The 144,179-nt window shown below is 47.1% G+C and overlaps 2 protein-coding genes across 11 annotated transcripts; both read right to left on the bottom strand.

Annotated features, from left to right (window-relative positions):
• Nucleotides 1-20,862: 20,862 nt before the first annotated feature.
• On the bottom strand, nucleotides 20,863-24,893 carry Spata19 (spermatogenesis associated 19). 2 transcript variants are annotated; one of them, XM_052727442.1, is made up of 6 exons: nucleotides 24,816-24,893; nucleotides 24,585-24,641; nucleotides 24,014-24,106; nucleotides 23,795-23,886; nucleotides 21,299-21,376; nucleotides 20,863-20,929 (listed from the first exon to the last, which is right to left on the bottom strand). In XM_052727442.1, exons 1-6 carry the CDS (start codon nucleotides 24,891-24,893, stop codon nucleotides 20,863-20,865), a joined length of 465 nt encoding a protein of 154 aa, XP_052583402.1. The 2 variants fall into 2 exon arrangements, with proteins under 2 accessions (XP_052583402.1, XP_052583412.1); XM_052727452.1 differs by lacking the exons at nucleotides 24,585-24,641; nucleotides 24,816-24,893 and adding an exon at nucleotides 24,406-24,435.
• A 49,509-nt stretch (nucleotides 24,894-74,402) lies between these two features.
• Nucleotides 74,403-130,911, bottom strand: Igsf9b (immunoglobulin superfamily member 9B). 9 transcript variants are annotated; one of them, XM_052755447.1, is made up of 20 exons: nucleotides 130,471-130,911; nucleotides 119,759-119,956; nucleotides 117,727-117,873; nucleotides 112,684-112,835; nucleotides 112,251-112,368; nucleotides 111,057-111,198; nucleotides 110,718-110,863; nucleotides 108,137-108,279; nucleotides 107,711-107,851; nucleotides 107,507-107,623; nucleotides 107,122-107,272; nucleotides 106,111-106,234; nucleotides 103,882-104,057; nucleotides 102,180-102,406; nucleotides 101,291-101,375; nucleotides 99,034-99,195; nucleotides 98,366-98,411; nucleotides 96,193-97,845; nucleotides 88,190-88,311; nucleotides 74,403-85,041 (listed from the first exon to the last, which is right to left on the bottom strand). In XM_052755447.1, the coding sequence occupies exons 1-20, from the start codon at nucleotides 130,532-130,534 to the stop codon at nucleotides 84,833-84,835; spliced, it is 4,323 nt and encodes a 1,440-aa protein (XP_052611407.1). In that variant the 5' UTR covers nucleotides 130,535-130,911; the 3' UTR covers nucleotides 74,403-84,832. The 9 variants fall into 9 exon arrangements, with proteins under 9 accessions (XP_052611407.1, XP_052611414.1, XP_052611390.1 ...); XM_052755454.1 differs by having other exon boundaries at nucleotides 106,123-106,234; nucleotides 130,471-130,910; XM_052755430.1 differs by lacking the exon at nucleotides 130,471-130,911 and adding an exon at nucleotides 122,729-122,861.
• Nucleotides 130,912-144,179: the final 13,268 nt, after the last annotated feature.

Raw genomic sequence — 144,179 nt, 5'->3', positions numbered from 1 at the left:
CACAGTGTTTGCTGCTAGCATGGCTTCAGGTGCTGCAAACTGTCTTAGATCTAGGACTTGTGAACAAGGGAGACTAGTGTGTTTCCCAGCCTCTCTCTCCTTGTAACACATGACCACACACATGAGCTCCCAGCCACAGATCATGCCTAGAAGGTTTAGAATCCTTTTCCGATCCTTTTCAAAGACGTGCCCATGGCCCTCCCAGCCCTTCCATCTGTCACCCACAGGAAAACATAGGGGCCTTCACATACAGAACCACACAATGAAAGAGCTTGAGTTCCTGAATCACCGTGGGGTGAGACGCCATCTGCTGACCAGATCAAAATACTGGGCTGTTCCGTAAGCGAGAAACAAGCTCCTATCACACATTCTGATCTCCTCCAGGGTTACTTTACCAGATTAGAGAGCTGCCCAGTTCAGCCTTTAACAGAAGGTCCTCTGTCAAGTGCTGCCGTACATACTGTCCTGAGAAAGTCCTAGGTTAAGGCGTCTAGAGTCGCTGTCACCGTGGGTCAGGTCCTGTGGACAGAATAAGTCTAGAGAAACCTGTTTCCACAGTGCTCCACCTCAGGAACATAGCAGCGTGGTCCCAAGGGCCAAGCAAACCGAGCCCAGCTGCAGCTCCACCACGGCAGAGACCCCGGCCTTCACTGGAAAGCACTCTGGGCTGCCACTGCATGAGAGCAGCATGGGCTGCCACTGTAGAATTCTTGTCTGAGGACATCGTGGGTGTGCCACAAGGGAAGTAGGAAGGCATCCCTGAGGGTCTACGTGTTTGCATTGGAGACTCGGTTCCTTCACGCCTCTCTGTTCTGGCTCCTCCAGGCTCCTCCCTAAATGATGAGCTTCACAGAAAACAACACAAACCCAACTCCCTGAAAATCAGACCCGAACTGGCATTTCAGCCCATCCTCCCAGCCTGGCCTCTGAGAGGCGCTGAGTCCTTTGGCATCGTGCATCGGAGTGCCGAGGGCCCAGTGTGGACCAGACACCCTCCGAATGTCACCACTGTGTGACTCCATTGAGTCCTAGGACCCATCCCTGCAGGCACTCTTGTCCCTTTGATGACCATCTAAGGCTCAGAGAGAATGATGCCACACCAGGGGTTACGCTGCTAGGTGGCACACCTGGTCTGCAGCACGCATCAGTCTGACTCCAAAGCCCCTTCCCTACCCCAGAGCCACATCCCCAAGCTCTGCATTCGGTCATTGTGTCAGCCCTCAGCTTTCTGTGTGTCCATTCCCCACCACCACAATCTCCAAACCACCTGCCAGGAGCTGCCTGGAAGGTGAGGCCTGGGGCAGCAATGGCATAGCTCTTTATGTTGGGAGAAGGGAATTTTTCACCGTGGCAGAGGTGGCACATGGACCCTTCTGCCCTCCAGGAATGCTCCGAGGCTCTTTGCATTTAATACCTCAAGTATTCACTATGGTAACTGTGCTTATTCCCACATACTGTTATGCAGAGATCTCAAAAATTAACCAAGAACTGTTGGTAAGCCACCCTCCCTGCTGTTCCCTTCCCTCGCTCCCACTTTCATTACTGCTCTATTTTATATCACGTCACCCTGGATTCCTAAATCCCTTCTGCTCGCAGTCCAAGTGTTCAGGCAAGATGAGCTCTCTACAACAACAGATCTCTTGGATAAAGAAAATAAAAAGCATCTCACCAGCACCAAGACTTCAGTCATCCTCCACCGAGTGTCGCTTAGGAGCAATAAACCAAAATTTCACTGCAAGTGGAAGGGTCTAATCTTAAAAAGGAACATCACAGCTTCAGGAGCATGGCGGCACACCTGGGTTAACTCAAACGTCACTCTAGGAAACACACACAGAGCAGCCGTCATTAGGAAACTGAGTCTCAGCAGTAGACTGGGTTTCACAGAGGGAAAATGTGTCCATTTCAGGGATGAGTAAAAGGATGACCCAGCCTTCCTTCTCTGCACCAAGTAGTTTTTTTAGTATCATCTCATCGAACCAGTCTGCAAATATCATGATGTCTTGCTCTCGGGTAACAACCTGTTCCATCTCCAGGGACATAAAGTCATAGGGTCACGCCAGTTCCTAAGTGGAGAAATTTCCCACCCCTTCCACCTCCTCCGCTGCCCCACCCCCATGGCCACTATCCGACTCCCGCCAACATACAGGTCTGGCCCAACACCTGCAGGAAGAGTGAAACATGTGTCCATTGCCTGAAGCTCTGGACCACTGCTCTTCTGGATGGCTGTGGATGACGCAAGGAAGGATTTCAGAGTTTGGAGCCGAAAGTGAACTTAGGAGTGTGTTAGCGCTGTGACTTCAGTGTCAGAGGAGGGGATGGAGGGGAAGAGGCAGAGCACGCTGGAGAGGGAAAGAGAGCTGTCTGCTTCTGTCAGATGTGAGCTCCAGAGCAATAGAGATATACTTGGAGTTCAATTTCTGTTTGCCTGAGCCACGGAGAAAATCTAATTAAATATGGTGTCTGAGTTTGGAGAAGATGGGATGGGGCTGGAATATAAAGTGTGGCAGCTACCCATAGATCAGAGGGCAATATTAATAAACCCACAGGAAGGGACAGCAGGATCTGCCAGTGGTATTGATAAAACGCAAAGCAAAGACAAAGCAGGCTGGGAATATTGCATGATAATGCTGATAAAAAGCCACCAGCTACCGTGGTCCTAGGCCTGCTGCAGGACACTGGGGGCTTGGCTTCCGGTTTCTTCTTTCTCATCCTCGTCCCCTCTGCTCTGGCCTTGCTTCGGTTTGCAATCAACATGCGAACTCCGAGTCAGTGAACCTTTCCAAGAGCAACTGAAGCTGAGACAGGCAGCAAAGAGTGAACCAGAGGGAAGGAGTCTCTGTTTCCTCTGAGAGACAGAACAAAGGGAGAAAGAATAAGAGCTGGAGGACTTCCCTCCACGCAGACTTGCAGACAGGATGGCTGCGTCTTTGGTTCATGCGAACAAGGCTGAAGGCTGCCCTTAAATGACTCCTACAGAAATGCTCGTTGCTAAGTTGCCTGTGACATATTGGGTGCGAACAAGACTTCCCAGTCCTCTGACACTTCCAAAGCCAAGATGGAAGATTTGTTGTTTTAGAGAAAGGCTAGGAACTCCTTGAAAGTGTCAGAATGTAAGTAAGTAGGGTTTGGTTGTAAACATGGCTGCTGCCACTATTTCCAGACTCCTCTGGCTTACTAAGAACTATGCCTAGGGAGGGGCAAGTTCCTGCCTGGTGAGAACCTCTCCACTCTGCATCTCTATGATGGGCACTGTCACAGATGCAGCCAGGCCCTGCAATCTGAGCTGAATTTCGTTATTCTTTCATCTGTAGTTATCCCCTCCATCTGCTTTGTTACGACTTTTGCCTCATTTTCCTAAGCCTCTGTGTTATGGCTAGCATCTGCCCAGGGCATTTGAAGTAAAATTAATCTACAGTCTTTAATGCTGTGTTCTTTTCCAAGGACTGCTTGTGTGGCCATAACAGTCATTGCTCTAACTAAGCACATCTCTGAACTTCAAAATCTATGTCCTGTCCTCACTACATCCCACCTCCACACTTGCTTTTGGAAAACAGAATCTAGACTCTGCCAGTTGTGCTGAAGGCTCATCTCCAGAGCTTGCTGTGTGCATGCCCCCTCAAGTTCTGAAACCTTAGTTCTGATGTATTAAATGAGCTTAACACCCATTTGACCACTCTAAGTGGGACTTGAGGATCTCAGATCAAGTTCTGAGGCTAGTGTTGGCCACAGACTGAAGAAATGCAAACTCATTCACCTGCCAGGAGAGAGAAGGCTTAACACCTATCAGGAGAGGGTTAGGGGTAGGTTAGGTTGAGGAAGGGATTAGAGTTGAGGTTAGTGTTAGGATTGGGATTAAAGTTAAGGTTGGGGTTCGAGTTGGGGTTGGGGTTAGTTAGGGTTGAGGTTGGAGTTAGAGTTGGGGTTTGTTAGTGTTGAAGTCAGGGTTAGAGTTGGGGTTATGGTTAGAGTTAAGGTTGGGGTTAGAGTTGAAGTTAGTATTAGGATTATGGTTAGCGGTCAGTTTGGGATTAATTGTTGCCCCACTGCTTCAAGCTATGTCTACCAAGGTCACATTAGGTCTTGACAATACCTTTGATTATTGCATCACTGTTGTTATTTAATAGATGAGGAAATTTGATCTTGGAAGACTCCAAGCAGGTCTTCATTGTCCTAACGGTTTATCTCGGAAACATGATATTCTGGAATCCTAATCATTGCATTGCTGCCCAGCCTGATCAAGGCTATACTCACTGGTCTTCCCTCAGGCCATTCTCTTCCTCTTTCTCCATCAAGATGCGTTTCTTCATTCAAGAGTAACGTCTCTAGCAGGTCTACTTGGCTATACTCTCCCTCTACTTCAGCCATGCCACTGATGATGCAACCCTCATCCATTATTATGTATTTATAAGCACTGGGGATGGAATTCAGAGCTTTGTGCACACCAGAAAAGTGCTCTACCACGGCACTGTACTCCCAGCTCTTAGTTTGTGGATACAGAGTCCTGCTATGAAGCTCAAACTGACCTTGAATACACAATTCCACTTCAAGGGTTTGCAGGCTTTGTCACCATGCCTGGCTTCTACTTTACTGCTTTCCTTTATAATTGTGTGCTAATATACAGATCAGAGGAGAACTTTTAGGAGCCAGGCCTCTGCTTTTAGTGTGTCCTGGGTAATAATCTCAGGTGGTCAGGCTTAGCTAATACCAAGCACCTCTAAGTCATCTCCTAGGCTCTCCACTTTACTATATTGAAGCAGATAGTAGCACAGACCTTTTATGCATCATCTAACATGAATCATCTACCTCTCATCTATCATCTGACTCTGTCATCTATCTATCTGTCATCTATCATCTATCTACAAAGTGGCTTGCGTCTTCCTCTGCTCTCACTAGAATACAGAAGAGACTTTCCTTTACCTACTTCTGAGACTCTGGTGCCCACAAGGGGTCCTGGCAAGATGCTCAGGGCCCAACACTGGAAAGCATTCTTTCAGTTGCACTTTGTCCTCCATATCATTCTATCCACCAAGAGATGGTATATTTAATGATTGGATGCCAGGTGAAGAGCCAGACGGTGAAAGTTAGACTCTCCATCACTGATCATCTGCACGCTTTCACCCCAGTTCCTCGGCCCCAAGGCTCAGCAGTACCATCTGTGGAATACAGATGTGGAAAGTACCAACATCCGAAGTATTCTGGGGTTGAGGAATATAATTATACATACAGTCAATTCTCATCAGTAGTCATCATTTCTGCCACCACCACCATCATCATTAGCATTAGCCCTGCTGTAGCCCAACAAGCAAAACATTCCTTTAAAAATAATTGTTTTTCCCAAAAAACCTTAAGAAGTTAGTGGCCAAAGTCACAAATCAATGTGTGCCACAGCTTGAGCCAGAGCCTGTTCCTTGCTCTGCTAGTCAGGGTTCCTTTTGCCACAGGTGGGCATGAAGCATTCAAGTGGCCAGCCCTGTCCCCCGCTCTGCAGAGTGGCCACCGCCACAGCTCTAAACACTATTTCTTCCCCAAGCCTCACACCTGATGCTGTCTCCTTCATCCGGTGGCCACTTCCTCTCACCTTCCTTGTGTGAGAATTGTGGCCCAAGGATGTTGCCACCCCTGGTCCCGGTTCATCACAGAAACCTGGTTCTTCCTTGCCTTTTGCTGACTGTTGAGACAAAAGAGGACCCTGCCTTATCCCAGTGAAAAACACTTCCAGGTAACAAAAGAGAGCCACCCCAAGAGATGATTCCTTTGTCCTTGGGGTGCTGTGATGCTGATACGATGTTTGGCGCTGTGACTGCCATCTTGCAACCACAGGCTGTCTGAAACGAGTACACAGGAAAAGGAGGCCTACTAGAAATGCAGGTAGTGGGATAGGCAAAGGCACTCCCCGTGTCCTCACCAGCAGGACATGAACACCTCTGTGTAGGGGCACGACATGGCTTAACTGTTCAGCCGTCATTAGTCTGGGATTGTTACTTGCTCCCAAGAACATCCTGACACCACTCACCAGAGTCCCATCCCTCTTCTGGTACCATCCGTTTGTGGTGTATCTGGTCTTTTGTCTTTCACTTGCAATCCCTACCTGCACCCACACAGCTGAAGTGAGAACTGAGCTGGTTTTCTTACATGTGTCATACCCCGTTGCTATAAGCTCCAGCCAAACTCTGTCGTTAGCCATCCTCAGCATCTCCTGAAAAGGAAGAGACTCTAACACCCTGTCCTTGCTGTCATCGTTCATTAGATCCCCAAAGCATGGCATGGGCTCAGACCTTTCCCAGAAGCCTCCACACATTTGCCTGAAGTCCTGCCTTGTGCCGGGTAGCGGAGACACAGCTAACAGTATGACCCTCAAACTCCTCCCCTTCACGGAAGTCACCAGAGCTGTGCTTCACAGTCCAGGGTCTTTCAATCACACTAAACAATAGGCAGGGGAGAAATCAATAGTTCATTGCAGACATAAATATACATCTTTCAATGACTCAGAAAAATAGTAACTTGCTGTTAATCACACATCTAGGAAGTACAGAACTAAGACGCCCAGTTAATGTTCTTTCTACCTCACAAAAACTTAAATTACGAATAAATTGTTTGAAAACAATTTTTTTGTGGTCCAAGCGTTGTTTTGTGTATATGGACCAAACAGTTGTCAATGAACTTTATGAGCAAACATCCATAAAGAGCTCTACAGAAATGCAACCCAAAGCTCTCATAACAAGATGCTGCTTATGGTCAGATATGACCAGCTGGGATGGAGGGAGCCATGGTGCCCAGGCAGCACCAGGGAAACTGAGGGTTGGGAGAATGAGAGCTGGCCTCATAATCCAAGAACAGTGGCCCAGTGACCAGTGCTCTTACCAGCATAGTATAGCTACGGAGAGGCCTCCCTCGGAGGAATAGTTCTCCAGTCTTAGCAAACCTGGTGGTATGTGCAGGAGGGTCACCTGTACACTCTTCTTCTAGTTCACAAAGGATGGGGAAGCGGAGTGGAATATCTTGATGGGAATACTGACACTGAAGGTAAAATTTGCAGAAAGATAAAAAAAAAAAATGTCGATAGAGAAGGCAGAGAGGTGGGTGTATGATGGGTACGATCAAGTAAACAGATGAGAAGGATAAGGGTGGGTAAGAGCGAACCCAAAAGGGAGACTCTGACAAAGCTTTGTGCCCATGTGTCCCCTGAGCCTTCTCCTCCCTGGTAAGGCTTTTGGGTTCAGCCTTAACTATCAACGATAATCCCAAAGGAATCACTATACAAACAGGCACCAAAAAGTCTTCAGAAAAACACTTTCCACTGCCAGGGTTCATGTCGGGGGAGCTTGACATAGACATGCCTGGGGCAGATTGGCATTCATGGAAGGAAGCATAATCTAGAGACTCTGGTTGGGGTGTGAGGGTAAGGCATGAAAAAAATATTAGGAATACAGACAGCGAGACGTGTTAGCATGGGTCTGGGGATGTGACAGGAAACTGCTTGGCCTTTTAGTGTGATGACTCAGGCTGCCCTGAGCCATGCAGGCTTTACTGAACACCCTTAAAGATGACAAGACCCAGATATCAACCAAAAGAGACTGGCAAGGCAGTTAGTCTGATAGGCACACAAATGTGGGGAAAAAATAAACATAGGAAACTATATTAAGTATATGGACCATGGGGTGTGGAAATGAATTTGCAGCTTGTTGGAAGGCTGAGAGCAATGGGGAAAGCGAGCACGTTTCAAACAGAGGCTACATCGTGTGTGTTTGGACTTGAAGGTGAGTGGAATGTTCAAAACCGAGATCTGGGGTGGTGGAACGCTGCCAAAAAATGTACACAGAGGGAAAGAGTAAAGAAGGCTCGACCTGTGGCAGTGAGCAGTGTCCTCCCAGCTGCCCGGCTTCCCCAGGCGCAGGAGTTAGGAAAACCATGGAGATGGCATGTCACCATCTAAAATATCTCTGGGATGTGCAGCATCAACCAGGCATCATGAAGCACTACGTGTACACAGCTCCTGCCCACTGGCAGCTCACTGAAGAAGAGAGGCGTTGTTACTTGTACAAAAGGGACTTGCAAGTCAGCTCCTGGGATTGAGGTGGGAAGGGTCTCAGGCCGGGTGACTCCAGGCAAAAGTCTCTACCAGTGCTGTAGCTTTTTCTGTTTCTGTTAGGGAAAAGGAAAAGATGCTTTTCTACCCTCCAGGATCTCGGTCTCTCATTTGGCAACCTTGCTTCCAAAATGTCTCCTTGTTCTTTCAAAGCACAAATACCTCAATTAAAACTTGGGTTTTTTGTTGTTTGTTTGTTTGTTTAATGAAAAGTCTAAGAACTGGTGGTTCTTAATTGACTGGTAATAATTGACATATTACCCTGTCAATTATAGTGGTTGTAGTCACCTTCATTTATTGGGGCCCTATATTTAGAACTATAAGGAGCAATGTGTATGTTTGCTCTGGACTTGCTATGTAGAATTATTATTCCCACTTTATGAGTTCAGAGAGACCATACAGACAATGAACCTTTGATGTATTCAATTCAACTTATTGAATGTCGACTACACACTGAGTACAGAATGGCTCCCAAGGTCAGGCTGCTCATGGTTGCCTAAACTCAGCTTGAAGACAGGAGACCAAACAGCTCTCAGGGATGCACAGAGTGAGTTTTGCATCAAGGTCTTGGCCAGACCCACAAAGCGGGAGAGGGAAAGGTGGTATTTGTCAAAGCATGAGGCACCTCCCTCCTCTGTGCACCATAGAGTCAGCTTTGTGTGGAGGGACCCTTCAACAGCCTCATTGCCCAGGGAGTAAACCAAGGTTCGTCGGCATGGGATGGCTTGCTGCTCTCTTTGGAGAAAAAGGATGCAGGGCAAGAGGGTGGACATAACACTAAGCACCAGCTCCACCCTGGCACTGGGCTGGGGTGTACCCAATACTTCATCTATCATCAGAGCAGCACTCACAGGACATTGCTGCCTCCAGGTCCAGAGAAGTCAAGAGACTGAGCCATGGTCAGAAGGACAGAAGGACAGCACAGACTAGACAGGGCCTGCTGCTTCCAGCTCCTCACCTGGGTCCCCACACAGCTCCCCAGGGTATAGGACCATGGCCCTAAAAGGAAGCAGAGCAGTACAAACTCAGGAGGAAATGCTCTTTGTGCATCCCTCACTCCACAAGGCATTATAGGATCCCTAGGGTAGTGAAATGTGTGTGTGCACAAATACACCCTATGCATGTTTGCAACATGAATGGACACACACATGCACACACACACACACACACACACACACACACACACACACACACACACACACACACACACGGTCATTCTCTCTCCCCTTCAGGAAGCAGAACCAACTCCTCAAAGAACTCCGAAGAAGTTGGAAGCCTAAAGGCTCTCAACAACAGAGTTCAAGTGAGGGAACCAGGCTTGGAGGGCAGGAATGGGCTCAAGCTGAAAGCTCACAATGTATCTCCAGACCAACTTAGTGTTTCTCTGTAGCTCTTTCCCTTGGCTGACTCTCCTGTAAATTCCTCTGATTCCAACTGTGGCGGCACTCCTGGTCCTTGTGCTCCTGAGGGAGAGGAATTTCCATAGGGCACAGACAAAGCTAGCTTTCAAGGGTTACTTCTAGCAAGCCAGGAAGTGCAAGTGAGCTGAGACCTGCCAGAGGGAGGGAGGGCAGGCCTAGGCCAGCAGCTTCGGGGCCACCAAGAAATCTTGGTCTATCAATTCTCCTCTCTTGGTCCTTCCCCACCCCACATCAGCGACCCAAGATGAGCTCTCTCTCCCCCCCTCCCCTCACCCCCTAATTAGGTAGAGGCCTAGAGGTTGTCCTAACTGCTGGTTCACCCTGTTAACATATAATGACATTAGTTGTACGAATGTATATTAAAGTGTAGCTATCCATAAAGTTGGGAAGTTTACTAGAGAAAAGAGCAAGCGTCAGATCCTGGGGGAGGGGGGCTCTGTGGGAGCTGAAGTCTACTGAGACAGGCTTAATTTTTTTTATTCCCCTGAATCCTATCCTTTTTCTTATCTGGTTAGTTGTCTGTCCCGGTGTTCCAGCTGTTAGCCCTCTTATAAATATCTCCCCCGGTGCCCCAGATCTCTCTGTTTTAAAGCTAGCATGTGCTTTAACCCTAACAGAGGAGACTGAGAAAAACGAAGTTCCCTGGCTCCCTCCCAAGCCTGCCAGCAAAATGAATCAGGGTAATGCCCTGCATTTTCAGCACCTGCCCCCACAGGAATTGGAGGCCAAAAGTCTCAAAGCAATTCTTTACCCCAGGCTTTAACAAGTGCACCCTAGACACAGGTTCCCCAAGGAAGCTCCAGAGCCCTGGAATGTGCTTCCCCACAACATCATTGCAAAGCATCCCGGCTGGCTGGGGTCACTAATGGTGAGTCACCGGAGTAGTGTACAGCTGCAACCTGACCCTGCACAACAGATGGTGAATTCAATACCCCCCCACCCCCGCCCACCCACCCTCCAGTCAGCTTCTATACGGCCCAGGGGAGCAGACACCTATGCCAGAGCACTTCTCCCAGCCATCAGCAGAAGACTGAGCCTCCGCTCCTCCTAAACCCTGGCTAAGCACAGGAACTTGCCTCCCTGGAAAGGAAAGACAGAGCTCCCTGTGGGCACAGATGGGAGCATGCTGGTGGCTTGGGCACTGTCTATTTGGTGGGGGAGATCTGAGCAGTTCATAGCCTGGGCGGGACATGTGGCAAAGGCGCTGCTGGATCAACAGCACCCTCTGCTGACCATATGAAGCCATAACACCTTCCTCTTAGCTGGAACGCAGACGCAGGAAGGCAGAGCCTCCCAATATGAAAGAAGATGAAGGAACAGCACCCCTGTCCCAAGAGCACCTCTTCAGAAAGCATACAAGCTGGACTCAAGGAAGAGGAGGCGCCGACCTCTTTCCTGGCTACACTGGCAATCAAATGCCCACCAGCATGGTAGGCAAATGATATACCTCTGAGCACATCCCTAGCCCTGAAGCTTTCTCCCCTAGGTATTTGTGGCTTTCTATTACTCTTCAAGGCCCCCGTGGAGGATAGTAACTGTTTCCTTGAGGAATGACAAGGTTCTCTCACACTGCAAAAGGCTCAGGAGATGGTTCTCGGATGTGAGGGACAACGGCCAGCAGCCACTGCTGCTAAAAAGCAATGTGCAAACCCCTTTCCTAGGCATACATGGATAGGGGTCACTGTGGCTGCCCTGGCCTGAGGTTTACCAAGTGTCAGACATGTGCTGTACCATCAACGGTGGTTCTCTCACTTAAACTTCGAAAAGACTCCATGAAACTGAACCCCAGTGAGGATAGGCAGCTGCTCAAGATCACACAGCCAACTAAGGGGGCAATTGAGATTCCAGGCCTGGTTCATATGCTATACTCCCCCTCCCAGAAAAAGGCCCTGCAAGTACACCTCTGCTAGACAGTATATCGCGCTTCCAGAGTCTTCCAGCACCCCGCTACAAAGTAGAGCCGCTGTCTTGCCCTTCTGTCAGCCATTCCTTCTCTCACACCAACCTCCCCACATGATCCATCCCACACTCATTAAAACAGCCTCCATGCCCAACCCACAAACAGGTGCCATGGAAGGACACAGTACTAGGAGGGATGAGGCCCAGAACTCGAGGGGCAGGGGACAGGAGAAGGGATGCCAGCACTCAGACCTGAGTCATGGCCAGTGGTTCTGTCCTTCCTTGAGTATTTACTGAGTGCCAGGACTGGGAAGGCGGCTCTGGGCTGTCCCCTGCCCTACGTGGGTATGCATCCCAATAACAGGATCCATTAGAGAATTGGGAAGCTGATGATATTGCTCTGTGACTACGCAGGGAAAGATGAAGCAGGTGGGCAGGGACCAGCCTCATGCAGGGCCTGCTTCTCTGTGGACTACTCAGAGTTCCCCAATTCTCAGGAACAGCTGCCGTTTTCTCTTGACTCTCTTTTCCCTCTCTCAGGAAAATGAGTTTTAGCCTCGCAGAGATTGCTGGGTAATTGGAAAATACATCCGACAGTGTGTCCGTTGGCTTTCATGGAGGTAGACACTGGAAGGATGGGGTACATGTCCCTAGAGCAGTCTATGATCCAAGCTGAGTTCAGAGCAAAACACACACACACACACACACACACACACACACACACACACACTGCATCAGTTGATTCCAGTGTGTAGAATACCTAGAGGGTGTAACAACCACTAGCTCATCTGAGAGAGTCTAAAGGGGCCTCTTATGCCCCCACCCTGTCCACACCACACACCAAGATGAGTCCACCCACCTAAGGCTGGAGCCTGGGCCCCTCCCTATGCTGTGTACCCCTCGGCCTCCAGCCTGTCTTTGTGCCCCTGCCCACCTGTTTTGTGTGGAACCCGTGCCCGCACAGCCTCACAGCCAGGAGGCACCTGCTCCTCTTTCTTGTGACCAACCTGCCCCATGTTTATGTGCTGCTGTCTTAGTTGGGGTTTCTATTGCTATAAAGAGACACCATGACCACAGCAACTCTTACTAAGGAAAACATTTCATTGGGGCTGGCTTACAGGTTCAGAGGTTTAGTCCATTATCGTCATGGTGGGAAGCATGATGGCATGCAGGTGCAGACATGATGCTGGAGAGGTAACTGAGAATTCTACATCTGGATAGGCAGGCAGCAGGAAGAGAGAGAGAGACCGGGCCTGGCTTGAGCTTCTGAAAACCTCAAGCTCACCTCCAGTGACACACTTCCTCCAACAAGGCCACACCTCCTAATAGTGCCACTCCCTATGAGCCTGTGGGAGCCATTTTCATTCAGACCACCCCAGCTGGTTTGGTTAACGTCCTCCTTTGGTGAGGATCCAAGCAAAGCCCTACCCAACTCAGACATCCCCAGACACCTGCTGTGTCGTCACCTTGAGCGGAGGGTTGCTCAGCACATGGTACAGATCATGAAAGCAGCATTTATCTTAAGTCCTTCTTGCCACAGCCCTCTCCAGTGATCCCCCCCGCCAGAGACACAGAGACGCTCAAGGATAATGTTAGCAAACCCTTCCCGTCTTCCAGGCTCAGCTCAGTTCTACACGAGACGCCAAGGTACATTAGGAGGTAATACACACTTAGATGACAGGAACAGGCCGATGGGCTACATCCCCACTTGGAGTTCTACCTGGGCAAGCTAGGGCCAGCTCCCTGCCCACCTGCCCAGGCCACCTCCTGCCCTACCCTCCCAGAAGATCCGTGACCCGCAAAGCTGTTATTAGCGCTTTCAGCTCCATTTAACTACACAAATGACTTGGTCATGGCTGACTAGTCCCAAATTTGCCCTTGATTTTCTTTTAATTCACCGTGGCTCAGTCCCCCTGTAATACAGGTAGAGGAGGTATATTTGTCCCCAAACTCCCCTCCTGGGGCTAATCATGCACAGAACAAAACTCCATTTGAGCCACTTAATGATTTCATTTCCACCCTAGGTTTGAAGGCGCTGTGTCTATAATACTAATGCAGCTCCCTCGCTCCTTATAACCCAGATGTCTGTGTGTGAGAGACACAGGCGAAGGGGCTCATCAGCAGTCGAGCCATCCCCTCCCAGTCAGAGCTGCCAGGCACAGATGGGCCCCTCTCTTTCCCCAGGCTTATCTCCTCTCACTTGGAAGCCACACCTGTCTTACAGAGTCATTTTAACATCCACCTGCAGAGTCTCTACCGTCCCGTAACAGGGTCTTTCATCAGCCAGACCCACCTCCTCCCTCATTACAGACACTCAGAGTTAGGGCCAGTTCCCTAAACATCCTCCAGGCCTTGGGAGTGATGCCCATGCCTAGGGGACCTCCCCTTCATTGTCAGGGACTGACAATGCCTCCCCCATCTGTCTAAACAATCCCTCTTGTGACAAGCTTTGTCTTTTTAGTAGAGAAAACCACTCCACCCCTGCTCCGCCATGTACAACTGTTGGCTTATTTTCACACTATATTTCATAACCAGTATGCACTGTCTGCCACCCAGAGCTTGCCAGGATAGACTATTTGCTGGGTATCCCCTATTTGCAGAGCACTGGGTATAAGCACTCCGTACATTTTATTTGAATGCATTGCCTCTATAACATTTTATGTGTGTGAGTGTAAACTGTTTTCATAACTAAACAAAGATACTCCAAGATATCTCATCTCTTTAGGCTTCTCAAACAGTACTAAAAATCTACTCCAAGCCCTGGCAGGGGTCTTAGAAAAAGACCAGGTCACCTTCAGGAAATGTTGTTTGTGTGGAAATGGTGCCATCTAGTGATGTAGAGGAAAATGGCCTCTCACCCAGTGAAGGCCTGCGGGCTAGCACACCCCTCCTCAGAGTGCTACACTACAGCTCTCCCCTGGATATGCTGAGCCCTCCCCTGACAGCTCCCTCCTATGTGCAACACACTCCACCTCAACTGGCATGTGCATCCCTGCTCACCCTGAGTCTATACCGCTTAGATGGACTCATCATCCGGGTCCACTGAACTGGCCTCCCAGCCTGGTTTCTCTCCCTTGACTAGTGGCAGTGTCTCTAACCCTCCTCTAGACACTTCTCCCACTGAACAGGGTTCAAACACGAGTCCTGCCTCAATCTACTGTTTTCTCCCCACGCTACTCCCTTTCCCCCGCCCAAGGGGTACAGGAAGCATCCCTCCAGCCCACTACAACATCTGCCACAACCATCTCCACATGCAAAATCACCCTCTGCTTCTGTGTGTTTGTCCACTGTGACAAACACCCGAGACTAACAACTTAAAAGGAGAGAGTATTGGGCTCGCCTTTCACAGGCCTCAGGTCCAGGTTGCTTGGTTCCACCATCTCTGGGGTCAGGAGGTTGAGTGTGGCAGCCAGAAGCTTATAGCAGGGGGAAAAAAACCCTGATACTTCCTGATGGACCGGAGGGACTGATGTGAGAAGACACCTGGGACAAAGTGTCTGTTCCCCCTGCTGGGCTCCCCTCCTACTTTCCACTAGCCAACAGTATAGTACCAGCAGCTGGGAGCACTGTATCAGCTTGCAGCCTGCACGGCCACCACCACTGTTAGTGGAGGTGAGCTCTTCCCTGGCTCTGCTGCCCGCTCCAGCCTGAGTAGCCCTCAGCTCCCTCCATCCATTCCCATGTTCCCGTCCCCCCCTCAGAGCCCAGCACACTGCCCGCCTGCCCCCTACCCTCTGCCCCCGGCTAGGAGATTCCTATTCACTCTTCTTCCTCTTGCTTCTCACTGGAGCAAGCAGGCCACAGGAACCCGGAACAGGTGTCCCTGACCCATGCGGATAGTGAGTAAGGACCTGCATTATGCCTGACCCTTTCTCTTCTGGAAATAGTTGAGTAAGAGGGACAGAGGTGGACCAGGGAAGCAAAAGTCGGTTCCCTGAGATGGCAGCTACTTTTTCCCAGAAGACATTGCGAGGAGAAATGGCGGAGAAGGCACAGAGGTGGGTTTCTAAACAGGGTCAATAAAAGAAACAGGGGGGCCCAGGGGCCCTGTGAAATGCCTAATCCAACTACTGACCACTAAGGGATACAAGGGATAAACTGTTCCTTCCCCTTCTCCGCCACTAGGACTCATGTCTTTTTTGGGTGCTCAATTCTTTGCCCATGGCAAGGAACTAACTCAGCAATACCCTAGCCCACCATAAGCACCTGGTTACGTAGTATTTAACTGGTCAAAGTGCACCACCCAGATGACCACTCACCCCGGGCCAGCTCTGCAGGGAGCTGCTGCTCACTGGCTCTGGCCTCCTCAATTGAACTACTGATATAGCCATAGGCTGTGTGACATTAGAGAAGAGACTCAACCTCTCTGAGCTTCTTGTTCCTCATCTGGAAATGGGGGTGGGGGGAGAGACTGACAATTTAAAAATAAAAATGTTTTGTTTTCTGAGTAGGGCAGGTTTTCATTGATACACAGTATTTTATAGCAGTTACAAAAATTGTGGTTTGTGTTGTTTCTTACCTCCCCTGTTGTGGTGGTTTGAGTAAAAATGGCCCCCATAGGCTCATATATATTTAAATGCTTAGGAAGTGGCATGTTTCAAGATATGTGATTGCACTGTGACACCCTGAGACTGTGTTAACAAAGTTAACCTTGAATCGGGGGCAGAACCAGTGACTAGTTGACAAGAATTAGTCATAGAAAATACAGAGGAGCTCTTGGCCACCGGCCGACCTCGAAGATCTGCCCAGTGGAGGACAGCAGACAGTGTGGGCCTCTCCACCCTTTCCCCAAGCTTCGGAATAAAGTGGTTTGACTCAGGAAAAAAAGAAAATACGGAGGACCCAGGATATGGGCAGAAAGGCCCAGGAAGGAACTTGGAGACTGGTGGGCTTTTGTCATTCCCTTTTGGTCGGGGAAGTGTGGAGAGAAAGCTAACAGGTCACTCCTCTGCCGCGTCTTTGATCTATCAGGTTTTCACCCCTATACCTGACTCCCAAGTCCTTACAGGTAATAGAACAACTAAGATAATACAATCTTTGAAAAGATTAGGAGGTGTAGCCTTGCTGGAAGCAGTTTGTCGTGGGGTGGGCTTTGAGGTTTCAAAGGTCCAAGCCAGGTCCAGTGATTCTCTCTTCCTGCTGCCCATGGATCTGAACACAGAACTCTCAGCTCCTTCTCCAGCACCATGTCTGCCTGCATGCTGCCATGCTTCATGCCATGATGATAATGGACTAAACCTCTGAAACTGTAAGTCAGCCCCAGTTAAATGTTTTCTTTTATAAGAGTTGCCATGGTCATGGTGTCTCTTTACAGCAATAGAACATTGACTAAGACACCTGTCAAAATGAAAATTTCATCAAGGAAGGCACTTGGTTGGCCCACTTATAAAGTGACTAGAAAGACTACGCTGAGTTCTAACATTTCCTGTCACCATAATGGCTTTATCCAAGGAACATAAGCTCCTTGGTCTTACAAATAAACTAAAAGTCAACCACTAGGCTTGAGGGCACAGGTCTGTAATCCTAACACTTGGGAGGTATAGGCCAGAGGGTCAGGAATCCAAGGTCATCCTCAGCTACATCGTAAGTATGATGCAAGCCTGGGTTACATGAGACCTTGTCTCAAAAGTAAAAATTAAAAGGAGAAGAAAGAAGGTGATGAAGAGGAAGAGGAGAAAAAGAAAAAGAAACAACAACAAAAACCTCGTCTTGGATTCACTGCTAGCCTTCAGGTTGAAGGGACATCCTTGAACACAGAGGTCAAAGTTCCTTGGGACCAGAGCTGAAGCAGGAAAACCTCACCTGTGGTACCTCAACCGTCTGGCTGTCTGGAAGCTGAGTGGGAACGAGCCTGACTGCAGAAAGTCTAAGGGGTCCCATCACAGATGGGAAGATTTCCATCTGCACTGTCCCCGGGTCTTCCCCGTGAAGAACAAAGCCAAACTTCTTTATCCTTCCAAGAGAGGGGGAGGTAGATATTGCTAGGCCCAGGGCATCCTCTTCTCCTTCAAGGAAGCCTGCCTTTAGGCCAATCTGTTTCTCTAGAATCAAGCCAGTTGAAGAGAAGAGGAATATCCAACTCCACACACATCCCTCTAGACTTTCAGTCTTTAGACCAATGACATGGGAAGGGTCAAGAAGCCCTTGGGAAAGTCACAGCCTGGGGCACGGGCTCAGTAAACCCTGGGGCCTCATCACAGGGCTGCCCAGGCTTCCCTTCCACACACACGTCACAGTGGGCTCCTGCATGGCAGCAGAGATGGCGGCTGAAAGATTGTAGCCCTCAGGTTCTATCTGGGAAGGAGTATCTGGGGAAATCCACAGAAGAGGCAACAACATACAGAGCCTAACCCCTGGCCAGCTAAGCGGAAAGCCTGACAGTAAAGGCCTGTTTTCCTCAGTCCCTTCGCCTGATACATCAACGTCTGCCTTTCATCAAACAATTTCAAGACCTGCAATTAGTAAAAGCCAAAAGGTAGATTCTGGAGGAACACAGCAGCTATCAGAAGCAGACTCGTGTGAGGCAGGTGTATACAAATAATCAGACCAGGAATTTAAAACAACTTCCATAAATACACCAAGGACTCTACAGGAGCACATGGGCATGTGGGGACAGATGGGTGATATAAACAGAAATGGAAACACTACGGAAAATTCTAAAGGAAAGGCAGAAAGAAAATATAACGCAGAAGTGAGGAATGTCTTTGAAGGGTCATCAGTAGATTGGATGATGCTAAGCAAAGTATCCATGAGCCTCGAGAAATAAACAGGGGCTGCTGGGAAGGGGGCTGTGCTGGGAAGTGCTGGCTCTGTAAGCATGAGGAACTGAGCGGAATCCCCAGCACCTGTATAGAAAACTAGATGCAGTGGCTTGTACTCCTAGTGCAGGGGAAGTGGAGACAGGAAGATCCTACACACACACACACACACACACACACACACCCTGAAGACTAGATAACACTATAGACCAAGTGTGCAGCTTGGTGGCACTTTGTACACTCAGCATGCATGGAGCCATCACCAAGAAAAAAACAAGAAGTAGCAACAGAAAACAAACAAAAAAGCAGATGAGGGGGTCAGAATGTCTAAGAACTGTGTGTCAGTCATAGAACACGTCTGTGACAGATGTGTAATGGGATGATCAAGGGCACACAGAAGTACTTGAAGTGATAACAGTTAAGATCTTCCCAAAAGACAGGTACCCAACAATAATCCAGAGAACTCGAAGAACTCCAAGAGGGGGAGAGGAGGAGGGGCCATGCCTATTTATGTCACATTTAAAGCACAGAAAGTCCAATATACAGGAACCAACGTAGGGGGTCTGTCAGCAAAGGAAGGGATACAGAGGATGTGGTAAATATGCACAATGGAAGTTTATTCAGGCAGAAAGAACGTTAATTATGTCACTTGCAAGAAAATGGTTGCAACTGGCTATTACCATATTAAGCAGATTAATTCTGTCTCAAAAAGACAAACATTGCATATTTTTCTGAATTCTAGATTTTATATAGGTACATGAAGTCTTGCATGTGTATTTGACATAAAAATAGAAGTAAAATTGTCTAAAAGAATAAAGGGGATTCATGGAAGTGAAGAGGGGAGAGAAAAGGGAGACGGGATAATGTGCTCAAAATATAACTCGTGTGGAAATGGCCTTATGAAACTCGGCACTTTAAACATCGAATACAAAAATCTTTAAAGAAGGCAGTGAAAATGCCGGGCGGCGGTGGCACACGCCTTTAAACCCAGCACTCGGGAGGCAGAGCCAGGTGGATCTCTGTGAGTTCAAGGCCAGCCTGGTCTACACAGCAAGTTCCAGGACAGTCAAAGCTACACAGAGAAACCCTGTCTTGAAAAACCAAACACATACACACACACACACACACACACACACACACACATACACACACACACACACACAAAAAAAAAAAAAAAAAAAAGAAAACAAGAAGGCAGTGAAAAAAGACAGAGTAAAGAAAATGCTCTTGTCTACAAAGAGCAAGGATGAGAACTCCATGCAGAAACCATGCAAGCAAGAGTGGGGTGAAATAGTCCAAAAGGATGAAAACACCAACAATATTCAGTAGCCTGCACACTCATCCCTCTAGCATGAAAAATAAAGACTTCCTCACACTCAAAAGCAGAAGGAAATCCTCCCTAGTAAACCTGACTAGCAGGAGATATTTAAAATTCTTCTCAGAGAAAAGAAAGGATAGAGACCAGAAGCTGAGAGCTACGTAAAGGAAGATTGCTAAAGAAGCATGAGTGAATATAAAATACAGGGATCCCCAGCACTCCCTCAGGAAATCTACTCCACCCACCCAGCCCCCATCCCAGTCTACGCCAGCATCCCTTCAAATGTGCTGGACTCTGCTGTACTACCTGCTGTACACAGCAGTAGAACAGCAGGTAGCTATGTACCCCCAGCACCAGGCCTGCAAGGTACCCAAAATTGGATGGATGGATGGATGGATGGATGGATGGATGGATGGATGGATAGATGGATGGATGCATGGATGGATGGTTGCATGGATGGATGAGGGAGGGAAGGAGAGGGAGGGGGAGGGAAGGAGGGAGGGAGGGAGGGAGGGAGGGAGGAAGGGAGAAATGGCAAAGCATCCACACCAACATTAAGGCTGGTTGGTGATAAGATGTCTCTTTATTAGCACTTCAGCAAGAAGATTCCAGTATCATCATTGGTGGTAACCAAGGGCTCAGCCTCTATAGTCTTTCTGCTAAAGTCTGGTCACCCTTCAGGTCAAACACAAGGTGGATCCTTTTTGGACACAGGCTGTTCATTGATTCCGGAGGCCTTCAACCTGGGAATCAGAGATGTGCTCCGTGAGCGCTCGTGGAAGTGTTCAGCCAGCTGAAGCCAGGATCTGCTCCCCATCTTCACTTACAAGTTCCCTACTTTCTGTACAAGGGTTGTCTGGATCAATGAGAACCCTTGACAAAACACGCCCTGGGCAGGAGCTGTCATACAGGCAGCACTGAATAAATGCTAGCATTGTGTTTTGTGCTGCTTTTTAAGCTTCCAGCTATGTGTCAACCATGTCTTTCATCCCCACCCCCACAGCAGTTACCAGGGCATCTCACTTGGACAGGGCACAGTGGCTGCTTCAACCATGGTCCTTGTTTTGGGATGGTTCCACCCCCAGCCTTCCACTTCCCAGAACTGATTCAGCATTCAGTTATGGGTACTGCCATGTGTGAAGCACAAGGAGAGGATGTATGGCCAAAAGTCCCTGCTTGTGGTAGGTTCAAATTCCATACACCCTCACTCCTGCTAAGACTCTGTGTCTCAAAGCAGAGTTAGGACAGCAACATCCACTCCCCACCCCTCACAGACCCCTCACTCAGGGAAATGTAAAGCTCCCCATGCTAGGTCTCCCTTCCACTGCCAAGGCAAGACACCCTATCCACCCAGACCATTTACCTATGGGTCTCCTCACCTTAGCAGTCTGAGCAAGAAGTTCTGAAGCTTGGGTCATTATATGAGTCACACATGAGGTGAGACACGCTGCAGAGGACAGAGGAGAACAGCAAGATGGGAAAGAGCCTACCATCAGAACCTGCTTAGACCTAATACCCAAACCACAGCACAGGGCATGAGCTGGGTGGAAAGCACAGGCCTGAGCCTGTATAATCACTGCGTGTAAACTTAATTGAAGTCCAGGAAAGAAGCCCTCAGCCTGGAGCCATGGCAGGCAGGCACCAAAGCTGAAAAGGCCACCACAATGTGGATCACAAAGGACAGAAGCCCTGGGAGCTATATGTTCCCACTCATGTTAGAGCCAACAGATGATTGGAATGGTCAGCTAACTCTGACGTCATCTCCACCCACATGGACCCAGGTAGGTATACAAGGCACCTCATCTCAGGAACTTACCTTCGTCTCACTTCATCTATTCGGTCCTGCATGACATCTTCTATCATTTCACTTGGTACTTGGAAGATGCGGGTGTGGCTGGAAAATACCATGACCACGTGAGATTTTGAGTTGCTTTTCATAATGGCTAAGCCTAGCAGGGCTACTGAGATTGGGACTATAGGAACAGTAACAGTTAACTCCAGATCCATGAGCCTGAGAGCCTACCCCTGACTCTACCGTTTCTTAAATAACAAAGTGCCTCTCAGTCACCCAGCCATTGTGTGACAGCAAAGTGTTCCAAGGAGATACAGGGAAAGAGAAGCTGGCTGCCAGCAGGGTGATGGAGGTGTGGAACTCCCCCTTCCAAATTCCTCTCTCGTCTCATGATATACTCTTAGGATTACCATGGCACAGCACTACAATTTAGCACTGTGGGCCTTACTTCTCTGTGCTAACATTGCCTTTCCCTCTCTAGTCTACTTCCTGTTTTTTCTCCTGTCACTTCCCACTCCTCCCCTCCAGAGTCCGGTAGCCCACCAAATAACGCCCTGCATTGTCTATGGTGCCCTGTTATGTTTGAGACACAAATTCTGTCTGGCCTCCCCCTCTGCCCACAGAGAGAGGAGGGATATGATTGTGATTACAGTTCCTACCAGAAGGAACCAGTTGGAGCCCACAGAAGGAGATGAAGCAGGCAAGGCTGACTGTTCCCACCCTAGGGGTAAGGGGCTCCTCAGAAAACAGGGGCCTCGGCACTAGGATGCCCAGGCTACACAGGCTCTCCTTTTCTCTGCAGTTCCCCATTTCTCTGAGAATAGTACCCCCATTAAAGAGCCATTCTGAGCAAGCAGCCCCCTGGAGATCTTCCTGAGATGATCTGGCAGCAATAGCTAATACATGTGCAGCCTGGGCCTCCAGTTGCACCCTCAGACCCTCCTCCAGGCCTCCCTAACCCTACCTGTCTGCTTAGCGTATGTCCATGAAATGGGGGGGGCTGTGCTTTGCTCTTTTTTCCCCCCTGCAGACCAGCTAGCAAGTACAGGGCAATGCATGCACACCCACTAGAAGAGTGAAGGGCCAGTGCGGCTTCGTGAAAGGGGGTCACCCTGACCACCTACTTAGCAGAACTATGAAGAAAATTCCAGAATCAGTGCATTATGGGAAAGAGCAGATTGTTCATTTCCAATCTCCACTGAAAATTCAGAATGGAAGAGTTATACATAGATACACCACGGATGCTTCACACCTGCCTCAAACATCTTAAACTACTTCTATGGCCAAGGTTGAAGCAAGGTAGGAAGACCAGGTTGGTATGGTCCAAAACCGAGGAGAGTAATGTTTGTAACTCCAGAGTCCATCCAAATTGAGCAAGGAAAAGCTGGGATTGCAGTCAATAATGCTAAGGAGCCTCAGTGGGTTTCTAGAGAAAAATCTCTTCTCTGGGGGGCTCTGAAATCCCACCATCGGTTATCCCTCCCTAGAAGAGTCAGTGCATACTTGAATACATTGTCTCTGGCGAAGGAAACTGGTGAATACCCAAGTCCTGAAGCGAAACTAAGCTCGCTGAGAAGTGCGGCTTCCTCAAGGGAAGCGCAAAGCTGACAACAGAAGCAGCAGCGAGGGGAAGGAGGGAAGAACAAGCCCTTTTCACACGTGGGTTAGTTCAAGGAAGGATGGGATGATCGGGCCCAAACACTGATGGATTCAGGAACACACAGAAAATAGGAGGACTGGGGTGACTTCAGACCCGCCTCTCCCCCACACCCGCTTCCTCTCCCCCATTCACCTCCCCCTCCCCACCCGTGCCTCTCCACCCCCTGCCCCTAAAGTCTCAGCATCTTCCCATCTTCAGGACCAAGAAAGGCTGTGAGAACGGCCTGCGCCAAGGTGGCAGGAAGGTGACAACATAGCTTTGTCACACAATTCCTGCCTCTGGTGCTGCGAGACCTCTGCACTGCAAAGTCGCAGAGGAGGGCTTCGGCTTTTGCGTTTTAAGAGCTTATTTTCTTTTCGCTCTTTAAAGTGCTGCCACTTGTGAACAATTCAAGTGCAAAAATAACGGGAATCTGAAACACATTCAGAAGCATTTAGGAAGTGGAGAGCAAGCCCAGTCCCCCAACTGCAGAAGTCATTTTAAAATGTACGACTGTGGGGAGGGGCTGGGTCCTGCCTCAGCTGAATGTACCAGGCTTAGCTGCCCCCCCATAGGAGAACTTACCCTGTTGGAGGAGGGGAGGAGGGGTGGGGAGGGAAGATGGGGGGATCAGGAGGAGGGATGAGAGGGGGATCTGTGGTTGGCATGTAAAATGAATTAAAAAAAAAAACTTAAAAAAAAATATATATGAATGAGCTAAGCTTTCAAGATAGCAAGAATATTCCCTTAAGTCCCCAAAGCATGACTGAGGAATTTCTCTGCCAAAGGAGGTGGCATCTCTAGATGTTTGATCCAGCCGGGGACCCTGGAGAGGGCCTGGTGCCTTCTCAGTAGGCTGCCCTGCTCCCTGGGTACTGTACCTCCATCTTATAAACTGGATCCTTGTTCTCTCCTCCAGGACTTCCTGACTAGGGTCTGATAACATATCACACTTGGAGAGAGGATGCTTCACCTAGGAAACCCAGATTGAATACGTGTGGTTATTAGCCAATGTGGACACCCACAGCTGAAATATGCTCTTTGCCCAGGGTCCCTCACCTCACGCTGTCACCCTCACTTTCCCACAAACTCCCAGTTACCACATCTCTGGTCACATGTATGTCGTGTCCATGAGTGGGAGGGATGTTGGTAGACATCTTCTCCTTTATGCTCCGGGAAGCCTCTTCTTCCGTCTGAAAGGTGAATAGTTTCCCTCTTGAAGTGCCTGGCTCCATCTGATCTCTCTCTAGTCCCCCTCTTCTCTTGCCTCCCCTGTGCTCCTCCCATCACAACACAACACACACACCACTCTCACTCCATTACTCCCAGCTTCTGCACAAAGCACCTCCATCACTATCCCTCTATGAATCTCTGGGACCTCACCTAAGCCTGTGGCCCTATCCCACGGTACTTCCAGTACTGCCTTGAACAGAATTCCCTCCTCTAGGATGTTTGGTAAGTCAGGAAGTAGTGATGCCAGCACTTCTCTTACCAACACAAAACCCCACATCCTCTCGAACATTAGAATGAATTAAACTCAACTCCAGGCAGGGAATTTGGTAATAAACTTGAGTTTCTCAGTTGTATAGAGAATGGAGTCCTAATTCCTGTCCCCTATTGATACCTGCACTCTAGAACTTTGGGGACTGAGTCATAAAGGAATTCACTCACTTTGTTCAACCAATGCTGGACTATGGATACAGCTTCACTTTCCACAACTTCAATGTCCTGGAACAAATTGGTTAAGATGATGACCTCAGAAACGCAAGAGACCCACCCTCCCCACTCCCACCCCCACCACTGCCATCCAATGTGATATGATGTGTGGTGTCTGCACCCCACAGGAGTGCAGACAGAGCGAAGAGGGAGTAGGTACCGCTCCATGTGGCCACCATCACCCACCGAGTTTGTCTTTGGTGGGAAGGGTAGCCCTACAGTTTTCCGGGCGAAGATGTACACAATCCATGTTGTAATGATCATCTTCAGGTTTACAGAGGGCCTTCTTGGCTCCCTCCTTCCATGGAAGCTGCCCGAGAACTCCTATGGAATAGGAAGGTTGTGGAAGGGAAGTACCCTCTGATTGGTTAGCAAGTGATGATGTGACAATGACCTCCTTCAACTTCCAAGGTCAGAGTGCAGATGGAAAAGAGGGGTTTGAAGAGTTCTTCCTTATGACAGCTCAGAGAAGGGGGTGCATAGGAGATGAAGATAAACTATGCCCAGTGAAATCCATGGGGGAGATACAAAGGCGATTACCTAGAGCATAGACAGAAAGTCTCAAGGTGGCTCTCTATCTTAAGCAATGCTAAGTAAAATTTTTCAAAAGAAATAAAAATATTTTACAAATCAAAAGAAAAAATATGGTTGAAGCATCTGAACCTTTTAGACATCCAGTCAGACCAGTGTCATGGTTATTTCTTAATCATCTCTTATGTGCAAGGGGAAATGAAATTGTTATCCACCTCAAATCGCCCAGACAAAGAAGCAAATGTCAATTAGGGATAGTTTAATTTTTTTGCCTGTCCTCACTACGCACACAACTCAGATCACTGAAAAGCGGTTCAGGGCCTGAGGATCCGGCTCCGTCAGTAAAGTACTTGCTTTGCAAGCATGAGGACCGTTTGATCCCCAGAACCCAAAAAGTGTGTGTGTGTGTGTGTGTGTGTGTGTGTGTGTGTGTGTGTGTGTGTGTGTGTGTGTAAAAGTAGCTGTGTCCCACGGGGTACTCAGAAATTATGACAGCTTCCACTGTGTCTATCCACCAACCTCAGAATGGCTACCAAAACAGAGGTAAAAAGCACAGCAGGGAAGCCAGGCAGCCATTAGCGGCTTAAGAACTGCTGCTCCAGAAGACCTCAGACCAACACTCATCATGTGAACACAGCCTAAACCAGCAGGTAAGGGGTGAGGCTGGCGAGATAGCTCAGAGGTTGAGAGCACTTGCTGCTCTTCCAAGGGACTCAGCTCCCAGCACCCACATCAGCTACTCAGAGCCACCTGTAACTCCAGCTCCAGGAGACCCAACACCTCTGGTCTTGAAGGGCACCTGTGCTGGCTGATTTTATGTCAATTGGACATAAGCTAATGTCATCTGAGAAGAGGGAACCTCAACTGAGAAAATGCCCCCACCAGACTGGCCTATGGACAAGCAAGCCTGTGGGGTAGTTTCTTGAGTGATGGTTCATGTGGGAGGACCCATAGATGACATTGTGGATGGTGCCACCCCTGGGTTGGTGGCCCTGGATGCTGTAAGAAAGGAGGCTGAGCAAGTCAGTAAGCAGCACTCTCTGTGGCCTCTACTTCAGTTCCTGCCTCCAGGTTCTTGGCCTGCTCTAGTTCCTTCTCTTCAGTAATAGATTGTGATGTGGAACTGTAAGCTGAAATAAACCCTTTCCTCCACAGGTTGCTTTTGGTCATAGTGTTGCATAACAGCAACAGCAAGCCTAAGTAAGTCAGCACCTGCACTCATGTGTACATACCCCACCACCACCACCACACACACACTTTAAAATAATAAAAATAAATATTTAAAATAGCAGATGGAGTGGTTTGCCTGAAACCCTGGGCCCATTAATGTGCCATAGCGATTATGTGCTCATAAGTCTTCAAATAACTGTTTAAACAGTAAAACATCGGTATAACTCAAAACCCAAAAGTACATGAAAAGATTCATTCAGAGCTTTATCTCTTCCATCAATCCTTCAGCCTTCTTCCAACTCATTTCAGAAGTCATTTTTCAATAGTTTCTAAGATACATATCCTGTGTTTATGCTGTCAGAATCAAGCAGACAAATCCATCTTTGCTTTTTTACTATTATACTAAACACCCATTTAGCAAATTCCATAAATATATGTAAAAAAAAGAAAAAGAAAAAGAAAGAAAATATGCCTCCTCACCCAGTTGCAGATCAAGACACTTAAAAGGTGTCTAATACCCAGCAGGTGTCCAGCCGGATCCCCCACACAGCTGCTCACCTCTGCTGCCACAGAGAGGATCTCAGCCTTGCTTATCTGCTTCCTGGCTCTGTAGTTTTGTTTTTATCGGACATTCTGTACACATGAAAGCAAATCATGTCAGACCTGACTTGGGTTTTCACAGTGCAACATTCGCCATAGATTCTTTCCTTTCCCTACAGAATATTACTCCTTCATACAGATATACAGCATTTTGTTTATAACTTGTCTAGTTGACAAGCAGATAGATATCTCAAGTCTAGGGATATCTATACAAATAAGCCTTCAAAGAACATTTGCAAAAAGAAAATAGAGTAAACATGTTTCTTTTTTTTTTTTTTTTTTTTTTGGATAACACTCTAAGAGCAAATTGGTAATTTCATGTTTAATTTTTTTCCTTTTTTTTCCTTGCAGTGCTGGAAATGGATCTTAGGGCATAGTGCATGCTGGGTAAGTACTCTACCACTGAAATGCACCCCTGGTGCATTTTTTTCTTTTTTTTTTTTTTTTTGCTTAGGAGTTAATTGAGATATAATTCACTTTCAAAAAAATCACCAATTTAACACGTACAATTAAATGGTTTGTAATGTGCTCACAGAGATGTGTACCCATTACTTCAGTCCATTTTTACCAAATTTTGCCACCTCAAAAAAGAAACTCTTTGCTTTTAGAAGTTAAACCATTTCTCTCACGCACTTGTCCTTAGTCCCAGGCATCCGTTAATCTATTTTCTGTCCCTACAGTTTTGCTTATTCTGGACATATCACATGGATATATCTGTTCTTTAGTGACTGACATCTGTAACTTAACATGATGAGGGTCATTCATCTCTTCCACAAACACATATTGTAGCATATATCAGTAATTCATTGTCTAGATATGCTACATCTTGTTTATCCATTAACTGATGGACACTGGCTGGGATTGTTTCTATGTGTCAATAGGAAAAGTGTTACTGTGAACATTTGTATACACTGCTTTATATAAACCTGTTTTGAGTTCTCCTTGGCTTATACCTCTCATCATAATTGCTGGGTTGTATGGCAACCTTGTGTTTAAGATTTTGAAAGACTGTTAAAACTACTTTCTAAATGGCTGTATCACTCTACCTTCCCATGAACAATACATGAGGGATCTGATTTTTCCACATTCTTTGCCAATGTCATTATTATCCATCATTCTGGCATCAAACATACTAATGAGTATGAAATAGTATCTCATTATGGTTTAGATTTGTATCTCCCAAATGATTAATGACACTAGCCATCTTTTCCTGTGCCTCTTAGCTTCATGTGTATCTTCCTTGGAAATTTGTCTCCTTAAATACTTGATCATTTTGTAATTGGATTATCTTTTTATGTGATAGATGTAAGAGTTTCTTACATATCCTTCATACAAATATCAGGTAAGTGATCAGCAAATACTTTCATTCTATGAACTGTCTTTTCCCTTCTTTGTTGGTGTCATATAAAGCAGAGATTTTCTGAATATTTTATTAAGTTGGACTTACCTGTTCTTACTTTTGTTGCTCATGAAATCATCATCATGAGCATGAAGATTTACTCCTATTTTCCTTCAGACAGTAAGGGAGTTGCGGGTCCTGTTTTGAGATCACCTTTGTACAAAGTGTCCAGATTCATTTCTGTGGGTGGATATAGAGTTGTCTCCCACTATTTATTACAAAGAACATCCTTTGTATATTGGGCAATCTTGGCAACCTTGTCAGAAATCAATTAGCCCTAAATTTAAATTTTTAGTCCAGACTGTTAATGGACCTGATTGTCTGTTCTTACTTCAACACCACATGTTCTTAATTACTACAGCTTTTTAAGGTTTTGTCATTGCTGGTGTAAAACGTTTTCAAACTTTTTTTTAAACTTATTCTTTTTGGTCAGCATTTCCTTAACACCAGAGCTAAAGACAACAAAAAGCAAGAAACCTAGAGACTAAAATCCTTTCAGAATATTAACAGAAAGATCCTTTTTTGTTTTTTGAAAAGGGCATATATGGTGGAACATGCCTGTAACACAAGCACTTAGGAAGTGGAGACAGGAAGATCATGAGTTCAATGCCAATTTGAGCTATATAGCAAGACACTGTCTCAAAAAATAAAATTCTTAATGACGGATAGCAAACTAAACAGCATATTCAAAAGATTATACACCGTGACTAAGTGGAGAGAATTTCCTCTTGAATTTTATGATTAGCCTATCAATTTCTACAGAAACAAAATCCTGCTGGCATGTAATCAATGGTTTCATTGAATCTGACTGCCAATTTGGAGATATTGTGGTGTCAATAATATTTTGAAAATGGAGAGTCTTTCTAGTTATTTAGATCTTAATTTCTTTTAACAAAGTTCTGTGGGTTTTCAGGGATTGATTTTGCACTGTTTGTTCTTTTTAAATACTATCTTAAACTGAACACTTAATTTCATTTTGGAATTTTTCATTGCTAGTGTATGAAAAAGTAGAGTAGGTTTTTTAAGTGTATATGAGTGTGGTGTGCATGAGTACATGTGTGTTCAAATGTATGATTGCATGTGTGTCTTCCCAAATAGACATTGTATGTCTTCCTTAATCACTCTCCACTTTATTTACTGAGGTAGAGCCTCTCACCTCAACTCTCTAATTCCAGCCTAGCCAGCTCATCCTAAGGATCCCTCGTCTCTTTCTTTTCCATCTTGCAGGGCTTGGATTATAAGCAGATCCCATACCTGGACTGGCTTCTTTGGGTTCTGGTTATCATAATTCTGCTCCACATATAGCAAGGGCTGTATCCACTGAGCCATCTTCCAGCCCCTCAGTGGGTTGTTAAATAATGATCTTGCATCCTGCAACTTCTCTAAACCCAATGTAAATGTTCTTAGTGGTTTTCCTTAGAATGTTCTATGTACCAGATCATGTCTTCTGCAAATACAGATGATTTTCCTCCCCCTTTTCCAATCTTGATACATTTCATTTCTTTTTCTTGTCTGATTTCCCTGGTTATACATTATCAAATAGATCTAGAGAGAAAGGACATCATTTTCTTATTCCTCATTTTAAGAGAAAAGCATTGTTTTTCACCATTAATATGATGTTAGGTGAGGACTGTTATGTAGATACCTTTCATCAGGCTCTTGGAGTTCTCTTGTTTATTTTCAGAAGTGGAATTATGGGGGAGGTTCAAAAAGTACCAGCACATATTACATTAGTATGGCATACATCCTTAATCCTAGCACTGGGGAGGCAGAGGCAGGCTCATCAGCTTATTCTACATATCAAGTTCCAGGCCTACCAAGGCCACATGGTGGAGTTGGAGAGGTAAACCTCCAGCACCAGAAATGTGTTACATCTTGTTGAGTCATTGGCCAAAGAGGTCCCACAGACACCACCCCCAAAACAACACAGACTATTGCCAAGGTGATTGGTTATTCTCCATATACAGATGCTGAGGCCCTATTGTTGAAGACACAATTCATGTCATTGGACATAAAGAAATCAAGCTGGCACTCAATTAGAAGCCTCACCCCTACTGACCAGAGTTAATGGTGCTGGAAGGTAATTTGCATACTGCTAGAGGAGAAAAGTAGTCAGCAATATCACTCAGCTACAAATGTGGCCTACGAAAGTGATCTGCCTGTGAGATATACTGGTGCAATAGTGGTACATGTTAGGGGAGTAACCAACCACTTTTTTTATTGGATTCAAGGCCCTCCTCATAAGAGGAAACCCATACCTGACACTGCTAAAGTGGTGAAGACCCTGAGACTAGATAGGTCATGATCCCTAGAGGAAAACCTACTGCTATTAATTCTACTAAAAGAACATAGCAATAAAGTGGCTCCTAATGACATATTGCTGTTCTCATAGATTAGAGCATCACTCAGTCCTTGTCAGGGAAGTTTCTTCTTGCATTAGAATATGTGTATTAAAATACTTTTGTCAAATGCTTTTTCTGGTCTCACTGATATGGCCAGGTTATTCTGGTATAGTATGTTAATATTGTATATTATCTTTAGTTTGTTTTTTTTTTTACTTTTCCAAGTGTCAAACCAATTTCTGAAATAATCCCACTTAATTATGGTCTGTAGGATAATCCCACTTAATTGTGTCTTATAATCTTGTTTGAATGTGCTGGAGTAAGTTTTGCTGAGATAGTTTTGTGAAAGATTTTTATATATGTTAGGGATTTGGGCCTATTATAGCTTTATTTCTTTTTTTTTTTTTTTTTTTTTTTTTTGGTTTTTCGAGACAGGGTTTCTCTGTGTAGCTTTGCGCCTTTCCTGGAACTCACTTGGTAGTCCAGGCTGGCCTCGAACTCACAGAGATCCGCCTGGCTCTGCCTCCCGAGTGCTGGGATTAAGCTTTATTTCTTTTAATGTGCTTGGTTTGGACATAAGAGCAAGACTGACTTCATAGGAAAATTTACATATGATCCTTTCTCTTATTTTATTCTTTTATTTATATGAGTATACAAGTCTATGTATATGGGTACATGTGAGATGTGTGTGCACACATGTGTGTGTGTTTGTGTGTGTGTGTGTGTGTGTGTGTGTACATGTGCACATAAGCATCAGGAGGCCAGGGGTTGAAGTTGAGTGTCTCTCTTCATTACTCTCCTCCTTACTTTTTGATACAAGAGTCTCTCTCTATTACCTGAAATTCATGAAATCTAGCCGGGCAGCGAGCCCCAAGGATCCTTCTGTTTCTTCTTCCCTGGCACCGGAACTACAAGTGTATACCACCACACTCAGCTTTGTTTAGTTTGCCTTGGCTTTTCAGGTGGGTACTGTGGGTCAAATCAGGTTTATATGCTGTCAAGATAAGCACGTTACCCACCAAGCCCTGTCCCCAGCCTTCTTCAATGTCTTAAGAATTTATAAAAGTGTGAACAGTACTTCTTCTTTATCAATGCATATTTTAAGGGAATTCTAAGGTTTTTTTTTTCCAAAGTGATTGTAATGCTGTGCTTCCCCTTAGCTGTGTTTGAAAGTTCAGCTTCCTGTGCATTCTCAGTGCATTCCATTACAAGTCTATCATCATCATCATCATCATCCATTTTAGTTGGTATGTAAAGAGAACTGTCATCATCATCTACATTTTCCTACTAGTTTATGATGATGGTAAGTGTTTCCCATGTATTTTTGCTGCATGTTTCGGTTAGTGTAATCTCCAAATCTTTTAAAAATTAAAATATTGTTTTCTTTTTATTGAGTTGTAAGAGTTCTCTATATGTTCTGAATGCAGGCAGTTTATCAATACCCAATATGAAAACACATACACACATGATTGCTTACCTTGTCATTTTCCTAATGTTGTCTTTTGAAAGAGAAAAGTTTTAGCTCTGATGAAGGCAATTCAATTTTTTTTCACTGATGGAATGTTTGGGGTATTATATCAAAAAGCTCTTCACACAATCCAAAGTTATGTTAATATTTCCTGTCTTCTTCTATAAGATTTATAATTTTAGCTCTCATGTGTAGGTGTATTATCTATTTTGAGTGCTAGTGCATGAATGTGTTTGTGTCCTGTGGAGCTCATGTTGAAATAGAATTCTAGTTATAAAATACTAAGATACGACTGGGAAGGTGTAGCTGTGGCTTTTCCTTCATGATTGGATTGATTTACTCATGTGGTTAATGAGTTAATGAAGTAAGAGGTTAATGGATTATCTCAAGGGTGAGTCAGCTACAAGGGTCACTTTAGCCAGCTCTTTTTTTTTGACACCTCATGACTCTGCCAGGAGAAGACCATCACCCCATGCAGTTTCTCAACCTTGGGCCAGAGCTAAGTGTCAAAATAAATGAACAAACTGGACCTACCTGATGGTGATAGAACACCCGAGACAATGACAGCAGAATGTATGTCCTTTGTGAAGACACTTGAATATTCTCAAGCTAGATCATGTGACCATCATAAAATAGCTCTCACTTCACCGGGACAGAAAGTCAGTTATATATAACAATAATAATAATAATAATAAACAGATGTAATAATATATATAATGTATGGGCATTCACAGTAGCAGGGTGCAAAGTAGCAGCTTCACTATATCATTTTCACACACTGATCCCCTCCTCCCGCCTCTCTCCCATTTCCTCCCCACCACCCTTACCCTTCCACACCCAATAATTCCCTTTCCACTTTCATTCCTTTTCTGTTACTTTCCTCATCCCCTTCTTAAAACCCCTTCCCCCCCCACCTTCCCCTTTCTTGTTTATGACCTGTCACCACACCTACTACCACATAAATAGACAAATATAGAAATTAGAAGCTGGGTTCCACAAATCAGAGAGAACAGTCAGCATTCCACTTTCTGCATCAGAGTTACTTTGCTTAAAATAGTTTCCACGTTCATCGATTGTCCTGAAAATTTCATAATTCCATTTTTCTTTTGGGCTGAAAAAAGTTCCACTGTGTCTGTGTAGCACGTTTCCATCACTCACTCATCTCTTGATGAACCCCTGATTCCACTCTCTTGCTTTGTGAATAGAACAGTAATAATCATGATGTGCAGCTCTCTCTGTGGTGAGATGGAGAGCCTTTGGGTGAGTGCCCAGAAGTGACATAGCTGGACACAGCTGGGTCATCTGGTCATTCTATTTGTATTCTTTTGAGAAAAGTCCGCATTTATTGTCATTTGTTTTCTGTTTTCTTTATCTTTTTTTTTTTTTGAGTAACAAAAGATTTTATTCAAAGGCAAAGATGAAAATGCTGCAAGAGGGAGCCTGGGATCTGAGTGAGGTTTGCTCAGGAGCCTGGGATCTGAGTGAGGTTTGCTCAGGAGCCTGGGATCTGAGTGAGGTTTGCTCAGGAGCCTGGGATCTGAGTGAGGTTTGCTCAGGAGCCTGGGTTGCTGTGTGGAGCTTCAGTGATGGGTCCAAGAGGAACTGAAGCTGCTTTCTAAGGGGTGAGATAAGGTGATTTCCTGTTTTGATTGACAGGCTTGAGTTATGGAATGGCTTGTTCACTGGGCATGTCCTTTCTCATGGCACATCTGATTTTTTCCAACAATATTTTTAATGATTATTTGGGAATTTCACATAATGCAGCCTGATCACAATCACTTCTGAGTTCTCCTACGTCGACCCGCCTCTGTCCTTGTGAACTCCTCACCAAAAGAGAAGAAGAAAAGAAAAAAATGCCAAGTCCAGTTTGTGTTGCCCATATACTCACTGGAGTGTGATCAAACTCTCAGTGGCCAGCCCCTTAAAGAAACAGTCCTTCCCCATCCCACCCCTGCCAGAAGCCATCAACTGTGAAAAGCTACATATTAGCATCCTTATCACAATTTTAAGGGTTCTCTTCAATGGCTTCCTGTCTATATTGTTTTTTGGGGGGAGGGTGTGGGGGGAGAGGTTGTCACAGAGCCTTTTATGTCTCTCATTCTCAACTGTGAGTCTGCAGTCATCAATACCACTGCAAAAGAAGCTGCCTTGCTCTTTACAATTACAGGCAGCACAGATCATGGATTTCCACATGGCTTCTGGTGATGTCATGGACCATGGACATCCATAAGGCCTCCAGCGGCAGAACAGACTACAGACCTCAGCATGGTCTCCAGTGGCAGCACAGACCACGAACATCAACACAGCCCTCAGCTGAAGCACAGACCACCAACATTATCCTGGCCCTTGACAGCAGCATGAGCCATGGACATCAGCATGGCCTCTGGCATCAACACAAGCCATGGAAACCAGCATGCCCCCCAGTGGCAGCATGACTCATGGACATCAACATGGCTTCAGGCCACAGCACAGACCATGGACATCAACATGGCTTCAGGCCACAGCACAGACCTTGGACATCAACATGGCCTTTCGTGGTACCGGGGACCATCAACATGGCCTCTAGCAGGAGCACAGACCACGGAGATCCACCTGGCCTCTGGCTGCAATATGGATCACAGAACTCAACATGGCTTCCAGCAGCATCAAAGACCATGGACATCAATGGCCCTTGACTGCAGCATGGACCACAGACACCATCATGGCCCTTGGTGGTAGTACATCTGATTTTATTCATATGCAATCCCAATTTTGCATAGGTGTAGGAGAGTAAATAGAGACTTTCCCCTAAAATTTTACACAGAGAACACAGTTTGCCTTACTGTGAACATTCTCAGAAACAGTCCAGGCTGCAAGTTGTCCCTTGCCCCTTGTTCCCGGATATGTTCCAGGATATGTTTAACCACAAAGGGGAGTGACTAGGCTTCTAAGGAGTTTCAGGTTAGAGTGACCGTAAGCCTTTAGTGATAGGAGAGGTGTTTTCACACACACACATACACACACACACACACACACACACACACACACACACACACACACATAGAAAAAAAGAAAATGAAAATAAGGAAAGGAAGATGGCTCAATGGTTATGAGTCTTGCTGCTCTTGCAGAGGACCTAACTTCAGTTTCCAGCATTCATTGGCAGGTTACAACCATCTAAAACTTCAGTGCCAGGGGAACTGATGCCCTCTTCTGACTTACAAAATCATTGTACACACACATACATGTATACAAAACACTCAAAACACACACACACAAAATTAAGTCCTTTAAAAAAAAAATCCACCAAAACCCAAGAAACCATGGCTGAACAAGTTAGGTGGGTTCTTTGAAGCCTCACATAAAGCATGGAGGGGTCAGGCCTGTTTTGCAGTTTTTGTTGGAGATTGGTGAAAGCTTATTAGTCCTTCACTTCCCCCTCCAGTGGCCTCATACACCTTGTCCATTTCTGTGGATAAGTCCAAGCCTTTACAATAGAGCCTGAGGCTCAGGTCATGACCCACAGTGTTAGGAGCTGTACAGAATCACCCTTTTCACAGAGAACAATTTCATTGTGGTATTTGCTTTCAGTACTTAACACAATAACAAATGTTCAAATCTTTGGAGATTTAAGCTGTCTTTCTTTCATGAGTATTCCAAAAACAATATGACTATCATTTTTAAGATCAAACCAACATCTGCCTTGGTTTTTTTCCAGCAGCTTTTTTCCCCCCAGAGAAATTGGGAATGGGTTTTCCTGTTTGTGTTCTCCACAGGACATCATTTGGTTGTGTGGTCTTCATCACGTGAAGACTTGAATGAGTGATGGTTCTGAAATGCCTTGAAGATTAGCATATGCATATTCTGCCTCATCAACACACCACGCATCACTGAGGAGTGCCAAACATCATGGGTAACGTGATGTGATGGACATGGGACGTGATGGACACAGAAGCTGGGAGAAAGTCAACCAGTCAGCACTGGTTCTTGAGGAGCCAATATTAGTTCTTCAAGGATTTGATGCAGTCAAGTATTGTTCTCATGTAAAGGAAGCACTGAGCCTTCCTTCAGCACACTGGTCTGTCTAAGTTCATCTAGCCTACATCTTGCTCTATTTGCCCAAATCTTTGAGCTGCTGATGCAACTGTTTTATGGTAGACAACTTCTCTCCAGCTTGTCACTGGCCCGTGCTTGGTCTAGCTACTGTTCATCACCAGAACCAGAGTGTTCATGGTATCCTTCAAAACAGCGTGTTTCCTAGCTCTTTCAGGGATCTGAGACCATCCAGATCTTCATAGCATTCTCACCAGAAATAGCTTGACAAAGATTAGTGGCCAGAAAAAGATGTGCTTTTTATACCAAGAAAAACATAGGTCATCATTAAATAGTACACATTTTTATTCTCTTGATAGTGGCCACACAACCAGCATTGACCAGCTCACTTTGTTGTCAACCAATACTTGAATCTAGAAGTGTTAATTTCTCCACCTTGAACTTGAATTCTTTCTGTGATTTAATAGCTTTCAAGATCTCAAAATTCATTATTTTAATCTCATCTATCAAATCAATAGCTGGAGCAAGCACATCATTTCAACCCAAGGCATCCTCCTAGAGACAAGGTTGTAAAGATACTCCATGACAATGATAAGCAAGCAGGAATGCAATCATATCTGAATTTCTGTGTATGTAGTAGAATATATCAAAATTTGGTGGGTAGGAAGAGAAAGAAATGTGGTTTAAATTAAAGCAATGTTTTTTTATATTTTTAAGCCTGTCTTGAAAATAAGAGAAATTTGGATGGAACTGTGGTGTTTAAGAATATGATTCCTGCTGTGTTTATGCCCAATTTTTATTTTTAAATGTTTGATTTTACAATATGTTCAATTACATATAGTTTTTTTTTAGCTTTGGAAGTATATAAAAAACTAAAATGCAAAATTCCAGCAAGGTCTAGAAACTTAAGCAAGTGTGTATATTTATCACTGATTGAGATGAACCAGAGCAAACCTGATATCCTTACCTAAGTTCTGTTCCCATGCAAACAGGAAACAGACCCTTCAACCCCAAGTAAGGACAAGTGACAAGTTATTCTGCATAGGTTTTGTTTCTTCTGTTCTCCATCTGAAGACAAAGTTCATGAAGGAGATTGATTTTTGGTTGTTTTGAGACAGGGTTTCTCTGTGTAGCCCTAGCTGTTCTGAAACTTGCTTTGTAGACCAGTCTGGCTTTGAACTCAATCTGCCTGCCTGTGCCTCCTGAGTGCTGGGATTAAAGATGTGTACCAGCATGTCTGGATTAGAAACTTCTTTAAATAATGTGAAATAATATTTATTTAGAATAATTCAAATTGTTAAGCCCATATTAAAAATGAAGATGCATTAAATTTTGTACTATGGGATTTTTTATTGAGGAAAAATAGATGGATTTTCCAATTTTGAAAAAGAAAAAAAAAAGCTAAGTAAAATAGCCAAATTGAGAATCTGATCACCAATCTCATTAATTCAAATTTGTGCTTTTAATTAAGATTTTAATTTAGAACTTTTATAGAGTATTAATCTTCAAAGCACCTTGGGGGTGTGAATGCAGGTTACTAATATTTGTCTTTAGACTCCCAGTCACAAATGTTCAATAAGGGTCTATGGTGCAGAGGAAGGGAAAAAATTTTCCATTTCCTTAAAGTGCTTTTAGGGTGCAAAGACCCAGGGATTCCACTAGTATGATGCTCAAAAATACGTGTTAAAATGTGTACTTAAAAATGTGTGTTAAAATATATACATATATATTTGTGTGTATAAGGATCATTACAAACACATAAACCGTTTCAACTTGTGGTACAACAATACTGCTCTCCTCTCAGCAGATGTCCTCAGAACACATGAATAAGTCACTTTAAAGGGCAAAAGGAATTTTGCAAATATAATCAAAGTTAGAAAAGGAGACATGGAGCTGCAGAGAAAGCTTAGTTGGTAAAATGAGTTTGAGCCTCGGAACACATAGAACAAAAGTTGGGCATGGTGGTGCATGCTTGAAATCCCAGCACTGGGGACACAGAGACAGGTAGATGCCCAAAAGCATTGGCCAGTCAACAAAGCCTGCTTGTGAATTCCAAGCAAGTTAGAGACCCTGCTGCATCAAACAACAACAAAAAAAAAAAGGTAGGTGGCATCTGAGGAGCAACATCTGAAGTTATCTGGCCTACACACACACACACAGAGAGAGAGAGAGAGAGAGAGAGAGAGAGAGGTTCTTAGGTATACTGGGTAGGTTCAATCTCAGTCTAGCAACATGAATCCTAGAAAGTGGAACAGTTTCTCTGGCCAAAGGCAGGGAATTGTGTGATAAGCAAGGAAAGCAGATGGGGCTGGAGATGCGATGTGGCTCAGCAGTGAACACATGTACTGCTGGTGAAGAGGGTCCCCATTCGGATCCCATCACCCAAGTCAGGCAGCTCACTTCAGCCTCTAACTCCAACTTCAGGGTCTGAGGCCTGGTCTCCCTGGCACTGCACTAATATACACACACACACACACACACACACACACACACACACACACACACACACAGCTTTAATAATTTTTAAAATGAAACAGTTTAGTAAATAATCTTTTTTAAAAGGAGAAAAGCAAAGATATATGTGGGAAAGGAACCTGGCTAGAGGAGGCAGAAGTGGGAGCTATCATCAGAGAGACTTGAGGTGTGAGAAGAATTCAGCTCACCAGTGTTAGTGCTGAAGATGGAGGGGGGGATCAGAGCAAAAACAAAGAAACCCTCTAGAAACTGAGACTAATGCCTGGCCAATAGCCAACACGATAATGGAGAGTTAAGTGCAAACACACGTAGCTGAATGTGGCCACAACCTGAGTGAGTATGAATACAGACTACATACAACCTCAGAAAAGCACCCAAGTCAGCCAACACCCTGATTCCTGCCTATAATAAGATTTGGAGCAAAGAACAAACACTACCATGCTTTGAAAACCAATCAGTTTAAGTAACAAATGACCGAACCCAGGGCCTTGCACTTGCTAGACAAGTGTTCTACCACTGAGCTAAATCTCCAACCCAGCATTCTCTTTATAGTGGGAAGAACAGTGTTCCTACAAAATTCTTACTCATTTAAAACCTCAGAATGAGACCTTATTAGGAAAGTCTCTCTCTCTCTCTCTCTCTCTCTCTCTCTCTCCTCTCTCTCTCTCTCTCTCTCTCCCTCTCTCCCTCTATGTGTATGTGTTTGTGTATATTTAACATGGGAGCCCGATGAGGACATCAGGTGTCTTGCTCTCTCTCTTTTCTGCCTTATTCCTGTTGTGGAATATTATTTTAAGGTATGTTACTTTTGTTTATGTTGCATTTGTTTAATTCTGTGAACCTATGTTACTGTGCCTATCTAAAACACCTGATGATCTAATAAAGAACTGAGTGGCCAACAGCAAGGCAGGACAAAGGACAGATAGGGCTGGCAGGCAGAGAGAATAAACAGAAGGAGAATCCTGGGAAGAGAGGAAGAAAAGAGATAGAGGAGTGAAAAGAGGAAGATCTAGGAGCCAGAAAAGGAAGAGGACTCCAGGGGCCAGCCACCCAGCTACACAATAAGCCACAGAGTAAGAAACAAAGAAAGGTATACTGGAATAGAAAAGGAAAAGCCCAGAAACCAAAGATACACAGGATAATTTAAGATAAGAAAAGCTGTCAAGAAACTAAGCCAAGATAAGGCCAGGTATTCATAATTAAGAATAAGCCCCTGTGTGTGATTTATTTGGGAGCTGGGTGGTGGGTCCCCCAAAAGAGCAAAAACAACAATATTTTGACATACCAACTTGGGGCTCAAATATCAATCTAGAGCCTGAGAAAGCTGAACAAAAGAAAGAGGGATATGGTTATGGTTCCTTTAAGAGTTTCTGTCGGACAGTTTCTGCCAGTGAGCAAGCCCCTGAGAAGCAAGTACATTAAGTAGGAACAAAAAGCTAATTAAAAAAACACCTGCCACAGTGCAAGCATCAACATTCTAGAGCTCTAGGAAGATTGAATGCAGTTCCTGGTCAGACAAACCTCCGACCAGCCATGAGTTTCAATGCTTGACTTTCATGACCAGAGAAGTGGGCAGAGCCAGCCAAGAGTCATACATGAAGGATCCAGGTGTACCTTATCAGTCTAAAGTTTGCTCATGCAGTTAAAAAAAGCACTCCGGAGGCAGAGCCAGGTAGATCTCTGTGAGTTCGGGGCCAGCTTGATCTACAGAGTGAGATCCAGGACAGGCACCAAAACTACACAGAGAAACCCTGTCTAAAAAAATAAAATAAAAAAGACTAGATATATGCAGTAAAAGTAGAAGATATCCAGATGGAAAAAAACTCTCAACAGGTTACAGTGTGTTTAACAATGTGCATAGGCTTAAGAAATAAAAAAGGGTATAGTCATAGAAAAAAATGAAAATAGTTTATAAAATAAAGTCTTTAAAGAAAGGGTAAAAAGAACAAGCCATGTAGAAATGGGAAATACACAGGGAGTTGGATCCTGTATGTTATTGTGTTGATTTTGAATTTTTTGAGTGTTGAAAAGCAAAGGACAGCTACAAAGGGACCTGGAATCGAAACAAGGACTGTTGAAATAAATCAGCCTATATACTTTAGGAATGCCTTAACTTTTAATAAGTCAAAAAATGTATTTGTCAAATGGAAATCAAAAGTGCTTTAGAGTTTTGCTCCATAGGAGATGAGAGGCTATAGATTCCTTCAGTGTTAATATGGATCAGGTTTGATCAGGAGAGACCTCCTGAAACTTGATAGGTAATATCTATCAGCAAAGGTTACTGCTGGTCTTCCCAGGACTTGGTCATTATCTCAAACTTTTCTCCCTGGGACCCTAAAGATACTTCATCCACAGACAGCAGGAAGCAGTTTGGAGACCACAACATCTACATCCCAAGAGGGGTGTGGGAGGCTTTTAGTAATTTGGTGGGTTATGGATGCTTGTCATCATTAGTTGGAGTTGTTTATTAATTGTTTGGTATTGGCAAGGGAGGAAATTATGCAAATGATATTATATTCAGGGATCTCTTTGAAAAAAAGAGGGGGGATATAGGAATGATAGGATGAAAGGGTGTATTGTTGAACCTACTATAAGGGACAATTATTGATCTCAAGTATTTTGTATTTGTCAGAACTTTTGTATATTGATATAAATTTAAGGTAATTTTTGTTACAACACACTATATATATATATATATATATATATATATATATATATATATGTGTGTGTGTGTGTGTGTGTATGTATATTTCTAATTTTGTTTAAAGGATTTTTGTATATTGATATAAATTTAAAGTTATTTTTGTTACATTGTATATACTCTTGTCTAAAGGGTTTTGTATATTGAGGCAAATTTAAAGTTGTTTTGTTACCACATACTGTATATGTGTTTCTACTCTTGTTTAAGGTATTGTGTCTGTGCAATCTATGAAGTTCATTTTAAAATGTAAGGCAAAGTTCTAGTTTTTGAAAGCTATTATTATAAATTATACAGGACAATCAAGAAACATAGTTCAGTAGTTAGTCATTTATAACAATAAAATTTGTAGATATGTTAAATATGTTTTCTAGGTTAAATAGATATATTTTAGATAGATGGACTTCAAATACTTCCAAGATCTATAGACTATGCCATTTAAAATGTTTTGTTAATTAAAGTTTTTCATGGCAATGAGACATATCTGCTCCTGGCAGCACCAATTTACTTCAGAGAAGATGATGGTCTAATGTAAGACAAATTGCTAAATAATGGTCTTATTAATAAAAAAACAACCTGGAACCACATATTGGGGTGAAAGCTGAAAGATCAGGGAAATAGAATGAGCCAGAGCCAACCCACCTCACCAACTCCTCAGCCAATCCTGTTTCCTCAGGCTGGAAGCCTCCAAGTCCTTACTCCAAGGGTCTCAGTTGAACTGCTGTTAAAAGCCTTCTAGGAAATCCTTAGCCCAAGAGCCTCTGAGTCCTCACCTGAAAGGGCCTTAGTTGAACTGCTTTAAAGGCTCTAATTCCTGATCCTCATGCCTTATATACCTTTCTGCTTCCTGCCATCACTTCCTGGGATTAAAGGCATGTGTGCTTCCCAGTACTAGGATTAAAGGTGTATGCCAGTACTGCCTGACTGTTTCCAGTGTGGCCTTGAACTCACAGAAATCTGGATGGACTCTGCCTCTGGAATGCTAGTATTAAAGGTGTGTGTGCCACCGCCGTTTGGCCTCTATGTCTAATCTAGTAGCTGGCTCTGTCCTCTGACCCCCAGATAAGTTTATTAGGGTGCACAATATATTGGGGGACACAATATATTACCACAGCCTGATAAAGAACTGAACAGCCAATAGCAAGGCAGGAGAAAGGATAGGTGGGGCTAGCAGGCAGAGAGAATATATAGAAGGAGAAATCTGGGAGGAGGAAGAAGAAATGGAGGAGTGAAAAGAAGATCTAGGAGCTAGAGAAGGAGGAAGACTCCAGGGGCCAGCCACCCAGCTACAAAGCAAGCCACAGAGTAAGAGTAAGATTTACAGAAGTAAGAGAACAGGAAATGCCCAGAGGCAAAAGGTAGATGGGATAATTTAAGTTAAGGAAAGCTGGCTAGAAATAAACCAAGTTACGGCTGGGCATTCATAATTAAGAATAAAGCTTTGTGTGTGATTTTCTTGGGAGCTGGTTGGCGTCCCCCCAAAAAAACAGAAACAACACCATTCTCCCCCCTCTACTTCCCATCTACCCCGCTCCTGATCCACTTCTCCTCCATCTCCATTCAGAAAGGGGAAGGCCTCCCATGGGTTTGAACAAAGCATGGCACATCAAGTTGAGGTAGGACCAAGCTCCTCCCCATGCATCAAGATGTTTGAGGTAATTGAGCATGGGGAACAGGTTCCCAAAAGCCAACTAAGCACCAGGGACAGGCCCTGATCTCAGTGCTAGGAGCCCTACAAACAGACCAAGCTACACAACTGTCACACACATGCAAAGGGCCTAGGTTGGCCCCACGCAGGCTCCCTAACTATTGGTCCAGAGTCCATGAGCTTCCATGAGCTCAGGTCAGCTGTCTCTGTGGGTATTCCTGTCATGACCTTGAGCCCCTTGGCTCATACAATCCTTCCTCCCTTTCTTCAACAGGACTCCCAGAGCTCGGCCCAGTGATTAACTGTGGATCTCTGCATCTGCTTCCATCAGTTACTGGATGAAGACTCTATGATGACAGTAGTCACCAATCTGATTACAGTATATGGCCAGTTGAGGCACCCTCTCCACTATTGCTAGGAGTCTTAGCTGGGGTCATCCTTATAGATACCTGGGGGCTTCCCTGGCACCAGGTTTCTCCCTAACCCCAAAATGGCCCCCTATCAAGATGTCTCTTTACTCTCCCCCTCTGTCCTGCCCCCAACCCACCTCCTGCACCCAGCCTGCCCAACCTGCTCCCTCAAGTTCCCATCCTCCATCCCCCTCCCCCCTACCCCCAGTTTACCCAGGAGATCTCTTCTGTTTCCCCTTCCCAGGGAAATCCATGTGTCCCATTTTGGGTCCTCCTTGTTATCTAGCCCCTCTGGTGCTGTGAAATGTAGGCCAGTTATCCTATACTTTACTCCTAAAGTCCACTTACGAGTAAGTACATACCATGTTTGTCTTTCTGGGTCTGGGTTACCTCACTTAGGATGATATTTTCTAGTTCCATCCATTTGCCTGCAAATTTCATGAGGGCATTGTTTTTTACAGCTGAGTAGTACTCCATTGTGTAAATGTACCATGTTTTCCTTACCCATTCTTCAGTTGAGGGGCATTGTGTTATCTCCAAGTTCTCATTGTTATGAATAATGCTGCTATGAACATAGTTCATAGTAAGTGTTCTTATAGTATGATTGAGCCTCCTTTGGGTATATGCCCAAGTTTTGTGAGTGTCTGGGCATGAATCTTTAACTTTGAGCCTTTCTTTACTCCCTGCTCCCATAGTGACTTACTTCCCCCTGCAGATCCCATCACACATGACTGCAGTGTTCTAACAGACCCTGACTTCAGAAAAACTCCAAGAATGAACTTTCCAACCATCTTATCTATATAATCATTGTCTGTCACTGTGGTAAAATACTGTCACCTTAAGGCTTAATGTTGTCAAAGCTGTAAGATGTAGGTGACCACTGAATATGACTCTGAGTTTCCTGGACCTGCCCAATGGCAAATGGTCAACCCTGGATTATGCCAGCATTCGTCAAAGACAGAAAACACAATTTCTTAGAACTAAGGTTTGATTTCTTTAGAATGTAAAATGGCCCATGGTTGAATAGAGAGCAGGAGGCATAGTCTGATGGCAGCTATGTATTAAACACGTTTTCTCCTTCTCCTTCTCCTTCTCCTTCTCCTTCTCCTTCTCCTTCTCCTTCTCCTTCTTCTGCTTCTCCTTCTGTTTTGGTTTTGGTTATTTAGTTTTTTCTTTCTTGTTGTTTTTCGAGACAGGGTTTCTCTGTGTAGTAGTCCTGGGTTTCCTGAAACTTGCTTTGTAGATGAGACTGACCTTGAACTCACAGAGATCCACCTGCCTCTGCCTCCTGAATACCAGGATTAAAGGAATGTGCCACCACCACCCAGTTAGCACTTCTTGATATGTGAAAAGTTGCAAAAAAAAAAAAAAAAACTGAATGAGGGAAGAGTTCTAAGATGGCTCTACAGAGCAAATCAATGAGATGAATACAGAACTACCAGCCCAAGAAAATGAATTAAGAATCCAAATACCCCTGTATAAATATATATGTCAAAAAAAATCTAACTGAAACTAAAATATCACATAGAAGAAAGGATTGAGTCAATGACATTGAAAAATATAGAGAAAATTTAAAGAAATTAGAAGATCATTGTATTAGAATTTCATTAATATCTATATTACAAATGACCATGAACTCAGCTGGCTTGCTTGAAATGATATACATCTGTTGTGTGAGTCTCCATAGAACAGAAATGCTACACTGTCTGGGTATGGGGGTCACAAAGTCAGTAGTCAAGGTGTCAGCTCTACTTGAACTCTTATCAAGAGACCAGGAAGAAGCCACTTGCATGCTCACTCAGGCTATTGACAGAATGCTTTCCATCGGCGCTTTAAGAATGAGGCCTCCATGCCTTGACCCACCTTCTGCTTGGAGTCACTGACCTCTGCTGCAGCAATTCTTACTCCAGTAAATGAAGTGATGAAGTGCTCTGCTTTTAAGTACAAATGTGATTAGCATGGCTCATTTGGATAATTAGGTATTCTCCTGGCTTTAAGTTCTTAAATATATCTAGGAATTCCCTTTTACCATTTTCTATCATATCATATAGTATACTATAGTAAAGAATTTTAAGGTCTAAGACTCACAAAGCAAGCCGGGCGGTGGTGGCACACACCTTTAATCCCAGCACTCAGGAGGCACAGACAGGCAGATCTCTGTGAGTTCAAGGCCAACCTGGGCTACAGAGTGAGTTCCAGGAAAAGCTCCAAAGCTACACAGAGAAACCCTGTCTTGAAAAACCAAAAAAAAAAAAAAAAAACTCACAAAGCCTGCCCCTAGATCACATAAACAGTAAGTAACTGGTAGATGAGCAAAGACTTTACAATGAAATTGACCATGAAGTCATGAAATGGGCAGGGGAGCTCTAGGGATGCTGCTCTTTGTGAATTCTATGCATACTAAGATGGACTTTTTTGTAATATAGCAGTCTTTGAGTTATCCTTGCCCCTGCAAGTAAAATCGTTGGTTCACCAAGCTAGACTAGACTGTTCTTTGGTCTGTCACTGGGATTGACATTGTTTAATTCCCAGTTCTAGAGAACAGAACAGTGCCACCAGTTCAGCTCAGGGGAGGCTTCATGGCAGGTGCCAGCACAATGATTGGACTACATCTGGAAAGAAATTCAGGAATTGCCTAAGGACTTGGAACACCCCATTCTAGTGTGACCTAAATCCACTCTTACAGGACTCAACACACTCATGTAAGCAGCATTAATCTAACCATGAGAGTAAAGCCCCCATAAGCCTTTATTCTCAACCTCTTAAAGGCCCTACCATCTCCAAACTGCCACGCTGGAGGCCAGGCTTCCAACACATAAACCTCTAGACCAGTGGTTCTCAACCTTCCTAATGCTGCAACACTTTATAACACAGTTCCTCACATTGTGGTGACCTCCAACCACAAAATTATTTTGTTGCTACTTCATAACTGTAATTTGCTGCTGTTATTAATTGTAATGCAAATATTTGATGTGAGCCTAGGGGTCATGACCCACAGGTTGAGAACCACTGCTTTAGAAGGAAGATTGTATTTAGCAAAGCAGTAGCTAAGCTAAAACCTTAATTCACACTGACACTGTTAAAAGGTAGAAACCATCTTTTGCGTGTTTGCCCATAAAACACACATAACATTTACTAAGCAGAAAATTACTTTCTATAAGTAGAATGAGAATAGAAGACATGCCCCTGTGACAATTCAGTAAACCAGAAATCACAAGAATGAACTTACAAAGACCAAATAGGGGAAGCTCTTGGGTCAAGAAGAAAATCAAAATACAAATTAAACACATATGTTGCTATTGGTTTTTATTCTTTTTACTCTTTTGGGGAGGCCCGCCACCCATCTCCCAAATAAGCCACACATGGAGGTTTATTCTTAATTATAAATGCCTGCACTTAGCTTGACTTGTTTCTTGCCAGCTTTCCTTAACTTAAATTATTCCATCTATCTTTTGTCTCTTGGCTTTTACCTTTCTCTTATTTCTACAAATCTTACTCTTACTCCATGTCTTGCTGTATAGCTGGGTAGCTGGGTGGCTGGGTAGCTGGGTAGCTGGGTGACTGGGTGGCTGGGTGGCTGGGTGGCTGGGTGGCTAGCCCCTGAAGTCCTCCTCCTTCCTCTCTAGTTGCTTGATCTTTCTTCCTCTCTTCCTAGATTTCTCCTTTTTCTTATTCTCTCTGCCTGCCATCCCCATCTATCCTTTCTCCTGCCTTGCAATTGGCCGTTCAGCTCTTTATTAGACCATCAGGTGTTTTAGACAGGCACAGTAACACAGCTTCACAGTGTTGAACAAATGCAACTTAAACAAAGGAATACACCTTAAAATAATATTCTAACACACACACACACACACACACACACACACACACACAAATAATGACTATTACCTTTTTTTCTTTAAGTAGACCTTCATACATTCCAGTCAAATAGGAGCTACCAATCAGCCATGAATAAAAGTGTGTCAAGTTAAAGGGATCACTTATCCTAAAGAAACTAAAAAGAACCCTCTTCCAAAGCCAGACATTTCAAGCCACAGGCCAATCAGGCCTACACTGTGTTCAGCACTGAGGTCCTCTTGAGACCACGTCCAGGGTCTAGGACCCAGGCGGAAGACTCTTCCCAATGGCGATAATCACTCAGGCAAGAATACGAAGCCCCTGAGGAAAAGGCAGCACAATGAAAAGCAATAGAATGAACAACGCCCGGAAAAATCAAATAATATTGAAAGAATTGTATCCTTAGTGAGCGATGCCACAAAGAAAAAGAGGGAACAGTGAGCTCATGACAAAGAACAGGTGATAATGAAAGAAGACCGAATGGCTGGCTATCGTAAACGACCAATTAAAAATTTTAGCAATGACTGACATGACAGAAGCTTAAAGACCAGTACAAGGATCTTGATTTGCTATTACGCTAACAGCAAATTCATGAACTGATGGACCACACTGAAACACTTACACCTAATATTATACAAAAAAAAAAAAAAAAAAAATAGGGATTTGTTTTTTAATACAGCAATTAGTAACCAACAAGACAAAAGAAAAACAGAGGAAATGATCACACGTGACAGGAAGACCTTCAGGAGAGAGCTAAGAATGGTGGCAGCAATGAAAGACTAAGCTTGATAACGTCTCATAATTCGGACGTAAGTCCCTGCCTGCTCCCCCATGTAGACATGGCTCCCCCGACGTGGGCCACCTCTTTCCCTCTTCCTCCCCCTCCCTATGCAAAGCCTGCTTCCAGCACCACGTTGCCTTTTATTCTCTTTCTATAATTTTCTTATTTAAAATTTTTTTATACAATGTATTTTAATCATTTCCCCTCCCCAGTTCCTCCCAGATCCTCTCCATCTTCCTGCCCACTATATTTCATGTTTTCTCTCTCTTTAAAAAAAAAAAATATGGGCCAGGCAGTGGCGGCGCACACCTTTAATCCCAGCACTTGGGAGGCAGAGGCAGGCGGATCTCTGTGAGTTTGAGGCTAGTCTGGTCTACAGAGTGAGTTCCAGGAAAGGCACCAAAACTACATGGAGAAACCCTGTCTCAAAAAAACAAAAAAGAAAAAAAAGATGGAAAAAGAAAATTAGAACAAACAAGTGAAAAAACAATACGATTAAAAAAAATGCCAAAACAAAATGAAGCAAAAAGCCTAGAAACAAATAAGCAAAACAAAAACAAAAAACTGTGGAGTTCACTATGTGTTGACCAACTACTCCTAGGCTTGGGCCTCCCCTGAACTCTAATTGATATAGTTGGTGACACTCCATTAGAGAAAACTGAATTTCCCTTTGCCAGCAGGTATCAGTTGCAAATAGCCTTTCTTGATGATAGCCGTTTTTTATTAGGGTGAGATAGAATCTCAAAGTACTTTTAATTTGCATTTTTCTAATAGCTAAGCATTTTGAATACTTCAAAAATATTGGTATTTGTTGTGCTGCTTCTTTTGAGAATGGCCTGTTCGGTGCATTGGCCCATTTATTGATTAGCAGAGGTTTTTTAGGGTTTTTGTTTTTCGTGTGTGTGTGTGTGTGTGTGTGTGTGTGTGTGTGTGTGTGTGTGTGTGTGTGTGTTTAACTTTTTCAAATTCTCTATCTATTCTGTACATTAACCCCAGACTGAACAGCTTGCAAACATTTTCTTCCATCCTGTAGAGTGTCACTCTGTGGATAGTTTCCTTTGCTGTGAGGAAGGTTTTTTTTTTTTTAACTTCATATAATCTTATTTATCAACTCTTAGGGTCATTTCTAGTTTTAAATTAAGGTCTTTAATCACTTTGAATTTGTTTTATGCAAGGTAAGAAATATGGCTCTAAAGTCATTCTTGTGCTTTAACATACTCAGTTTTTTCAGGACTATTTGTTAAATAGTCTGTCTTTTCTCCAGTATATTTTTTTATGTCTTTGTCAATAATTAGGCAGTGATACTTAGATGGGTTTATTTCTGGGTCCTCTATTGTGTCCCATTGGTATGTGGGTCTGTTTTGGGGCAAGTACCACTTGGTCTCTGTCGCTATGGCTCTGTAGTATAATTTGAGGTCAGGTATTGTGATACCTCCAGGAGTGTTCTTTTGCTTAGGATTGTTTTGGCTAGCTATCTTTGGTCTCTTGTGTTTCCATATGAATTTCATGGTTTTTTTTTTTTTTTGGTCCTATGAAAAATGGCATTGAAAATTGAAATACCTTTATAATAAAAACTTAAAGACACTCAAAAGTAGAAATTGAAGAACAGACAAGATTTTGGAAACACCATCCACAGGCCTGTACTGGCAGAATTAATATTGTGAAAGTGGGTATAGAACACAAAATAGTCTATGGATTCAACATAACCCCCATCAAAAGTATATTTTCTAAACACAGAAAATTAAATTAGAAACAATGGGGGAAAGGGAGATTTTTGGAAGTATTTGAAAACTAAACAGCATACTGATAAAGGATACCTGGGTAAAATGATTAGGGCACTTGAACAGATTTTGAACTGAATTCACATGAATAGTTTGTAGAATAAACACAAAGGTACAAACGAAGTTGGGGATATAGAACTTCACTGGCATGTGCAGTGCCTTCATGCAATTTCCAATACCCCCAAAAAAAATGGGGGGAAAAAGGTATGACGAAGGTAAGTTTATCTGTTTGCCTGTATTAGAGAAGAGTAATCTCAAATCAATAATGTACATTTTTCACTTGGATGAATTCATTTTTCTGGTATTTTGTTTTGTTTTTGAGAGGTTTTCATATAGCCCAGTCTGGCTTTAAACTTGCTATAGGGCTGCAGATAGCCTTGAGTTTCTGATTCCCCTGATTTTAGAGAGCTGAGGTTATAGACATCTGTCACCATGACAATCTTACCAGCATTACGGAGGATTGAATCCAAGGCTTTGTGCATGAGCTAAATGCCAAGACCTCGCCTTAAAAAATTGTCGAAGAACAACTAAACTCAAAGAAAGCAAAAGAAAATTAAATAAAACAAACAAAAAATTAGAATTAAATTAATTAGAGACCAAGAAAGCAATAGAGTGGAAAATAGAGAATTTTACTGCAAACAAAAATAATCTTTGAAAAAACAAGTTTTAATTAAAATCATTAACAAGAATGGACAGGAGAAGAGGAAGACTCATTTTAAAAGTCAAAATTAGTATTGAAAGAGGGGATGTTGCCACCAACCACTTCCTAGATAAAGCATCTTGTAGTAGGAATCTTAGAAGGTCTTATTAATAAAATCAAACCTGAGGCCAGTTATTAGGGTGAATGCTGGAAGATCAGAGAATTAGAACAAGCCACAGCTACCTCACCTTGACAGTTCCTCAGCTGGTCCTGTTTCCTTAGACTGGAAGCCTCTGAGTCCTCATCCAGAATGAATCTCAGCTGAACTGCTGCTAGAAGCCTGAAAGCTTAACCAGCCAAATGCTTAACCAGCCAAATGCTTCTAGTTTCTGGTCTTCACGCCTTATATATCTTTCTGTTTTTGCCATCACTCCCTGGGATTAAAGGCTCACGTCTTGGGATTAAAGGCTCACGTCTTGGGATTAAAGGCATGTGTCACTATGCCTGGCTGTTTCCAATGTGGCCTTGAACTCACAGAGATCCAGATTTCTGCCTCTGGAATGCTAGGATTAAAGGTGTGAGTGCCACCATTTTCTAGCCTTTGTATCTAGTGGCTGTTCTGTCTCTGACCCCAGATAAGTTTATTAGTGCACAATATTTTGGGGAATACAATACCACCACATTTCCCCTTATTTTTGTCTAAAATTAAAAAAAGCTTATAACTAATACAAGAAAAATTATATCCAATAAGTATATGCAATATACACAGTCAAGATTACATTAACAATGTCTAGTTGATGCATAATGAGATAGTGCAGGGCTTGTTTCAAGTCCTTGTTCAAGTAGTCTGTCAGGCTGGATCATCTCAGCTAGCCATCTCAAAATTGTCCTGAGAAGTTTGCAGTCCAAAACTGATCTGTAGATGGTATAGGGGGTTTGCATTTTCCTTTTAACAACATGCTTGAGTTTAAAGAAGGAGAGAGCCATTCTCCAACTCCAAAGTCAATCTTTCCGTGGTGTTAATAAGCTTAATGGCTTTACCATAGTCCATGTGGAATCATCATTGTGGTATCCTGTCATCTTATTGAAGATTTCAAAGTCACTGTTAGGCGTGGTCATAGTTCCCTACAGATTTTGTGTGTGTGTGTGTGTGCCTCCTCTGTGGTTTGGCGCAATCACAGTCTGATAAATGTCTGTCTCTCAGAACCATGAATGTTTTTCCCTAGAAGAGAATATCTTCACAACAGTTTCTCCCCACCATTTGTCTTGCCAAACTTTTCCAAACTGACCTTTGCCGATGCTTTCTTGTAACACAATGGTCCTGGCAATTCTTCTCTGAACAAGCAGTAGTAAACCCTTCGTCCCAGGTAGCACCGCAGTCACCAACACGATAAGAAGGAGCCAGCAACTTGGAGCAGCAGCCGCTGCCTCCGTGGTCCCACGGCCACCGTTTGTGGCTGGGCCCGGGCCGAAGCTTCTCCTTAGCAAGTCTCATAGGCCGGTCTCAAACTCGGATCCTTCTGCCTCTGCCTCCTTCAGTAAATCCTAGGGGCATGCACCACCACAACCAGCCGAGTGTAGCTCATGCCTGAGCTGGGACCCGCAAGGCCACAGGCAAGCAGCTTTTTCATGAATTCATACCACGAACGTTGGGTGCCCTAAGCGAGAGCCCCTGGGCCCCCCACCACCACCACCACCTCACCGGGTCAGTGAAAAAACAAGGCGGATACATCTATAGCATCTGGAGAAATGTCATGAGATACTGTGCCAACCAGTCAGGCAGCTTAGCGAAGTAGATCCTCAGCTTCAAACCAATGCCTATTAGGACTGCAACAGATTGCTTTCTTCACCCTGTTAATAGAAGGTATTAATTACATTGACTTCCAGATGTTGAAGCATCCTTGCAGTATGTTGATGCGTTCTGTTTGCTACATCTTATTAAGGATTTGACATCAGCATTCATAAAGGACATTTATCTCTGGATTTCCTCTCTTGTGGTGCCCTTTGGCTTAGGTGTCATGGCAATGCTGGCCAAAAAAAAATGAGTTTCAAAGTGTTCTTTCCTGTTGAGCTTTTTGTTTGTTTGTTTGTTTTGTTGTTTTTGGGAGAATTGGGCAATTAAATATGTGGCACAGTCCCTCAGTTGAGCCATCTGGCTCTAGACTTTTCTATATTAGGAGGGGCTTTATCACTGGCTCAATCTCTTTAATATTTATAAATCTGTCCAGATTTTCTATTAAAGATTCAGATTGGTGGATTATATTTCAAGAAGTTTTTCTAAAGTATCAAATCTATTGGGAACAAATTGTTCGTAGTATTGCCTTAAAATCCTCTCAATTTTTACAAAATTGGTTCTGATCTGATGTAATGTTTCTCCTTTTAATCGGTTGAGTCATATCATTTTAAAATATTGTGTAGTTAAAAGCATGTCAGTTTTGCTGATCTTTTCTAAAAAGCTACTTTTGACTTTTCTGTTTTCTCCATTACTTTGTTAGGACACATTTCTACTATAATCCATTTCTTCCTTCCTTTCTCCAGTTTTATGCTCAATTTATTCTTCTTTTTTAGTGCCTTAGAATACAATTTACTATCAGATCTTTATTCTTTTAAATGTAAGCATTTCCAACTACAATACTAAGGATACAAGAGGATGTTCAAGGCGGTGCTGAGAGAGAAAGCGGCTGTAATTGTTACGGAGACCAGCATGACTCGAGAGAAAAATGCACGTGCTTCATCGTACAACAGGAAAAAGTGTCCTGCGAGCAAAGAGCCTAAGCCTGGAAGATTCCGTCTTGTGAAAATCTAAATTCATTTAAAGGAAGAAAGCCTAAGCTAAAGGAGTTGAAAGCAGCTGTCTAGGAGTGTGGTTTCCCAGGGTCAGCACACACGAGCTGATCCAGGATCTGATCCAGGTCCAAGGGGTCCAGGCTCCATCTTGAACTGGAAGAACTTGGCAGTGTCACTGAGTAGTACTGACTGCAGAGGCACGAAAAGTACAAGATTAGAGGGGTCACTGAATCTTCTGAATGGTTCCAGAGGGCATCTGAAGCCAGGCACTATGTGGAAGTGTCAGAGAACTGAGCGACAGCATACATGCCTGACGACAGATGCAGGTGACTGGCGACTTCAAACTCCTGTGGCCTTGACTTCCCTGCCATGACAGACTGCACCCTGCATGTGAGCCAGAATTAGCTCTGGCTTCCATTAGCTGCTAATGATTAATCGATCACAGCAACAGAAAAAATATTTAAACCGTTGTTTATTCGAAAGTACCTATACACTACCTTTCCTAAAGACTTGTTTTTGTGGACTGGAGAGATGGTTCAGAGGTTAAGAGCACTGACTGCTCTTCCAGAGGTCCTGAGTTCAATATCCAGTAACCACATGGTGGCTCACAACCATCTCTAATGAGATCTGGTGTCCTCTGTTGGTGTGCAGACATACATTCAGACAGAACACTGTGTACATAATAAATAAATCTTTTTTAAAATAAGAATTGTTTTTTTCTGAACATAAATTCACGATTGACTTTTTTCTTTCATCACATTCAATAATATACTCTTCCCTCAGTATCCAAAAAGTATTGATCACAGAATACCTTGTGAATACTAAAGTCCAGGGGTGCTCTTTCCTTATATAACATGACAGTATACAATACTCCTATACACTTTAAAAATCTCTAGATTACTTACAAGGCCTGTAACTTATATAAATAGTTGTTATACAATATTCTTAGTAAATAATGATAAGAATAAAACTTTAATATCAGTACAAATACAGCATTAAAATATTTTTGAAAGTTTATACTAATTATACATAATGTAGTGGTTTGAATGAAAATGGCCCCTATAGGCTCATAAGGGAATGGCACTGTTGGGAAGTGTGGCCTTGGAGTAGATGTGGCTTTGTTGGAGGAAGTGTGCCACTGGGTTGGGCTTTGGGGTTTCAGATGCTCAAGCCAGGCCCAGTGTCACTCTCTCTTCCTGTTGCCTGCTGATCGGGATGTAGAACTCTCAGCTACTCTCCAGCATCATGTCTGTCTGCATGCTGCCATGCTTCCCACCATGGTGATAGCAGACTAAACCACTGAACTGTAAGCCAGTCCCAATTAAAAGTTTTCCTCTATAAGAGTTGCCGGAGTCAAGTTGCTGTAGTCAACATGTCTCTTCACAGAAATAGAAAGCCTAAGACACGCAGTAATGGTTTCATTGTTGCATTTCATAATGGACACGATGTATTTTAGTTGTATCCACTCCCAGTCATCCTCTCCCGTCCCCTCCCTCCTCCTGTTGCTGATCCCTTTCCTCTTCCCAACCAGCCCCCTTTCTACTTTCATGTTACTTCCTTTTTCTTTTTGTGACCCAGTGAGTTTCATTAGGATTGTCGACAAGAGCCTGGTTCAGGACTGTGTCCACCTTATCATTGTCACACCACTGAAGAAAGGGTCTCTCCCCCTCTCCCATCACCCAGTAACTAAGTGTAAATTCTCAGGAAGGAGTGGGGCCCCATAAGCCCCTCCACCATCTATGACAGGGTGTCGATGGTCTTCATCTTGTACAGATCTTAATGCTGGTAAACACACGTACTTTGATTTCAAGGAAACAGTAGACCAGGGAAAACAAAGATGGTGGCGGCTGCCTGTACCCCCTGAGAAGCTCCAAGGAGTGTGAGAGACCCATGAAGGCTCTGAGGGGTGGGGTGGTGGTGGAAAAAGAGTCTGCAGAACCCACAGTAGCTCTGGGTGATGGGCGTTCACAGTCATTTATTCTCAGCACACTGACCAGTCATGCAGCCACTCTTGACTACTGCGGAGAGAAGCTCCTCTGACCAGAGCTGACAGTGGCACTAATCTATAGGCATGGACATATATTTAGAAGGTGATTGATAGGCACATCATGTCTATTTAGGAAAACAACACACACCTCCGGGGCCTATGACCTCCCCAGGAATAACTTTGGACTGGTTTACAGTACAGACATGAATTGCTTCTTGTGGAGCACAAATCAAATCTAGTCAGAAAGCAAAGGTTACTCAATGACAATCTTGTCACTATGACATCAGTGTTTGGTCAGTTAGTATTGTTGCATGCTGAGTTCTTAACTGAGTAAGACTATTGGTGACAATTCCCCTGCAACAGACTGCCATAGATCTGCTAGCATTCTAAGAGCTTAACGTTATCACACTGGGACTCAAGTGTCAACATGTTGGCCTTGAGAGAAAACCAGCACTCAGAACTCAGCAGCAAGTTCCTAAGGTTTTGGCTATGAAGAGAGCGGGTGAAGTTGGGCAGGCCGATAGGGGGGTGAGGAGGAGCTGGGGAAAAGTGGGGGATGGGGAGGAACTGGAGGAAAGTGGGGGTGGGGAGGAAGTGGAGGGAAAGTGGGGAACAGGGAGAAGCTGGGGGGAAGTGGAGGGATGGGGAGGAACTGAGGGAAAGTGGGGGTGGGGAGGAAGTGGAGGGAAAGTGGGGGGATGGGGAGGAACTGGAGGGATAGTGGGGGATGGGGAGGAACTGAGGGGAAAAGCAGGTGTGATTCTGCTCCTCTAGAGAACCTGATTAAAACAGATTTCCATCTGAAAGCATAGGCTTAAACATTTGGCACCTCCCACACCCCAAACAGCCTGACTTGGCATGTCCTGAGACCCTGAAATTGAGACAGGAACATATAAAAAGATCTTCATGCACCTGGGGACATTGAAACCCTAAGATTTTCTGAGTCAGCAGCTCCTTCATCCATTCCAGCGACACTGACCCCATGGTGGGCTCCCTGAGGCACTTGTCTTGTAAGGCAGGGCTGGCTCTCCTCAGAGCCTGCACCTGCTTCCTCTCTTTCCTGCAAAACCTCTATGCATATTCAAGGCCCATCAGTCCCTAAAATGTGAGATAATGACCAAGCAGAAGATAAGTTACAAAAACTATGCTATTTTTAAATTTTATACAAGAAACTTGGGGCAAGCGTATGGAGAGGGAAATTAAGCGTGTGGGGGACTCAAAGAAGGAGCATACCGTTGAATCGGGTTGGGTTTATTCACACTAGTTCACTAAGCAGAAGTTCTGGACAGAGCTCTGCAGCTTGAGAGCAAAACGGCATCATTTGTGTGATTTGTGTGTTCTGTGCATGCTTCTGAGTGTTTACTTCTTGTACTTGGATTCTTGAAGAGGTGTTTCCAATGCAGTGGTACACTAGTTCTGTGTCTTTTCTATGAGGCACAAATACTTTCTACCAGTTTATAATCCTTACTTTTTGATAGAGGACCTTGGTTACAAAATAGTATTCCTGCACGGTTACAGATGACCTTGCTCAGTCAGCCCAGAAAGGAATGCTTGCAGAGATAACCCATTTTCCAAGATAATCTGTCTTGATTGATGCAGACAATCCCAGGAAAGAGAAACTTTCTGCATGTAGCACACAGGGCTGCAACAATTTCCCCATTCTCAAGCCTCTCACCTCCCCCAAAAAGGGTCAAAGCTAGCTTTTCCCCCTGACAGACCCCTCAGTTTCTCACAGGAGAGAGGCTACCCCTCTCTATGTAGGCTAATAAACACAGTCCTATCTGTTGAAGGTCAGACTCCCATTTCTTTTCTCTGCCTCAGAAATCAAACATGTTTTTGCCATGCTTACGATGTTTTGATATATAAAAGTGTTCCTAGATTTTTTTTAAGTAAAAGTATTGTTTCTAAATGGTATCAGGATTTGAGTCCTAATAAATTTTTCTCACAATAATTTTGTGAGGATGAGCATTATGTCTTAAAAGTTTAAAATTACTGTGCTTAGGAGAACTATTTAAAAAATGCCTCAAATCTGTAAGCCTCACTGCCCAAGGACAGATAATTTCCTTGAATGCTGGGAACTGCTGTTCTTGTAATTGCCTGGTTTTGAACAAACCACATGCTTTCACTTCTGTGAACAAGCTTGCTTGCCCCTGACTACATGTAGGCATGATGTGTGCCTGATTACATGTAGGCAGGAAATATGTGAGGGTGTATGCTTGCCCCTGATTTTACAAAGGCAGGAAGTATGCAGCCTTGTGAGTTTTGCCTTTATAAACCCCTAACTAGGAAATTAGGGACCGTGTCTTGAGAGTGCTCTTGAAAGAGGTCCTGGCACCAGTATCTGAATAAAGCCTCTTCTTTGATAAAATTTATTCATGGTCAGACAGTGAACTTCTGAATAACCCCAGACCCATAACATATTTATATAGGAATTTACCTGTGATTTGTTCTAAACATGTATAGATACAGTTTGGCTCTTCAGTCCTTCAGCGGTTAAGAACATCAGTTAATCCTGTCCATCAGTTCCTACTTTTCTCAATAATGACACATTAAAGATCAACCCCATGTCTGGGGATGTGCCTAGAATACTTGCCTAACAATACCAAAATCCTGGATTTAACCCCCAGAACTGCATAAACTGGGTGTAGTGGTGTACGCCTATAATCTCAGCACTCAAAAGGCAGAGGCAAGAAGATCAGAAGTTCAAGGTCATCCTCAGCCTGGGATACCAGAGATTCTGTCTCAAAAAAATTAATGTGTCAATGGAATAGAGTAGTATTTATTGCTATAAACTCTTAGGACCATGAACACTTGGTAAAAAAAAAATCCTGCCTTCATCATCACGTCAGTCTTGGTCTTAAATAGTATCACCTTCACCTCTGGGCACCAGCTGACCTACCCTGGATTCCTACACAGTTCTAATTTGAGCTGTTACAGCTGTGTAGTTCTGCTCCAAGTGTTAGTAATCTCCCAACAGGCTTCCATGGCACGTTCTCACAGCAGTGGCAGACCAGTAGAGCCACCCCTAAAGCAGGGCTCACTTCAAGCCTTTACCTGTGTAATATCTATTGACAATGAGAGAAGAAAGAAGAGAAGAGGGAAACGCCAGCTGCCACTGCAGAAGGAGCAACAAGATGCCAGGAGACTGGTAATGCCACGGCCACGTGGCAACTTATAGATTAATAGAAATGGGTTAAGTTATAAGAGCTAGCTAGCAAGAAACCTGCCATAGGCCATGCAATTGGTAATTAATATTAAGCCTCTGAATGACTATTTTATAAGTGACTGAGGGGTCACAGGGCTGGGCGGGATGAAGAAACTTTCAACTACATTTGACTACCCAAAGTGTTGACTCAAGTTTCCACTTAAAATCTGAGAGAACTTAATAAGAGATTCTAAAACAGAGCCCCATACAGCTTCCTACTTTATGTCTCATGCAGGCCCGTGAGATGCTGCAGCATTCAGGCTTGAGTGCAGCAGCATTCAGGCTTGATTGCAGCATGGCAGACTCCCACTTCAGTACACAGAGGTGTCTCCAAGCTGCAGAGCACACTGCATGGTGGATTTGGCCTTTACTCATACAGACAAAAAGGGTTTATTGGCCAGTTGCATGCTACGTGATGGCAGAATGGACCCCAGAGTTGGTGGGGTAAGCGTGATTCTCCTGGGTACCTCCACCATGTTGGTTTTATGCGGCTCTCTTACCCTGCAAGGAAAAGTCACTATCAAGAGTTTTATTAAGAGGAGGAAAGGACAGGATGTGATCAGGCCTGCTGGAAAGACACGTGAGGAGGAGGGGGAGGGTACATGGGATCCGCCTTTTAAGGAATACCCCTTGCATGCACATGGATCACGTGGTCATGCTGTGTACAATTTACGTGACCATGCAGACATGGATTATGTAGGATGTATGACCCGGAAATGACTAGGCGGAAGTGACTAAGTGTCTTGCCAGGCATATGTGACCATGGGAGCTTGGCTGGAATTCCTATCACACCATGTTGAAAAGCTGAAGTGGGTGGAGTCAACAGCTAGGGCTGCCATTTCAATCTTAGCCACCCTGCAGTGTGCAATAATCAGAAAAGGATTATAGATACACAAAATACGGATTCAGATGGAATAAACCTCTAAATGGTTTACATTATGTATAAAAATGTACATAGGCTTGGAAGAGAGAGGAAAAGGAGGATAGACAGTTATATAAAGAAATAAATAATTTTAAAAATAAAGTCTTTAAAGAGACAGTAAAAATAACATAAAAAAATAAGCCACATTGTAGCTGGAATTTTCTCCAGTCCTACCCAGCACCATGGACCCCGCAACCACTTATAAAATAATCACTCAGAAACTTATATTAATTAAACTGCTGGGCCATTAGCTCAGGCTTACCTTGACTAGCTCTTACACTTAACTCAGCCCATTTCTGTTAATCTATATGTCGCCACATGTTCCATGTCTTTACCTATTGTCTTTACATGTTGTTCCCTGGATGGCAGGCTGGCGTCTCCTCCACCTTCCACCTCCCAGCCTCTCTTCTCTGTTTGTCCCACCTATCCTATACTTCCTGCCCAGCTACTGTCTAATCAGTGTTTTATTTATCAATCAATCATAGCAACATATATTCATAACATATAGGACATTCCACAGCACCACGTAAAGATGGACATCACACAGAGAGTCTGGATTATATTGTCTTTGGGATTTTTAACTGCAGAAAGACATTTGACTGTAAAAGTTACTGAGTTAAACATATATATATATATATATATATATATATACACACACATATATATATTTTAAAGGTATCTTGACTTCAAGATTTATGTCTAAGGATACATTGCTTTGGGAAAGAGGTTCTGCCTTTGTTTCCACAAAAGATGAGAACCTGTGGATTGCTTCCAGGCTAATATAGTTTGATCAGCCAAGACTCCCTGAAAGGTCTCTGATGACACCATGGCCCAAATAATCCAACATCCAAAATCAGCTTCAAAACAACTGGCTGAGATGATCCATCCTCACAGACTATTACAGTCAAAATTTAACTATAATTCTTAATTTTCTCAGGATCCCCATAAGATCATCAACACCCTCAATCAGCAGGAAGTAATAGAAGAATCTATGCCCAAATTCCCAAAATATTGTTTATAAATGTTTATTTTTATTTAAAGGGGGTTGATTATAAATGTGATCTCTTTCTAGAGAAGAAAAGGGGGAAAAGTAGATTATTGAATCTACTTTTAAAAAAACAACTTGTTCAAAATGTTTTACATTGCTATGGATTTTAGTTTATTGATACAAATTTAAAGTTAATTTTGTTATACTATATGTATATTTCTATTCTTATTTAAGATATTATGTTTGTACAGCTCATTTGAAATTGTAATGTATAATTAAGAAATACAGATTAATAATTAGTCATCTATGATAATCACACTTATAGTCACATTAGTTTTCTAGGTATACATAAATGTATTTCAGTTAGGTAGGTAGTCTTCAAACACTTCAAAGAGCTACAGAATATGGCATTTGAAACATTTTAAAAACTTAGACTTTCTGGACAATGAGATACATATGCTCCTAGCAGCACTGATTTACTTCAAAGAAGATGATGGGCATTGAAGAAACTCTTTACGGAGTTTGCTTTCCTTATGGCAAAAGTTAGCCATTTGGGCAAGAAACTGTTCTTGCCTGGACTGCTTGACAAAATGTTGTATCAATTGAACATGCAGGACCCATGGAAAAATGACCACTCAATTTTACCAAAACAAGGCAAGATGATCCTTCAGGTTCCTGCTTCACAGAGGAGACTGCCAGACATTCTGCAGGACACAGGGAGAAGCAACTGAAAAACTCCAGGCCTGTAGGCTGAAGATGGATACTCCAACGTTGCTGAAGAACTTTGGATGACTGTCCAGGCACCCAGCTGTCTCTGTCATTTCCAGAATTTTAGAAGTTGCTTACAAAGCACTTCCTGTTTGCTTAGGTAATATTATACCCTTCTGGGGTCTTTGATGTAGTCAAAGACTAGATAGTTATAATTTTTCTTGGTTATGATAAAAGATAAATTAGATATGAAACTTTAGACTCACAAATATAGAATAGATGATAAAATATTTTCTTTAATTTTGCCAAATACAAATAGACTAGATATTGTAGCTGTAATTCTTGTTTGATAACTGTTTGTTATGTATGATTTTACTATATTAAAGCTAAAACCTCCCTTTTTGATTAGATAGAAAAGGGGAAGTGATGACGGATGTCTTTCTGTATGCTGTGAATATATGTTGTTCCCATTGGTTAATAAATAAGCTGCTTTGGCCTATGGCAAGGCAGCTTAGAGGCAGAAGGGAAAATCCAAGAGCTCTAATGAGAAAAAAAAAGGAGAGGAGAGGGAGATGCCAGCTGCTGCTGCAGAAGGAACAATGAGATGCCAGCAGACTGATGTGCCACAGCTACGAGGCAACTTATAGATTAATAAATATGAATTAAGTTTTAAGAGCTAGTTAGCAAGAAGCCTGCCATAGGCCATGCAATTGGTAATTAATATTAAGCCTCTGGATGATTATTTTATAAGTGGCTGAGGGACTGCAGGGCCAGGCAGGACTGGAGAAACCTTCTGGCTACACTCGTCCACCCTAGCAAAGCAGGAAGGCTCTAGGAAGCTATATAAGGGTTTGACTACACGAAAGAGTAAGGAATGGAAAGCACCTTTGTAATACCACACAGCCTTCAACCTCCTATTACCCTTCTTTTATCTTAGACTTCTTTGAGAGTTTCATGACTATCTCTATTTCTTCATCTGCCCTCTTGCCCAGTTCTCTATAATTTGGCTTCCTTTCCTGGTTTTTCTACCCAGATCAATTTTCAACAAGGTTGTCATTGGTTCTAAACAAACATCCAACATACAGTATGCCACTTATATCTTATGTCACTAATATGTTAGTGGAGCATAAAGCCAAGACATATATTCTGTTAAAAGGTTATGTTTATGCGGCTACCTTCTTGTTGCCTCCCAAGACCCACTTCCCAGTGTTTTCTCCATGTTTTCTTCCACTACATGGGACACATCGCTGGAATCCTGGACCTTGTAGCTTTTAGAAGGCTTCCACCTGTGGAAACCCTGGGCTGGAGGTTGGAAGGGGAAAGGGCTGTGAGATGAAAGTGTTTGTTCCATGTCTAAGAGGTCAACTGGGGCTCTCATGCATGTTATGCCTCCTTTAACTTCAATGTGCCCTGCAATATGGGACTTTTCTTTTCTGATGATGGTAGGTTCTTCTTCCCTTTTAACCTTCAAGCTTATGACGGTGCAATGTTAGTATTTGTTATCAACCTGACTGAAGCGGTTTTCCCCTCTTATAACAGGACTGACCACAATAGGGCCAGCTATTTTTTTTGTTTTTTCCACGCGTCAGTTTGCTAAGACTTCTGCCCCATATTACCCCACCATCCTATGTTGACTCATGTCTGGCTTCAATCAGGAAGTATGTCCACTCTGGCAGCCAGTCAGGGTTCTATCTAGCCACAAGCAGGAACTGTTTTTGCTATTTTAAGTCAAACAGACCCCTGCCACAGCAAACAGACCCTGGCACTGCAACCACATAACCAGATGTTGTGAGCCAATCATAAAATGATTCCTGTATCAATAAGGGTCTATACTCATCACTTCAAAGTACACTTAACCACAGCTGAAATTCCCCTAGCTGTGCTTAAAAGGAGCCTGCAAGCTTCTTCTCTTGGGGTCTCCATTTTGCCACTTTGTCAGATGGTTTGACCTCTGCGTGCTGGAATTTTTGCTCTCGAGAATTAATCACTCTTGTTGATTGCATACGTGTCTGGTGGTCTTTTATGGGACTTCTCGTGGACCCTAACAGTGTTATAATCACTTGGGAAATGAGGCTCTGGGGATGCCTTTGAGGAATTATCTTGTTAGGTTAACTGGTTAAGAAGACTCATCTTAACTGTGGGTGGGACCATTTCCTGGAAAAGGGCCCCTGGGATGTATACAGTGGAGAAAGTAAACTGAGCATCAAATTTGCATTTGTTGCTGATTCTTGACTTTCAATGCAATCCGACTGGCTGTCTTCAGCCCCTGCCACTGTTGCTTTGTCTATGATGGTAGGCTGTAACCCTGAACAATAAACTATAATAAATTCTTTCTCAATTAAGTTGCTTTTGTTAGGGTATTCTCTCACAGTAACAGGAAAAGAAATTGAGAACAATGACAACGTCTAGGCACTAATTACCCTGGGTTTTTGCTCTAACAATACAGTCTTCCTACACACTGCCACATCTATGAAAACAGCCTCTTTACAAATAACTCTTCCTATGATTGTTTGTTTCCTATTAAAACCCCAACCTACACAGTGTGATGTCATTCACTGACACCCCTCTAGTATATCCATTTGTATTTAAACTTGAATGTTATTTCTTTCAGACATCTAATCAAATCCAATAAAATGCATGGAAGCAGAAGTGAGGAAAATGGAAAGAGTCCCTAATCATGACTCTTAGAGGGACTAGAAATTGAATGTCCTGACAGTAAACAAACATAACCCCATCAAATAGCAAGTAGGACTCTGTGTGAGCAGCATGTGGTTCTCTGAGGCCTGAGAATCATAGTGCTAGCATTTGCATCCATCCACATTTGGCTGCACTGATCGCTACTTCACTGGCAGCAACACAAGCAAGAGGGATCCTGACATAGACTGTAGAGCCTTTGAGCTGGATACGGCCCTTGAGCTTGCCTTCTCACCGACCAGCCTCTCCAGGATTGCTTCTGTCACTCAGGGAAACACTCCAATGACTCTGAGAAGCACAAGAATGAGGGACCTGAGAAAAACTGCCCCTTATGCTTGGCAAACGAGATACAAGGACATTGAAACGTGAAAGTTCAATGGAATTTTTTTTTCAAGGCAGGGTTTTCTCTTTGTAGCTTTGACTGTCCTGGTACTCACTCTGTAGACCAGGCTGGCCACAGACTCACAGAAATCCACCTGCCTCTGCCTCCCAAGTGCTGAGGTTAAAGGCATGTACCATCACCTCCCTGCATGTTCAACGAAAATTTAATCAGTATCATCTCAGCTAAAGACACACAGATAACATGTATGGGATTCTCATCAGATTTGACCCTGCTAATAACTCCCAGGTCTCCCTGATTCTCTCTCATCTTTCTGATTTGTCTTTCTCCTATACCGTTTTTTTTTTTTTTCTGCCTGCCCCTTAGACACCAGCATCTCCCAATATTCTAATCTTGGTCATCATCCATCTCTTTCTCTACATTTTCATAAACAAATACCGCTTGGTTCATGGCTGAGCCTGAGGCTCCATCTGCTCTTTCTCTGTAGCATACTGAATTAGTAAAAAGAATTTGGAAAACCCCGGAGCCAAACAAGGAGCACAGTGAATCCAGGGTAAATTCTGGTGTATAGAGATACTGAACCCCTGGAAAGACTATTATAATCCACGGTGCTATGCCTGCTTTCTTTCTCATTACTCCAAGGAGCACAGGAGGGCTGAGCGAGGGAGCTGGGTCTTCTTTCCCCTGGTGACAGGAAAGACGACCAAAAACCTGCTGCTACAATTGCTAGCACAAGGGGTGAAGAAGAGACCGTGGAAGTCTAGAGTTCAGGTCTTTGCTACTAACGTCCATGCCTCAGAAAATAACTGGATAGGGTACTGTACTCTCAAAAAAAAAATAAATCAAAATCACAGATTTTTAAAATGGATGAGAATGGAAAAGTAAACCATGAGTAATGAATACGTGGAGACTCATTTATGTGTATTTGTATTCTGAGAGACCATTTTACACACATTTAGCTACATATTGAGAATATGCATCTGAGAATGTGTAATGTAAGAGTTAAGAATGCCTGTGGGCGGAGAGACGATGCGGGAATTAGGAGTATTTGCTGAAGGAGAGCTGGCCCCACCCCCATGGGAAAGCTGGCCCCCACACTCGGGAGAGACGGCCCCACCTCACACCATGGGTTGATTCCTATGGCCTGAGCCTGGGAGACCTGGCTCCACACCTTGCCTGAGGGGGGTGGTCCCAGTGGCCCTGACCAACCAGCTCAGCTACCACCCAGAGTCACATCCTGGGCCTTGGGTTGGCCCACCCTAACATCTACCCCATCTATAACCTGCAGAAGTGCGTGAAGGAACTGGTCCTGCAGAACGATAACTTCAGGATCTCTGTGACTCAGGGCAACAGCAGGATGTCCAAGAGGAATTTCGGTGAGGGTCCAGGGGCTTTGAACCAGACCAAAGACTCATTGCAATGAACATTTTGTGGGTGGGACTGATTGGACAAAAGGGTCCAATACTGTGTGGCACACCGCAGCTCCCAATGCCACTAGGGTGAATGAAGAAAAGTTGGAAAGACAGAGGAGCGAGGTGGGGTGTTTTTGTTTTTGTTTTTGTTTTTTTTTTTTGTGTGTGTATGTTTTGTTTTGTTTTTAATTGTTCTTTTGCAGGGTTTCTTTGGGAGCAGATGCTGCAGGAGTGAAGGAGGAATATAGAGGGACTGGGAGGTGAGCAGTATTGGGGTGCATGGTGTGAAATTCCCAAAGAATCAATAAAGAATTATGTTTAAAAGAGAAAGAGAGTGAGTACTCGCTACTCTTGCAGAGGAGGACCCAGGTTTAGTTCCCAGCACCCTATGGCAGCTCACAACTTCCTGTAACTCCAGTTCTAAGAGATCCGAAGCCTTCTCCTCACCTCCACAGACATGAGGCACACACATGGTGTACATACATACAGCCAAAACACTCATGAACAAAAAAATAGAAAATAAATAAATGGTTAAAAGAAATTATTTTTGAAATAAGAAATGCACTCATACACAGGTTTCATTCTAATAATAGCTTAAAACAAATACACTACACTATCACTGAAGCTGGGGTTAGGATGGAGAGGTAAAAACATGTTCAAAGGTACAATTCAGGTTAAGAAAGAGAAAAGAGCATCCTATCAAATTTCAGGTAGAGGGAGCAGTCAGCCAGTAGTGTCCTGGTAGAGGAAGAGTTGGCGTCTGTTGTCATCTAATAGTGGCAAAGGACATATGGTACTGACTGAGTGCTTGGAAATGAAACGTAATCATTATTGGAATGAAAACGATAGTTAAGCTCCCAAATTTAATAAGGAAGTAAATAAGCAATAAATATCAATTGAAAATAAACAGCACAAACCAGAAAAAAATATAAAAAGAGAAAAATCAAGAAACTTTAAAATAAAGGGAAATAAAAACACGAAGCAATATTAAGCACTGTGTAAGGGATGATAATTTACTCAGGGTGAGTTAACTGAATCCCCCTCTGCAGAATAGACACTACCACACTGAGTTTCTTCATGTTAAGAAGACAGGCAATGCTGGGCTTATGACCAACACCCGTATCTCAGTAATAGAAACACTATAGCATGGGAATCATGAGTTCCAAGACAGGATGTACTACAAAGCAAGATCCTATCTTTTAAAAACACAAAACAGGGCTGGAGAAATAGCTCTGCCTTAGGAACACTTGTTACTCTTGCAGAACACCCAGGTTCAGTTCCCAGTACACACATGGCAGCTTACAACCATCTGTAACTGAAGATCCAGGGGATCTGATGCATTCCACAGACTCCTCAGTACACATGGTGCACATGTATACACTCAGGAACACACATGCATTAGACAGATGATAGATAGATAGATAGATAGATAGATAGATAGATAGATAGATAGATAAAATAGAGGAGAGATAGAGAGAGATAGATGATAGATATAGATAGATAGCCAGAGAGAGAGATCAAGAGATAGATAGGTAGGTAGATAGATAGATAGATAGATAGATAGATAGATAGATAGATAGATAGATAGATAGAGATGGTAGATAGATGATAGATATTTTAAAAACACACAAAACAACCCAACAAAAGCATACTTCAGAGACAAAGATTAGAGGCATCCAGTGTTGATAACAAGCCAGCAACATTATTTAAAAGCCTCCTGACTCTGAAGGCTAGGTGAGCTATGACAGACTTCTAAACGCAGAGCCAAGTTTGTTAATTGCTGTTAACCAAAAATAAGGAGGGAGCTGATGCTGCAGTTGAGCTAAGCAGAGGGAGACAGCAGGAGAAGGAGGAAGGTCTGAGCCTGTAAAGGAAGATCTTTGGTTTTGGCACCTGGAGCAAGGTGTTAAACACACAGGCTTGTGCAAGGCAGCCTATTGGTCCTGATAGACCCCTAATAGGACCACATCCTCACCGAAGGAGCAACACAGGGAGGCAGGGATGCTCCATTGGCTTAGCTTTGATCACACCTGCAAGCTTATGTCTTCTCTTACATTTCTCCCTTAAATCTACCATTTACCTATTTTTTCAGTGTTTGTTGTCTCCACTATTACAAAGTTACCTCGTGTGTGTGTGTGTGTGTGTGTGTGTGTGTGTGTGTGTGTGTGTGTGTTGTTATTGTTGTTGTTGTTGTTGTGTTAGTTTTTGAGATAGCATCTTACTCTGCAGCCTAGGTTGACCTGGAACTGATGATCATCTCCCTTAGCCTCCCAAGTGATGGAATCAAAGGCATGTACCACCATTCACAGCTAAATTTACCTTTTAAAATACCAATTTTTAAGATGGACATGGTGACACATGCTTGTAATCCAAGCAACGGAGAGAGAGAGTCAGGCTGATCTCTGGAGTTTGCTGGTCATCCAGGCTACTCTGCGTTGAGAGTCTCAGGCTAGTGGGAGCCCCTGAGGAGTGATACCAGGGTTGTCCTCTGACCTCAGCATGCTTGCTCACACACATACACCTGTATACACATGAGTACAAACAAACATACACACATACACAGAAAAAAAATTAAAGAAATCAGTCTAGTCTGTTGCTAATATATACACTACCTGTCTTGGGCTCAGCAAACTTTCCTTGGTCTCTTACTTATTTCTAATAGCTTATTATAGATTCTGTCCTTATTAGTATTAACTGTCAATTTGATCCAGCCTAGAATCATCTGAGAGCAGAACCTCAACTGAGGAATTGCTCAGATCAGATTGGCCAGTGGGTATGTCTTGACTGCAAATTGGTGTAGGAAAGCTCAGCCCACCATGGGCAGCACCACTCCTGGTCAAGTGGTCCTGGGATGTACAAGAAAGTTAGCTAAGCATGGGTCAATGAGTGAGCCAGCGAGCATTGTTCCTCCATGGTTCCTGCTGGACTTCCTAGCTATGAAGTGAGTGCCTTGGCCAGAGACTGTTGTGGTTTGAATGAGAAATGCCTCCCCTCCACAGTCTCAGGCATTTAAACATGTGGTCCCCAACTGATGACACTATTTGGGGAGGTTTAGGAAGTATGGCTTTCTCAGAGGGAGTATGTCACTGGGGGGCGGGGTGGGCTTTGAGCACTAAAGCCTCATGCTCTTTCAGTTCATTCTCTCTACTTCAAACCTGCTGTTCAATATGTGAACTCTCAGGCTCCTGTTCCAGCCACCTTGCCTGCTGTTTTTTGTAATGCCGACGTGATGGACTCTTATTCCTCTAGAACCATAAGCTCTAACAAATTCTTCCTTCTATAATTTGCTTCAGATCATGGTGTTTTATCACAGCAACAGAAAAGTAACTAATACAGAGGTGATTCTGTTTGGATAGTACGCATGCCTGCCTTCAGTTCCTATCTTGATGTCCCTCAATGATGGACTGTGACCTGGAAGTGTGACACAAATATTCCTTCCCTCCCATAAATTGCTTTTGGTCATGGTGTTTCTCACAGCAACAAAAAGTTAATTAGAGAAGATCTTGGAAATTTTTTATGTTGATATTCATGTTATTTGAAGATAATGAAAGTTTTGTTTTATTTGCTGAAGTTCAAACCTTCTCTTTGGTGAATGTTAACTATGAACATTAACTATACCCATTAGATTTTCAGTACAATATTTCATGATGGAGCTGATGTCTTTTTTTTTTCTTGCTTTGAACTTTAGAGGAAATGCTGCTCATTTCACCACTGACAATGATATCCTGTAAGGTTCAATAGGTGTCCAGATTTGAAATAGCATGTTAATCTATCAACCCCCACCTCTGGGAGACAGCCACTGCTAAACTTCTCATCCAGGCTGGGGCGGTCTTCCTAATTCATCCCTTTCTTGGTGAATGGATATTCCACTATCCCAACCAGAAAACCTAGTAAGCTGTTGAGTTTTCTGGACTGATTTTAGAACAGATCCATTTTATTGTGCCTACTCTCTACGCCTTTTGAAACCCCTAGTCACAGAACGCAGTGGAGTTCTAACATCTGTTTTGGGTGGGCCATCCCTCTCATCAAGCTTCACAGAACCTTCTAGAGGCTATTAGAACTGCCTTCCAGAGCCAAGATTGATAAACCCTGCCCTCAAATGTGCAAAATCTCCCCCTTGGAGCTTTGCAGTCTAGTCCCTTGATCCAGCAGCCTCAACACTTACCTGCTGCTCCCATCAGTCACAACTGGCCCACTCTTCTTCTCAGGAGTACTCTTTCTCAGTATCTCTAAAATACATACCTTCACCTGTACCCTGCCTGAGCTCCACAGAGGTGACAGTCTCAACAATTACATTGTTAAGACATGTCAGGGACCACTGCAACTGTATGTAGCATTGTGACAGTGTCCTCTTGGCATCTGGCTTCTGTGGAACCCACCTTCAGAATTCCATCCTTAGGGTCGTCTGGCCAGAATATCTTAGAATGTGTTCCTTATATGCAAAGACTGATTCAGGCAGTTGGGGGTGTGCTACAACGCTCTTTGCAAAGAAACTTAAATGGATAAAGGGACGCTAGATAGGATATAGAGACGCGAATAACAATGTCATTTCAGATAAATTCCAACCTTGGCCTGATCCAGAAGATCATGATAGAGGTGGCCTTTGTCTCCGAGCCAGCCACAATGGGACACACCTCTTAACCGAGGTGTCAACAGAGCAAGACCTGTCAGCAACGGAACCTGTGAAACATTAGCCACCAGGATCCAGAGGAGTTGGAGACTTGGCATATCCGCCTAAGGAAGAGGGTCTGGTGGACTGCTGCTGCACCTACGTGCCTCTAAACCCTAAAGCGGTGTCCTGAGAAATGCCTGCTCTGGTCAGCAAATTCTCTCATCTGCCTCCTAGCCCTGGATTAGTTCATAGCTGTTGTCTCAGCTTTCTCCTCAACCCACTCCAGCTGGGATTGCTGTCCCCACTCTCCCACTGAGACTGTTCTTGTCAACAGCAACTACCTCCTCTGTTCAACCCACACCAGGTGGTCACTTCTCTGTCCTTCACTGAGGGCTTTACCATCCTCTGCCCTTCTGTATCCTCTCTCTACCTAGGTTGTTTTTTTATTAAATTTTTAAATTTATTTTATATATCAACTGCAGTTTCCCTCCTCTCCTCCCGTCCCCGCGCCCCCCCACCCCACCCCCGCCGCCTTCTACGGCTCCCCATCCACTCCTCCTCCATCCATTCTCTACCTAGGTTTTTAATACTACCTCCAGGCTCCCACTAGAATTCCAGGCTCATATCCAGTGGCATCTCCCCTGGATGTCTAGCAAACATTTCAAACTCCATGACTGGATTTCCTTCCTCTTTCACCTCTCCTCCCTTGTCCTCCATTCCAGGCTGGCAGATAAATACCTGTTTTATTTTTTTTCCCCTCATTCTCCTTCCTGTACCTCTGATGGCAAGTCTCTCAACAAGTGTGGAAACACTCCCCTGTCAGCACATCTGCACTGGCTTGACCTCTCTTCATCTCCACTGCAGCATCATCTTTTAAAAGCTATGTTCTTCACTTAGGAGGGTATTAATGATCTTTTCACTGGCCTCCTAAGCAGATAATCTACCCCCAAAACAAAATGGTCTTGATTTGTAAAGCCCATGAAGTTTGCTGCCCTGTGAGCTCTCCCTAGCTCTATCTTTATCATGGTAACTAATTTGAATTTTCACGAATAGAAGTATCACATTGCTCATTACTGTTGGGTTCCCAGGAGCTATGTGACCAAATCTGGGGGGAGTGCAGGAGGTCCTTGCAAGGATCTCATTTCTGTTCTGCAGATGTCAAAGCTGATGTGAACAAGGAGGAAAGGAAGAGGTAAAGGGATGGGCAGAAGCAAGGGAAAAGGGAAGGAGAAGCCACTGAGTGGAACCCTCACTGGTCCATAGGGATGAGGAAGATATATTTTCCTTAGCACATGAGGTTACTGTGAGCACAAAAATGAAATCTGAAATATTTTTGTAAAGTATGGAGTTAGGGGAACTTTTCAAAAAGAATAGGTTAAGGAGCAGGAGAGATGGGTCAGCCATTAAGAGCACTTGCTGCTCTTACAGAGGACCCAGGTTTGGTCCCCAGCACCCACGTGAAAGCTCACAGCTGCCTGTAACTCTAGTTCCAAGGCATCTGACACCATCTCGCGACCTGTGTGGACTCTTGCATGCACATGGTACACATAAAAACATGTAGGCAAACATTCATACACAAATTTTTAAGGGTTAAAAAATTATATAAACACTATTGAACATAGAAAAGGTCCTTGGCTATGTTCACTTATTTTTTTAAAAAGGCAGAAAATAACTGTGTATCTGCTTTTAAAAATTAAAACCAATGCATATAAAAATACCAAAACATTTTCCACAAGCCCTGCCAACAAAAATAAAGAGAGGGCAGAAGACATGGAAACCAAGTAGGAAGGAGAATTGCAACAGATTGTTGAGGCAAAGGACAGCTGTATGTGTGTTGATTCCTACTCATCACTTACATGTAAACTTTTTAAACTATAGCACAAGTTTTTGAATTTGTAGATGAATCTATGTGTGAGGGATTGGTTGACTGGTGCTATGACTTATAGGATGGGCTACATGCTAACAGCTTTGTCTGAAGCCTGAATATTATTGGAAGATCAGGGATCCTTTAGGTGGTAGGACTTAAGAGAGTACTGGAACTTTTCCCCGGTCATAGACTGAAATAGCTTTTAATTTTATCTTCTTGGGTGTTTTGTCACTGTGCTGGAATGGTGACTGGCATAGTTAGTTGGTTGGTTTCTTCACCCAGAACCATAGGCATATATTTTTTAAAGCCCATGTTTGGTATTTGTCCTCTACCAAGTCCCAAATAAAGTTTAGAAGGCAGGAAAATGGTGAGTTCAAGACCAACCTAGGCTACAGAGCAAGTTTCTGCCTCAAAAAAGACAGAAACAAAACTTCCTATGCATAGAGTTGACAAAATAAGGAGGGCTGTTGCCTAACAACAGAGAAGGGGTGTCAAGGCCTGAGGGCAGTTTGGTCAGAGAAGGAACCTGTGCCAGTGGTGGCAGCCACACCCACCAAATAACCCTGGCGCTGAGTGTAAGAGTGCAAGCCTGCTGATCCCTTCCTGTGGAAGGGAAGTCAGTCCCTGAGCCCTTGAAGCTCATCAATGAGACTATCACAACGGGCTGAGACTCAGCTGGTTATGGCTGTGGACTCACAAAGGTAGAGTCAAACTAGAAAGTGACCATTGGCACACATGATTCCAGGCAGAAGTAAAAGACTGCACGGGCCTTTGGTAGAGACAAAGCTCCCTTCTGGCTCTTTCTCAAATGTCATCTTCCTTGTGAGGCCTCTGAACATCTCTTTAGCCCGCAGTTGACTCTTTCCTTCTACACTTGAGTTGCACCTTTCCCCACTTTTCCCGTTCATGTTTATCCCGTTTTTTCCGATCACTAACCACTTTATAACATCCCATGCAGTTCTTACCGCCATCATTGCTGACTGCCCGGGCACGACCACAGCGGAAGTTCCTAGTGGACAAGGAGGCGTATCTATTTTCACCCCTGGTAGATCCCAGGTGCAGACTACAGGGACTCATGCAGAACAACCCCTCAGGACCCACCTAAGCAGTAGATGAAGAACAACTAGTTCAGAATCACGTTGAGCCGTGAGCTAAAATGAGCTGATGCGGGAGATCTGGGGCCAGGATGAAAACTATGATACCATTAGCAAATACTCTAGATATTAGAAAAAAAAATAGAAAACAAACTTTTTAAGCAAATTTTTATTTATATCAAAATACAAAACATTTCTGAAGCAGAGTAATGTTACATGAGGAGCAATTAAATACTAAACGTTTTATAATCAGCTTCGCTTGCAAAGTCCCCAAGGGTGCCTTCACTGGCTACACATCTGGCTACTAGATGTGCCTTCTTTCTCTCACGGTTCCCGTGTTTGCTTATGTACTGTTGTCTGTTTGCAGAAATGAGCATGCAGTGTTATGGGTGATGAGTTGGTTAGTTTCAGCAAGCCTGAAAGAGCCAGCAGGTGAAGCCTGGAAGAACAGTCCAGGCCAAGGCAGACTGCACATCTCCTTCTGGGTGAATCTGGGTGGGTGCTCAGCTTTTACACTGACAAGTCTGAGGCCAGTGGAGTCACTGTCCTCAGCAGCCAGGGCAGGTATTATTGATTGGGACCACGGAGCAGGTACAGCTATGGGTCACCCACAGTGAGGCCTTCTCAATGGGCTAGGAAGCCCATCCAGGCCGAGGAACCGGAGATGCGGAGATCCCTGGAGGAAACTTTGTCCCCAAGAAACTAGGCAAGGGCTAGAGAGGAAAGAGGTTCCTCCCAGCCTTAGGCGGTGAGGATTTGGTAGCTGAGGTACCTGCCCCATGGACAGGCCCTTCACAGATAATTAGTTTGGAGATTTTGAGGGGGAAAGCACCTGTTTGAGAGGGTAGCTGTTTCTGATACACCTCAACGACTAACCTAGAAGAAAGGGGAAATGGGAAACAGGAAGGAGCATGCCCCTCACTCCCATGGCCACCCCATACCCAGGCCTACCTGGGTCTCTCTTTCAATTCCCAGGTAGTGCATTCACTTTGGCACTATGCACTGGTGAGCTCATGTACACATGCATGCACGCACACACACATGCATGCCACACACACCAACACCTGGTTCCCCCTCAGTATCTGCTCAGGTAGAAGATGGGTACCCCACTTCCACCATCATCTTCTGCTCCCAAGAGTCCCCTTGACCCACAGGTCTCCAGGACACAGCCCCAGGCTTGACACACACTGGCATTCCCAGGCTTTTGAGAAGAGTGATAAAGCAGGGGGCTCCCCAGAGACAGAATACACAGAGTGTAGAATATGTCATAAGGCTTTGGTACAGCACCAATTTAATGTTCGTATAGTTTGATTTTTAAGTTATCTTTTAGAAGAAAAAAAAAAGCTTACTGAAAAAATAGTGTTTTTATTTACTTTTCAGTTACATACCTGAAGTTCAAAAAGTATGCCTCTAGTTGCCATCCAAATTCACACTCAAAGGTGTTCTGTGTGCAGCTGTACAATGTGTGGTTTAACTGTAATTTGGAACCAAAGTCAGCTGCCCATGATAACTGACTTTAACCAATCCATACATACATACAGAGAGAAAGTGGAAAGAAGGAGAGGAGGAGGAGGGAGAAAGAGAGAGAGAGAGAGAGAGAGAGAGAGAGAGAGAGAGAGAGAGAGAACACAAAACCTACCCCTAAATCTCCCACCCCAATCCCCTAGGGAAAAACATCTAATAGAGACAAAAATACAGCAAGATCTAGGGAAGCAGAGGAACGAAGGTGGCTGATTTCGTCCCGCTGGCCTCTTCCAGAGCAGCACCATGAAGCACCCTAGCGCAGTGATGTAATAATACTCAACATTCAAGAGATGGAAATGAGGTCTGAATGGTCTCCATAAGAAGACCGGGCATGGGTGGGGAAGAGCCCCAAAGGAAGTCAAAGGAAGAGTAAAGGTTTGAAATGAGAGCAAGAAATCTCATGACAAAACTGATAGTCATGTCCAGATATGTTAAAACTAACAGCCAAGAGGTTGCCAGGTGCAAGAGGTGTGCAGCCTATGAGGGACCCCGGCAGGGAGCTCCAGGATCCCTCACCTCCCCATTTCTGTGTCTACAGACTATGGGGGGGGTGGTAACGGGAGGAAAGGAATTCATACAAAAATTGCCTTTAGGTGAGTGAGGGAAGAAGTATGTCCACGATGATATAGTCCCTCCTCGTGAAAGAGAAACAGGCGGTGATAAATGGAGCCCCAGAGTGGCTGACCAAAACAGGCCAGCATCTGCTCAGTCGGGGATCACACAAGGACAGGTAACTTGGGAAAGCATGCCCCACCCCTGCCCTCATTCTCCGGCCCCACAAATGTCAGTTAAGAAATTAAATCTGAATGGAGCTTTAAGACTTTCTGTGAGTGATATACAGGACTCGGTGAACAGAGCATTGGTCTACCGCTCCCTTTGTGACACCTCAGCCTCAAATTCCGACATCAAGATCATTCCACAGAGCAACTCCTTTCAGACCTTGAAGGTGGCACTCGTCACTTCCTCAACAACAGGACAAAAACTCCTACTCCAACATCATAATCCACCCCTCACCCACAGGAGGGCTGCTGTATCCTGCCCCCCACCTCATGCTTTCATATTGCCCAAAATGGTTCCACATGAGTACCTTACACAAGGTGAGGCCCAGGCAAAAACTGAGGAGTGGTGGATGTGCCCCTTTCCCCCAGGCTCCTGGTTGAGGACAATGGAGAAAGGACAGAGCTAGAGCAACCCTTGGGAGAGCAAATCCCAGATCGGTTTCCACACTCATTCCATAGAGCAGAGGTAGCCAAACTCAATCTCTTTAGACTCCCCCTGTCTCCTACCAACAGGGAAGAACTTCACAGTTCAAAAACCTTCCCATGACCTAGGGACCAAGATGGATCACAAGTATACAAAACAGTTCAGGGTCCTGGCAGCAGCTTTATCAAAGCACCCCTCCCATTAACTGAGAGATTCAAAGATAAGACAACTGGCCTTTTCCATATATAAGCAGACCCTGACCTTCTTTGCTCTGTGTTCCCTTGTGAAAAGCTGGCTCTTCTGCAGATTAGGTGACTGATGTTGGGCCACCAGACCTTTCTCCTCCAGCGCTCACCTTACACCATCTTCCTGAGGTCTGGGTCATAGAAAGGGCGAAGGTAACATACTGCCCAAGCCCTAAAACTTCAGGGTAAGGGACATGTCCATCTTCCCATTTCCACAGAAGGGTCAAGTTGGACATCATGAAATAGGATGGCGATTTCATGTATCTCAATGCTGCTAAGGTTTCTAAGGACCAAGCCTTTGGCTCAATGTGGAAAGAGTAGAGAGTCAGAGCAAACCTGGGCTTCATGGAGTATGAGCCCTAAGCTGCTAAAATGATGAACTCTGCTGGTCTCTAGGACCAGAAGTGAGACAGAGTCTACATACAAAGAGAACCAAAAAAATTGTAATGGAAACCCCTCTTCCGTAAGAAGGGGACTCAAGCTAGGAAGGGACGAAGAATTTGCTGTTCTTTCTCTTGTTCAATCTCTCAGAAAATTTACAGAAAATTTAGCCTTATCCTCCTTTGGTCTCCTGAGGAGGCTGCAGGTAGGACCTGCACCTAACACTTCCAGTTAGACCCAGTGCTGGAGTCCATCCAGTACTACATGGACAGAGCCCATTTTCCCACAATATCCTTGGAAAAATTCGAGTATTTTGAGCAGATCATGAAGGGAATCACAAGGTCTCCATAAAGCTCAGGAATTCCATTCAAGCTCCACTCCACCCTACTCTGCCTATCACCCCCATCTGGGGTAGGAGCTCTTGGCTAGCATTATGTTCTGCTTGGGAAGAGGGATTCTTCGGCTCTTTCTTGAGTGAGAAGCAGGAAGCCTAGACTACAGCCTTGAGTCTCTCCTGGCTTCTGCAGCAGTTTCAAGCATATCACTCTGATCACTTGGCACATGAGAAAAAGAGCTAGCACCAGGAGATGCCAGCTAAGGCTGCAAAGTGTGGCCCTTACAGCATATGTGAGGTCTCGAATTCTCAGAGAGGTATTCCTCAGAGTACACAGCTTCCTACCCAAACACAAAAGAACTCCTCCCATCCACACCACATTCTTCCAATACATTACTTAGTTCCAGAGTCCTGGGCTGAGTAGGAGGAAGAAAGCAGTGGGATTCATCCTTCAAGTCCTGCCCAGCATCGGTCTCTCATTCCTGCTCTTCCATTCAGTGTTCCAGGACTAGACCACCCACCCCATTTCCGATAACAATTTATTTTCCAATTAAAAATAAGTGAAAAAGCACAGATGCTATATTTATACTAGATATCACATTCACACTGGTTCCAAGAATCTGCAGCAATAATTACCGGGGTGTATCTTCTCCAAAACTGAGCCCACGCAGTCAGCCTCAAAAATCTCACCACCTTCTACAGGGGACTACTTGAGCCCAGGCGTTACAAACCAGGACAGGTATTGCTGTAAGACCCAGACAACCTGACCTCCCTCTGTCCAAGATGCTGAGCTAGATTGTTTTCAAGGAACTGAGTACCAACCCTTAGCCACAGGGGCATGGATTCATGCTTAGCTCTCCATCATCCTTTCTATACTGAGCACCTCTACCAGATAGTATGAGTTAGGGAACCCTCCAGACAAGAGACATAGCAGAACCTCCCTGCTCAGCGCTCTTGCCCTTCCTGCAGATGACTTGAGTTTTTTCATATATACACGTTTCTATTGGAAAGACTCCAGAAGCTCCAAACAGACAGCATGTCTCAGGAAGGATGGAGAAGTAGGTGGCGTCAAGGCATGAGCTAGCACCCCGGACCACCAGGGGGAGGTGATACTGCTCAAAGTGTCTCTAAGCACAGGTACAAAAATAAAGCAAACTATGACTTCATATAGATATATAGATATATAGATATATAGATATGCTAGATAGAGAGCTTTATATAGGTTTTCTTTATATTTATATATGAGTGCCGAGGGCACGAGCCTCCACTCCTGCCTGGCTAACATGGCTTCCCCACCCCCTCCTCCCACTCCCCATGTGGACAACTTACCTGAAGCTCCCACTGTTAGTCAGCACTATTGCATCTGATTCTCCCCCTCCCCCCAATAAGTCTCATCTCACCTTAAAATAGAACAAGTTATATATATTTATATAATTTTATATACAATCTCCATAAAAAATACACTCAAGATGGTATATTACGAGTATGACCCTCCTACCAAAACAGAAATTTGTCTAGCAAAGAAAGAATCAGCCATAACTAGGCCTGATGCTACCCAGGCAAAGCGGTGTCTCTACAGTCCCTCATACCCACACTCATATCAAATACACATACAAACCATACCCATACAATACACACACACACACACACACACACACACACACACACACACACACACACACACATACACACACACACACACTACACACACCATACTGCAAACACATACTGCACACACAGATACCTTGCATACACCACATCCATCCCAGATACTCACACCCATCTAACACACTTACTTCTGAACACTGGAATAAACAGTTGGCCAGGGGTTCATGACCAGGAAGATAACCTGATGCCTACAGAGAAACACGTGTGATCATTCCATTTCTCCAACCCAGCCAGGGCAAGGACAACCTGTGACAGACTGTTTAATTGTTCTCAGTAGGCAATATACTCAGGGATAGAATGAGTTTCCCTTCTAAGGTTTGCAGGGTGATTGTGAGGAAGCTTATTCTCCTCTACCAAATAAAATAGATCCCTAAGCCAAAAAGAAGCCAAATGCCCCCTAAGTCCCCACCTCCCATAGGAGGAGCATCAGGCATTTTCCCTAACCATAGTTTATGTGAAAATCCCGGGTCACCCCAAAACATGCTTACAGTATTTTTAAGGTTGAAAATGCAAATTCCCTTCCCCAGTCCAACCCCTACACCCTCCCCAATTCTCTCCCCGACCCAACCACCTCCCTATTGCAGACCATGCACAAGCCAGAGGTCCTGGAGCCGCACACAAGTGGGGAGAAGGAGGAAACAGAGCTGGAAGGGTAGAACGTGGGTGGAGGGAGAGCTTGCTCTCCTTCCTGAAACAGACCCAGGAAATCCAATACCAGTGGGAGACGGGATTGGTGGGATCCATTTCCTCAGGAATCAGAAGAACAAGCCCTGTCAATCACTTGCCGTCTAGATAAGGTGGGTGGGAAAGGTAGTCATGGCCCTGACTGCGAGCTGAGTTCCTTGTGATGCTTTGGTTGAATTCCCTAACCAGGGGTCCAAAGCTGATCACTGTTCATCAGTGCTCTTCAGAATCCCTAACTGCTGCAACCAACCCACTGCAGAAGAGAATGTCCAAGTGATTCAATGGCTGGCTGCTGATCTACCCAACTACTTAGCAGTTAGGACACCCCAACTCTCCCCTCCTAAGGCACGGCCAGCCATTAAAAAGGTTTGCGCTAATGCATTTATTTTTTAATCTACACAGGAATCCCCATGATCTGGGAGTGTCTTTGGATCAGACTCAATTGATTAGGGATTTTTATTCTTATTATTATTTTAAATGAGGTCATGAAAAAGAATTCTACCCTCTTGGCAATCCAAGACACCAAACATCTGGTGTAGACAGTGTATTTGTTCCTGAAAGGCTTATTTGGAAGTACAGACAGGGGCCCAGATATAAGGCTCTGGACTCATGCTGATTCAGCATCAAAGGTGAAATAGTTACAAGCCAGCTCCATGCAAATACAAAGTTGCATGAATTGGTAAGAGTTACTAGAGTCCAACTAGAGCTTTGATTCTCGTTTATCGATTTATCTTAAAGAAATTTTCCGTTATTCCTCTTGATCCAAGAGGAAGTTGGATACATTAAGGAGTAGAGAATAGATGGTCTCTGATTTCAGATGAAATTACTTCACTCTCTTAGCTACAGTGCGGTAAATGTAACCTATCAAAGGAAGAGAAATTGAAGGCAAGACCTCTAGACACCAGGCCACTGTGTAGTCTCCAGGATGAAGAAATTCTCTACCGCTCAAGAAAGACTGACAGGTCCGGAGGCCCCACCTCCTGTCCACCATCAGCACCAGTGTCCAATGGGCATTTTCAGACACAGACGAGAAGAAGCACAGTGTGACACAGCTGCCAGGAGAATGGGCACCAAGCTCCTAAATCTAACCTTCCCTCCCCACCGGAAAGCAGTTACTGGTGGCATGTGAACGCCAGTCTCCCAATGTTCACCGGAGAAGATCCACAAACAGAAAAAACACTGAAGAAGTCTCTATTCGGCACTCAGCGTCAGAGGCCAGTTCTACAAGCAGAAAAGCCCTGCCTTAGGCAAGAGTTCTTCCAAGATCCAGTCTGGGCCTGCTTACCAGGCCCTGCCCACAACCTGGTCTCCGTGGCTACATCCTTCACACATCAGGGGTACCTGCTCCTCATGACCCTCCCTGGCAGTTACTCATTTCCTTGTGAGGACCTGCCCCCAACCATCTGCACTGTCATCTGGGCTAGCAGAGTGCCCATAAAGAGAAGTGGAAGCTTGGTGCTTTATTTGGGCTTTAACCCCGTCATCCCAGGATTCCTGTACTCTCTACAATGGATTTAATACTCTATCCCTCTCGGTCTCACATACCTGATCACAATCAAGCCTTCTCTCCATGGTCCAACCCTCTAACTTCTCTTCCTGAATCACACCTGCCCTATCAACTACTGTCTCCAATGCAGACTAGCGACTTAGGCTCTTCCTGAGGCCCTTCCCAAAGAGACAGAGGTAATCCACAAGACTCTGAGCCTCCATTGTCTTGGAGACTGCAGAGAGGGTAGGGCCAAGACAATGAGCACTAGGTGGAAATGCTCAGGATCCCAGAGAAAGCATTAATGGTACCTCCCTATAGCCCCCATCTCTGCCCTTGATTCTATCCTCCTACCCCCAAGTCCTGCAGTGCCCCCCAAAGCACTTTTACATGCAAGCAAAGCAAGTCCAAGCCATTAGCTTTTCAATTCCTAGAGTTCTCTACATAGTAATAAAATGTCCTTACCTACAATTCTCCCAGCCCACCCCAAGCCCTCTAAAGGATTTTGCTATCAAGATCAGAAGAACTGGCTCAAGCTACACACACCTCAGCCTCAAATACAGATCCTTGGAAGCAACTAAGACGCTCTATCGTTCTGGGATGCCTTCCCTGAAACTAGCATGTACCAACCCCCTCCCCGGGGGGGGGGGGCGGGGGGGAGAAAGGAATCCCACATCTCAACCTTACCCAGTTCTCTCTGTATAAAAAGGGCAGAAGAATGAACAACTAAAATCTGTTCAACCTCAAATAGTTTAGATCACTGTGCAGAAACCAAGAGAGAATACACTGGGAAAAAAAATGTCAATAAGTAACTATTCTACTCCACCCTGCTGAAATCTCCCCCAAATGCATAACCCAAGCCTGTGGAGATGGAGTACTGCTCCTGCTCATACTGTGTAATCCAACACCCTTTCCACTGAGAAAGAATCTCTGAGGACCTCTTCTCTCCTATCCTAGTCCCTCTAAGAAAACTGGGGAGAAGCTAGGCTGGCCATTAGAGAGGGACCAGCATCAGGTGCTGGACCAACAGCCACCAATGACCATGGATGCACAGAATTCCACTCAGAGCCTTGAAGTGAAGCTCTGTATGGTCAGCCACCGAATAAAGAAGTTCACTTCTTAGTTTTCATCTTCCCTCTCCCAAATTGCAGTCTTTCTGGCCCCTTAGAGAACCAGCATAACTCTCTTTCTGGATTGTGGTTTAAACACTGAGATAGCATTTCCAGTCAAGGTGCAGAAGGAAAAGGTAGGAAAAACATTGAGTTCAGGACTAGATTTTGAACCGGGTTACTTCTGCAAGGCTACCAGATGCAAAGGGAGGCTTTGGAAGACATGATCTCCCACAGCAAGGAGGGTGAAAGCCCCAGGAAGCTCATAGTGGTCACTGCCAAGTTCAAGGGCAGAGTGTAAAGGTCATTGGTCCCTAAAAGTGGATACACCCCAACATCACACACCTCTAACCAGACTGTCAAACATGTGCCCAGATCCAGCACTTGAGAGTGTGTGCCTATGACACCCCGATAATCACATTGACCATGGGGACTGTATCCTGCCAATTTGCTTTGCAGCCACCAAAGGAAGAACTGAAACAGTTTCCCAAAGTGCAGGAATGCTGCTGGTCTCCCTCCAAGAAAAGTCACAAGAAGAATGTATCAGAGGCCACTTTGGAATGGATAGATCTTGTGCCCCTTCTGGTCCAGGGGACAAATAGCACAGCTGCCACCCAGTGGCCAGTCACAAGCAGTTTCTACCATTTGGTCAGCTAGGCAGAGGTAAGGGGCACTGCCAGAGGCAAGAAGAGGAAGGAAGAAGTCAGCACCTTTGTTAGCCCAGCCTGCAAGCCCAGCCTGCAAGCCTAGCCATGGACTGAGGCATCTCAGCCCACAAGGTTTGGCTCTTGGCCATACAACATCCAAAAGAAGCAGTCTTCCACCTCAACTTCCCCTCCGTTCTAACCTCAAGGCCCAGACAGTATCAGGGCCAGAATTCCCAGGAGGGCCCTCTGAACACTTGGCCAAATTCAGTACAAAGTCTACCAGCCCCAACAACCTACTTTTATACTCCATGGTTCAGGAAACACGTGCTGTGAGAGAACAGGCAAAGACCACAGTCTAGGCCACTGTGAGCCTCCAAATACTACCCCAGTATTTCAAGTAGATTTGTTCCCGACAGCCCCAGGAGACACTTGAGTGAGCACCCCATTGTGGCACAGTGGCAGAAGCAGTGGCCCACTTCTGAAAAAGGACGTGAGTCTTCCAACTCAACTCTTCTATTTTGACAGAGTTGAGGTCCAAAGGTCAAGTGCTCTCCAACACCTCTGAGAATCACATCAGTTGGATGGTCTGAGGTACATGGCCTAATCTCAGAGCAAAAGAAACTCTGCCCTAAGCACCTCTTTTCCCCATATGTCTGGAAGAATGCTGCGCTAGTGTGACTTGTGTGGTGAAGCCTCAAGTATGGAGTCCGTCTCTAGCTCACTGGGAGAGAGAAGGAAGCACCAAGGCCTGGCTGCAGGGATGCAATGGATCCCCCAAGATGGAAGCGCTAAGAAAGGTCAGTTTCCTAGCCCCTGGGACCTCATCAAAGTCACTAGGCCAAGTGACTGGCAGCTTCTGTGGAACCAGCAGAAGCCTTCCAGTAGACATGGCTAATGCCCGATGAGGTCGCTGGGGAGAGACGGATACAGCAGCACCAAGAAGGAATACGTCCAGGAAGCTGGCAGTTACCACTACTTTAGGCAAAGCAGGAGGGAAGGAGAGGGAGGGCCTACTCTCCACCTTTTCTACTCTTGAGCAACACCATAACCTTTCAAGGAGAGAGAGAAGTATCTGAATTGACAAATGGCATCAGGAAAACTTCCAAGCACTAACAGTTTGAACCAGGGATTTGTACAGAGAAAGGATTAGGGCCCTGGTGCCTGCCCACCGCTCCTTCCAACATCATTCCTGTGCCTCAGCCAGCGCCACATAGGAGCAGTGAGGAAAAAGCAGCCCAGAACTCAGTCATCTGAGGTACCCTCACTTCTTCATCCATGCACTGGAGATTGGGTCCAGGGGGTGGAGAAGGACCCCGGAGCAAAGCAGAGTGGGCAGGCAGCACATGGAGGGTATGCCAAGGAGCCACAGGCAGCCCCCACAAACGGCAATTAATCAATCTGGAGAATTAGCAGACACAAAAGGAAAGGAGGAGCCAACGGGCCGCGGGGGAGCAGTGCTCTGAGTTCAGAGCCAAGCTGGGTATAAATAGAGCTGTGGCAGCTTGGTGCTCAGCACAGGTGGCTACTGAACAGGAGGGCCTTTCACTGCAGGGCTCCTAGCCCTGGCTGGACCAGAAGAGACCGACGCATGACCACACGAACGGGGCTGTACACCAGGCCTGCCTGTCAGCCCTGCGGCTAAACCACCACTACTTGTATGGTGAGTGCCAAACTGCAGAAGAAAGGAAGATGCCAGTCTGGCCTTGAGCCTGACCCAGCAAGCAGGCAATAAAGGCTTGGGTTTAGTTCAGGGGTAACTTGTTGCTAACCCCCGCAAGCAGGGAGCTAGGAATCATGGCAAGGTCCCATTTCTGCTCTAGATGGTAAAGGTTAGAACAATGGTGAAGTCAGCTGAGAGGCATGAATCCTGCTTCAGCTGGAATGATCTCCTCCCAAGACAGACATGAGGGCACCCACCAGCCCACAGCCCGCCCTGCTCACCAAGTCCAACTGTTCAGTACCTTCCTCAGTCCTTTACCGAGCACAGGGAGAAACAGTACTTTGCTTCAATGTACATATATATACACATAGAGAAACCCACCAACTACACACAAGTGTATTTGTATCTATATCTATATATATGTGGAGTTTGGAGGACAGGATGTAATTCTAACCCCCTCCCAGGACTTGGAAAACAGAAACAAACGCAGAGTAGGAAAAGCCATTGATTTCCTCTTCTTCACTTCCTAAGACATTTGAAGAGGTGAGAAGAATCTAGTGAAGTGGGAGAGGCAGTGTTGAGACAGATGTTCGCTGTCCTCATACACTCCCAACTGACCCACAGGTAAAAGCTCTTCCCCCAGTCCTCTGTCCTGTGGGCAAGGCTAGCCAGCGAGATCGTGAGGGAGAGGCCCACTGGCAGGAGGGAACACACATAGGACAAGGGCCTGAGTCATCCCATGATGGGCAGAGGAGGACAAGGCCCTGTACAGTGGTCCCTCTCTGCCCCCTTAGCCTAGCACCCCTCCCTGGGGACACTTAGAGAGACGTCAAGTCATAGCAGAGTAGCGTGGCCTGGGTCATCATGATCCACGCTGTTGAGGATCGCCGTCTGGTCTTCTGGAAGCTGACGGTGGTACAAGTCCGAAAGCCGGGCAAAGGGGTCAGGACGAGAGTGTCTCTTCTTCTTTCGGAGGCAGACAGCTTCGTCGGGCCACAGAACCTGAGAGTTGGGAAGCTGCTGAGCCTGGGAGGCAGAACCGTCTACAGAGAAGGAGACAGACACACAAAAGGAGAGGCATGAAAAGGTGGGTCAGATCCTCACACACTCCATGCATCTCCCAGGGCTGACGTCCAAGTTGCCACTGAAACCGAGGGAGCACCTGTGTGTGTGTGCGCGGCTCTGAGACCAAACCGCCACAGAGAACCTTCTCTTTCCCCACTGGAGCAACCAGCAACCCAGCCTTGAGTCAACGAAGTAAGGTAGGTACTTTCCCTTCTATGAACTCTTGGATCTCAACGATCAAGCTGTTTCAGCCATCAGTCTACAAATGTCAGCTGGCTGTGCTCTGCTGTGCCTCTTGGATACCAGTTATCCTCCGAGGTGGCAGGAAGCAGGGCTTCAATATATCTTTATCATCTACGCCAAACAATGACAGACATTACACGAGACTTGAGACTTCAATCATGAGCGACAGTCAGGCCCGCACACCTCTACCACTGCCAGGGCCATTCCTCTGCCTCATTGTCCTTCTGAGGATACGGTGGGGAGGTTTTGTTCTCTAGATTCTACTTCAGCAGGGCGGTAGGGAGGAAGAGACAAACGGTCAAGACTTGAAAGACACAGAAACTGGATTCTTAGGTGTTGCAAGTACAATAGCAAAGAAAGATGTAATAGGAATGTGGCAACGGCCAGGGCCCTGCTTCTGTTTCCCCAAGTATTAATATCTGGCTGGAGTCTTGAACCAGGAGTCTTCCCCAGAGAGTAATGAAAATGGCTACCATCATAAGAACAGCCAGTGCAGAAACCCAAAGTTGAGAGCGGGTGTAAGCCAGTATAGCGGGATACATTTATAATCCCCATACTTGGGAGACTGAGGCAATAAGATTAGGAGTTTGAGGCCACTGGGCTATAGAGTGGGACCCTGCCTTTTAAAAAGGAAAAGGAGGAGGAACAAGGAAGAACAAGAAGAAGGAGGAAGCGGAAGAAGAGGAGGAAAAGAAGCAGAAGCAGAAGAAGAGGAGGAGGAAGAAGAAGAAGAACCAACAGTATGCTCTAGAGAGAGAAAGATGGCAGTTATGCTAACAGAGTTTAAAACTTCTACTTGACTCAAGGAAAAGCTTCTAGAAGATTTTTGTGTGAGTGTGTGTGTGTGTGTGTGTGTGTGTGTGTGTGTGTGTGTATACATGTGTGTCTATAAACACACATGTTAAAAAAAAGAGAGCTAGAGCTCACTCAGGTGGAAGCGAGAGGATTGAAAGTTCAAGACCAGACCTGGCTAGTTTCAGGACAGCCTGAACTGTACAGTGAGATCTTGTCTCAAAACAGTAACAAAAATAATTTTCTTTTTCACTGCTTCAGTATTCCCATTCACAGACTGATAGGAAACCAGCCAACCCCAAAGGCAAAGTGATCAGTGAGCGAGGGCTGTCTCCCTAGGTAAGGGTTCAGGGTGTCACCTCTATGGGATACTGTAAGACTGTAGATGGAGCAGGAGGGCAACTGCCAGGTACTGCAGCAGTCCAGAAAGGAGAGGAAGGGACTGGAGTTTCCATTTTTGCAGTGAGGACAACCAAAGAAGGTCAGAAACATTGCAAAGGTTGACCCAACACACCTCACCAAAAGGATCAGATGTGAGCCATGAGGGCGAAAGAGTCCAGGGAGAAGCGGAGCATAAATGCAGCATTTACAAACTAAAGGGAACTGGAAGAGGTTCAATGGCCAACCGGAAATATAAGATGTCAGAGAAGGTGTCAGAGAAGACACCTGGGCTAAAGGCAGACACCAGAGAGCTATTAACACAAAGCAGGCACAAGTGAGAACATGTACAGCTGATGTGGCCTATTTTACAATAATTAGGTGACACTTATTTATTAAAATGGACAGTTGTGCACTTCACAACAATATTTTAATGGAGAACAGATCACATATTCAATAACAGTCCCATAGACTGTATTACATAGTGACTGTCGGGTTAATATAGGCATAGTCTGTGCTGGTCACACAGTACCCAAATCATTAACAGTGCCTTTCTCAGAATGTATTCCTATCACTAAATGATGAACACGCCCACACACAAAAGGAATATATATGTATGTTGTGTATATGTTTAAATTGAATGAGTTTAAGTTCAGCTTTCAATTCAATCCTGACCCAAGCCTCAGAAAATTCATTTTTGCTGAACATGGCAGCACACACCTATAATCCTAGCTATCAAAGGATTGCAAGAAGACCAAAAGTTCAGGGCCAGCCTAGGCTACACAGCTAGTTTCAGGCCAGCCTGAGCTATCTAACCAGACTCCGTCTCAAGACGACAAGATAATTTTCTTTTTTTCTGCCTTTGTGTTGCCATCAACAAACTGATAGGAAACTGGCCACATCCAAAGGCTAAGTCATCAATGAGTTCTTGGCCTCTCTGGGACATTTTCCCACACCTGGCTTATTAAGACAGTTACTCTACAGTAGTCATCAAAGATCTGCAAAGAAACTGCTGAACATTCTTCCTGGACAGGCTGTCATAACATTCCTATAAGCATTGATACAAAGAGAATATCTAATAAACATCAACTGCTTTTCTAAATGAACGATCAATTCTTTTTGCACGATTTCACAAGCAACCCATCACTGCTGGATATGCATCAACTATATTTCAGTGGAAGTGCCCTTTAGGAGACAATGCGATTTCACTCTCTCTTCTTAGAAAAGGTTAGTCAACACAGAGACTGGCCCATGCCACATGACCCTAAGCTCTATCACGCCTGCCTGTGTTCAACTAGAGGGCTTGAAACAGTGACGGAGAACCATACAAGGAGACAGGGATAACAGCAAGGTGTGCTGTAGAATGGGAAATAGGACACTACTTACATTGCTCAAAAACACACTGAAACAATATGGAGCCCTTTCTAAAGCTGTGAATACAGAAAAGTCTCTACAGGCACACATACTCTCAGAGCAATGGCTCCCCAGGTGGGAGGAAATGAACGGGGAAGGGAAGGCAATCAGATATCTTTCTTGTGTTTTTATATGAAAATCATGGGTGCATTATTGAAAACGAATGTTTAAAAGGAAATCAAGAACAAGAGAAGCTGGCTTCACTTCTAGAGAACACCCAAGGTTGGGATCCTGGGCCCACAATCCTCGTCAAATGGGACAAGCACGGTGGAAAGAGGAGCGGTACTTCCCACCATTTACCGGATCGTTTCTTTGACTTCGAAGAGCCCTTGGATGACTTTTTGGGCTTCTTTATCCGTTGGTATCTCAGAGCCTCCAGCCTCTCAGGCACAGCAGCGTTCCCGGATGCAGGTGGAAGTATTCTGCAAGGAACAATTAGAGAGGCACAGGTCAGCTCCCAGAAAGGAGCCTTTGAAGAGGGCTGGAAGAAAGCCAAAAGGCTGCCCATTGAAGGATGGAGCACAGGGATGGAGTCCGGGCTGTCCACGATCATTCCCGGACACTTGCCTTCCTACTGCTCCTGGAAAGGAGAGAACCCGAGAGAAAGCTCCAGCAGCAGGAGGCCTAGCTCAGGTGGAAAGCAACCTGTGGAGCAATCGGAAGACCCTAGGAAAGGAGAGAGAGACTTTAATGTAAGCCCACCACACATCACTTAGGCTGGGATAAGCAAGTGCCAGAGAAGAGTCGGTTCCTAGAACTCACCATCATCAAGACCTTTAAGTAAAAAGTGAAGAGCAGATTAAAGCAGGAGGAGGTGAGCAAATCCAGTCCCAGCAAGCTGCCTCCCATCTGCAGAGACAGGAAGGGGCAAGTAGCCAGTGAGGTGTGGGCTCTGCAGAACCCAGCTTCACAGAGCTACGCCCTCCGTCTGCAAGATTCATCTAGAACCTCACAGCTAACTGCTGTGGCACACCACCATCTTCAGCAGGCATGTCCGCATGACACTCTGCAGACTAGGCTCAGACTTCCTCAGTCTCATAAGAAAATATAGAAGAGAGTAGATGTAGATTATGACAGGGCCGAGTGTTCAAATCTTACGGCCTCACAAAGTCCTCGCTGTGTGTGACTGGTCTCCAGCGAGTTCTGTATCTTAAGATTCAACCTAAATGTTGAGATTGTTGAGAGAGGAGACTCCAGCGAGCTCTGTGTCTTAAGATTCAACCTAAATGTTAAGATTGTTGAGAGAGGAGACTCCTACATATTGACCCTTCTTTCTCCACCCCAGTTATGGGATGGATCAAGTCAGCCATTTAACCAGAGCCTGTGCAACCTAGGTCACAAAGAGAACCAAAGCAAACAGAAAGGAGAATAGTATGAGACACTGTGCCTATAGAAAGAGCTTTTCCCAAGAGTCATAAAAGACGAAAATGGAGAAGACATGTTATCAATCTCAGTTTTTCTTAAAGTAAGACAACTTGGAGCCTGAGGAACAAAGAGGGCAAGAGAAGGGCGGGGCATGCTTTCTTCCCACAAACACTGGTATTGGAATGAGATCAGGAAAGGCAGGGACATTCCAGGGCTATGGTAGACAAAGGTGACTCTTTAGTCTCCAAGCACCACATCTCCCTTCCCCACGTCCATCACAGTGAGGTTTTAGCAAATCCTGATTTTAAAAAAAAAGACAACCTGATAGTCCTGTGAGAGCCAAAGAAGTCCTCAAGGGTCCACAAGCTATCTGAGGTAGCAAGGGAGAGTGAGGGGGCGGCAAAGAGAAAGGGATGAAAAGACAGCATTTCTCCAACATGGAAGGCCTCTACAAGCACTGGGAAGAAGAAACTTACAGACTTGTGGTAGGTAAGCCTCTGGTCTCTGGAAGTAACTGGCAGTGAAGGAACCTCCATCTTCCTTGATGGATGCCATTTGTTCCAAAGTCTTTTAGTGCATTGAGGATCAAGAAACACTCTCAAGTTCAAGTCAGAGGCAACTCCTTAACATTCCAAAGCCCCCCACTGTATCACTACACATCACACAGGTACCCACGCCCCATGGAAAAGGGATCTAGTTCACAGGGTAAGCAAGGCCCCCACAAAGACCCAATACGCCAGGGCCCAATCCCTCTCCCTTCTCCCAACCCAGTTCTACCCAGAGATCTTCCCCAAAAGCTGCAGCTGGAAGGGATTTGGGAGGGAGCCTGCATTACCCCTTCTCAGTTTAGACAATGTTCTTTGTGTTGCCTGAAAGGAAAATCAAAGACATGACTCCACCATTTGCCATCTCTAATCCAGATCATGGCCAGTATTCAAAAGGCCATGTGAGGTGAGATACATAGTCAGAGGAAACAGGTGACAGGCAGGAACAGCGCTCCCTGACACAATTCTCCATGACCCACAGTGGCAGCACCGTTCTCCCTTATTCCCTAGCCAATAGGCAGAAGCAGCATGGGAGCTGCGTCTCCCTACTGTGTGGACCGTAGGATGGGAAAAACAATCTACTAACACATGATAGCCAAGGAAAAGGTGAAACCGCTTTCCATGTGCTCCGTACATAGCCATGAGTTCAACAGCCAGTGCCGACCCAGCCAACCACAGAGAGATCCCTTGGTGGTGGGGTCAGGGCACAGGCTATACAAGAAGCTGGAACAGAGTCACCCTGAAAATTCCCAATGATTCTTCAAGGTAGGTGAAATTTTCAGGGGGTGGGATACCAATAGCAGAATTAACATATTATTACTATTATCACCTGTATTATATAATGTGTGCTTACCACTTACCATGTCTGTAATGAGTCTAAGAGGTGAAGACTACATTAGCCATATTCTAGATGAAGGAGGTCAACTTTAGAAAAGAGAGTAACTTAGCCAGACATAATCCATCAGACAGACTCTTCAGTATTAGGCTAACCTGCTCTTTAAATTTCTTCCCAGTAAAATGGGTACAGAGGCTACAATAGACATAGCAGAGCTTCCCTGCTCCCCTGCCTGCTCTGCGGTCCACTGACCGATGCCACCCTCTGCTTCAGTGTGACAGAATAAGACAGACCAGGGACAGGGCAAACTGCTAAAGTTTCATCTTCAGGCACAAACTCCCAAACAACAATGGCACTTGGAGAAAAGAAACCAATTTTCACTTGAGAAGCAGCCAAGCTCCAGACCTTCCAAGATACCTGCTGCCCACCTGTGTGAGCTCCTGGCTCAGGACGCAGACACAGCAACACAGCAGACAATGTCCCCTGGAGGCACCAGGATATGCTTGCGTAATGCCAGAGGCAAAAATAAAAGCAAGTCTTTAGTAGGACAGGTGGGAAGAAAAGGGCAGACATAATGCATCTGTTTTGAGTGAGCTATACAGAAAAGACATGAAACATTTCCCAGTACACTTTAAGAACAGCGCCGAGAGTCCTCTGGTTATCAACCTGCCTCCCAGTTTTAGGAAGGATAACTGTGTCTCATGTCAATACCAAGTCTACCTGGAAACCCTCCTCGACCTTTGAAACTTTTGGCGTTGGTGTCTGGGATAGGAATCAGGATGAAGGACGCGTAACTCTGTAATAAACCTGACTTGACCTGTCGGTGAGGTGGTTACGACAGACTCCAACCCTGGTCTCCCAAGGCGAGGCTCTGTTCTCCTTCTGGCCAGTCTCGACTTTTCTTCACATAGAGGAATACTGCACACTTCAGGTCCCCTTGTCCCAGGAGATGACCTGATATACTGCTGACAGACAAAGGCCTCCAAACCTATGAGCTTTACTGGTCTCACATTACATGTAAATTCCAGTTCTGTGATCCGGTAGTGTTCCTTGCAGCTCAGGATTACCAAAAATTGCCAACATGTACTTTAAAATCCACCCCCATGCCAGTTGACACAAAATTCCCATCCCACCCATTCAACCCAAGAGGTCTTATCTGCCTAGCACCCTGCTCCCTAGAGCCACTAAGAAAAGAGGTAGCAGATTTACAACATAGGAAAACCTTAGGCCAGGAAAGTCAAAATCCAGCTGGCCATTTCCTTGCTTTAGTGCCCTAAGAACTGACCACTAAGACACATAAGACAGCAATTCTTGACATGCCTGGGAGCCTCAGCTTAAGAACTGCTTCCATTAGACTGGCCTGTCAGCATGTATGCAGAGCATTTTCTTGATTGCTACATGTGGGAGGGTGTAGCCACTGTGGGCGGTACCATTCCTAGGCAGGTAGGCCTGGCCTTTATAAGAAAGGTCATCGAACATAAGCCTGGGAGCAAGCCAGTAAGCAGTGTCCCGCCATGGTCTCTGCTTCTGTTCCTGACTCCAGGTTCCTCCCTTGAACTTTTGACCTGACTTCCCTGAATGATGCATCTGTAAGCCAAATAAACCCTTTCCTCCCCAAAGTTGCTTTTGGTTACGGTGTTTATCATAGTAACAGAAAAGGAAATTAGAGCAACACAGTTCTCCATGACTCCCCCAGATAATAGGCAGAAAGAAGTAGCTTGGAGGCTGCCTCCTGTCATCACGGGTCAAGGGACAGGGAAATCTACTCAAGCACATATAACAGCCAGAGAAAAGGTGAAAGTATTCTCTGTGTACCCCAGAGACAGCCAGCAACTCACAAGCCAGCATCATGCCAGCCCAATCACAAAGGGATCTCCCTCTGGTGGGGGTCAGGGTGCAGACCCAGTGTTCTGCCTCAGGACTCAGGACTCACTTGTATCCAAATGGGGACTCCTTCTTAGAATACACCTAAATAAACGGGGATCAGGTTAGGCTTTCCAGGTCCCTGACAGAGGGCACAGTAGGTCGTAAGGGGAAATGGAACTCGACAGAGATGGAACATCTGAGCATCAGCAGCATCAGAGGGACACTGAGTAAGTGGCTGGGCCCCCAGTGACCCACGGAAGAATAGACCCGCATACTGAGATAGGAGCTGGGACGAGGATAGAGAGGGCAGGGTGGGGGAATAGCAACAGGGATGAACAGGAGGAAAGGACAGAAACTGAGGGGAGAGAAACAAAGCAAGGACAAGTGCAGACAAGAAGCATCACAACTTCTCCAAGCAAGACCAGGGGGACACATGCAAAGGCACAGCATGAAGACAGCCTCTAGAGAGGAGCCACCGCTCGCTTCCCCATGGCCCAGCAGCTCCTGTGCCCCAGGGACTCTTTCAGCAAGCAGGAGGATGAGCAGAGGTTCCTGTTGCCTAGCACCACAAAGGCCTAACTCGGATCATGTCCAGGACTTCATTCTTCTGGGCTGGGGATGCTAGCCAGGCCCGGGAGAGGAACAACCGTCCCTCACTGCTGCCCCTGGATTCTGGGTTTTGCCACAGCGATAATGTGGCTGGGTTCTCTCAGATCTGACATGATGAAGACAGGGTCAGTGGAGTTGTGGGGGGGAAAGGGGGTCAGGTGCGGGGGTGGGGGTGGGACTGGAAATCACAGATGACAGGAAAGTCTGTCTAATTTCCAGGAACTGGGTAAGAGCTGCCATAGGGCTGCCAAACCTCAGGGGCAACAAAGGAACTATGCCAGGGAATAGTGGGGAGGATAGGCATGGGGCAGGGAAGCTAATCATTCTCCCCACTCTGTAGCATCCATCCAGGAGGCCCTGGAAGCAGGTGAGCTCCCAAGCACTATAAGATCCTGCCAACAGGGGTGGCTACAGGCTGACATTTAGGGCCTGGGATACTGACTGACAGTTTTATAGCTGCGGGTCATAAAGAAACATCCCTGCAATCTCTTTATGGGAGGCCTCTCTGATGACACAATGAGATTTATAGTCCTAAGTTGTGAAGAGCAGCCTGCCATGGCGTGTGTGAGGAGGGAAGAGTCCCTCCCTCCCTCCCACCCAGGAGCCTGGTGCAGCTTGCCATTTCTACAGCATGGGCAATGGAGCATGTGTAAAAAAACAAGCATCTCTTTAGGTTGCCTTGACAGAGAGGGAGCTGAGTGTCCCGAGCATCTTGAAGAGATACCTGTCTCCTTCACTGGGAGCCCCTTCTTTTGGATTCCACCTGGAAGGATGCTAGAGGAGCCAGTCGCAGCAGGGGAGGGCACTGTGGTGCTGATCTCTTGGGTTTTCAGGGTTTTTTTTTTTTTTTTTTTTTTTGCCAGCTCAACTCCCTTCTCCCTGGCATGAGTTCTCCCCAGGCCTTTTCCCAAGAACATGACCCAAGGAGGCCAGCAAAGCCTCTACAGGGGCCCTGAAAGCAATGTGGCTCTAAGGACGAGGTCACATTTCAGTCCGGGAACAACCGTGAAAGGGTTGCGAAATGCAAGGAGCATAGGAGTGGTATACTTCCCCGCTTCCGAAGACCTGGAAGGCACCTGACCCTGAGGACCCAGACGGATGTGGAAGAGGGATCTCTATCATTAAGAGCCCCAGGAAGGGGGAAAAAAAAAACCCAGGAAAAGCTCTGAGTTTAGGGGGAGGGGTTGGCAGGAGGACACTATCCCTGAGTCTGCTGGGGAAATTGAGCAGTGGGGTAGAGAGGATGAGAGGGCCCTGGATCCCTTGATGGACCCAAACAGGTCCCCAAGGGTAGAGATGCAAAGCTGATCGTGGAAATTCCAGGTCCTTTGGGGTTCATGCAGGGTCCTGCAGCTGCCGTGAGGGGTCTATGTGGGTGTTGGCAGCAGGATGGCAAGGGTCTGAGTGAGAACAGCTGCGTCCCGTTCTGGAAAGGTGGGTGTGGGCTTGGAAGTTAAAAGCTACAGCTAGGCAGTGCCCCGGCATGGCCGGCTGGGCAGCTGGAGCAGCAGAGCAGTGCGATGTGGGGAACCCAGAAGCCATGGGAACCCAGGAGCAGCAGCTGCCCAGGTAAGGCAATGAGGGGATGTGTTTCTGGATCCCCTCTTACAGAAGCAATGGCCCTGCTGAAGCCCCATCCACCTGCCCACCCCGCCCCGCCCCGCCGATGAGCTCCCTTACCTATTGAGCTGAGGAGAGGCTTGTCTCGACAACACTGCCCAGATAGCTGAGATAATCAGAAACAAAGCAGTTACCAACACCGGCCAGGTGAACCACCCACGCACACCCAGAGGGGAGGAAGGGGGCACAGCGAGCAGAGACCCACAGGCGAGGCCGGAGAATGGGTGAGGGAGAAGAGAGAGCCAGAGAACCAAAGGCATGATGGAACAGAGACGGTGAGCGGGCTGTACGAGGCACAGACAGGGAATGACGACAGCGACTCCTGCAGACAGAGGCGGGCACCCTAGCTAGCCTCTCGGATCCCCACACAGCCTGCCCACCAGGCGCGCCCACCTTGGTGCGGAGGTAAGCTTGCAGTTTCCAGCGACCAGAATGGTGGGAGGGGGAGGGCTGGGCTCCCTCCTCTTCCAGCTACCTCCCATCCCCCCACCAGCAGGACAGCCTTCTCTACATCAAGAGAGACGGAAGTACTGAACCCAAGAGGAAGAGCGAGAAAGAGAGGGGAGAAAGGATGAGGGTAAAGGCAAGGGAAGGGGGTAGGGTGGGCACAGCAGAGGCATGGCAGACTCTTCAGAGCAAATCGGGTCAACCTCAAGGCCACGGAGAAGGAAAAGAGGAAGACAGACTGCCTTGAAAAGGAACAAAGGCCAGGAGGAAGGGAGGAGGGCAGGTGGACAGATGAAGAGGTACAGACAGGCGTCCAGGCCGACTGGTACCTGGACTACCAGCTGCTACAGTACAGAGTGTGCTCTCTCAGACGGGCAGATCTCGGGAGCTTGTCTGTCTGTCTGTCCCTCTGTAGCTTCCTGTGAGGCACACAGGTGGGTGGGGATATGACTCCCCCCCCCCCCCCCACACACACACACACAGAGGTCTGAGCTTGCTTTCAGCCTCCAGGGGTACCTTCCTGGAGAGACTATGGATGACCTGGAGTTCAGCACTTACTGGGCATGCTAAGGGGCCCCTGCGCAGTGGCCCCTGCTTGGTGCAGAGTGAAGAGGAGACTCAGACACGAGATCTGTAGGCAACTGCAGAGAACCGCCACTACCCAACACCAAGATCGCAGGGATGTGGTCCGCCTCCACCTCAAGGGCAGCATTCACAGTCATCGCTGCCTGTTCTACTGTCCCCTTTCCCTCCCCCACATTCCTGATACACCGAGAGCCTTCACCGAACTCTGGGCTGGGTGAGGCCACTCATGAAGCTCCTGGCAGGGTACCAGCAGGTAAGCCCATCAGTCCCAAGCGAAGACACTGCCAATGTGTGGCCAGAGCTCCTCTCCCAGGGGTGATGCAGTGTGTCCCAAACAAAGCCTGTTGTTGGGATGCTGGGGAGGTAGGGGACAGAGTAAGGCCTGGGGAGCTTGACCAGAAGCAGGCCAGAGACAGTGGTTTTACACTCACCCTGAACTAGGTAAGGTTGTTGGGGGCTCTGGCCGGAGTGGCTCCTCCCCCATTCTGCGAGGGGAAGGCGTCTGTCCAAACACATCCAAGTTGTCCCCTGGTGCAGGAGGGGCAGGGCCAGGTGGAGGAGAAGGGTAGCCTGTGGCCAGAGTAGTGAAGCCCATGGTGGGCCTGTAGCTGGGGCTCCCACTGCGGCTGCTCTGTGAAGGAGATCCAGTGGACGGCGTGGACTTGCGAGAGAAGCTGACAGCGGCTGGCGGCTGTAGGGTGATCTCTGACATCTCAGCCTGCTGCAGTAGGCCTGGTCGAGGTCGGGCGCGAGCAGCAAGTTCAGGGGAGCCAGTACGGGAACTGAGGGGGCTTTGGGTCAGAGGTGAGAGCCGGGAGGGCTGTAGCACCACTTGATGTAAACTGGGCTCGGCACGCCGGGCCTGCCGGGGGCTGGGCCGGGGCCGGGGCTGGGGCTCATACCACCGGGTGTCCAGGCCAAATGTGCTGGGGCCACCGTGCCCCCCGGGCTCAGTTGGCTCGGGGTAAGGCAACACCGGTATCCCCATACCTTGGCTGGTATGTCTTAGCTGCCCTTGGCTGACCAGAGGTTGCATAGGTCTGTCCTGCCACTTGGTCGCAGGGGGCGCCGGAATGGGGCCCCTGCCGGGTGACTTGCCTACCCAGCCCTTTGGCGCCTCCAGAGATAGCATGCCTGGATAGGCTGCAGGCACCTGGAGGGGGGTTGGGGGCAGTCCTCGGGGCAGGCAGGCCTTGGGCTGCAAACTCTCGGACACATCACAGGGGTGCAGCTGATGGGGGAACATCATGGCTGGGGTCTCCAGTCCCCCAAAGGGAAATTCTGGCCGGCCCCAGGGCTCAGGGGAGCGCCCTCCTGTAGGTGTCTGAGTCAAGGGCAAAGTGCTGTTGGAAGCGTTCTCTCCATTTTCCTCAGGGATGGTGGGGTGGCCGAAAGGCCCCTCGGTGTGCAGGGGTGGGGAAGACATGACTGAGCTCAAGGGGCTGCCCACTTCTGGCATATAGAAGGGTGGAGGCTCCACCTCCCCGGGGCTGCTGCTGCTCAGGTACCCATAATACTGGCCGTGGTGGAAGGGCCGAGGGGCAGGGGGCCTCGCTTGGCCAGTAGCCTGAAGTCGTCCTCCCAGTCCACTGGGGCCCTCCAGGCCACGAGGCTGGAACCGAGGGCTGTATGCTGGTGGTGGCAGGTAAGATTCCTGGCTGGAAGACATAGGGGTCAGTTGGGGCTTCAGAGCAGCCACAGATGTGGGCACCAGGGTGTCTTCATTCTCCTCATCCGACTGCCGGAACTCAGGGTACATGTCCGTCTCCTCTGCAAAGGGAAAGCCCTCGATCCGCCGGCCCTTCACCGGGGGCTCCATCTCAGAGGGGCCCATGACAAAGCGGCCATCGGGGCCTCGACTGATCAGCTCAATGGGCGTGGTGGCCTCAGCCTCGGCCTCAGCCTTGGCCACACTATACTTCCTGCTGCTGATCGCCCTCTTGGTCTTTTTGTACAAGGACAGCTCTTTCTCCCTCGTGGGGCTCAGCATCCTCTTGGCTGCGGGCTGGCCCTGGTCGTCAGAGGATTCAGATGGGGCACGGAGTGTGCGGATGCTCTCAGGACTCACCTTGCCAGAGGACAAGCTATAAGTGAAAGGCACAGAAGGTGACGAGGGGTGCTGTACACAGCCTACAGCTTCTTCTCGTTGACACTGACTCTAAAGGGAACAGGCGTGGATGGATGGGCTGAATATTTTGGTCAGAAACTCTGGCCAACTCTCTCAATTGTCTAGACACGTATCATCCATTTTTGGAATGAACACCCACATTGCCACTTTTCTTCTGGCCAGCCCCTAAATTTGGTACACCCTGCCTATGCACAACTCCAGTTTTGTTCCCTAGTTGTTCAAGAAATGCAAGCTAATATTAACACCGACTCTAGCCAGGCAAAGCACAAAACACTGCAAGGCGAAACGAATAAGTTACCAGCTTGGATCGTCTAGACTACACTCCCTCAATCCATGTGGACAACTTAAAAGTGACATGCCCACCCATAAACACGAAACATCTAAGGGAAATGGGGCCAACTAAAACTCGTAGTTTACCTACCTATGTCCAGCCTCCCCCGTCTACCTACAGACCCCCAACAGCCAGAGATACTCACGGAGACTCAAGACTCTTCCTACAGTGAGTGATGGACAGCGGAGGATCTGGAAAGAAAACAAAAGGAAGAGACCTGAGCCCACAAAACAAAAACCAAAACTGGTACCCTCTCCCCCAGGACCCACAGAGAGGCCTGATGTATAGTCACAGAGGGAAAGCCTTCGCTTGCCTGGTAGTTCTCTGCTCAGCTCAGAGGCCCTCTCTCCCTGTAGCCCTGGCCCATTCTCTTCTCTCCAATACCCTTGCTCTCCTCTTCCCCCTTTCAAATCAAGTCCCACTGGGCATGGAGGCACATGCCTATAATCTAAGTATTTGGGAGGCCGAGGCAAGAGAATCTTGAGTTTGAAGTCAGCCTGGGCTCTCTGTCAAAATAACAACAACAACAACAATAATAATAATAATAGAGGACATGAAGTGGGGATGGAGCTGGGTTGGTGGGTCCTGGAGGGAGCTGGAGGTAGGTGTTGGGGGGTGAGGGGGAGATAATAGGTATATAGAATTTTCCAGAAATGAACAAAAATATTTTAAAACTCCAATCTCACCAACAGCTCTGCCTGCAAGCTCCCCGTGCCCCTTTTTCCAGAGGAGAAACACTACAGGTGGTTTGCCTGCCTCCCGCTAGAGAACGTCCGACCTCAGCCAGGCCCGGGCAGAAGGACAAACACCTACCTTTCTTCCGCTTGAGTTTGCGCTTGCGCTGCTTGTTGACAAAGCAGGCGGCCAGAGTGCTGAAGAGGATGGCAGCCGCCAGGAAGCAGATGGTGGCCACTATCCCAGCCAACACTGGCCGGGCCAGCCCATCGTCGGTCAGGTCCGGCTGTGGGAAGATGTCTGCAAGGAAGGCCAGGAGCACTCATGGGTCTCACGCCTGCCCGAGTTGTCCCCACCTACTCTGACGCTTGATCCCTAGGGACTTTTCCCTACGGCAGACAAGGCTGGGGCCTGACCTCCACCCCGGTTCTAACATGAGCCTCTAAGAGGTGTAATGAGGGTGGTGCAGCAGTGTGAAGAGAGTTAAGAAAGAGACAGTCTATGACAATCAAGCAACTTCCTTGTAGCTTACAGAGAAGAAATGATCCAGGCGTCTTCCCTCGTGAGGATAATCCCCAATCATCTTCTATAGCTGTCTATCACTGTGAGTGCAGCAAAGTACTACCATGCATGCTATCGGGGCTCCCAGAGTAACCCTGCGAGCTACACAGACTCCCCTTCTCTAAGCGAAGACACCAACTGGCAAAGCTTGAGTGACTGGCTCACTCTGCTATTGGTACCCTAGCAGGAGCACAGCTGTTCCGATTTCCAGTCAGGATTTCCTGCCTTCTCCCATGCCATCTATAGAATGAAGATACCTTGGGGATACAACTCTAAATCAGGGAGAGGAACTGTTATGACAGAATATAGGCCCATCCATCTTCTAACTCCTTATAAGACAGACTGGCAGCTTCCTACAGCAAGGACTAGTGTATCTTGATCATTCAGGCTCCAGAAGCAGACTGGAGCTGTAGAGAGGATGAGATGGGCTCAGTTCTCCCTCTCACAGTTAAAGAACAAACTTTATATGCAGGATTCACAGGCCAGCTAGTGACAGAGCCAGGACCAGACCCCAGCCCACTGCGCTGGACACACAGGCCATGAGATCAGTAAGTGCCACTCTCAAAGAATGCCAAAGGGAAGTCCAAAACAATGTGATATGGCTGGCCAGAGTTCACTTCCACATCAACAATGATAACGGATAAAAAGAATCCATGTCACACTGATGGACCATCATCTTGAAAAATAGGGGTGCTAACTACGGGGAATGCTGTTGTTGCTGCAGCCTCATTCACCCATATGGACATGCTTCCTTAACTTTTGGGGGTCAGGCACAAGGCTACTGAGTAAGAACAGTTCACAGAATTGAGCACGCAAAACACTCAAGTCCTCTCCGCTGGCTCTGGCTGGAAGCTATTTTTCTAGGTTCTTCCATCTCTCTGAGTCTCTTCCCTGGAGGGAAGCCAGAACAGAAGCAGCTAAGTTTTGCTGCCTATGGGAGATAACTTGAGTTTACACAGCACCCCAGGGTGCCTGATATAGGAGAGAGAAAAAAAAATCACACTCTCCCCTTCCCCACAGTGCCCTTGGCTCCACATCTCTCCTCCCATCTGCCCATGCCAATGCTTTTGTAACTCTGAGAGGCTCCCTACTAGAGCTCTCTGGCCAAGACCCTTGCCACCTGGCCCCAGAGATCGCAGAACACGCTGCTCCCAAGGAAATGGTGCCTGGGCTGGCTTACTAAGCCAGAGCCTCTCCCGCACCAAGGACACCACTTCCCTGGGGAGGGTCTCTGCTGTGTTTCAGGAACTCTGGAATGCAGAGAAGACATGTGGAAATGGGACTGGTGCCAAGAAAAAAAAAGATAAATGGAGTAAATGCTAGGGAGTTGGCTTTATTTAGTCTGAGAGAAAAAAAAAACAACAACTGTAGGGAGAGGAAGCAAGGAAGGAAAACAACACCAAACAACAATTTTCCAAATAAAACCCACATAATTATAAGGAAGCCTATAATAGGCATGCAGCAAACACTTGTTGACCTGCGGGATCTCCCCTCTAATTCAGGGGGCCCGCCCCATTACACAGCAGTGCTCGAGAGCAAACAGACAGTGTATAGCAAGCAGCACCTACCGACAAGATGCAATGGGTTTCCCTCCTCGGCTATCTTACGGAAGGTATCAGAAGCCCAGCTCCATGGTGGGATAAAACAATGTGTCATGGAATCACAGGTCGGATGGACTTCATAAATGCGAGGACTCATGAAGTTTCAACTAGACTCCTGCTTAAGTCTCTAACCCAGCCTGTCCTCCCAGATGAGCTATTCCACAAAAGGACGCTCATGTGGCTCTAAGGCTTATGCCCTGGCTGTTGTTAGACAACTGGGGGACCCAAAGTACCTGTGCTGGAGACACCGGCGATGTTGCTGGGTTCGCTGATCAGATCCTGCATGACAGCCAAAACCCGGAACTCATACCATGTATCCTACAATCCAGGGACAATACCCAGTCAACTGCAGGGCTTAGGAAAACAGTCACTGACCCTGTGTATGACTTCCATAGAACAGGCTGCCCAGAGCACTGGTCCCAAGAAGTGTTTAATGGTGACTGCTTGCATTGGCCAATGTTATAGTGTACATATTCCCACCATTCAAGCTATGGACTTCAAGCTATGCCCATGAGTCCACTGAAAGACTGCAGAGAAAGATACACAATGATCTATCAAAAAGCATCATGAATCAATTCCAGCAGCCATAGAGAGCATCTAGGAAAGGGGAAATGGAAGGATATGTGAGATCTCTTCTATCTATAAAGCAAGTTGCTTTCTCTCTCAAGAAAAAGATGTTCCTGCTTAAAAGATGTCCACCAAAATAAAGAGGGAATGTGTTTCCTCCCAGGACTCTGAATTATTAAAAGAAGAGCCCTTCTCTTGGCCAGCCTAGAAGACAACCTTTACAGGGCCTCTTTAGTCCACTCTAGCTGGAACCCAGGAAACTGACGTCTGGGGTCTGATGATCCCTACTGGCCTCATCCCGCTTTACCCTAGTTAGTGTCTCTATTTGAGGAAAACCATCTGTGTAGCATTGGTCCCCAATGCCACTAAGATAGCTCTGGTCTGTCCAACCCTTGGTAGCAAACTAGGGAGAGTCTAAGACCACAGAAAAAGAGGGCCAGTGCTGGGCTTGACCCGATGCTCTGGAGGTGGGTCACTCAATGCTCAGTGGCTTTGCAAATAGTCATGACCATTCCAGAAACTGGGAATAAGAGGCATGAAAATCAAAGTCCCCACCTGTGACAGATCCTTGGCAAAAAAGTCTCCATCGGTGCCTGGAATGGCATCATCCAGCATCTCCCAGCGCTCCCCAACTCGGAACTCCATGATGTATCGGTCAATGGGGAAGCTGTGGTTGGCAGGTGGGAGCCAGGACAGGAGCACACCCTGCTGGGTCCGGTTGGCTGTGAGGCACCTTGGTGGGGTCACCAGCACCAGAGGTTCTGGAGTTGTAACAGGGAATGCTGTCGCAGGAAAAGGAAGAAGAGAGATGAGGGCCACAAACCCCCAACCCAGTGTGGGAGGCAGAGCCTACCGAAGAACGAATTTGTTTCAGAGAGATGAGAGGGTGTCACCTACAGTAGCCCTTCTGTTTCTAGGAAAGGTAAGTCAGGGCTGCTGACCCAGAGCTCTGTGACTCTTTTCGGAACAGGACAACTACAAGACGACCAAAAGCCTCCTCAAAAGGGAGGAAGCAGCGTGCACCATAGAGAAGAAAGAAAAATCCAGTGCCGAGCACAGCCATGTGCCACATAACATCGACATCAGCACCATCCCTGATGGTGGCCCCATGAAATCACGGAGCTGAAAAATTCCTATCAGCTAGTAGGAGAGTACCACTATAACAGAGAACAACAGGTTCCTCACACGTGTGAGGTACCTTGGTATGAATCTACGGCACTGAGGGTAACATAGCATGCAGCTGTTTACAGTGCAGAACATGTGGCGAGGGTAGCACCCAACCATGCTCCAGGTTGTTTTCACTATGCTCTGTTTTTCATGGCTAGCGTGTACTCCAACAACAGAAAAGGTTTCCAATGAAAACAGCCCACGCTGTTCTCCCTGCGTCAGCTCCACTGATCCAAAGTTCCCTGTCTTTCTTGGTTGCATCGTTTTCTCAGGTGCCGAACCATCTACACAATGACCTCGCTGCTTAATGACAGGTTCCTCAGATGTGATTTCCTCAGATGCTTCCCCCACTATTAAGCGGTACATGATTGTATCTTCTGTTCCCATCCCAGGAACTAGTAAGTTCTTCTCACGACACATGAGTCATACTTTTGATTCCATTTGGAGCCTTTGAGCTCAAAACGAGGCCCAGGACAGGCTTGGTGGTGCACACCTTTAATCCCAACACTTGGGAGGCAAAGACAGGCAGACCTCTGTGAGTTCAAGGCCAGCTTGGTACAAAGTGAGTTCCAGGCCAGGTAGGGCTACACAGTGAGACCCTATTCAAAAACAAACAAACAAACAAACAAACAAAAAATGAGGCCCAGCAGGGGAGCTTCAGAGTTTGGAGTGAGCATTTTACACCTGCCATCCACGGGGCAGAAAGGGGGCTGGAGTCATGATCTCCAGTCCATGTGAAAAGAGTCTGCTTGCCAAGGCCTGTTCGTGGAACCCCAGAAGACACACCACTGCAGTCAGAGAGTGCAGAAGGACCCCTGTTCCCTTGTAGAATGGCCGAACATTTATACATATCATTGAACCCCTCCGTTCCACCTGAGGGTTCAACAGGAAAATAGCCAAACTGCCATGATATGGGACCAGGCAAACCCTTCAGAATGTCAAGTCCTTATTGGGAAATCAAAAGAAATCATTACAGAGAACACTTACTAAGGTACTGGCACACTCAGCCCTAATGTTAGTTCTGTGACCATCTTTGTCTAGCCCAGATCTGCTAAGAATTAGCCCCCATACACCCAGCCCAGGGCCTCACCTAAAGTGTTCACAGTGACCACCTCACTGAAGGCGCTGGTTCCCAGCCTGTTCTGGGCCAAGACACTGAACTGGTATGCAGTCTCAGGCTCCAGGCTGTCTACCAGCAACCAGCTGGGCCCCGGTGGTACTGACAAGGACAGCCAGTCGTGGGGCCCAAACTGAGCCCGCTTCATCCTGGCCAAGAGAGAGAGAGAGAGGATGGGGGAGAAGGGGTGGGGTGGGTCACACTGGAGAGAAGAGCATGCACACAGGGTCCCCAAGGAAAAGGCAGTGAAAGGTCAAGCATTCTCAGGTTCAAGGGCAGGAAGAGGGATAACCAAGGTGGGGTTACCTGCCTGGCTCTGGCTATGCCAACTTTCATGGCACCAGGGCATACCCCACTGTGGTACCTCCCCAGTCAAAAGAGGTCCTCGGGTGTAAGTCATGCTGAAGATACTGGCCAGATTACCAGTTGCTCTGTGAGAGAATCTCACTGGAAGCGCTGCTTTATAAACGGGTTCTGCTTGATAGAATAGGGACACTGGATTTGAGAATGAGCAGCTAGGCAATGACGTGGCTAGAAAAGGGACCTAGATAACCTTGACTGTCTACCCTACCAGGGAGAGACAAAAGTGTGGCCCAATGTCATCCAGGATGCTGAGCTCAATCCAGTCCAACTTGGGTCATCTGAGGATATCCAAGGCATGTAACAAAAATGATCAGCGTTTGCTTCGTAGCAGGACCAGGACTCCTAAGGCCTTGAAGGCTAGAAATCACAATCAAGGGGAAAGTTACAGTGATGGAGAGTAAAGAGACTAGGGGTGAGGCTTTCCACTCTAAAGCCGCCCTCCTCCTCAACTCCCAATAGGCAAGGAAGCCACTTGCTACAGATGCAGTCCCAGATGACACCACAGGAGGGAGACATTGTCCTGGGTAACTGATACCCACAGGTTCCTCTCTAGGTTTTAAGACTCACTATCGCTACCAGGTATGCCCAATAATGTGAGCTGAGGCAAAAGAAAGCATGGATGAAAAGGAGGGAGGGGGACAGCAGGAGCCAATGACCATATCAGTACAATGAGCCAGGGCCTGTCAGAAAGAAGGGAAAACCTCTACCTTGGCAACTGATCTTCCCAACCAAAGCAAGTGAACAGAGTGTGATAAAAGTGATACAGATGGGCAGCAGTATAGAGCAGCACCACAGGCAACAAGGGAGCCCTTCTCTGCACCCAAATGTCTGTCCACCCCAGTAGACAGCTCTGCCATATCAGATACCACCCTTCCCAACTCCGAGGGACACAGACAATCCAGGTACAGTTCATCCACGGGGCTCTCAAAACTCCCAAGGTATGCATTCAGTCTGAGAACTGCTGGGGAAACGGAAGGCCCCCTCAACCTCATGCTGTTGAAGGCTCTCTCAGGTTTACATCTGCTTCTTCCTCCTCCCCAGATTCAGGCTGAACCAGGCTGAAGGAGAAGGAAGTCAATGGGCCACCTTCCACACTTGAGGAGGTTGTCCGTGAAGCTGGAGGCTGTAGCTCCCAGCTCAGGATGGGAATGTTAGGACGGGAAGCCCTGGGGATGTGGGGAGGAAGGGAATGCCATTCGGCTTCTCTTCACACCATCCCGTGCCTTGGGTCCTCATCCTGGTCCATGCATTTGTGAGACCTATCCACCCCGAGGTCTGGGCAAGGATCTTAAGTCCCTGATCTGGTTAATAACAGACATGAAAATGACATGCACAAAGTCCTAGGGAGAGAATACAGACAGTGGAGGCAAGGGCAGGGATGGGAGCAGGAGACCTGTTCTCCTAACTGGTACCTAGGACCTCTGGGCAAGGAACAGAATAAAAACTAGACCCTATACTTCACATGCTATTTTATAACACCATCAGGATCAGGAACCTAGAGAAAGACTGAGAGGGCACTGAGAGAGCCAAAGAGAGAGCAGAGGGGGGACAATTTAAGCCCAAATCAGCATTCTAGACTCCACGGTGGTAATGCAAGGATGCACGGAGTCCCTTATAGACATCCCTAGCATCTTTGAGAACTCAATCACTGCCTGGCCCACTTTGCTGTCTGCAGATCTGGCAAGTACAGATCCTAGCCTCCTTGGGCCCACCACCCACCCCAGGATGAGATGGGATGGGATGGAGTGGGATGGGATGGGGTGGGACGGGGCAGACTGGATGCCCTAAGTGGGACAAAGGAGGGAGAAGCAGAGAGCAAAGCATGCGGGGCTGACTCACAGAGGTCCGTACCAAACTGAGAATGTCTGCTCGTAGCCTCCATCATAGCCTGGCTCCCAGGACACATTGGCAGTTGTCATGGAGACCTGGACCCGGACACTGCCTGGGGCGTGAGGACTGGTGCCTGGAGACCAAGGAAGATAGCTCAGACCAAAAGAAGCTGAGCCCACATGCTAGGTCCCCATCATCTTCTTGTAGGAGACAGGAGAGGACAGAGCATGTAGTACCAAGATGTGTCATAGGAAGCGGCGGCAGCGAGGGCAGGATCCCAAGCCCACCCTGGCTCTGCTGGAGTCAGGGGGATAAAGCCCACCTGCTACATAGGCCAGCATCACCAGCAAGGACACAGGCCAGAAGAAAAACAGAACCCTCTTCATCCTGACCAAATTCCCATGCATCATGTGAGCTAAAAAAAAACATTCCCTTGACACCCTGGGAAAAACCAAAAGTCACATCCCCTAAATCTCTAGCTACAAGAGACAGCCACATTGCACACAGCAGACAACAGTGAGCCAGGTCTAAGGCCATGCCAGCACCTACTGCAGATGAAGGATGTGACTCTGAGCAGGAGCTCCCCTGCTAGGCTGTGAACGACAAGATGCAGACCACTTTATTCACAGCCTAACCTGGCAAGAAAATACTGAGTTGGCTTAGGGTACAACTGTGACTGTCAAGCTCCAAAGAGACAGGCTATACTACACTCCGGCTGACATGTCCTGAGTCATCGGAACAAGGGGTATTAGTCGCTTCCTCATGCCCCAGGCTACGGACACCAGCACTACCCTCAGGCAGCTCAGTGCCTGCCTGGCCAAGGTGCCACATCTGATTCTCACTCTTCCTACTCCAGTCTCCACGTGCTGTCCTCCCCAAGATGGGACAAACATGGACACTGAGCCTCCCTGCTGGAGTCCCCTGAGGTCAACGGTTTCAGGGTGTAGCCCTTGGTCTAACTTAGGAAAGACACCTGCCGAGTGAGAAAAGTCCCCCCAGCTGGCCTGTGCAAGCACGTACCAATGACAGTGAGGTGGGTGCTGGCAGTGATGCTTGTGACCACATTGGTGGCAACACATTCCCACTCCCCGTGGTCCTCCTTACTCAGGGCACGAAACTGGAGACTCCCGCTGGGCAGGGCATTGTGCTTGCTTCTGCTGGGCTTCCCTACCTTAGCCAAACAAGGAGCAGGAAAGAGGATGGGAGCGGGGATTCAGGTTAAGGGATGTTGTGCTCACAACTCAGGAGTCTCAGCGATCCCTGAGCCCGTTGCCAACACCCCACCACTGTCCACCAATGTGGCCTCCCCCCCTAACATCTGGCCTGTCCCCACAGGTCCAAATAGAACCACCACTGGATCCTCCCTGCCTCCCCCTATGGTGCAAGAGCTCCAAAGCCCAGGTACCTTCCTCCAGGTGATGACAGGGAAGGGGTCCCCTGCTGCTGCACAGGGGATGAGCAGCTCCCGGCCGGCCTCCTGCCTGTACTCCCAGCCTGGTAGCACCGTGAAATACGGGGGGTCCTAATGGACGCACAGAGACAGGTGTGAAAGGTTGGCCACAGGAAGACTGCCCACCACGGGGGGCCATGTACAGTCCTCGAGACGCACCTTCAGGACAAGCCGTGCGGGGGCAGACTGGCCCATGGTCCCCAAAGTGTTGTAAGGCACACACGTGTAAGTGCCAAGAGCCTCCTCTGTGGCCTCCTCAATGCGAATAGAGCCATCGTCCATCAAGGTCCAACCCAAGTTCTGCCAGACACAGATAAGAGAGCAGGGAGCCAGGGTCAGGACACAGGCACTATACCCCAGCCACTTCCAGGCAGGGTCTGAGCTGGGCTAGACCGAGTACAGGCTGGCACTGGCATCCCCTGTGGGCCTGGAACATAGCCAAACTCCTGCCCGATCACTGCTTTTTGTTTGCCTAGGCTTTTTAGGAGGAGTGGGGCTGGCAGAGAACCAGAGCCCAGAGGCAGCACCTTTACTGTCAGAAGGATGCTCCTCGTTCTGAGTCCCAACACTGCATCTCACTCATACCTTCTCTACCTGCAGTGGCCGGCCATCCTTATTCCACTTCACCACAGTAGCAGGTGGCTCTGCATCCACAGGACAACGGATATAGCCATGGATTCCCACGGGCACATAAATTACAGGGGGCATGTTGAGGACACGGGCTGGGTCTGTGAGAGGGGTGGTGTGGAAAAACATGAGAAGCCACGTGAGCACTCAGAGCAGAAGGTAAGCCAGCGCACACTCCCCGATTCCTTTGCAAAAGAACCTTTACATCTACTACTTCAGATTCTCAACATTCACCACAGTGCTAGGAGCCCGGGCCACCAACAATCCCACTCTCCAGCACTTACAGCCTAGGGGCCACACACAGCAGGCTGGGGCAGGCTGCACACTTCTTTTACCTGCCCAACTTACTATGCTTTTAAGAACCTTAGGATGTGCAAGAATGCATGGAGGCATTCAAAGGCACATTTCAAACGGCCCTAGTCTTCAGAAATCGGAAATGGCTCTCACCGCAGACATTACTCCAGCCCTGCCAAGCCAACAATGACCATGCACTTCTCCAACTACTTTGTACCCTGAAGTTTCTCAGGAGTAAGCAGTTAATTACTTCACATCCTAAACCAAAAGAGCAATGTCAGGTCTATGTACAATGCTGTCCCAAGCATAAGGATTGAGACTCCTTCCACTGGATGTCTGGCCTCCCTTGGCCACAGTATCCCACTTGACTCTGCGGTTAAAGGTAAAATCCACCATGGCCCCAGGACAGAGAGCAAGAGGCCCAGCAGCCCTTGTGCTGAAAGTTAAGTCACATTTTCTCATTTCTCCCCAGAACCCCTAGGGCTACAGAGGAGAAAGATCCGGAGCTAGGAAGGCTGTGATAAATGAGCTGGTACCTTTAAAGCATTCTGAGCTCTTCAGAGAACAGCCTTACATAAATACCAGGCCGGGTTATATATTTAGATGTAGCTTCCTACTTTTGTATGATAGTCTTTTTTTTTTTTTTTAATTCCTCCAAGGTTTTCAAAGGGTTTATGAATGGGAAATACTCTGAGCACCGCTCTTTAGCAGAAATAAAAATCCTTGTCTCACCCACCTATAAATCTCAACTCCCTGGATTCTCTTTGAAGGGAGGAAGGGGGTAAAAAGGGACAAGTGGGAGTGGGTGGCAATGCTGGTGCTGAGGAGAGCCAGGGAAACCAACACGCCTCTGCAAGAGAATAGTGGCCCACAGCTCCCAGGATGGAGCCGTCATCTTGACTGGCTTGGCATCCTTCTGAAGGCTGATCCCTGTTGGCTTGCTCACGCCTGCAACACTGCCACCTTCGGGCTCCTGTGGCACTGCCCGCATCCAGCCCAGAGGGAGAGACACACCCGCCAGGTGAAGCAGCCCCTTCCTGGAGTCCCCAGGATTGCAGGAGCACATCCCGTCTCCTGCTTTTCCCATTACAGGTCTAGAGGGACACACCCAGTGTCCTGGGCTTCCCGACTCATAAAAGTCTGGAACTTGCACCACGGCATGCTACAAATGCCTGAGTCGTCAGCAGTGCAGGGGAACTGAGGCCTCTGCTTCCACCAGCAAAGTCACCCCACAGAAATGAGAAAACACGTAGCATGAGGAGTGAGGTGGGACATCGCAGGCCCAATGGAGCTTCACCACTGTGACCTTGCCTGTCCAACAGCAGAGCCATGCAAACACTCAGACCTGTGCGGCCATCAATTGTTCCTCTAGTTGTCCTCAGCTCAGAGGCTGACTTAGACCACCATGTTACATCGTTCCTCCCTGCCACTCCATGTCCTCGGGTGTCCATAACTCTCCCACACCAGCATTCCAATAATGGAGGTCTGTCACCTATAGCGACAACCTGTGGCCTTGGTTGCCTGTGTGACAGGGCCATCCATGAGTCAAAAGGAAGACATTGATCTTCATTACCCATCTTCCCATCTCACTTTGTCACGATGTCCAGCTTGTCACAGGGTAGGAAGCAACCCAAGGTGCCCAAGTACTAATGCTAGGTGGGATCTAGGGCTCACACAGAAGCCCTCTATGCGTCTGGTGGAACAGCAGTTCATGAATTCGAGTCTCACAGCCCCTGAGGAGAGGGACTGGGAAGCCAGAGGGAGCCAGGTATGGAAGCAGACCAAGTCACCCAGAAAGGTCCTGCTCCACTCAGTACCCAATGTCCACGTGTGGAAAGATAGAGGGCAACTGGCAGAGAACCTAACCCTTCTCCCTCAGACACCTAGGAAAATGTGCCTAGCAACAACCAATTCAAGGCCCAGATATAAACCAGTATAATAACACAAGGATTACCATTCTGAATGACAAATGTCCAAAGTGAAGGTCTGTTTATCCTTGAACATGACCTAAACTTGAACCAATGAATTGGCTGACACCCAGTGATGGCCAGCCCACAGAAGACATCTGCCAGGATCAGTTCATTCTATTGGCCAGACTGGTCATGGCCTCCTCTAGAGGAGGACTATTCCTCCCTCGGATGTTCCTCTAGTTCTCAGAAACATGCTGGGTCTTCAGTTTCCAATCTAGCTAGTGCAGCTTGCACCTACTAGAATGCCCAGAACCCTCTCCCTCACCCCTACTCACACTGCACAGTCAGGTATGCTGAGGCAGAGGGGGAGCGCCCCAGGCTGTTGCTGGGGACACAGGTATACTTTCCAGCATCCTCTGGCTTCACTCGGAAGATGATCAGTGTCCCATCAATCAGGATCCGCACCCTTAGCTTCAGGTCACTGCAAAAGAGTGACAAGCAGGCAAGGAGAAGAGGGATGTTGGCAGAGATACAAGCAAGGTAGCAATGAGTCCCTTCTCCTCCCCTAGAGGCAGCAAGGAGACTTTGGGTTCCCAGGCACTGCCAGGGTCCCTCTCTCAAGGTAGGGGCCTGTGGGGACCCATGTGAGAGGGTTGGAGCAGGGTGCTGCTCACTTCTGGAAGTAGACGTTCTCATCCTGCCAGTACCAGGTGTAGGTGAGGTTGCCGGGATACGCCTCTGCCCTGCAGGTAAGCAGAGCATCCTGGGAGATGTTGACGGTGATGTTCTCAGGAGGGGAAACAATGAAGGGAGGCCCTGGGGAGAACAGGGAATAAACATCACCTCTCCTGATTGCGAGGGCTACCATGCCAAGCCTCCCAGGAAGCTCTGGGATGCTCAAGATGGGGTGTCTCAGCAGCAGAGCCCAGGCATTGGGGAGATGCTCCCAGCTGCTGTGAGGCACGGGCACCCTACTGTACCACATCTGCAATGGCTCCATGATTTCCAGACCAGCCATTTATAACCTCCATACAACTTTCCTGCCCAACTCTCTCCAACAGAGCTCAGGTTAGAAGGTACAAGGCCTGATCTTGTCTCTGAAGTAGACAGACTCTTATACTGTTCTCTAGTCGGAGGTTCTGGCCACTCAGGAGAGGAGCCTGGGGAGCAAAGAGGCAAAGCGCAGCAAGCCTTGGGACTGGTAAGCCAGACCTCAGCAGAGCTGGGCTTCGGCCCTCCCTTAGGGGGTATGCCGCTTCCCACCCTCCGCCTCAGCTCCCGCTCAGCCCTCAGAGGCCAAAGGAGAGAACGTCACCACGGTTGCCCTGCCAACTAGACATAAGCACCTTAACTCCCACCATTACTCCGGCATGCAGAGACCCCCTACCTGACACCCATCCCATCCTGGGCAGTGGATGCTCAGCCCCTTTCAGGGCACTCTGGGACCAGACAGTCAGGCCAACATCTCGCAGCTCACTACAGAACCCAGCTTTACTCAAAGTCCCTGATGTTATTTAAATGTCAGGGGCTTGGATCATTGTCCTGTCCTTATATATTGATGCCACCCCTAATGGATAGATGACCTTAAGGCGTTTCCTCCCTGACGAAGGGGGAGACATGGGCCGAATGCCCTCTCAACAGGGAATCAGAAATGGCTCAGCACACTCCCTGTCCTCCTGCCACGCCATTCCTCAGCTGACCAGGGTGGGAGACGGGGTAAGTGATATCTATGAGACAGGCCCCACCCAGCTCCTCTAGCGCCCCCAGTTGGGCAGGCTGTGCCCTGAGAAAATGTTCTCCAGGGGTCAGCAGGCCTGGAAGCCTCCCACAGAGTTCCAGAGACAGAGAGGCTAAAAGAGTCTCCCTACCTTGAACAAGCAGATGGGTTGTATGCACAGCCTCACCCTGGATGCTATATGCTCGGCAGGTATACGCGCCTCTGTCTTCCCGACTGACTGATGTCACTGTCAGGCTACCGTCACTCACCTAGAGGCCCAGAAAGAATTCAGCATCAACCTGTGGGCCGCACCAGCGTGTCTCTTAAGAAAAAGATGAGTTCTGAGAAGCTGTCAATGGCCTCAGAGACTCATATACAGGGGCAGAGAGAGGACAAGGACCTCCTTCTTCACCTTCCTACAAAAGGCAGCAGAATGCTTGCCGTCAAGCAAGGCCATTGGTTTGTCTGCCGCCACCCTGGGCCCGGACACATAACACCAGCAGCCAGCTGCCTTAGATGGGAGATGCGTAAGGAGAGAGGATGAGGAAGAGTGGTTGTGGTACCCAGATGAGGGCTGCACTCACCTGGTACTTCCCACTAGCACCGAGGAGGGTCCCTTCCTTGAGCCAGGTGACGATGGGCTTAGGGTTCCCAAAAGCAGTGCAAGTCATGGTAATACTTCCCCCTTCCTTGGCCTCAATGTACTGGGGGGGTGTTTCTGTAAAGGTGGGAGGGGCTGCAAAGAACACCAGGAAAGTGAGAGACAGACTCCATCATCTACCTGGGCAGAACGCTGTAGGATGCAAGGACAAAGGAACAAAAACAGAGCGCAGAGACTTCTACCCTGTATAATCAAATGTATCACGGCGGGTTGGCAAGGGGGACACATGATGGACCTAGGACCTACTGATTAAGTGAGGTTATCCTCTCCCATGCTCTGAAAGGATGAGTAACACTCCATCCTGTTTGGGTTACCGGCTTTTAAGAGACTCAGCACCCTTCGCCTGAGCTGCTTGCAGAGACAGTCTGGTTAACTTTGACCTACTCTCAGTCTGGCTGTCTGCAAATTCTATACTCATCCAGCTGAACTTAGCTCCTACCCAGGAAAGTATTTAAGAACACCTACAATTGGGAAGCTGCTGTGCTCAGTGCTAGGAATAGGACAAACAGAACTGAAGAATCTCCCACCTCCCTTCAGGATTATCACGCTGCACAGGGGCTCCTCCTTCCCGTATCCCAAGCCCATTCATTTACAGGAGATTTCTTGACTGAGTCCCAGCAAGGCCTACTACAGGTCCCAGGCGAAGGATGCTCAATCGTACTTTTACCTCAGTCCACAGACAGGGAAAAATCTCCCACCTGCCTGCCTCCTCGTCTTTGGGTCCTGTGGACAAAGGTGAGCAGTGAGTTCCACAGGCTACTACCTTCTTAAGTCTCCCCTGATTACATGAGGTTATCCTCTCCCGGGCACTGAAGGCGGGAGTAACACTCCATCCTGTTTGGGTTACCGGCTTTTAAGAGACTCAGCATCCTTCGCCTGAGCTGCTTGCAGAGACAGTCTGGTCAACTTGGACCTCTCAGACTACTGGCTTCCATGCTCTTCCAAAATGGCTGTTCTGAATCCTAGCACCAAAGCCCGCAACACTAGGATAGGCCATCCTGGCTTCCTCTCAAGGGCCCAAGTTCAAGTACTAGCCTGCCATATCATCTCAGGCAGGTTCTTCAGGCTCTCTGGGCTTTCGACTCTAGAAAATCCTCTCCCCTCTAGAATTGAGGTAGGTAATAAAAGGGACAAAGGTTTACGAAAGATCCTGTGTAAAATGCAGACAAATGCTTACAGCAAACTCTGATCGCTCTGCTATCATTACTGCCATTATCACCCCGGCGGGCTTTGGTCTGAAGATGAAGGAAGAGCTTCAGAAAGGCTCTTTCCCCCTCCATAGAGCCATGCCCCAAGAGTCAGTCAGAGGGCACCAGAATTGGATCCGGCCTACACCAGCTGCACCTCCTGGACACGCCCTCCTGCTGACTCTAACGACACTGGTTTTCTGTGTCTCCTCTGCAGCAAGGACTTTCAACCTCAAGACTGTCCATTTGCAGAAGCTCTCGCTCGGCCTGGAACTCTATATCCAGATCCCATTTCATTGATGCACGTGAGCAGGTGCCTTTCCCTAGTGCCGCTGAATACTCAAATTTCCTGTCGCTCCTGGATGTAGAGTGCTCAACAGACATTTCTTGAATGGAAGAATGAATGAAATAAATGAAGACCTACAATGTACACGTCTATAGCCCAATACAAATGCACGTACATCAATCCTCGAGGAAGCAAGACCAAGCAGGGCCACGTTGGCCTCAAATCTCCAATATGTATAGCTGGGTGGATACACAGGACATTTGGAACTACAGGGTGAATAAAGAAGTACATTCCGTCACATGAAACGCACATTCTCAAAAAAAGCAGTGCTCAGCCCACGTTCAGAAAGACTAAAAGCAATGGTGACAAGCCTTCCCAAGTCCTTGTAAAGGTGTCCTGGGACTCCGGCCTCCAAGCACTGAGAATGCGTACTCACACCAGAGCCTACATTCACCCGCCCTGCCCCTGAAATTCAGTTAACTCAACCACAGCCTCTATTACCTCTGGTGTCAAGCTTAAAAGAAAAGATAATAAATTAAATTATGTCCTGAAGTGACAAATTAATTACTAATTACATAATTACTTTATTATTTAGGTGCTAATCAGGAAAGTACTTTGAACAATTTCAAGTTTTCAGGAAAATAATGGTTTGACTCTCAATTATTTACTGAATTAGGTGTTAGCTTGCCAGCTGCATTTCCAGGCTTAATTCCTCTTGCAAGTGCCCTATAATTAATAGCGCAGGTCGAAAATAAGCTGGCCTCTCCTCCAAGCCATACACCAGACCGAAAGTAAGACTCAGCTTGGGCTTCGGAGGTATTTTATGTGTGACAGAGGAATAATTGGGACTGTTTCCACCCCACCAGTCTTCAGAGAAAACACAGGAGGCGAATGAGACCACTTTTTGTAGCTTATTTTCGTCCTGGGCTTTCTAGCTCCAAAGGTATCCCTGTCACAAAATGCCTGACACTATACATTCTGCTCTGGGTGTGGCACATGGTTGGCACCCGCTCCTTTCTGTCCAGAATGGAAATATTTACACAGGAAGAAATTTTGGAAAAGAGGAAATGGGGGCCTAGGCGGGACCCCTCTTTCCTGAAGGCTGCTGCTCTGTTCTACTTCTTACTGGCCAGCTCCTGGGTGATAGTGAACTGCACTCGAAGGCCTGGAGCTCAAGCACAGAGCAGATGGTAGCTCCACCTCAGGACTCTGCCCAGAAGTTGCAAGTCCACAGACTGCCCGCACTCCCGAACTGAGGTGCTCTCCTCCGGGTTCCCAAAGGCCCAAAAGTCCCTACAGGGAAGGAGCCTTCCCACCTCACTCCCTGCTCTTGCCTAAGTTCCTCCCTGGCCAGGTTTCCGGACAGAGGCCATGTCCTCAGAGAGGTTCTCCTCTGTACTCTCGAAGGCACAAAGCAATCATTTCTGGACATGACTGGAAGCCTTAAACACCAGGATTGGGTCATGTCCCCTGCTTGACTCCCAGAGCCTGCCACAGAGAGGACATTGGGAAACACATCTTGAATGGACAATTTTTGGTAGATTCACCAGGACCTCAGTGCCCCCTAGCCTGCTATCCCTGCCACCCACATTTTGATCAGCTTGCCCCTTCCCCACTGTGAAAATGTGGTTGCTATCTTGCCCACAACTACCCTTGGATAATTAGTGCTCAAGACACAATCTCACAGAGCAGTCCCCTGAATCTTGCAACATTCTGCAAACAGGTTCTTTCCGAGAAAGCTGAAACTCAAAGAGGTGATTTAACTGGCCCCAACGACTTACTATGCAATGGATTCAAGACATGAGCCACATCTTTGACAGGTCTTGGTCCATGTCTATTCCACTCTGAGAAACTAGAAATGCCTGAGTAATCAGCTCATGCAAATGAAGACAATATCCAGTAGAAAGTAAGTTTGCAACGACTCTACCTTCCTGAACATGAATCTTGGCTGCATAGCTGGTGTCTGGGTTCCCGGAAGAGACACCATCAATCAGGATGATGGGAGAGCTAGGCCACACCTCGAGGCAGTTTCAGGCAGTAGGAAAAGGCACACCAAAAGAAAATGATGATGATGATGATGATGATGATGGTGATGATGATGATGGTGATGATGATGATGGTGATGATGATGATGATACAGGATCTCCTCACTTGTTGCTCAATCACGGAAGCCCTGAGCAGCAAATCTACCTTCTGAGTTATGATCTGCTTGGGTTCCTGAAGAGGAGATTTCCCTGCACACACAACTGGCTCAAAGGGTCATGGGAAAGCCAGCTGCTGCTGGAGAAAATCTACACAAGGTTTAAAAAAGCTGCCTTCAACAGCAGGCGCCAACAAGAGCTAGTGACAAGCCTGCCTCTCAGCTTGGGTTCACCAGCTTTAAAGTGTCCTGCACTATAGGCCAACACTCTTGCTAAAACAATCTCTTCCGGGGCTAAGAACATAACTTTGGCAAAGCATGTGCCTGGCCTGTACAAGGCCCTGGCTTTGATTTCCAACACTGAAAAAGAAATATTTATCTCTTAAGAAAAAACTAAAATCCTCTGTTCTCCCAGACTCTGGACAGGCTCCCAAATACAGGGAGAGCATAAGTCTACCCAACCCCACTAGAAAGGGGAGAGAGAACCATTCTTCAAGGCAGAATCATCTCGAGAGAAATTTCTAATTTAGGAGCATCAATTCTCAGGGCCACAGCATCTATATAATCCCAGATTTATCCCAGATACAGCACATCTCAGCATGGATGCTATTAAAACCTCATCCTACATGGAGACCTTAAGACTCAGCCCCTGAGACCATCGCCACTGTGGACCCAGGACACTCCAGCCTAGAGCAGCCCTGGAGCTCAGCAAGCTCATCCAGGCCTCCTTGCCCCAGTCAGACACTTGAAAAGCGTCTGTGCATAGCACAATCCATTTAACATGAGCTATAAATAACTGACAGCCATTAAAACAGTTCTTCTTCCCAGGATTCTCACATTTTATTAGCTGGTAAACCCTGTTCAAGCAGGAAATGGGTCTGGATTTACTCAACCTTATTTACCCATCACCTGGTGCAGGGCTAGGAACATAATAGACCCTTGGTACTTATTACCCAAATAAATGCACTTAACAAGGACTAAGCGAGCAACCTGGAAGAGTCGTGCTGAGACTCAAGGAACTCCACCTGAGAAAAGACATTCCCTGGGCTAGCAGAGTCATCTGAGGCCAAGAAATGATACAACACTGGCCAATCAAACCCCCTGATGCCCAGAAGCAGATTCAAGCCTTCCTGAGAGGAACTCTGATGTCACCCCACACACAGGGTATCTGCTGCTTGCATGCGTGCTTCTGACCCATGAATTCCAGGAACCCATCTGAGAGGTGTAAAGAAGACTCGAACCAAGATCTTATGGGGCCAGAGCTTACTGGGGCTCCTCTTAGTAGAGGCACTTCCTCCAGAATAGGTCCCAGAGGCCATCTTCCTTGGTCACTCCCAAGAAACATTTACGCACCGTTAATGGTGAGATGGACCCAGCTGCCGTTGTGGAATGTGTCATACTGCTGGTCCAACATGAGGACTTTGCATTCGTACCAGCCCTGGTCCTCCGAGCGCACCTGCTCCAGACGCAGAGATGCTTTATCGTGAAGACTGGCCCGGCCTGGGGAGGGGGGGGGGGACATAGCGAACAAAGCCCAGTGAGCCATCAGGCCAAGCCATCAGCTCTCCCACTCCCCCAGCAAAAGACAAAGGGACCCTTCATAACGTTTAGACCACTTCCCATGGCAGTGTCCCCAAACGGCAGTCGGCACCCACCATGGGTCACAGGGACAAAAGCCAAGGCTAACTGCCTTGACCATGGGCCACTGCCCCTCCCCAGATGGCCCTGCGCCAGCCTACAAGGGCAACTTGCTGTGTGTGGCACAGACAACAGTCCCTGCTCCTTAAAAAATGTGCCCATTCTTTTGGAGATCTGGGCAAAAGAAAGGCATGATGGATGCAGACATGAGAAGATACAGAAAAGGATAGACTGGGGTTGCCCCCATCAGGACCCACTATATCTTGGTCCCATTAGGACTTTTCTGAATCAGCTTCCTTCTGTCTGCCTTCCCTCACCAGGCAGAGGGAAGGCAGGCCAGGGCAAGATGCTTGGGTCCCTCCCACTCCTGCTACCAAGGATGACATATGCCCCCAAAGACCACCCTAGAAGGGCCAGGTAAGGCAAGGGTTGGCAGTTCTTCTTTGGCCCTCTCTGTGACACGTAGGGCAGAGCAGAGTCCCTGCCCACACACCAACAGACAAAGCAGCCCTCTTGCCCCACCTTCCACCCCAGCCCACATTCACCCAAACCAAAACCACTGTTTCCTGTGCTTGTCTCCCCGCCTCAGAGTCAAGCCTTCCTTGCAGGAACTCTGATGCCACCACCCTGCCTAAAAAGACTATCAAAGTTAATCCTGGCCAAATGGAGGGCAGGGGACATAGGCTCAACAGAAAGCCAATCAGCAAAGGGCCTGGTGCCGTGGTACAGGCCTGTCATCCCTGATACTCAAGAGGCTAATATGGGAAGACTTCTGCGAGGTAGAAGCCGGGATAGCAACTTAGTGAGACGCTGACTCACAGAGACTCGGGTGGGGTTCAAAGGAAAGTGTAATGCTTTGAGTTCCACAGCCAGCACCAAAGGAAGACATGAAGGCGGCAGAGGAGGGAGGGAAAAGAAAAAGAATGGATGCCTCCTCAGAGAAAGTTAATTCAGAGCTCAGACGCCGTAGGAAAAAGAAAGGCAAAGCCAGGACCCTGCCTGTCCCCTCGCTTTCTCTCAGCTCCAGCACATGTTCACACTCACAGACATACACATGCACACTCCCTGCACCCTCCTCACCGGCAGGCTGGCGGGGTGGCAGCAGTGAGTCACAGGGAGACCACGCTGGCACAATAATTACAGAGCAACACACAAATGGGGCCAGGGAAAGCGGGGTGGGGAGTGTGGCGGGGGGGGGGGGGGGGGGGTGTTAGTGGCAGAGGAGGTGAGATCGGGTATCTGCCAGGGCCACAGACAGCAAACAGTGGAGATGCACTCCAGGCTCAGCATAGGACACCCAACTTCAGAGCCAGGACAGTGGGGGGCACACAGACAGCCGATCCTGCAGCCTTGTACCATAGCTGGGGAGGGGTGGAGCTATCTCCCTTCCTCCCTCTACTCCTTGCTTCCTCCCACGGGGCCCTCTTTCTAGCTTGCCCTGGACTCCTCCTGGCCTCTCATCACATCCCCACACTGAACAGACAGGCCTGCCTCACCTCCCACTTCCTCTCCTACCTATGATGAAAACCCACTAGAGGGCAGAGAGAGAAGGCAAAGGGCAAAGACCATAAGAAACCGAGATTAATAGGACCAGTCAGGAAAAGGGCCAGAAGTGACAGAGATAAAAATGAAGAGTACCTGGGACTTTGTGGATACCACTGAGTCCTGGCAGGAAGGTGCCACACAGCCACAACCTACAGGGGGGTGGAGAGAAAGCGGGGGACAGCCCTCATCACTCATACCTTACCTGCATACTCAGGGTCCACATGTGGGGGATAGTAGCCAAACTTGATGAAGATAGGGATGGGGACCCCAAACTTGAACCACTCTACAACATAGGGTGGGGGCTGTCCCGTCACTGGATGGATTACGTCGCATCTCAGGACAACACCCTCACCGGCTCGGGCAGTCACAAACTCGGGTTCCTCTCGCAGGCCGTGGGCACCTAGCAAGGACAGCCAAGGTCACACATGAAGAATTGGCAAAAAGATCCCACTCCTACAGTTTATGCTGATGTCCAAACCTCCCTCCCCACTTCTGGACCTGCCCCTTGCCCCGCCAAGTGTCCGTGGACACCCATCTCTTATGCATACCTCCCTGTGCCCTGAGGACCTTCAAGATTTTCCTGTATAGCTTTGGAAGAGGAGAAGAAAGGAGGGGGACATCCCAATTTCTCTAGTCTTGCAAGCAAGACTTCCCATCCCAGACCCCAAAAGCAGCAGGCATAATCATGCCTGGCCTGCCTTCCTCAGGTATCCCCTGCCCTTCGAAGAAGCATCAGGAGCTATAGACACAGGGGATGCAGAGTCACATCCCCTTCAGCCCTGGGGGCCCTGCCCAGCTGTAGCCCTTACATTCAGCATTTCTTTCTAAAGCAAGGCACTCCCCAGTGAAGCCGGGTGGGCGAAGGCAGAGCCAGCCTCCTCCTCTGCCCCACCCCCAGCTCAGCCTGGTGTTACTGCACTAAACAAGAGGGCTCCTACAGGAGTGAGCGGGGGAATCCCTAACAAGCTAAGGAGGCTGCTTGGCAACACCAGAGGGAAAGCCCCACGGGCCTGAGCGGCCTCTCCAGCCCCTCCTCCAACCCACTGCGCCAGCTTTTGCTGCAGAGGGGAGCAGGAGGCACTGCAGCCCTCCAATTTCCAGACCTTGAATCTATTAGACTCCCACAGTAGCTCCAGACACCACCATTAAGGGAGAGAGATGACGGTAACCAAGGAGGGGGCACTGGAGCAATCCCCTACCTTCCACAGACATCAAAATCAGGGAGCCAGAGAGGGTACACCCATATGGGGAAGAGCATAAGGGACCGAAGCAGGCAAGAGAGGCCTCCATCCTGCCCAAACTGCAAGCTTGAGGAGCCAGGAAAGAGGCTGACTCTGGGGACACTGTCCACACATATCAGAGCAAACAAAACCTGAAGTCCACCTCCAGCCAGACACCCTTCTCACACCAGGAAGGGAGAGGGACATGACAAGGTCACCTTGATCATTTCTTCCAATGAGAAGGACAGTCTCACCTCACCCCTGCCTGCCTTCAACAGCTCAGGACTCCCAAGCTAACTACACATTTTCCCCTGTACCATCCTCCAAGCCCAGCTCTCCAGGGCAGTACCAAGGACAGCAGCCGCCAACAGGAGGCTGGAAGCCTGGTGCCTATTCGGCCCTCTCACCCAAAGATGCTGCTGGAGAGCAAGCGAGCTTTGTGTGAACACTTCTGCTTTCTGCACCTGACCCCCGTGAGCTCATGCCTCTTTCTCCCTTTCACATCTCTGGGTCTAGCTGTGTTTTTCCTGACCACTGTCTACCTCTCTGTCCTCTGTACCAGCTTTCTCCTTTCTCTGGGTCTTATTTTTCTCTTGCTGACTCCTCTGGGTATCTGTCTTTGTCTCTTTCTGGCATTCATGCGTATGTGTGCTTGTGTGCTGTGTATCTGTGTCTGTCTGTCTCTCTCTCCTGCTCCTTCCTCATGTCTCTCTGTCAATGCCTCCATCTCTGTTTCTTTCTTACTCCCACTCTGTGTGGGTGATTCTGTCTACCTGCCTCTCTCTCTCTCTCTCTCTCTCTCTCTCTCTCTCTCTCTCTCTCTCTCTCTCTCTCTCTCTCTCTCTCGTGTGTGTGTGTGTGTGTGTGTGTGTGTGTGTGTGTGTGTGTGTGTGTGTGCGCGCACGTGTCCTGTGGATTTCTGCTGGCCTATGACATAAGGGATTTTGCCTGCTTTTCAGAAATGTGGAGCTTGCTATATGCATGTGTGCTTCTTGTCTGTGCCTCTCCAAGGAGTCAGTGTGTGTCGCCTGTGTCTCCCTCTCCCCCCCTCTTCCTCCCTCTTCTCTGCAACTTGCGGAAGGAGGAGGCAGAGAGGGAGGCAAGCCCTTCCAGAAGCCTATTGGCTCCCGGTGACATCACTGTTTTCTAGAGAAAGAGCTAAGATCACTGAGTATTTTTGGAGCAAAGCGGAGTGTTGCCCTCACCTGCCAGAGGCCCAGGCAGGTTTCCCAGCCTCCCCTCCTCCAATCTGGCTGCCGGCTGTTTGCAGCCCAGGCCCTCCAGGAAAGGAGAGGGTCCAGCTGCAGGGAGTGTCTCCCAGCATCCCCCACATCCCATAGGATACCTGGGCAAAAAAGCCTACTGAATCCAGGCATACAAAGACCAGCACTGGACCAAGAGGAATGAATGGTCAGCAGGATCCATGAGCCAGAATTGGGGTGGGGTGGGGGAGCAGTAATGCATGTGTATGTGTGTGCACGCATGCAAAAACTACCTGCAGCACAGCCTATGAGGAGATTAGGAGACAAACTACAGGAAAGGAGTGATTTTCCCCAGGTCCAGGTTACCTGGAGGTGGGCAAAGTGGCCCACTAAAGGTAGCTTGTTTCTCCCTAAATTCTAGGGAGAAAGAAGAGGGCTGGAGGACACTATGAAGCTCTAATAGTCAACTTCTGCTCTGGACAACGGACTGCCAAGTCCAGAGCTCTGGAGAGCAATACCCAGAGGTAGGTCAGCTTTGGCATGGGTCCCCACAGGGCCAGCTGCTCATTTGCACCCAGCACTGCCTGGCTCTCACTGCATCTCAATCAGCCAGCTTCTTCACACCTTCCCTCCCAGCCCTGAAAGGAAGGCTTCAGGCTCACACTCCTGGCTTCAGCCAGCCGCTGGGCTGAGCCTTGAGCCCCAAGCATGAACACCTCCCCCCAGGTAGCAGGGCAGGCACCCTCTCACCAGCATCTCTTCTCCAGAGCATCCCGACCACAGACAAGTGACTGCAAAGCGGATGCCTCCCCAAGCTGACAGACGAGACAAAATGAGACAAGTTTCTCCCCAAAGAAGGCGAGGGGGAAGCCATGTCTCAGCCTCCACACTCAGCCCAAGCTCTCCTGGGTTTCTGGATCTCAAAATAGTCGTCTTCTCTTCCTCTTCACATACACACACACACACACACACACACACACACACACACACACACACACACACACACATACATACACACACACACACACACACATACATACACACACACATACACACACACACACACATACACACACACATACACACACATACACACACACATACACACACACACACACACATACACATACACACACACACATACACACACACACACACATACACACACATACACACACACACACATACACACATACACACATACACACACACACACATACACACACACACATACACACATACACACATACACACATACACACACACATACACACACACACATACACACACACACACACACACATACACACACACACATACACACATACACACATACACACACACACACATACACACACACACACACACACATACACACATACACACATACACACATACACACACACACACACACATACACACACACACATACACATACACACACACACATACACACACACACATACACATACACACACACACATACACACACACATACACACACACACACATACACACACACACATACACACACATACACACACACACACACACATACACACACACACACACACACACACACACACACACACACACACACAGTGTGTTCCCTCACTCTATCACCCACAAATACCTCTCTCTAGGCCTGATTTTTCTCTGAGCCAAAATATGTCTAATAAACATCTCTCCAGAAAAACTCAGTGAGGGAAAAAAAAAAAAGAAGTCATCAGCCTGGCATACAGTGGGAAGAGGCCTTTAAAAAAGGAGAAATTGAGAAATCAAACACAGGAGAAGCAAACCCCAGTCCAGGGGTGAAAAAGACTCGGGGCACGAACTTGGGGGGGAGGGGGGCGCAAATAGATCTCATGCAAGCTGGATGCATGTCCAACCCAACTTGGGAGACACTCAGGTCAGTTACCAGAACAAAGAGACACTGGAATTTAAAGAACCCAAGAGTCAGAGCCGAGCCTAGGTAAGGCAGACCTATTTGTCCCCAGCAGGGCCACAGGGAATAGCTGGAAGGCAGGGGATGAGGAAGGAGGAGGGCCAGAGAGAAAATGCTCAGGAATAGCGACCACAGATCCCTCCCTTAGACTGGCTTTGGCAGCAGGTGGGCATGAGAAGGAGGCCAGCAAATGCTCTTGGCCCCACACAGCACGTTTAAGAGGGCAGAATATGGTTCTGTATGCCTAGTAAGTCCTAATCCTGAGTGTCTGCCCAGCCCACTTTAGGACTATGCCAGCCTAGCAGGAAAGAGGAAGCAAGAGGGTAGGTGGATGGAGTGGGTCCCTACAGGTTGGCTGACCTTTTGGGAAGCCCATAGGATATAAATCTCCCATTCTCTGGGCCAGGTGGTACCCAGTGGGTAGCTGAGTCCAGAGCTGCCAGCAGACACCCTGTGAGCACAGAACCACAAGGCAGCCAAGACTTAGCACAGCCCCACATCCAACAGTCACAACCTGGAGCCAGGAAAGGGCTGGTGAAGAAGGGTCCTGAGGATGGAAAACCACTTTCAAGTACCCAGAGAAGAGGCAAGAGGCAGGTGTCGAACCCCCAGCTGCAGCTGGAAGGCAAACAGAACACACTGCCCAGCTCCACCATATACAGGGTCTGTACCAGGAGTGTGATGCTATGTGCCTACAGTGTGACCCCTAACACGGTGATGCTATCTTAATTTCACAAATGGGGGCAGTATGTGGCTCCCCCAAAGGTATATGAGTGAGTCAGGATTCCTTCCAGAACCCAGGTGGCCAAGGTCCCCTGTACCCCTTTCTGTCCCTAAATAGCTTCCACCCACATTCTGCATAGGTTCTAAGAGTTCAGACCTTACATTCCAAGACCACAGAAGGCATACAGGACAAGCCTGCCTCCCAAAAGCAGTTGGATCAGATGGAGCATCACTGGCCGACACTGGCTGACTCTGGTGAAGGCAGCTCTACCTGGACCTGGAAGCCCTGCTGGGTCTGATAATGGCTAAGAGGAGAGAAGTGGCTGAATACCAGCCTCCGTGGCTCCTTGTTGCAGCCTCTTCTTCCTCCTCCTCTGGGCACCAGACTCTCAAACCACAGGCCTGTTGTCTAATAATACCAGCGACAGCCACCGCCACCTCCATCTGCCAGCCTAAAAATAATCCCTGCTGAGTCCAAAAAAGACACAGCCCCCAATAGTCCCCCAATCCCTCCTCCTCGACAGGCCAGGAGGCTCCAGGAGATTCCAGGAAGTCGGCAGACTTGGGCTCTCACCACGTGGGAGGCACATACCCAGAGGAGGGCCTGAGGACAGCAGAAAGTTGGCTCCTGTCACCCAGTACCAGGTGAGGAGTATACAGAGAGTTTGGCCTGGCGAGGATGCTGAACCCAGGACAAGAAGGTGTCCCATTCTCGGCACACACAGGGAGGATGGGTTTGAGGCCATCCATGGCATCTATCCTCCCTCTGCCTAGAAAGGACCCTCACATGCTAGAGAAGCCCTACCTTGTTGAGGCTCCCATCAGTATCCTCCCAACCTTTCTGGACCCCTCCCCAAGAAAGCCAAGGGATAGTGGGCCACGCCAGGTAAGCCCCAACTTTAGGAACAGCAAGGTACTAGGTGGGCTGGGGCTCCACCCTCTAACCCTTCTGGCTGGACTGCCCCCCAGCCACTGTGAGGTGGCAATGCTATTAGCGACCTTAATTTGCCGGGCTAGATTATATTTCCCAGAGCCCTTTCCCCAGGAGCCACAGACAGGAAGGAAGTCTGTAATTCAATCTCAGTTCAGAGCTCCTCTGCAGAAAAGCGAAGCCTCACCCCCTACACCCACCACCTGAGTTCCACCACCTGGATGGAAGCCCGTCCTCACAGAGCCTGTGTACCCCACAGGGCAATCTGGTATGCACACAGCAAGGCTAGCCAGTGAGGGCCCCACAGCCAGGCAGGCACAGTAGTATCTAGTGAGAGATTACTCCAGGTAGAGCAACAGCAGCATCCTTGCTCCAAACCAGGGAGAGGACGATGATTCCCGGGTAAAACCTGTGCCCACGGACAAGTTTTATGCCACAGCCCCCTATCTATGGGCACAGTTAACCAGGAAGAAGATGAAGGGAGAGCAGAGAGGGCAGAAGGCCAAGTTATCAGTCTCCTCCTTGTCAGAAGTTCAGGCAGGCCGGCCGAGACCTCTGTCACAGCCCTGACCCCCACGGAACCTACAAAACCTCACAGAAGCCCCGTCTCTACTCACCACTCTCCTGCTTACTCATGCAAGAGCGAACAGGAAAGCAGGAAGATTTCTAAGAAAAATAGGTCAGTTGCCTCAGGCAGACCAGGCCACACCCATGGGCAGTGCCCCTGGGGCCGAGCCTGACTGCAAGCTGCTTCTCCAACCCCAACCCTCTCCCATCTCCCCGGGCACCCAGAGCTTTGTCTACGCTGGACTGTACCAGGCTGATGGCAACTAATGCCTCTTAGCAAGAGAGGCAGTCAGCTTCCCCATGAGCCAAGCCTCTCCCCTGACACTAAGGCTTTCTCTATTGGACCTCAGGCAGTCTTCCGTCCCTGCCTTGGGCTGGAGCCTTCAACTCTGAGAACATCTGGGCTGCCTGGATGCAGGTGCAGAGCAATGAACAGGGAAGCTAACAGTTTGCTGAGCAGTCTCCCTGCATCCCATAGTACTCGAAAGAGGGGCTCCCACCTCAAACTTATACATAATTGCTCTTGTCCTGACGTAATCCACTGTATGTGCACATAAACACACAAGTGCTTGTACGTGCATGCATACACATGTCTAAGTGTGAACACCATTACAGAAGGATGTATGTATACAGGAATGTGTGTGTGTGTGTGTGTGTGTGTGCATACATTTAAAATATGCACATTCACACATGCATATAGGAATACACATAACACATACTGAGATGCACACATATATGCACACATGCACACGCACATACATGCACACTCTTCTAAAAAAGCTGAAAGCTCTTACCAACCACAGCTCATTCAGATCCACTCTTCACACAAACTGCTCAACCCATCCGTGGAAGCAGAGGGAAGGGGATCACTACCTGGGGGCTCCCAGCTGAGAAGCCCACAGAAGGGAGCAGCTCTCGTGGAGAAGAGAACCAGTTAAATCTCACTCACTGCTCATAGTGCTCTCCTGACTGGGCCTCACCTCCCACCCCCACATTTTCAGTGCAAACTGAGGGGCTGCAGGGAGACCCAATGAGCACCCAGCAGAACTGAGAAAAAAACAAAGCAGAGGCATTCATGTGAGCTAGGGGCTGCCCTGCTGAGGAGAGGGCAGAGAGGGGACCTAGACACTGGAAAGGGCAAGGCACAGCAAAGAAGCCAGGGCTAGCAGCTTCCAGTATCTCCTAGCCCGGCAACCCTCGCTCCTTGAGAAACCAGATCCCAGCTTTCTGTTTCAGACATATAAACATGAAACCACCTGCGCCTAGGACCTGACAACTCCACAGACTGACGTATGCCGGGCCACAGGCCCACAGCTATGAGCTAACTCCAGTACCCAGCATCATGCCTCCTCCCACTCTGGTTTCTTGCAGGGGGCCTCCTACCAGACACACCTCCGCCTCCATGTAAATGTCCTGAGACACACTCATACCAGCACTCACTACCCACTTCCTGAGCCAAGTCCTCAGCTTTAGGCTGTCCAGGGGTTTAAACACACTCCTTTCCATCTCTATCAACAAAGGTAAGCGGGGTGGGTCAAAGCCAGTTAGAGGGCACTGCTCCAACCACAAGCAGAGTCTGAGTCAGACCCTAATTTACCTGGGCACTCAGGAGCCAGGGCGTCCACCAACAGACTGTGGCAGACAGGGGAGGTGGCACTGGGAATACAGAACAGACTTCTCTTCCTTGCAGGAAGTTGAAAGTCAATTATACCCAGCTCATGACTTCCGAATACTGTGGAAACTCCCCCAGATTGAAGGGCCGATGTCTGGGGTGCAGAGACCGCATCAATAGCCTTCCTCTTTTCTTTACCCTCCTAACCTGAACATCGATCTTGGTTACTTCCAAAATGCCTGACCAGAGTCAAAAGAAAGAGTCCATACCCACCTCTGTCCCAGACTTGCAAGCTGACAGTCCCAACCTGGCAGTCTGATGGACCTGACCCTTTCACCTAGAGTGGCCCCTGCTTTAGACAGTTCTAGAAGAAGCATCCTACAGTCCCTGGGATTGGAGGATTTCTCCAGAAGTCACCTCTGCCACTCACAGAACAACCAGACCCCCTAAGTCCTCTCACCAGCACTCCAACCCTGGCCTCTCAGGCGAGCGGGTGCCCTTCCCCCTCGGTAGGCTGGACTCTGCATCCTTCCCGTAGCATCTGGCAGCCAGCAATACTTCAGCTTTGCAGACCTTGTAAAGGACTCCCAAGCAATTGTACATGCCCCACCCACACTTCACTGGGATGCAGGGAACAAGAGGTTCTACCAGACAAGGTCAGCCCATGAAGGGGTCTAGCCTCCTCACAGGCAGACCTTTGAATGTCCCCCAACACACGCCTAACTCCCAGCTCCCTGAATAGCCCAAAGGAAAGAAGCTGGTTAGGAGGCAGGAATCCTACAGATACTAAAATACTAATAATGACGTTTGGTGAGCACACACTTCACAACAGGCAGTCAGTCACTTCTCCGTCACAGTACTGTTCACACACACCCCAAGTCTCGACAAGTTCATACAGCTAACCCATTTTCCCATTGAGGTTTAAGTGACATTTAGAAAAGCTGAGAGATTTGTCCAAGGTCACAGGGTCAGCAAATGGAATAGCCAGGCTTTGAATCCTGTCAATTTATTGGTAAATCTATGCCTGTGATGGCCTCGTAGAACCATTTTAGACTAAAAAAGACCCAAGACCAATTGGGTCACACTTGCTCCTAGATAGAAGCAGGGGTTCCAGATATAAGGGCTAATAACCTTCATGCCCAGCAACCTTCAACACTGGAAAGTTCCTCCTTCTGTCTAGCCACTCGGCGAATCGCTGCAATATGAAACCAATTTCCTTTTTCTGTGTTTAATTTTACCATGCCTATACCCTCGCTGAGGCTGGGAGTCTAGTTCAGAGCCTTCCTTCAGTGTCTCTTCGATTCTGATCCCAGCACAGCCTTTTGTGCTTGCAGAGACAGTCCCACAGCAGATCCTACCAAAACCTGGAGGGGAGGAGGAGGAGGTCACTGAAAGACTGCATGGGAGCGGGGGAGGGGAGAGGCACAGCAAGATCCACCCTTTTTCCATAGGCTTCTGAGGTCACCCTGTCTCAGTTTTCCCACCTGACAAACGGAAAGCTTTAGAACCATCCCGACCATCACGGTTTTTGATGGTCTCTTGTTCAGAGTCCCCTCTCAAGTAGCAGAGGAGACACATTCCAATCCGGAAACTTTCTCAAACCACTCCCCCCAACACGCCCCCAGGCAAGGTGCAAAGAAGCCGCCTGGAGCCCGCACCTCCAGCAGAGCCCTTCCAAGAGGCTCCCTGGTCCGCAGGTCCTCGCCACCCTGCCGGCCACCCTGCCACCTTCCACTCACAGACCGTTCCTCTCCCGCCGCCATCTCCTCCCTGCTCTGCGAACTTGCCCGCAGCCGGGTCCGTTCGGCGCGCAGGAGAAATCTTGAGCTCAGAGTCCTGGCAGTTCAGGCTCGGTTCTGACTTCCATACAAGGGACGAGAGCCGGGTGCCACCCAGAGCTCTGCCATCTCCAAAGCCCTCGCGCTCAAGTATGCACCCCGCGCCCTGGCTTCTCCCTAGCTTCTTCTTGGCCTCAGATTCGAGAAGGCAGGAAGAAAAATCCCGCTCGACTCTGAGACGCAGCGGAGCAGACCCCTCCCTCGCGGCCCTCGCCCCCAGGCCGCTGGGCCCGGCAGCCCCGAGCGTGGCGCGGTGATGGCGCCTCCCCGGGAACTTTTGCCTGGCCGGGGCCCAGGTGCGGCTAGGGTGGGCGCGGGCGGCCGCCAGGGCCAGGAAGAGCAGATGCTGCTCGGAGTCGCTAGGTCAATTCTGCTTGTCACCTGCCAACGGGATCCGACCTCCGCTGCCAAGATATACGGAAAGGAAGGGCGCAGGGCGGAGAACCGGGTCCCTTAGAGAGCCGGTCCCAAGCTCTTGGTCGCGCCTCCCTGCAAGGGCTCCTCCATCCAGCGGTGCTGTGCAAGGAGGGCTGGAACGCGCGGAGTCCTGCCGGAAGACTGGCAAAGTCTCCGGCAGCCAGAGTTAGAGCACCAGGGGTTCCCCAAAGCTCGGGTTCGACGTGCGGTTGTGGACTACGGGGCCCAAGATGGGCCGAGTCCACCTCGATTCCAAGACGCTCGTCCCCGCAGCCTAAGGGTTCCCGCACCTTCTCGCCTAGTTCCTCCCGTCCGCAACTCCCTGGCCCTGGAGCCAGTGCCCCGAGGTGCGCCTGGACGGAGCCAGAGGCTCGCCCCCTGGATTCGAGAGCCAGATCCCGGAGCGAAGGTCTGAGAAAGCCAGGAGACTTGGAGGAGGGACGCTGCACTTCAACTCACCTTGAGCCGCAAGACCTCGGGTGCTGATCACACTTGCTATCAAAGTGGCCACATACCAAATCATAGTACTACCGCGCGCCAGCCAAGAGCCTCATCCTATCGCAAAGTGCTCCTGCGTCTGCACTCTTATCGTGCCTCAGCGCCCGCTTCTCGCCCGCCTACACCCCTTGCCGGTGCTCCTGCAGCCCGGGCGGCCCGCTCTCCATCCCTCCCTGGCTCCGCTCGGCTCGGCGCGCAGCCTCCCGGGCCCCGGCGCAGCGGCACCTGCACTGCCAGCGGAGGCAGAGCGCAGCCAGGTCCACGGTGAAGCCTAGCCGGGCCTGGCCTGGTGGCCCGCCTCTGCCGCCTATCTATTGGACGTTGCCCACGAATCTAGGAGCTGATTGGTTTAACTCTCTGTCCGTCGCTGCGCGAAGGAGGCGAGCCCATTTCAAGGTGCGTTGAAGTGTAGCGAGCAAAGAGCCGCAGAATCATGCGCATTGCCTGGGAAAAAGGCGTTGTAGCGTCTTTGCTCTATTCTGTTCTCAGCTCAGATTGCACGGCAAGTTTCTGATTAAATAAATGGTAGATTCTCGTACTGGCTAATGGGACCCTAGGAGTCTCAATAACCCTTGACAGGTCCGAGGGGGATGGAGCCCCCGCCCACCTTGAGAATCCAACATCCGGTTTCTATCAAGAAAAAAAAAAAAAAAAAAGGCAGTTCCCGGGAGGATCATGCTGATACAAGGATGGGGAAACCCAAGCATCCTGGGGAAACTAGGGAACGTCCTTTGCTGGAGATCGGTTCAAAGGGGTCACGTGATGCCTCCCCACCCCCCACTCCCTTGCACTCTCTTCTCTCAGAGCACACTATCTCCATCAAACGCGATATTAAGTTAGGCTCCATCCAGCCCAAAGGCAGGAGGATGACTAAAATGACCTCTAAAAGTCGCTAAATTTGGAATGAGTCATTGGCTCAGCTGCGGCGAATCACAGACCCCTCTGGAACACATGTGCACACGTACTGCCACCCCCACTGCTGGTCATCGTTGCTCATGATTACTAAATCCCAACTCAGAGCAATTAAACTTTTTCCTCCTCCTTCTAAATAAATGCTGCTTCTCCTGCACACGAATGCTGCTTCCCTCCTACCTTACTCAGAGCCCAGCCCCATTTCAGCAGCATAAAGCCAAAGTGGAGCTGGTGAGCGATCAGGGGGTGGGGCAGAGAACCAAGGGAAAGGGAAAGGTCCTTCTCATTCCTGTAGAAGACAGATAAGGAAGCTGAAAGAGCTGCCTGTATCCCAGGCTCCCTACTCCAGCATCTCTTCATCTCCTCCCTCAATACAGTTGTATTTACACCAGGAATAAGTGAGTGTCATGGAGACGTCTACAATCATCTCACGCCAGCATTCTGAGGCTGTGGTGAAGATGTTTATTCTTTCAAGGACTGTAAGCAGTGGTGAGAGCCACAGCTCCCTAGGAGGGGCTGTTGGCCAGGGAAGGAAATGGAGGGGCAATGAAGGAGAGCTCTCAAAAAGCCCTGCTCTAGGACATGAAGCGCTGCACAAAACAACAAATGGACTTGTTGCTGCTGGAAAAGCCCACCTGTGCACATGGACTCGTACATCTCACATCAAAAGTGGCCTTGGATGGTGGAGGGCCAGCCTTTTCAGAGAAGTCCACTCTCATTGCCATCCAGAAGATGAAAAGCTGGTGACCCTAAGCAGAGAAGCAAGCACGTTGATAAGCTTCTATTATCTGAATATAATCTGGAGAACGGGACTTCTGAACACCTCCAGCTTGCCCACTCACTCTGTTCCTGCAAACACACTTACAATGTATCACTCTGAGGATGCGGACCTCAGCTTTATGGTCTCTTTCTGGGCCAAGATGCCTTCCTGGGGCTTTGATGAAAGCTGCAAGCTCTAGACCTCATTGATGCACTAATTCTCAGGCAACATGCCACAGAATAGCAATTCTACCTCCAACACATACATATACATGTGTACCCATAAACATGTTTGCACGCATTCACATACACCTATGCATACTTTCTCTGGGTCTTAGATCTATCAAGACTTTCTGGGATCCATTTGCAGAACAGGTGATATGGTTTAATTGTGACCTCACAAAGGTTCATGTTGGAAACCTGATCCCCAAGGTGGTAGTACCAAGAGAATGGAACCTTTAAGAGGTGAGTCCTAGGGGCTGCAGAAATGGCTCAGCAGTTAAGAACATCAACTACTCTTGCAGAGGGCTCGAGTTTGGTTCACAGCATCCTTATCAGGTTGCTCACCACTACCTGCAACTCCTGCTCCAGAGGATCTAACACCCTTTCACAGGCAGTGCACTCCTGTGCACAAACCCACACAAAGACACACATATGCATATAATTTAAAATACATAAAGAGGTGAGTTCTACTGAGAAGTTCTTAAGTCGCTGGGAGGCAAGCTATTGCGAGGTAATTCTCCTGGGATCCCCTTGGTATTCTCATAAGAAGATTATCATGAACAGAGATGGATATGGTGGCTCACATCAATCATCCTAGCCTTTGGAAGATCAAGAGTACAAGATCCGTCCTCAGCTACACAGGAAATTTAAGGTCACCCTGAGCTACAAGAGACCCTATCTCAAAAAAAGAAACAGAAAACCAAAGGACGAGCTGTTATAAAGGGGGAAAGACTGGCCCCTCCCTCTCTCTACCTGCTACCTTGACTTGAAATCCAGCCAGTTGCCAGGACACACTAATGCTATTGCCATCCCCCATCTATCATCAGATATAAACCTTCATCAGAAATAAACCAATGCAGATACCACACCCATGAACCTACAGAATTATGTGCTAAGTAAATCTATTTTTCTCCATGGAGTCTACTTCCTTGGATGTTTCATGATGTCAACAAAAAAACTGGGTGATACAACTGATGACCACAGGATTCCTCCCCCCTCATAAGCTCTACACAGCCTTTTGATACCTGTGAAGTGATGTTCTATGTCTTCTGATGCTGGGGAACAGGCAATGTTGAGTACCTAGGCTATCCCCTGTTCCTTGAATCCTTGAGGTGGATGAGACATACCTGCTTAACATCTATGGAGCATCTATTCTGAGGAACTTTCTTCTAGTGTCCCAAAGCTGAGGAAAAGATGGAATAACTCCCGCAATCCACCCCCACCATACGTGCTTGGCCACCCAGGTTGTCCTCGGGAAGATGGTGATTTCTGCTAGGAAGTTAAAATTGCATCTTAAATCAGAAAGAAAAGAAAGAACATTAGAGCTTAAAAAGAATAAAGTGAACTGGGGAAATATTCAAAGGAAACTATCTAAAGAGAATAAATTTCATCTGGAGAACTCTACTGGAAATAGAATAGAACACAAGAGTGATGGCAGAGAGGAAAGGGAAGAAAATTGATTTGAAAAGGGAAAAATTAGCATCGTGACCATTATCATACAACATGTGTCAGTTCATTTCAGATCAGCGCAAGAGAGACATGTAGCAACTGGCAGAGAGGAATGAGGCCATTCGGATCTTCTCCTCTTGACATATGGCTGAGCATTTGATTCAGGAAGGATGGCAATCCCTCCCTCCCTAGCAGAGACATCAAGCTGAATACTCAGGGGCAGCATGGACCTCAGCTTCCAAGAAGCAGATGAGGAAGGAACACAAGCCAAGCCCTATGAATAGGTGTACATGGTTCACTGCCCTGCCCACTGGGTATGAGAAGGTCTGTTATCTTTCAGCCTCATGGAAAAGTTCACTCCCTGAAATACATAATTCTACTGTGATCAGTTATTCCAAGGAAAACACACTGGCTACCCACTCTCACATGCCCAAAAGCCCTCAGAGGACACATAAAAAGGCAGCCAGTGGAAGCCTAGGTTCCCTCTTTATACCCACTAAGTAATCAAGCTAAAAGCAGCAGCTTGTGCTTACCTTCTTTGAAGCTCTTGGTAGGTAGGACCTTGGATAGGACAGTGGTTGAGGCAGCTCCTTAGAAGGAAGAGGAGATGATATAAACCAAAGGAATTTATCCAAAATAAATTCAAAAATGTTTGGTGTTTATACAGTTTGAAAACTGTACTAACAGTCTCGCCACATAAAAGACTCATACCAAAATTATAGTGACTTAAACTTATTTGAGCAATGCTTAGTGGGAACACCAAACATTAGCTTCAGTGGAGCATGGGCATTGGACTCTCAAGATGGCCCAAGCACCTAGCTGTTAGCTGGTTGTTAGCCAGGCTTCTTGGTGAAGGTTCAAATCTCATTCTCTTGCCAAATTCTCTATAGGCTACCTGGGCTTCCTCACAGCTTGGTGGCTAGGTTCCAAGAGGAGTGTCCCAACAGAACCAAGTAGAAATAGCCTTTATATTCTCCTATCGTGGATAACACTGCCTCATGCCTATGTGTGGACTACCTGGCAGGCTAAAAAGGAAACCATGTATATCTCTGCCTCTCCATGCAATGATGTCTGCGTCACACTCTGCGATGAGCTTGTGGAACGGAGGGTGTGTTGCAGGCATTTTGGGAATGGTACAATTTGCTGTGAAAACAGTCTTCAAAATAAAAGCAAAAAGTGAACTCTAGAAGAAATCTCTGGGAAAAATTATATTATGGAAATTGCCTCATGCAATTATGGAAGCTGAGAAGTCTAACAATATGTTGTCTAAAGGCTAGAGAACCAGAGAGGCTGGTAGTGTGATTCAGCGTTGAGTCCGAAAGCAGGTGTGAGTTATGGAATCTGAAGACCTAACAGCCTAGAATGCCAGTGTCGGAAGGGCAGAAGGTGGGTGTCCAGCTTGAGAAGAAAGCAGTTCACCCTTTCTCTTCAGTCTTGCTCTCAACAGGCTGAATGATGCCCCCTCATGGTGGCAGGCAACACCCACTCAGCTGACTGCCCCAAGGCTGACTTCTTCAGGAAATATCTTCACAGCACACCACAAAGTCATCTTTTGCCCATAAAAGGTACCATGGGGTTACCTTTAGCCCAATAGAGCAGACACCTAAAGTTACCCATCACAAAAGCATTTGACATACAATATCTGGGTCTAAGATTGTTCTCATGTCAATTCAAGCTGCTGCTATGTTCCTTAGACCCAGGGATGTACCCTTGACACTTTCAAAAGATTAGCCAATTTGAGAAGCCAATTCTACTACCTTGATTCCTCTAAATACAACATAGAGCCAGTCTGTATGATTTGGAAGAACTTAGTGCCAAGCCTGGTGGAACATGCCTTTAGTTCCAGAAATGGGATTAATTGGGAGCCAGAGACTGGTAGAGTTCTGTCAGTTGGAAGCCAACCAGGGCTGTACAGTGACACTTATCTCAAAAAGAAAGGAAGGAAGGGAGGGAGGAAGGGAGGGAGGGAGGGAGGGAGGGAGGGAGGGAAAGAGGGAAGGAGGGAGGAAGGGAGGGTTGGGGGAGGGAGGGAAGGAGGGAAGAAGGGAGGGAGGAAGGGAGAGAGGGAAGGAAGGAAAGGGGAGGGGAGGGTTGGGGGATGGAGGAGGAACTGAACACGAAGGATATTGGACTTCCAGTAGCCAATCTTAAAGTATTTGATGCAGGCCATTGGAGGAGAGTTTTAAAAGCTTCTCGGACTCTCAAGTTATAACACGTGTTCTTTTGACTGAAATGCAAACACTGATTCTGTCTACGTTGCCCCTTGCTTGGCTTCCTTCTCTCCCATCCCACTTGTCTCTCGGCCTGTGGACTCTTGTTTCTACAGACCCTAGTAGCTATCCTACCAGTTCACCTTTGACTCTTCAAAAACAAGTTCCTGACAACTTTTTCCTCTATTAAAATTTGATTATGACTCGAGTTTCTCTGGCTATCCAGAATTGTGCTTTGGAGCTGCAGTTAGCCCTAAAGGTCATAGCCTAGTTAGGCGGGTACTAACGGATCCAGGTAAAACATGCCTGGACTTCTCTGTACTGTGCCGTCCTGATGAGCCCAAAACCCAAGAGGAGGGTCTACCAGAAGCCCATCCATTTCAGGAGCAGCTTCCCATTGCTTCACTGTTGCTTTGCCATTTTGGACAGATGCGATAAGAGTTGCACGCACTGAAGATGCAAAGGACACCATTACCTACCTCGCATGTGCACAACAGATGTGACCAGGGTATAAAGAATTCTTGTATGTTGAACCTAAAAGTCACGGTTCTTAAACACGTACTTATACCACTACAATAGAAGCTAATTCCTGAAATTTTAGACAAACTATATTCATTTCTTGCCTGGTCAAAAAAGAAAAAAAAAGGAGCAAGGCACCTATAACTTAGGTGTCTCTATTTGAAAACCATGCTCACTCTTTTTCTCTTTTCTCTTGGTGTTACAAGCCAGCTTTGAACACCCTCCAAGAAGACACATGCCATATTTGTATGGCTTCATTCAGGGGCACAAAAGGGAGAGTTGCTGCTCTGCATGATGTTTGTCTCACAGAACTCAGGATCTGAGTGATAGCCTTCTTTGTGGACTGTCCCCCAGCATATGTCACCATCGCCCCCCAATAATTCCTCACCTTGTCAAAGGCTGCATTATGAAAGGTGTGGTTCTTGGCTTCCTGGGACAACTCTGGTACACCTGGGTATACCTGTGCCTGCCCGGGGCTAAAGGATTCAGTGGTAAGGTGCTGGCACAGATAGGTGGAAATGGTCCTTACTTCCACACTCTATCATGTAGAAGTCTAACAGACAGCTAAAAATCTGCTCTCTACTGGATTGCTCAAGCCATAGCCACAACAGATTAGGGGTTTGGATCACTCCCTTTCATTTAAGTTATTATTCTTCCAACTACAGAAGAGACAGTAGAAGCTGGTAGGAACTGAAGTCTGCAGGAGAAGACTTAAGCATTGTTACAATCTAGCTCGTTCATATGTTCTCCCAATAACCCAATTTCATTCCACTGTGATATTGTAGAGGAGGCAAATGGAATCTGGAATTTTTCCCAAAGCATTGCAGGGCCATGGATTATAAAATAGCATAGAAGTGTTCCCAGAAGTACATGGGGTCATAGACTCAAGAATCTGGTACCTTGAAACCAACAACAGGTTGTTAGAAGCCAAGGGTCAGAATGGTATACAAAATTATCAGGTCATGGTTAGTGCCGGCGATAGGGAGATCAGGACTTGGGCTCAGGAAGCATCAGCAGAAATAGCTTCCCAGTGGCTAAGTAGACCTTGAACACAAATCTCCAATTGAGGAGACAGCAGAGTCAAGGCTCTTGGCACCCAGATACACACTTGAGTCTGACCATGTGAAGAATTCTTATGCATGTCTGTCAACACTAGACCACAGAAAGATACTGGCCTGGTCCATTTTGGTTACTATGACAGAATATTCAAATATGGGTAACAATTTTGCTTTATATTATTTATCGTTATTTTTGTAGGGGTGCATACGTGTGGTATATGTGAGTATGAGCACACATGCCACAGCCTTTGTGTGGAAGTTAGAGGACAACGAGTCAATTCTCTCCCACCATCATGGAATCTAGAAGTTGAACTCAGTTCATCAGCTTGTTGGCAATCACTTTGTACCCACTGCTCAATCTCACCTGTTCCGGTAACGTCCCTGGTAAAAAATAAAAACAAAGAGGTTTGGGAGCTGGAGAGATGGCTCAGTAGTTAACAGCACTGATTGCTCTTCTAGAGGACTAAACTCAACTCCCAGCACCCATGTCAGATGGTTCACAGGCAGCTGTAACTCCAGTTCTGGGGGCACTGCCACTCTTCTACCATCTTCTGGCACAGGCTGGCACGTGACATATACACACACATACACATAAATAAAAATAAAATTGAAAACGATGTTTGCTTAGCTCCAATTTAGAGATAAAAATCTAAGACTCAGTGGCTTTTTTTGGTGAAGGTTTGCAAGATCTAATTGTGGCTAGTGTCACTGTAGATGTGAAAGGTCACACTGCAAGACAAGAAGCCAGAGGACAAGTCAAAGCTTGGGCTCACTCTCACAACTCAGTATCACGGAAACCCAGGGGCCCACCTACAAGGACTACCTTTGTCCCTTCCAGGGTCGGCCCACTCAATGATGTGGCTCCTCTCACTATGTGTTACCTTAAAATCCCATCACCTCTCTGCCCAGTAGTGGCCAAATTTCAACACATGACCATTTCAAGGACAAAGCCACATCTACACTACGGTGCCCAAGCTCACACAGCCATAGGCCTGCGAGAAGGTGGTGGTATGGGTAGGTAAGGTCTGAGCTCAGTCTTCAGTAAAGAGTGAAAGAGAACAGAGAGACTGCTGAGGAGTAAGTTGTGGGTCTGTGGCCTGTTGAAGGCAAGAGCAAGCCCATACGGCGAGCATCCCTCCTGTCCATCTCAGAGTGGACATTCAGCAAGCGATCATGGCAAGTGAATATGCAGAGGTGATGATAAATTGATCTCTCTAGCCAGTTTGTACTACAAAGATGCTTCCATGTTAGGAAAAGAGAGATCAAGCGGGGTGGCGCATGCCTTTTATCCCAGCACTCAGGAGGCAGAGGCAGGCAGATCTCAGTGAGTTCGAGGCCAGCCTGGTCTACAAAGTGAGTTCCAGGGCAGCCAGGGCTACACAGAGAAACCTTGTCTCCGGGGGAGGAAAAAAAGAGAGAGAGAGAATAGTGTGTTAAGAAAATGAGGAAACTGGCCAACTGGTGAAGCTAAGACCAAGGAGTAGGCAAACCAGAGTAACACGAATAAGTGCTAAGTACTTAGTACTTAGTACAGTGTTAACAGAGAGATGACAAGCAAGGTCTGGTCCTATGGACGGGCAGAGAAGAAAGCATCACTTTTGGTTCCAGAAAGCTGGGAGTCAGAGAAGCCCCTCCAATGATGTGGGGAGGAGGCTGTTGATTCTGCTGTGGACCCACAGATGGTCGGGCTGGGGACGGGGGAGGAGCACAGGCCCTGAAGCCACAGCTGGAGAGTTTGCAGGGGTCTATTTTTGGCACCCATTCGACCCCAGACCTCTCATTCCCGGACCCCTCCACGCTTAGCTCTCAACTCTGCACAAAAAGGGCCTTGTGTGGGAGTGCCAGGAGATGCAATGCATCTTTATATCATTGCCTCCCTCCCCAGAGCCTTGGCATGAACAGCACTCCACCAGGTGCGGGAGGCAGGAAGGGAGGGGTTGGGCACCAGACAGGAGCCAGAGGGCAGAGGGAAGCACCAGCCTGTCCCCACTGCTACCTTCTCACCAGCCCACCCCTCAGCATCCTCCTGCTGGCTCCTTCCCCTGGCCCCCTGTTCCACTTCCAGGGCCCTTCTACCACAAGCTCCTCTTCTCAGTTTCTTCCTTCTCTCCCTCTCTGTCCTTCTCTTGCTGGGCTACAGAGTCAGGGGAACCTAGAGACAGAGCCCGATTTACTCTTGGCAAACATCCAGGACAAAACATACCACAGCAACAAGTTTCCATGGTGCTTGGACACAGGCAAATGAGGTCTAGGGAGAGATTTCTGGCCACAGAGTTTTCAGCCCTGAGTCCCATCCGCGCCTCACTCCATTAGTGATGTATCCTTAAATAAGACATTTAGCCTCCCAAAGCCATGCTGGGGATCCTGCCAATGATCAATCATTCAATCACTACCATCAGGATTTTGTAATGCCCACTCAGCAGCTTGCACACCAAGCATATACAGAGTACCTGTGGTGTGCTGCCCCTCCACATGTGGTATACTACCCGTCCACGTGTGGTGTACTACCCCTCCACATGGGGTATACTACCCATCCACGTGTGGTGTACTGCCCCTCCACATGGTCCCTGCATTCACACAACTGGCAGTTAATAGCAATAGGGTTGCTTGGAAGAATGGTGCAAACAGAAGGCCAGTCCAATGTCAGAGTTCAAGGACAGGCATGCCCACAAGGTGTACCAGATCCTGAGACCTCCAATCGCTCCATGGAATGTAAGTGTTGTGACTCCGGGTGGAAGTATGAGTTAGTGCTGAATCCCAAGGCTTGCCTACAGCCAATGTCTACTCTAGGTAATTAGAAACAAGAGACAAAAGGAGAGTGAAAACTCATCCACATAGGAAACAGTTTGCTGGACCCAAGAAAGCCTAGCTATAGAGACATTTGTGTGTATGAGGTGTGTTCCTGGGGGCTCGATAAAGTGAAAGATAAATCGTGGTCCGATATGTTTGGAAAAGGGAAAAGAATTTTATCCAGAGCCCCAACTCCTGAGAGATCAGAAGATAGGTGCCTGCATACTGAGGGAGAGACAGAAAGACAAAGACAGAGAGACAGAGACAGAGATAGAAAGACACAGAGACAGAGAGACAGGGAGAGACAGAGATAGAAAGACACAAAGAGAGATAGGCAGAGAAAGACTCAATCCCTTTCTAGGAAACCAAGTTAGAGAAGGAAAAGCCTGTGGACTTGGGGGCAGGCGCAGCTGCCCGTAGGAGGTTCGGGGAGGCCGTTGGAGGCTCTCAAAAGAGAGTTTCATGGGAATCCAGCACAATGAGCCGATAGAAGGAGGAATGTGGGGAGAAAAGGACAGAGGGGCAGGCTGCCACGAGCGCTGCTTGCCTGGCAACGTCCCAAGGTTAATCGAGGGGCACCAAGCAGACTCTGCAACATTCCAACACGAGGGAGGCGGGTTGAGTGGTTACCGTGGGGAGAAGGGGCCTTTCTCTGCCCTCCGCTGATGCTCCTTCTGGAACATGAGTCCTACAAAACTCATGGTGGGTTTCAGGGTGGGGCGTCCATTCATTCTCCAAGCAGACAGTCCTTTGCTGGCAGACAGGAAGGACATCAGGACCTAGTTCAACAGTCCTTGAACCCTGAAATGACAGCAGTTAGGAAACCTCTGCACACAGAACTCCAAGAAGTCAATCTCCACCACAGAAGTGATGGACATTTTTTAAAGTGTGTGAAGCGAACAGGAAGAGAAGAGGAAGCAAGTGTCAGAGGCATGGAAATGAGGCGTCTACACTGTAGGAGAAAATGGAGACACTCTCAGGGCTCGTTTTCTAGGATGGGAGAGTTGGCATGAACAGAAATACCAGGATCTTTTTATATGGTGTTACTACAACCCAAACCCACATCTCCACGTGAACACACAAAGCAATGAACTGCACAAACACTAGTTCAGAAGACATACATGCGTGTGCCAGAGCACGTGTATGGAAACCCACATATCAAGGCAGGACAATCTGCATATAGATTGATACCCAGAATCCCGTTAGATCACTGCATATGCATAACCTACAAAGCCCACTCACTCTACAGCCACTCTGTGGGCAGGTGTGGTACTCCCCCAGGTATTGTTGGGCTCATAGACACTGAACCACAGTTCAGTTGCACGTGGGTTGTCTGTGGTCTGCCACAACAGAACTCTCAGCATGGGTGTCCCTAGAACATGCTTCCTTTCTTGTCTGTCTGAATCCTGTCCCAAGAGTACTTGCCCCCACAAAATAAACCTTTTTCATGCTCGCACAGTACCCAACATCTAGGTTGACGTGTATAAACTCATCTTCATCCTGGTTTGTAGGGTCCCCAGCTCCCCCAGCTACAAATGCTAAGGAATAGCCACCAGCAGGTGGCACCATCAGGAGCCTCTTGGAACCGGGAGTGGGATTAATGAGGACAAATTACATTTCTAGAAGGAAACCTGGTCATACCAGTGGGTGAAAAACCCTCTTTACTGTGCCAGAGCCGAGCCTGGAAATGAATTTGTCAGGCATTCTCGCTAACGATGGCCACTCCCAGGAGGAAAAGAGAGAGCACAAATAACAGCACAGAGGGAGGGATCAGAAGAGCCATTTCTGTGTGAACCGTTGGGATTGGGCACATGCACACATGGGTTAGGTCTCCACCACCACACGAGTGCCACACTATGATGTCAGGCAGTTATCTGTGTGTCAGTGGATGTGGGTAAAATAGGTGCGGATAAGCTTGAGAATGGAGGGAGAGCGTGCATACAGTTCTGCAGGTGCTGCTACATAAGATGAAACCAAGCAAGCTAGAACTCTCCCAGCCACACCAACCGCACTGTGCAGACCACAGTTGTTAGCCTCCTCCCACATATACCCCACCTCACACACTGGAGTCACACACACACACACACACACACACACACACACACACACACGATCATAACACCCACGCAGACAGGTGCTGTGCTGCCACATACAGACCTGCTCGCCCACACACTTTCGCACATATATACAGGCCCAGAGAGAACCTTAGGAATACATATAATTGCCACAAAGACACACACTGCTCTGCATGAGAAAGCACAGGTGTGTACTCTCACACATTTGGTGCTGGGTCTGTAAATTCCCATGCCCTCACACCCCGGAGAAATTGAAAAAGAAGAGGCTCTCCTATTTTGCACAGCATCCTAATTTCTGAGCCTCTGGGGACATGAGATATATGTATAGACAGTGAGCCTTCCGATCTCAGGAAAGGGGGAAGGGGAGACAGAAAGGGGCAGTCTCTATGTACCTGGCCTCCGAGTCCTGCCAGCTTCCTCATCGTGGTAGCCAGACCTCTACATCAGCAGGAAAACCCTTAGCATTTCCTCAGCAGTGAAGTCTGGAACCCTTACTGCATCCAGAAGGGGATGTACAGTCAGGACTGATCCAACCTCTGTGGTTAGGGAGGCTTATACACAAGCCAAAAAATGTGTATACCTTACACAGCTGTTGTGAGCCACAGGGCACCCAGACTAATGCCTGGCACATGATGGGGAGGTGCCAGAGATGGTAACAACTCATATTCCTGTCACCGTTAGCTCCTAGACCAGGAGGGGAGCAGTATGTACAAAGCATACTAAATAATTGGGTGACACAGCATATTATGTTTCAGGGCTGTAAGCCAGGAGACTTGGCTTGCCAACCCCTTTGATCCAGAAAAACCACCTTCCCCATCTGAGTCTCAGTTTCCCCTTTAAGGACCCAAATAGTCACAATAACAGCACTTACTCAAATTGAGCTTTCCACATGCCAGGGCATGTCATAAATACTTCACACAAAATTAATCTCTGAGTCCTCATGACATTCAGTAGAATGACCTATTATTCTCTCCACTTTACAGAAGAAGAAATGAAAGCCCCTGTCCATGGCCGGTACATGGTTGGAGATGAACCCACACATCCATCAACAGAAACTGTGTTCTTAATAATGACACTGCACTACCTCCTTGGTGGCATGCCCTATGCATCAAATGACATCATGGGTATAGAAGTTCTTTGAAGACTGCAAAGCATTATACAAATGTGAAGATAATATTGTTATGCATCTCAGCCGAGCTCATGGATGAGTAACCGCATAAAGAGTGAGAACCACACAGAATACAGGAAGCAGGATGGAGATGAGTACCATCTGTGACTGGCACACCGTACAGAGAAGAGAGAAATGGGTAAAGAATGGGCCAAAAGGGGCCCATGAATCCTTGTGTGGCTTCTGCCTCTTTAGTCAACTTATCACTGCTAGGAGGTCAAACTATTTTTCTATTAAAAAGAAAGCTTTCAGGTCACCCTAAAATCCTCCTCTTCATTATAACCATTTCCTCAGCAGTCTCTTTTCCCTTCTGCATTTCCTGCCACCACTTTTCAACCAAATTACCTAAAACTCAATAGTCCCAGGACAGCTCTCAGAAGTACGGTCAAGAGGCTTCGAAGAGCTGGAAACGGTGTCTCCAATGCTCCAAAGACCAGGGCAAGGAGCCCAGGAAGGTTGTTGCTAATTTCATGAGAGAAATGAAAGCCTTGGCTTCCGTTCTTGGTTC

This window comes from Peromyscus californicus, unplaced genomic scaffold (assembly GCF_007827085.1).
Source record: "Peromyscus californicus insignis strain IS unplaced genomic scaffold, ASM782708v3 Scaffold_11__1_contigs__length_118956290, whole genome shotgun sequence".
NCBI lineage: Eukaryota > Metazoa > Chordata > Mammalia > Rodentia > Cricetidae > Peromyscus > Peromyscus californicus.
Note: the sequence above shows the minus strand (reverse complement) of the source record. Positions and strands in the feature narration are given on the sequence as shown.

Excerpts from the sequence above, each read along its gene's own strand:
- Spata19 (XM_052727442.1), bottom strand. The coding sequence starts at position 24,893 with ATGATCATTACAACATGGATTGTGTACATCTTCGCCCGGAAAACTGTA. Across the intron at positions 24,642-24,815 it reads TCCCACCAAAGACAAACTCG|GACATTGAAGTTGTGGAAAG; the intron begins GTGGGTGATGGT and ends AATTTGTTCCAG. Across the intron at positions 20,930-21,298 it reads ATAGATGAAGTGAGACGAAG|CGTGTCTCACCTCATGTGTG; the intron begins GTAAGTTCCTGA and ends TGTCCTCTGCAG.
- Igsf9b (XM_052755430.1), bottom strand. The coding sequence starts at position 122,852 with ATGGCTTCCCCCTCGCCTTCTTTGGGGAGAAACTTGTCTCATTTTGTC. Across the intron at positions 112,369-112,683 it reads GTGCTAGTGGGAAGTACCAG|GTGAGTGACGGTAGCCTGAC; the intron begins GTGAGTGCAGCC and ends CTGGGCCTCTAG. Across the intron at positions 104,058-106,110 it reads TCAGTTTGGTACGGACCTCT|GATGAAGCGGGCTCAGTTTG; the intron begins GTGAGTCAGCCC and ends TCTCTTGGCCAG.